The following is a 144,179-nucleotide window of genomic DNA, read 5'->3' as shown; positions in this document are numbered from 1 at the left end:
ATGAAATCTCAATGTAGTTTTGATTTGCATTTCCCCAATGGCTAAGGATATTGAACATTTCTGTGTTTCTCAGTCATTTCAGTTTCCTCTTTTGAGAATTCTGTTTAGATCTGTACCCCCATTTTAATTGGAGTATTTGTTTTTTTGATATCTAGTTTTTTGAATTCTTTATATATTTTATATTTATATTATACATCTATTGAATATTCTTGGCAAGAATCTTTTCTCATTCTATAGGCTGCTGCTTTGTCCAAATGATGGTGTCCTTTGCTTTACAGAAGCTTCTCAGTTTAATGAGGTCCCATTTATTAATTGATGATTTTAGTGCCTTTGTTAACAGTGTTCTGTTCAGAAAGTCTTTTCCTGTGCCAATGAATTCAAAGCTATTCCCTACTTTCTTTTCTATCATATTTAGTATATCTGAGTTCTTTGATCCATTTGGAGTTGAGTTTTGAACAGGGCGATAAATGTGGATCTATTTGGATTATTCCTCTATGTGCAGCTATCCATTTTTTTTTGTGTGTGTTTACATATGACACCAAAAATTGTCCTTTCAAGATCCACGAAGAATTCTGTTGGAATTTTGATGGGGATTATAATGGATCTGCAGATTGCTTTTGGTAGGGTGGCTATTTTTACTGTGTTAATCCATGAGCATGTGAGATCTTTCCATCTTCTGATATCTTCAGTTTCTTTTGTCAGTGTCTTAAAATTTTCATCATACAAGTCTTTCACTTGCTTGGTTAGAGTTACCTCAAGATAGTTTATATTATTTGAGGCTATTGTGACAGGTGTTTCTCTGATTTCTTTCTTAAACAATTTGCCATTTTTACATAGGAGGACTACTGATTTTCATGAGTTAATCTTGTACACAGCTACTTTGTTGAAAGGGTTTATTAGTTATAGGAGTTGCCCAGTGGAATTTTTAAGGTTACTTACATATACTTTCATACCATCTACAAACAAAGATACTTTGATTTCTTCTCTTCTAATTTGTACCTTCTAGATCCCCCTCAGGTGTCTTATTGCTCTAGCTAAAATTCATGCAGTATTTTGAGTAGTATGAAGAGAGTGGACAGCCTTGTCTTGTTTCTAATTTTAGTGAAATTACATTTTGTTTCTCTCCATTTAATTTATTGGCTTGCTGTAAATTGCCTTTATCATGTTAAAGTATGTCTCATCTCTAATCTCTCCAGGACTTTTATTATTGAAGGGGTGTTGAAGGGTGTTGGAATTTGTCAAAGACCTTTTCTGCATCCAGTGAGATGACCATGTGGCTTTTGTCTTTTAGTTTATTTATATTGTAAGTTACATTTATTGATTTCCATATGTTGAATCATTCCTAGATCTCTAGAATGAAGCCTACTTGACATGGTTGATGACATTTTTAATTTTCTAGAATTCAGTTTGCAAATATTTTATTGCACATTTTTGAATCTATATCCATAAGGGAAATTGGTCTGTATTTCTCTTTATTTGTTGGGTTTTATGATTTGGGTGTTGAGATAATTGTGGCCTCATAAAATGAGTTAGCTAATCTTTCTTCTGTTCCTATTTTGTGGAATATTTTAACTTTTTTTTCAAAGTGTGGTAGAATCTTGTAGTTGGAATTGTCTTTGGGCTGCCAACCAGCTCCCAAATAAAGACATGGAGACTTATTATTTGTGAATGCTTGGCCTTAGTTTAAGCTTGTCCTTCTAGCTCTTTTAACTTAATTTAACCTGTTTCTATTGATCTACATTTTGCTTCAGGGCTTTTATCTTTCTTTCATTCTGTATGCCCTACTTTCCTGCCTTCTCCATGTTGTAAACTTCCTGTTTGTGTTGTTGTTGTTGATATCCAGCTTTTATCTGTGGTAGTCAGATAGGATGTGGGGTGTTATTTTAATTTTCTTGTATCTACATACTTATGTTTGAGTATGTGGCCAATTTTAGGGACAGTTTCATGAGGTGCTGAGAAGAAGGTATATTCTTTTGTGTGTTGGTGAAATGTCCCATAAAATATCTGTTAGGTCCATTTGATTAACATCAGTTAGCTCCAGTATTTATCTTTTTAGTGTTTTTGTCTGGATGACCTGTCTGTTGGTGAGAGTTGGTACTGAAATCTTTCACTATCAGTATTTGAGGGTTAAGATATGATTTCAACTGTAGTATTGTTTATTTTACAGAATTGGTACATAGATATTAAGAATTACAGTGTCTTCTTGGTGGGTTTTCCTTTGATGAATATGTATTGTCCTTCCCTATCATTTCTGAGTAGTTTTGATTTGAAGTCTATTTTGTCTGATATTAAAAAGACTACCCTAGCTTGCTTCTTTTTTTAAATTTATTTTTTCGAGACAGGGTTTCTCTGTGTAACAATCCTAGCTGTCCTGGAACTTGCTTTGTAGACCAGGCTGGCCTTGAACTCACAGAGATCCATCTGCTTCTATCTCCCAAGTGCTGGGATTAAAGGCATGCACCACCACCACCTGGCTCCCTAGCTTGCTTCATCTATTATGATTGGGTATAGTACACTGGGCTATTGAAAGTTGTGCTAGATATAGTAGTCTAGTCTGACATCTGTGGTCTCTTAGAGTCTGTATGACATCTGTCTAGGCCATTCTGGCTTTTCAGAATTTCCATTTAGAACATTAGTTGTTATTCTACTAGGTCTGCCTTTATATGTCTTTTTCCATTGCAGCTTTTAATATTCTTTCTTTGTTCTTTACATTTAATATTTTGATTATTATGTATGGAGGGGAATTTCTTTTCTGGTCCAGTGTATTTGATATTCTGTATGTTTCTTGTACCTGTATAGGCATCTCCATCTTTTGGTTAGGGGAATTTTCTTCTATGATTTTTAAAAAATATTTTCTGGCCGGGCGGTGGTGGCACATGCCTTTAATCCCAGCACTCGGGGAGGCAGAGCCAGGCGGATCTCTGTGAGTTCGAGGCCAGCCTGGGCTACCAAGTGAGCTCCAGGAAAGGTGCAAAGCTACGCAGAGAAACCCTGTCTCAAAAAAAAAAAAACCAAAAAAAAATATTTTCTGCTTAATGTTTTTGCATCTGTTTATGTCATGTTTTGTTGATACTCATGGGAGGCCTGCCCCTTTCTGAACAGAAACAGAGGAGGAGTGGATTGGAGGGTGGGTGGAGGGGAGGTGCAGGGAGAGAATGGGAGGAGAAGAGGGAGGGGGAACTGCTGTTGTGATGTAAAATAAATAAATAAATTTAATTAAAAATATTTTATGTGACTTTGACCTGAGTTTTTTCTCCTTCCTTTATTCCTATTACTCTTAGATTTGGTCTTTTAATAGTGGCTCAAATTTTCTGAATGTTTTGTCCCTGGATTTTTTTTTTAGATTTCACATTTTTTTGGCTGAGGTATCTATTTCTTCTATCATGTCTTAAATGCCTTAATTCTCTCTTCCACCTTTTGTATTCTGTTGGTAAGGCTTACCTCTGAGGTTCCTGTTCAAGTTCCCAAGTTTTTCATTTCCAGATGTTTGGGTTTTCTTTATTAATTCTTTTTCCACTTTCAGGTTTTGAATGGTTTTATTCCTTTTTTACACTGTGTTTTCATAGATTTCTTTCTTTCTTTCTTTCTTTCTTTCTTTTTCTTTCTTTCTTTCTTTCTTTCTTTCTTTCTTTCTTTCTTTCTTCCTTCCTTCCTTCCTTCTGTCTCTGTCTCTCTGTCTCTGTCTCTGTCTCTCTCTCTCTCCCTCTCTCCCTCTCTCCCTCTCTCTTTCTTTTGGTTTTTTGAGACAAGGTTTCTCTGTGAAACAGTCCTGGCTGTCCTGGAACTCACTCTGTTCCTCACAGAGATTTGCCTACCACTGTCTCCCAAATTCTGGAATTAAAGGCATGCACCACCACCACCACCACCACCACCACCACCACCACCACCTGAACTTTCATAGATTTCTTTAAGGGGTTTATTCATTTCTTCTGTAAGGACCTCTATCATATGCAAAGAGACTATTTTAAGGTCTTTTTCTTATGCTTCAGCTATGTTGCAGTACTCAGGGCCTGCTGTGGTAGGGTGGTAGACTCTAGTGGAGACATACTGTTCTGACTGTAATTGTCTTTGTTTATACACTGGCATCTAAGCATCTGGATTTGGGAAGATTGTAACTCTAGGTGCTGATATCTGGTCTTGTCATTGTTGGTTGAGTGTTTTGTTCCTTGGTTTCTGTTGCCTTCTCATATTCTTTTTTTTTTTTTTTAGTTTTTCGAGACAGGGTTTCTCTGTGTAGCTTTTCGCCTTTCCTGGAACTCACTCTGTAGACCAGGCTGGCCTTGAACTCAACAGAGATCTGCCTGGCTCTGCCTCTTGAGTGCTGGGATTAAAGGTGTGCACCACCACCACCACCACCACCACCACCACCACCACCACCACCCAGCCCTTCTCAGATTCTTAGGAGAGTGTGATGACTGTGTATTCCCTGGTAGGAAATTCTAGGATCCTGATAGGTGTGGTTCCAAGTAAAATGTGTTTCTCGGTACTGGGAGCTGGCACTTAGGAATGGGGATGGGTTAAGGGTGATAGTTTGGCTAAAGGATTCCACAGGAGAGAGGAAAGTGGGGTGTTCCACCAGGCTCTGCTTAGTTCCCTGGGAATGAGGGCAGAGAATGAGGAGATGGAATAACAGGTGGTCTGCTACAGATCTGGGAATGAGACTGAGGCCAAGGATGTTTCTCATTCTTTTCTCAGCTCACCACCTAAATATTGATATATTTAGCTCTAAAAAAACCCACAGATGATAATTTCTCCATCTACTATCCAAACACAGCTCTCTAAACTTAATAGAGACAACAAATAAGTACATTTCTGTCTTCTATTCCTCATACTGGGTTGCCTTGCCCAGCCTTACTCATGGGGAGGTACTTAGTCTTACTGCAACTTGATATGCCATGTTTTGTTGATACTCATGGGAGACCTGCCCTTTCCTGAACAGAAATGGAGGAGGAGTGGATTGGGGTATGGGAACAGAGGGGCGTGGGGGGAGGGACTGGGAGGAGAGGAAGGAGAGGAAACTGGGGCCAGGATGTAAAATAAATAAATTAATTAATTTTTAAGAAAGTTAAAACCAGGCATGTTTTCAAATCTTACTTGTTATTGTAGTTGGCTTCTCCTCAAAACAGCAGTGGTGAACATAAATCCAAGTGAAGACAACTCCCAAGGAGGACTGACATAAAACAAACAAACAAAAGGCACGGTAAAGATTGGAAAAAAAACTGGAGGACGCCCCATCACAAAAGATGTGCAAAACACAACACAGAAACATAAAATGTGAGCAATAATTCACTATGATGCAAGCTCACAACTCCTCAACACTGGGAACAAAAGATAATGACAGCAAAATGCTAGGAAAAGGCTTCAGAATTCTACTGTAAACAGGACTAATGACCATATAGAGAGCTCAAATACGTAGATTAATGAAGGAAGAATATAAGTCCAAGAACTGGTCAATAAGGTTAAAAAGTGAATGAAATGGTCAGTAACTTATTGGGAAAATTCAAAAATATGGAAGAAAAATTCAGCAAAGAAATTGAGACTCTGGAAAACAGCCAAACATGTTCCAGAAATAATCAATCAATTAAATTAAAAATATGTATATGGGAAAAATAATGAGCATAACAAAACCTGCAAGAACTCTGGGGTACATTAAAGAGACCAAGCATAGCAATCTGTGGGGGTACAAGAAGGAGCTAAGACAAAGTTAAAAAAGGAAGTCAATAAAAAGTATAGCAGAAAATGTCTAAAAGTAAGAGGAAAAAAAGATAGACATTCAAATACATGAGGTATTTAGAACTCTAAAGGGACACAACTAGAGAAGATCCCCTCACAATATGTCATAGTTAAGATGTCAACAATACCCCACCTTGGACTGCTGACAGTGGTCCAGAGGGTACCTGGTCTGGTCTACTCTGGTGACCGGTCTAGTCAATACTCTGTCATCATAGAGCCTTTGTCCAGTGATTGACTGAGGCAGATGCAGAGATCCACTAGGCTGAGCTCCAGGAATCCAATCAATGAGAGCTGGCGTGATGGGAAGATGTGCAGAGATGACTGGCCACACTAGAGGAAGCCCGTGAACTGTAGATTAGTGGCTGCCGAGTCCCCATGGGACTGGACTAGGCCCTCAGATATGGAAGATGGTTGTTTGGCTTGAACTGTTTGGGGGGAACCCAGGCAGGGGGATCCAGATCCATCCCTGGTGCATGGGCAGGCTTTTGGGAATCCAGTGCCTGTGGTGTGACACCTTGTCCAGCCTTGGTGCAGTGGGAAGGGACTTGGACCTGCCTAGGCTCAGTGTGCTGGGCTTTGCTGACTCCCCATGGAAGACCTTGTTTTGGGAGACATGAGGATGTGGGGTGGCTTGGGAGAGAGGGCTGGGGGTGGGAGGAGGGAGGAACTTGGATCTGTGGGTGGTATGCAGAGTGAGTAGAAAATTTCTTAATAAAGAAAAATGAGACAAGCAGACGCAGGTAGGCCCGTGGAGGTGGCCCACAGAGGTAGATGGGCCCAGCAGCAGCGGCCTACAGGGACATTCAGGCCTGGCGGCAGCCGGCAGACACATACAGACCCAGCTGTGGAGACAAGCAGACGCAGGTAGGCCCGCGGAGGCGGCCCGCAGAGGTAGACAGGCCCAGCGGCGACCCACAGAGGTAGACGGGCCCGGCGGCGGCGGGGGCTGACAGGGACATTCAGGCCCGGCGGCCCGGTGGCAACTGGCAGAGACATACAGGCCCAGCGGCGGACCACAGAGGTAGACAGGCCACGTGGCAGAGACAAGCAGACACAGGTAGGTCCGCAGCGGCGGGACAGGCCCGGTGGCGGCGGCCAACAGGGACATTCAGGCCCGGCGGCAGCCGGCAGAGACATACAGGCCTGGCGGTGGCCTGCAGAGGCAGACAGACCCAGCGGCAGCTGACAGGGACATACAGGCCCGGCGGCTGACCGCAGAGGTAGACAGGCCCAGGGACGGAGACAAGCGGACACAGCTTGGAACAGGGACGCCTCTAACCCCAACACCTGGGGAAGAAGCTATCTCCGTGGGACGGAACCAGAATGAATCTGAACACTCTGAGGACAACCCAGGGCCCAGCTGCTGATCCTGTGAAACCCAACAACTTGGAGGTGTTGGTGAGACTACCCTGCTCAGCTGAAACCCATCTGGGAGAGGATTCAGATGCCTACAGTTTGAAGTCTGAAGAAACAAGATCAGCTGAGGAGTTGACAAATGAACAAAACGTGACCTGGGAACACAGAAGAAGGCGCTACCCAGCCACCAAACCAGATCACCAGAATCATAAGTATATACTTCACCGACTGAAATCAGCTGCCCCTGAAGAAATAGCCCAATAGCACCAATTTAACCAAGAACCCCTACTAAACCAAGACTAAAAATTAGAACAAGAGAGGCACTCTCAGACACAGACACCACTTGCACCGCACAGAGGAAGAGATGAGTAGACGCCAGTGCAAAAATACAGGCAATAACATAAAGACCTATATGGCAACATCAGAACTTAGTGATTCTACACCTGCAAGACCTGAATATACCAAGACAGAAGAAACAGAATAAATCAACCCTAAAAATGACTTTAAGAAGATGATAGAGGCCCTTAAAGAAGAAATAAAACATCCCCTCAAAGAGGAAATAAAAACTTTCCTTAAAGAGGAAATGAAAAACTCCATTAAAGAGGAAATAAAAAACTCCCTTAAAGAAATGGAAGAAAAAACGAACAAAAAATGGGAAGAAATCAAATCAAGCCAGGAAAAAGCAATTAAACAGATGAAAGAAATATTCCAAGATCTGAAAAATGAATTTGAGACAATAAAGAAAACACATGCTGAGGGAATGCTGGAAATAGAAATCCTGACTAAACGAACAGGAACTACAGAAACAAGCATAACCAACCGATTGCAAGAGATGGAACAGAGAATCTCTGACACTGAAGACACGATAGAGAAAATAGATGCGTCAGTCAAGAAAACATTAAAGACAAAAAAGTCCTAACACAAAACGTCCAGGAAATTTGGGACACCATGAAAAGACCAAACCTAAGAATAATAGGGATAGAAGAAGGAGAAGAATACCAACTCAAAGGCACAGAAAATATATTCAACAAAATCATAGAAGAAAACTTTCCTAACCTAAAGAAAGAAATACCTATGAAGATACAAGAAGCTTACAGAACACCGAATAGGCTGGATCCAAAAAAAAGTCCCCTCACCACATAATAATCAAAACACTAAACACACAGAACAAAGAAAAATATTAAGAGCCGCAAAGGAAAAAGACCAAGTAACATATAAAGGCAAACCCATCAGAATAACACACCAGACTACTCAATAGAGACTATGAAAGCTAGAAGATCATGGACAAACCTCATGCAGACACTAAGAGACCACGGATGCCAACCCAGACTATTATACCCAGAAAAACTCTCAATCACCATAGGCGGAGTAAACAAAATATTCCAGGATAAAACCAGATTTAATCAATACCTGTCCACAAACCCAGCCCTACAGAAAGCACTAGAAGGGAAAATTCAACCCAAAGAAGCTAAACACATCCATGAAAAATCAAGCAATAGATAATCCCACACCAACATACACACAGAAGGACAACACAACACAACCACAAAAAATAACAGGAATTAACAATCACTGGTCATTAATATCCATCAATATCAATGGTCTCAACTCACCTTTAAAAAGACACAGGCTAACAGAATGGATAAGAAAACAGGACCCATCCATTTGCTGCATACAAGAAACACACCTTAACTCCAAAGACAGACACTACCTCCCAGTAAAGGGTTGGGAAAAGGCTTTCCAAGCAAATGGACCTAAGAAACAAGCTGGTGTAGCTATCCTAATATCTAATAAAATAGACTTCAAACTAAAATCAATCAAAAGAGACCAGGATGGACATTACATATTTTATCACGGGAAAAATCCACCAAGATGAAGTCTCAATTCTAAACATTTATGCTCCAAATACAAAAGCACCCACATTCATAAAAGAAACACTGCTAAAGTTTAAAATGCACATCAAACCCCACACATTAGTAGTGGGAGATTTTAACACACCACTCTCACCAAAAGATAGATCTACCAGACTGAAACTTAACAAAGAAATAAAGGACCTAACAGATGTTATGACTCAAATGGACCTAATAGATATCTACAGAATATTCCATCCTAACACAAAAGAATATACCTTCTTCTCAGCACCCCATGGAACCTTCTCAAAAATTGACCACATGCCTGGACACAAAACAAATCTCAACAGATACAAAAAAATTGGAATAACCTCCTGTATCTTATCAGACCACCATGCCTTAAAGTTAGACCTCAACAACAACAAAAATTATAGAAAACCCACAAACTCATGGAAACTGAATAATGCCCACCTGAAACATCAATGGGTCAAGGAAGAAATAAAGAAATTAAAGATTTCCTAGAATTCAATGAAAATGAAAGTACAACATACCCAAACTTATGGGACACTATGAAAGCAGTGCTAAGAGGAAAATTCATAGCTCTAAATGCACACATAAAGAAGATGGAGCAATCCCATACCAATGAATTAACAGCACAACTGAAAGCTCTAGAACAAAAAGAAACAAACTCACCCAGGAGAAATAGACGCCAGGAAATAATCAAATTGAGGGCTGAAATCAACGAAATAGAAAACAAGAGAACAATACAAAAAAATCAATGAAACAAAGAGTTGGTTCTTTGAAAAAATCAACAAGATAGACAAACCCCTAGCCAAATTAACCAAAAGGCAAAGAGAGAGCACCCAAATTCACAAAATCAGAAATGAAAAGGGAGACATAACAACAGACAATGAGGAAATCCAGAGAATCATCAGATCATACTTCAAAAACCTGTACTCCACAAAAATGGAAAACCAGGAAGAAATGGACAATTTTCTGGATAAATACCACATACCAAAATTAAATCAAGACCAGATAAACCATTTAAATAGACCAGTAACCCCTAAGAAATAGAAACAGTCATCAAAAGTCTCCCAACCAAAAAGAGCCCAGGACCAGATGGTTTCAGTGCATAATTCTACCAGACTTTCAAAGAAGAACTAATACCAATACTCTTCAAAGTATTCCACACAACAGAAACAGAAGGAACACTACCAAACTCTTTTTATGAGGCTACAATTACCCTGATATCCAAACCACACAAAGATGCAACAAAGAAAGAGAACTACAGACCAATCTCCCTCATGAACATTGATGCAAAAATACTCAACAAAATATTGACAAACTGAATCCAAGAATACATCAAAACAATCATCCATCACGACCAAGTAGGATTCATCCAGGGATGCAAGGATGGTTCAACATACGAAAATCAGTCAATGTAATACACCATATAAACAAACTGAAAGAAAAAAAACCACATGATTATCTCCTTAGATGCTGAAAAAGCCTTTGACAAAATCCAACACCCCTTCATGATAAAGGTCTTAGAAAGATCAGGAATACAAGGAACATTTCTAAACATAATAAAAGCAATTTATAGCAAGTCAACAGCAAACATCAAATTAAATGGAGAGAAACTCAAAGCGATACCACTAAATTCAGGAACAAGACAAGGCTGTCCACTCTCCCCATATTTATTCAATATAGTACTAGAAGTTCTAGCTAGAGCAATAAGACAACAAAAGGAGATCAAAGGGTTACAAATTGGCAAGGAGGAAGTCAAACTTTCACTATTTGCAGATGATATGATAGTATACATAAGTGACCCCAAAAACTCTACCAGGGAACTCCTACAGCTGATAAACTCCTTCAGTAAAGTGGCAGGATACAAGATCAACTCAAAAAAATCAGTAGCCCTCCTATACACAAATAATAAAAGGGCTGAGAAAGAAGTCAGAGAAACATCACCCTTTACAATAGCCACAAATAATATAAAATACCTTGGGTTAACACTAACTAAACAAGTGAAGGACCTTTTTGATAAGAACTTTAAATCTCTAAAGAAAGAAATTGAAGAAGATATCGGAAAATGGAAGGATCTTCCATGCTCATGGATAGGTAGAATTAACATAGTAAAAATGGCAATCTTACCAAAAGCAATCTACAGATTCAATGCAGTCCCCATCAAAATCCCAACACAATTCTTCACAGACTTGGAAAGAAAAATACTCAACTTTATATGGAAAAACAAAAGACCCAGGATAGCTAAAAGAATCCTATACGATAAAGCAACCCTTGGAGGCATCACCATCCCTGACCCCAAACTCTACTATAGAGCTATAGTAATAAAAACAGCTTGGTACTGGTATAAAAACTGACATATGGACCAATGGAATCGAATTGAAGACCTGACATTAATCCATGCACATATGAACACCTGGTTTTTGAGAAAGGAGCCAAAACTATACAATGGAAAAAAGAAAGTATCTTCAACAAATGTGCTGCATAACTGGATTCAATATGTAAAAGATTACAAATAGATCCATATCTGTCACCATGCACAAAACTCAAGTCCAAGTGGATCAAAGACCTAAACATAAATCCAGTTACACTAAACTTAATAGAAAAGAAAATAGGAAGCACTCTTGAACGCATTGCACCGGAGACCATTTCCTAAATAAAACACCAACAGCACAGACCCTGAGCACAACCATTAATAAATGGGACCTCTCGAAACTGAGAAGCTTTTTCAGGGCAAAAGACACAGTCAATAAGACAAAAAGACAGCCAACAGAATGGGAAAAGATCTTCACCAACCCCACATCTGACAGAGGATTGATCTCTACAATTTATAAAGAACTCAAGAAACTAGACATCAAAGTACTGAACAGTCCAATTAAAAAATGGGCTAAAGAGCTAAAGAGCTAAACAGAGAATTCAAAAAACAAGAACTACAAATGGCTGAAAGACATTTAAAGAAATGCTCAACATCCTTAATCATCAGAGAAATGCAAATCAAAACGACTCTGAGATACCACCTTACACCTGTTAGAATGGCTACGATCAAAAACACCAATGACAACCAATGTTGGAGAGGATGTGGAGCAAAGGGAACACTCCTCCACTGTTGGTGGGAATGTAAACTTGTGAATTTCCATTGTGGAAATCAGTATGGCTGTTTCTCAGAAAATTAGGAATCGAACTACCTCAAGACCCAGCCATCCCACTCTTGGGCATATACCCAAGGAATGCTGATTTATACCATAAAGATACATGCTCAGCTCTGTTCATAGCAGCACTATTTGTAATAGCCAGAACCTGGAAACAACCTAGATGCCCATCAACGGAAGAATGGATGAAAAAAATGTGGTACATATACACAATGGAGTACTACTCAGCAGAGAAAAACAATGAAAACATGAAATTTGCAGGCAAATGGATGGAACTAGAAAAAATCATCCTGAGTGAGGTAACCCAAACCCAGAAAGACAGTCATGGTATGTACTCACTCATAAGTTCATTCTAGATATAAAATAAAGAACAATCAGACCACAACCCATAGAACCATAGAGGCTATATATATATAGCATGGAGGTCCCTAGGACGACTGTGGCTTATAATAAATTTCAGTTTTACTCAAAAAAAGAAAGAAAAATGGGGGAAAAAGTTGTCAACAATACAAAGCAAACAAACAACATTGAAAGCTTACAGGGAAAACAGCAACTCATATTCAAAGGCAGAAATATTAGCAGAATATTAGATCTCTTGTCAGCAATGCTGAAAACCAAGAGAGCATGGAACAATATATTTCAAGCTTTGAAAGTAAATAACTGTCATGAAAATTACTATACCCAACAAAGCTATCTCTTAAAATTGGCGAAGAAATAAGAACATTACAAAATAAACACAAGCTATAGCAATTCATGACAATCAATCCAGCACTGCAGAAAATATGTAAATGAATAATGTACACAGTGGTAAAAGAAAGATGGTCTCATTCATGAAAACACAGTTAAGAACATATCTGATTAAGGTACTACATGAACATAGGATAGATGAGAAGGAATCCCTCATATCCAGCACAGTATATACTAAAGCTCCAATATTAACAGAAGGAGAAAAGAACTTTCCCAAACCTAACTAACCAGAACAGTAACCCACAAAATCATAGGGAATAAGAAAGCCCCCCCCATAATAACCCTAGATGGAAATGGTCTCAACCCACCAATTAAATGATGCAGCCTAACTGATTAGATTACAAATTGTGATCCAACTGTTATTTCCAAGAAGTTCACTGACAAAGATATCCAAAATCAGGTTTGAAGGTGGCAATCAAACTACTAAGCAAATAAATGTAAATCACCATTTAAATAGACTTTATAACAGAAATCATGTATAGGAGCAGAAAGGAAATTTGATAATGTTCAATATGGCTTACTGGAAAAATGTTCTGAAGAAACTAGGAATAGGAGGGAAATACTTCAACTTTCTGAAGGCTACATATAACAAACCTATAGTCAACATTATACTAAATGGGGAAAAAAGACAGCAATTTTTTGAAGTCTCAAAAGATGCCCTCTCGACAAATAGCCAAACTAGTGGAAACACATGAACTATGAACCAATAGCTGAGGAGCCCCCAACTGGATCAGGCCCTCTGGATAAGTGAGACAGTTGATTAACTTGAACTGTTTGGGAGGCCCCCAGGCAGTGGGACTGGGACCTGTCCTCAGTGCATGAGCTGGCGGTTTGGAGCCTGGGACCTATGCAGGGACACTTTGCTCAGCCTGGGTGAAGGGAGGAGGGGACTGGACCTGTGTCAACTAAATCTACCGGGCTGAGCTGAATCTCCAGGGGAGTCCTTGCCCTGGAGGAGATGGGAATGGGGGCTGGATTGGGGGGAGAGTGGGGGGAGAGGGAGGACAGGGGAATTCGTGGCTGATATGTAAAATTAAATCAAATTATAAAATTAAACAAAAACAAAAACAAAACAAACAAGCAAAAAAAGATGCCCTCTCTCTCAAAGTCTTAGCAATAAGACAAGAGAAAGAAGGTACTATAAATATGAATGAAAGAATTCAAATTAATTTGCAGCTGACAAGTTCCTATGCTTAAAAGTTTCTACAGATGCCACTAGAAAATGCTTATATTTGATATACACTGTGTGGTGGTTTAAATGAAAATGGCCTCCTAGGTTCATAGGGAGTTGTACTATATTAGGAGGTATGGCCTTGTTGGAGGAAGTGTAGCCTTATTGGAGAAAGTGAGTCACTGTGGTGGGTGTCACTTTAGATTTCAGATGCTTCAGCCAGGCTCATTGTTTCACTTTCTTCCTGCAGCCTGCCAGTCTGGATATAGAATTCTCAGCTACTCCTCCAGCACCATGTCTGCCTGCAGGCCACCATGCTTCCTGCCACAATAATGAACTAAACCTCCAGTCACAATGAAATGTTTCCTTATAAGAGTTGTCATGGTCATGGTATCTCTTCACAGCACTAGGACACTGACTAAGATACACTATCAGCTATAGCAATATATAAAAATAGGATACAAAAATAAATAACCTTTGTATATACCAATACTAAACTTGCCAAGAAAGAAATTAGGAAAGATATTCCATCTATAACAATTCAAAAAACAATATTATCCCTTGGAAGAAACCTACCAAGGAGGTGGGAGACCTTTACACTGAAAACTTAGAGTCATTTAAGAAAGAAATTGAATATTTTATTGGATGTAAGACCTCCCATTCTCATATACTGGCAGAATATTACAAAATGTCTGTTATTGAAAACAACCTACAGATTCAACTCAAACCCATCAAAGTTCCAATGAGATCTGCACCAACTAGAAAAACAATCCTAAAATTTGTATGGAGCACAAAAGACCCCAAATAACCATAGCAATCCACATTTTTCTTGGCAGTGCTAGAATCACTCTACTCCATGAGCACAAATTATGCTACAGAGCTATAGGTGTCAGAGACAGTGTGATGCTGGCACAAAAGCAGATATACGTGCCAGTGGAGTAGAAAAGAAGATGCAGAGACACACAGCTACAGCCACCTAGTTTTTTGACAAAGGTAAAATCATGTATGTTGAAAAAAAGATACTCATTTGACAAATGGTGCTAGGTTAAGTTGAATATCAACATAATTACATCTTTATATCTTACCCTGTACAAAAATAAATTCAAATGGATCTTAATATAAAATCTGATATGGATAGAGCAGAGGAAAACATGAACAGAATGATCTGTGGAGGACTCTAATTGTATATGAAACAATCCCAAGAACTGAAAAAGGAGATTACATGAAATTAAAAATCTTCCAAAACAACTTTGACTATTGCTATTGCTGTTGCCCTTGGTTACCTCTCAGAGGATGAAGGTAAGTTCCTATTGCTGAAGGCAGTATACACTTTAGACACAGAACCCAGATGACTCAAACTGGGTCTAATCTGAAATCCCCCTGAAGCTAACTGGAAAGCTTCCTTCCTGCAGTCTACCTTCCATAGTATGAGAAAGTACTATGCAATCTGTCAAGGGAGGGAAGCAATCAATAGTCCTATGCAGTTGTGATGCCTATGAGCCACATCAATGACCAGCATGGCAAGTTACCCTAAAGGTGCGATAGTGGCTCTCTTTGGGCAGTAACCAACAGCAGTTGAATTGGTCTTAAGGCCCATTCAACAGGAGGAAAGTCATTGCTGGCTACTGGAAACCTAGCTAACTACTTGGAGCTAGTGAGATCATGGTTCTTGAAGGAGTAACCACGTTACTATGCCAGCATAATTCCTACCTGCATTCTGAACGCTCACCCTTATACCTACAGGTCTGTGTAGCTTTTACCCTTCGTCAAAGAAACTTCTCTTTTCTGCATGTGGAAACCATTACAGAAAACCACAATTGGTCAAACTACAGAGAATAGCTGATAATGGAGTGCCTAACCCCAGGTGATAGATCTGCCACATACCTCCTGCACCTTAGGCTCAAGGAAAATTGAGGAAGAGAGGGCAGAAACATTTAAGAGCCAGAGGACCAGGAAAGCTGCTGTGAGAATTGTATCTCTTATAAATGACAAGGAAATGACATCCATGATACTGTAACAATATGGCTGCCTAAACAAAATCTAAACAATGACAACACCAACAGGCTTGCTAAAAAGGGTGGGGACCTTGAGATGACCCACCCCTAGACAAAGAACTACAGGTAACTAACAACTGTTGAGAGAGAGAGAATTAGTCTTCCTCAGGGAAGAGCTCCCTAATTGGTTATATATTAACAAAAGATCAGCCCTGAAATCATGTACCTACAACAATGCCAAATGGGCTCAACAGATTCCACTTATATACTTATGCATTTACATGTATGTGTAGCAGTAATAAAGAGAAGGGGGCCAAAGATTTGAAGTTGAGACATGGAGCAGTTGCAGGTGGGAAAGGGAAGTGGGAAATTAGGTAATTATATTTTAATTAAAAACATTAAGACAAAGTCTGCATAAGAAGGAAAACTATCAGCAGAGTAAAGCTTATAGAACAGGAATAAATAAGCTAGCTATACTTCAGACAAGAAGATAATATCTAGAATATATAAACAATAGCAAAATTTAAACACCACCCCCAAATCTTCCAGTCAATAAATGGGCCTATGAAATTAATAAACAGTGCCCAAAATACAAATGACCAAAAACATTTTAAAAGATATTCAGTATCTATAGACAATAGAAAAATGCAAATTAAAACTGCTTTGAGACTCCACCTCACCTCAGTCAGAACAGCTAATGTAAATGAATGTATGACAGTTAAATAAATCTTAAACAAACAAAGGATATAGAGATTCCTTAGCAAGTAAGGGCACTTGCCCCCCCCCCCCCCGCCAATAAATATTTAAATGTTGGGAATAGACATATGTTTAAGATTGAGGACCTTCCTCTAGGGTTTTGGACTATTTGTATATACACAGTGAGATATCTTAGGGAAGTGATCCAAGTTTAAACACAACTACCTGTAGCCCCAGCCCCAGGGTATCTGACACCTTCTTCTGGTGTCCATGGGTACATGCATGCATGTGGCATATACACAAACTTTTAAAAAGGAAGTCCTTCACCATGCTGAAGTTATAAACTAAATACTAACATGTTCTTTCAGTACTTTAATGATTTAAGGTTTAGGGTTTAAACACATAACTTTGTATTTCATTTTGGTATATCACATGCTACATAGACTACACACACACACACACACACACACACACACACACACACACACACACAACACACACACAGAGCTACTAACACATCTTTTACTTCCAGTTCTCCATTCTTTGGACTTCTTTTTGTAGTCAGACCACAACAGCTTTTCCTGATTGTTCTTGCTCCATTTTCCCATATAGACTTTAGAATCAGCCTGTAAATGTCAAGAATTAAATAGTGGTGCTTTTGAGAATTTATTTTGATTATATTTAACTCTTGGTATATGTGTGTGTATTTGTGTGTGAGTATGTGCATGTGAATGCAGGTGCCCCTGGCACTGTAAATCTAGTCGGTTGTGAAACACCCAGCCTGGGTGGTGGGAACTAATGGATCCTCTAGAAGAACAGTGAGTGCTCACCGTGGGTTCAGAGGACTGAATTCATGTCCTCAACCTTACCAGCGAGCCCTTACCTGCTGAACGATCTTGCCAGCTCATCTGTTGTATTTTTTTTAAATGAGGATTATGGTAAATTTAAAGACTCTTTTAGGACAAGTGATGTATTTATAATCAAGAATGTGGTATAGCCAGGTATGGTGGCACACATCTTTAATCCCAGCATTTGGGAGGCAGAGGCAGGCGGATCTTTGTGAGTTGGAGGCTAGCCTGGTCTACATAGTAAGGCCCTGTTTCAAAACAAACAAACAAGCAAACAAACCAAATCAAACTAAAAACAACATTGGTAGAATATTGTTAAATTTTCCAAGGTGATTTTTGTGTCTTTTGAGATGATTTATAAGTTTTTCTCATATAGGTTTTTTAATTTGTTAAAGTACCTCCACAGTGTTTTATCTTCTCTGTTACTCTTGTTTATAGGATCTTATCCCCCATTGTACTGGCTTATATTTTGGGTTTGTATGTAGGAAGACTATTTGTTTCTGAGTATTAATTTTAATGCTCTGTTTTGTACTGTTTTTCAGTGGATTCTCTTAGATTATCCAGGTATATAATCATATCATCAGCAAATTGAGATATATTGTGTTTCTTCTTTAGCTGATATATGTAAAATTTCTTTCTCCTATTTAATTTAATTGTTTAACATCTCAAACAAAACCATTTGGGTAATGTCAGTCTGGAGAAATATAATAATATCTAGAATCAAGTGATTTGAAAGCTTATTATTTCAAATATTTTCCCCTATTAGTGCCATAGTGAAGCTCTAAGACAGACATCTTAAGTGTCATGCTGCTAGGGTTTTGAAGTCTACTTAGTGCTATTGGGAACTTTGGGAGGATAGATGGATCCTCAAAACAGTCCGAATGTCAGAGACACAGACCTAGTGCCGAGTTGATTTGGGAGCCCTGCCTGACCAACAGGGCCCAGGCAGAGTTAGGGTGCTCTTGGGGTCACATTTCCTCCTTGCTTATTCCTGATTTTTGCTTTACTCTGTTACGTGGGACCCCTTTTCCTTTTCATTCTTATCTTTGCTGCCCTACTTGCCATTTTCCTTTTTATTACATTTTTTTTTGCAGTTTAAAAAGTTAGGGATGTTTTCTGACAAAAGAGATTGAGCTTAAATCCTATGCCACCTTTGACGAATGTTAAAATAGGGTGCTATGATAGACCAAGAGGAGCCCAGGAAATAGTGTGGAGAACTTTTATCTATTTTTAAATTATACTTCTGAGAAGTTGTCTTCTGAAGTACATGACACTCAGGATGTGATCCATGAGGGACCTATACCAGGGATTTACTCAACCAAAACACCCTTCTCAGCAGCTAGACTGTTGCTATATTACTTTGCTTGATCCACGTTTTGTTGGTTGGCCACTTTATTCTATAGTAAGGATCCAGTTTTGGTTGTAGATTATTAACAGAAGTTGTACTTTACACTGGGAGCAATTACCAGCACATTTGTGTCAGGATTCCTGTACCTCAAAGTCAGGCAAATAGAGGCAGCAAAAAGCTTCTTTATGAAACACTGCTTTAACAAGTTCACAGTACTTTCCCTTACACATAAGGTATGTGCTCCAAATCTCCAGTGGGTGCCTGAAAGAATAAATACTTTTGAGTCCTGTATATTATGATTTTTCCCCTTTATTCAGGTTAAGGAAGAAATTTTTGTGACTTTAAAAAACTTTAAAAATTAATTAAATTTGTTCATTGACAATTTTTATATGTATATAATTCATTCTGATTATTCGTATCCCTACCCTCTTTTGTATCCCTCCCACTTATACATCCATATCTATCATAATGTTCAATACATAAATTAGACATAGTAAGAAGTAGCAATTAATAAAGTGAGCAATAAATACAATATGTAGTAATTAAATCAATTAAAACACGAGTTTCTTTTTATGGTTTAATTTTTTGTTCTTTGATAATTTCATACCATATATAATATATCCTGAATACTCTCTCCCCACCCTCTCTTATCTTTCTCCCACTCATATCAATGCCCCCTACCAATGTCTTTCCCGGATTCATGGCTTTGGATTTTGTTTTATGACCTACTTAGTTTAACCATGGCTATTTGTGTGAGCACTGCAATGGAACTATCCTTTGGAGCCTGGTGGAGTCATTAGGGAGTACCCAACTGAAGGCAATGTCTCTGTTTCTCCCTGAATCTATTAGAAGCAAATAATTTAGCAGTGAGTGCTGGGGCCCCCTGAACACTTCCTACACCAGTGTCTGACCGTTGATGGGCTGATTCTTGTTCTGCAGCTGCTGTGAGTTCATGACTGCAATGACTAGATCGTGCCCAGAAGATGGCATTTTATAGCCCTTCTCGCTATCTTCTGGTGCTTACACGCGTCCTGTCTTCTCTTCCACAGAGGGTATGGAGTAAATATCTTGTCAGGGCTGAATAATCACTAATTCTCAGAACCATATATGGCCATGACTCCCTGTATTTACCACTGTTTACTGGAAAAAGGGGCTTTATTTAAGGCTGAAAGTAGCAGTTGTCTATGGCTATAAACATAAATATCTGGAAGGCGGTTTGGCACTCTGGCAATTTAAACAACAATATTCAGTTCCTACTTAGGACCCATGATCTCCCCCAGCATGGATTTTTGACTAGTTTTACAATACCAGGAATGGGTTCCTTCCTGGGGAGTGGGCCTTAAATTCATGTAGAGAGAAATTGGTTACTCCTGTAACAGTAAATAGGACCATTGTTTCACACTGGGCACATCTTGCTTACATCTTGTATTTCATGGGGTTCACAGCTGGGCAATAAAACACAAATTACTTTTTCTTTTTTGAGATTTTATTTATTTTTATTTTATGTGTATGAGTGTTTGTCTGAATTATGACTGTGCACCATGTGCATACACTGCCCACTGAGACCAGAAAAGGGCATTGGGTCTCCTGGGACCAGAATTACAGATGGCTGTGAGCCTCTTTGTGGGAGTAGGGAATTGAACCTGGGTCCTCTGGAAGAACAGCCAGTGGAGTGCTCTTAACCACTGAGCCATACCTCCAGTCTTCAAAACATGAATTATTTGTGTAATTTTCTACTTAATATTATTGAGGTTTAGTTGAACATGGGTAACTGAAACCATAGAAAGGAAAATCCTGAGATAAGTGTGGCTCCTGAACTTATATTTATCTATTTCAGTGTCTCATAGGCCTTTAAAGGTATTGGCTAGGAAGAACAAGGGTCTGGGAACAAAATTGTGAAGTCACGGGAATTCTCCAATTTTCAGCTACGTAATTGTTATTACCCTAAAGTTTTTTCATCTTTGAACAGAAATAAGAATGTATACCTGCTAGGAATTTTGTGAAGGAATAGATAAATGTTATATGTGAAGGGTTTTACTCCATATCTAAAGACTAGTAAGCATTCTACAAGTCTTAATTGTATCAACATTACTATATTAACATTTAATAATAAAATTCACCTTCAATATTTTAACTACTTATACTAAGACCTGGAACAAAGTTACTTACAAACCCAGGTTTCTAAAATGCCCGTAGGATTTCAGAATAAAATCACAGTATCAAACTTCTGCTATAAATCAAATAACTATTGTTTTATTGCATCCCTTGACCTGATTCTGTTTGGATGTTTAATGTTGAGGATACCCCTCTTTGTCTGGGATTAAATTGAAGGATTGAAGAATAAATGCTTTTTATCTTTTGTGGCTATGAAACCTGCAGATTATATTCCTGTCTTTGAGGAGAATTTTATAGGTTGACAATTTGGGGAACAACAGAGTTCCTTATAAAGCTCACATTATAATAAAACCAACTCACTCTCTCAAATGTTTTCCCTCTCTGTTACATTTTACTAATTTCCAACTCTTCCCTTTCAGACTATATATAGCAAATCACTCTTTACTGGGCTGAATAGGTTATTCTCTTCTCTTGAGGGCTGGTAGTTGATAGTTTTAACCCTAAAGTATACATGTCTAATCTATAAATTATTTTTATTCTCATTCATTTTATGTAACCTTCTGTTTTCTTGGTTTGTTCCCTGGTTCTTCTCAGAAGAACTTCTTGTCAGAGTAACATTAGAGGCCATAAAGAACACTGTCTTCAGGCTGATTCATTTAGTGGGAGATTCTTCAGATTGATTTAATCAGCAGTGGACAGGAGAAAGCAAAACTTTTCTAATGTTTCTACTTGTACCACATAAATTAAATTGGAAATAGTTAGACAGCCATGTAAATGCACTCTCTTATCTCACAGGCTTTTAGCAAAATTTACAACATATAACATCTGTTCTCTTTGCCTGAGTAAATCAAATTTACTCTCTTTTATCATCATGTTTATCAATAGAAAAGTAGAGAAAAAGTAACAAGCAGTTAAGCTACTTTAAGTTCTTTGCCTCAAGGCTAATCAGAGCACAGTCTATACTTTTGTAATAATACCTTCCAATTTGGTGACTACAAACCTCTTATTATATGCATTTATTTACTTGTAATATAGCTATATTGAGTTTCATTTATCAAAAAGGTTAAAGAGCTAATTTTCTTAGGTAATTTCTTAGTCCGAAAAAGAATTTGCTTTACTTGTAAATTTTTTTTATTATCAACTCGCATAGTTTAGAGATGTTTTGTGAATTTTATACCACCTTGATCATAGTGGAACTTATAATGATGTCAAAATCTATCTCAATAAGTTACGTTTTTGACAGAAAGTAGTTCAATTAAAACAGAATAATAGCAAACATTAGTTTTTACTGCACTGCATGCATTGTTCTGAATGATTTCTAGACTTTAAACTTAAATATCCCCTTGTAACTCTAAACATTTATATCCTCCATTTTCACAGGAAAAGAAATGGAAGCTCAGGTTAGACTCCCTAAGGCCTCACTGGCACTACGTGGTAAATCTGGTCTGACTTCCCATGTCATCACTTTCTAGTACCAAGTCAACCTGTGGAAAATGTAAACTGATTGAAGTGATACGATGCTGGAGTGAAATTGCACCTATGTTTTAGGACATACATGTTTAGAATCATAATATCTTCTTGATGGATTTCTTCCTTAATCAGTATGAAGTGACTCTATTTTTTCTCACTGGTTTTGAACTGAAGTTTATTTTGTAGACATTAGAACGGTGATAATTTCTATGATGTTTATAAGTCAAAATTTAAGTCTTGACAGTTACAGGAAACTTAAGTGGAAAGTATGCTAGGGTATGCTGTTTTGTTTCATAATTCTGTTTCTTTCCTCTGTTTTCAATTCGTAGTTTGTAGCATTGAAATGTAATAGTTTACCAGGTTTTTACCATTTTGTTTAACTTTAGAGAAATAATTTCCCAGAAATCTTTGTTTTTTCTAAATGTATTAGGCTGATATATTTCCGTCTAGTTCTTAATTGTCACCAAATTTCAACATATATGGGAACAATTATCATAATATTTGTGGAGACAAGAAATATGGGGGAGAATTATTATTTAAATCTAGCCCACTTTTTATTGAATTTTATGTTTTTCAAAGGTTGACATGATGCTGGAAAATTTCCTTCGGTCTATGGCTGCCCTGGAGGGGGCAAATACCTCAAAGAAATCTTATCCATCAATTCAACATATTTATCAATGTGTTATTTGTGGTTCATCACCCCTGAGGGTTACAGGTGAGTAGAAACTAAAGTATATGATAAAGATCATACTTTGAGAATGGAGAGAAGACCTTTAAAAATTGAACTTACGGGGTCATGCCATTTCCAAGAGCCTTATTGTAGCAGGAGGACTGCCTACATTCTCAGCTTTATTTTGCTCCCGGTCCCAGGTTTGTTTGCTTTGTAGCCATCATTCATTTATGAAGGGACAGGCTGCTGGTGTTGCTTCTGAATCACTAACCCAAGATGGTTAAAACAAAACAAAAACCAGTGGCCAGTTCAATGCAAATGAGAAGCATTGGAGAAGGGATTGTAACAAGGCAAAGGGGCTCTCAAATTCCTGTCAACCCTCTGGCCCTGGAAGCCCTTCTGAATATTGCCATTACATGCCAAGTCTGATCAACTATGAAATTAATGTTTCTATCTTGTAATATCATTCCCTCAAAAGGAGGATTATAATAATAAATAAAAGTTGTGAAAGCTCCCAAAACAAATCCAACTAAGCCAGAAGCTGAACCCTATGTTTCAAAAATACCTAGTATTTTGGGGTACTATTTAAACATTTTTGATTTTACATTCCAGGTACAGTTTTCACGAATTAACTTGAGATTCCTTCTTTTTCTTTCCTCACTTCCTGAAATTTTTTTAGTGGAAGCATAAATATTGCTATTGAGCATGTGAATCACTTCATAAGCAAATCAAATATGCTTTCTTGTTTGATGTATTCAAAGGATCCTCTCATCCACAAATACATGTATCTTAGCACAAATGTATATAATATATATAGTTAAAAAGCTTTCTGTGGGTAAAATTTGGGGGCACCAACATCCACTGAGGGGATATTGTAGGTCCTAGCACACTTATTCATAAAACTATAAGAATGGGGTCTTGTCTTTTCATTGAAGTTATATGTTAGCTTTTCTAATGAAAAACAGATTTATAGAATACAGTAGAGAGTGGGGAGCGCTAATCACCCACAGAGCATAGAAAGTACATAGACTGAAACAATGACTGTACATCTTTAGCATGGTTCTGATGAGAGGTTGAATAACTTACCTGTGTGAGAGACACATGCACCTCAGCCTTACAGTGTTTTTTCCTTTTATAGGATGAATGACTGCTCATCCAACCTGGGCCATTATTGTGAGTGATTTTGGAAGTTATATAATTAATTCAGGGTATCAGTGCAAATGGAGTTCCCCTGGGAAAATCCTAATCTCATTCCTTTAATCCCCATGCTGTGTTTGCTAAGCAAACTTTTGATCACAATCAGTAATTCTGTGAAGTTATATCTATAGAGAGAATTCAGTGGATGTTCATTTATTTAACACATGAATATTATGTGTATCACTGACACTAAAAAGAACTCGGAAGCACTATATATACCGATATTAATAGGTCTCTCAGATATATTCAGTGAAGAAAGCAAAAATAATATGTCTGTAGCATGCTTTGTAGTAGAGGAAAGGTTGCTTTACCTGATGTAGATTCACAGCTAAGATTCCTATAATAAGGGAAAGAGCTCAGATATATTTATATGTTGTACTTTAATTTTCGTTTTATTCATATGGGCATTTTGCCTGCATGGGTGCCTATATATCATGTTCATGCAGTGCTCATAGAGGCCAGAAGAGAGCATCAGATCCCCTAGGACTGGAGTTACAGATGATTGTGAGCAGTATAGTGCTGGGAATCTAACCCATATCATTTGGAAGCAGTCACTGCTCTTAACCACTGAGCCAGCTCTCCAGCCCTGTATTGTACTGTTTGATAGCCTCTTTAAATTCCATTATTTAACTAAAAATATTAGCTTCTTTAATGTATTAGCTTGTTCCCTATTAATGATTATGTAGATGTCTGGACTCTTATGAGTCCCACAATTTAAAACAGTGCTGTCTTGAACAAAGCACACACACACACACACACACACACACACACACACACACACACACACTGACTAAAAATGAGCATTTAGAAATAATCCATTGACATCCTAAAGGGAGAGGAGGAAATAAGTTGACAAGCGTGAGATGAAGCAGAGTTTATATAATGTGACAACTGATTGCAGACTATACATGAGGGAGAGAGCGGGAGAATTTTGCATTGCTCTGTGTTTCCATTTCCTAAGAGAACACATATGCTTGACATAGATTTTTCTGAATGCAAACCCAAGAGCAGTTTCAAAATGCTGATATCAACTACGAGTTACAGTAAATTAGCCATTCTAACACTTGCGCTTGTTTTGGTTGTCATCACCTCTCTCCTCTGGCATTCCTGGAGGAATTGGAGGTTGATAGCTTACAGACAAGCAGTCAATGACATTTATTTAGCAACTCATTTTGCAACTCCATAGGATTTTTGTAGTGCACATTATGGGCAGTGCAGAGGTTAATAAATAATTACAGATCCAATTGTGGCATACTAATGTTCTTAAGCAGTATTCTGTGAATCAGAACAAACATAATATTCAGGTTTCCAGTTAATTTCAAGGTTAATGATATTTAAGAAAATTGAAATTTACAGCAGGTAATGGTTTTAATCAGCGGCTAGAAGATTCGCCATTTTCTCCATCTGTTTGTACCATGGGATATTTCTGTATCTTGTCTCACTTTACAAACTTGGATTTATTTCTCAGAATTCTCTGCAAATCTCCTTTCCTCCCTAATTAAGCTATGATTTAAAGGCATGGTAAGATTATAATTAAGCTAGTGTTGACCCCCACACAATAAACACTCAGAATCTCAGTATATTCCTAATTTATGATAGAGTTTCACAACATTAGTGATTGATATAATCAAATCACTGTACTAACCAAGATATGTTTATTTAGAAAAATCTGCAATGAGATACTTGTTTCATGTTTATCGTGACTCTTTACACTCAGTAATCAAAAACAACTTGATTAGCATTGGTTAGCATAAACTTCCCTGTTAGCACCTAAAATCAATTAAATCTCCCTTTCTCTCTCTCATATATATATTTGTGTGTGAGTGCACAAACATATATTATATATAGAGAGATATGCTTTTGGTAATAAAATATAAAATTTCTACCTGAGTAGTTTCTATTAACCTTACTAAGACCTTTTAAAATTATTTGATTTAGACATGGAAAGACAGATTTAGTCTCATGTAAAACTGCCCTCCAGCAACCTAGCAACACTTTGGCTGCGATTTAAGTAGAAATTAAATGTTACAGATTTTATAGGTAAACCTTATGGCTCAGTATATTTCCTGTTATATAAAACTCGAAAAGAACAGGTTTCATGCCAGCCTGGGCTACAAACTGAAACTCAGTGTTGACAAACAAAACACAACACAACTCCCAAACCAAACCCAAACCCCAAACAAAACCACCAACACAACACAAAATCTGACTTGAAAGGAGACTCAATAAAGAAATAGGATAGCCTTGCATCTCCAGCCACACTGATTAGAAAATCACCCATCTGATATGCTCTGAATCCAAAACAATTTTTCAAAAAGGATTACCAAAGCCTAATCAATCAACCCAGTCTCTTTTCTGTGCTTTCAATATCCATTGCAAAGTTATTTTGCTACAGATCATAAAAATTTATAGACTTATGAGCATTTGAAAAGCTTCTTCATTATCCCAACAATATGTAGCACTATTTTACTTGATTTATGCAAACGTTCTTTAGCTCATATCTTTTCTTCATGATTATTCTGGTCAAAGAGCCCATTTTATTTTTTATTATTTATTTATTTATTTTTTTAATTACACTCATGATATTAATCACATTTGTGGTATTCATAGATTACATTCGCAGTATTCATTCAATTATATATATATTTAATTTTAAATGTCGAATGTCATTTATTGAAGGGGGTAGGAGGTCTTAAATACAGGCTTACAGCACAATGGGAGGACCCCAGAGGGCAGAAGTTCGCTACTGATGTTTTACAATCTTGCATCTAAGCTGTTAACGCCCATTATTCAGGATACACAGACAAGGAACTTCCCTTAAGCATTCAGGAGGGTGGAACCTGGCAGGGAATTAGCATTGGGAGGATATCAAGGTCAAGGTCCGCAAGCAAGGCAACAGTTACCCAAAACGGGGGCCAGGGACCTGCAGGTCCCCCTTTTATTAAAAAATGAGCTTCTGACTTGGGTGGCGTGGGAAGTTAGCAGGTCACCTTACCCGTCATGACCTGCATGTCCCCCTTTTATTAAAAAATGAGCTTCTGACTTGGGTTGCGTGGGAAGTTAGCAGGTCACCTTACCCGTCATGGGCTGGAGAGATGGCTCAGCTGTTAAAGGCTAGGCTCACAACCAAAAATATAAGAGAGCCCATTTTAATGTGCTAAATGAGGGAAGGACAATTAAAAATACATTGTATAGTAGACGTGCCCAGCGGCGGCAGACAGGGCTATTCAGGCCTGGCGGCAGCCGGCACAAACATACAGGCCCACCGGCAGCCCATAGAGGTAGACGGACCCAGCGGCGGCCCGCTGAGGTAAACGGGCCCGGCGGCAGCGGCGGACAGGGACATTCAGTCCCGGCGGCAGCCAGCAGAGAAATTCAGGCCCGGTGGCAGACAGACCCAGCGACAGCTGACAGGGACATACAGGCCCGGCGGCGGACCGCAGAGGTAGACAGGCCCAGGGACAGAGACAAGCAGACCCAGCTTGGAACAGGGACGTCCCTAACCCCAACATCTGGGGAAGAAGCTATCTCCGTGGGTCAGAACCAAAACGAATCTGAACACTCCTTCTGAGGACAACCCAGGGCCCAGCTGCTGATCCTGTGAAACCCAACAACTTGGAGGTGTTGGTGAGACTACCCTGCTCAGCTGAAACCCATCTGGGAGAGGATTCAGATGCCTACAGTTTAAAGTCTGAAGAAACAAGATCAGCTGAGGAGTTGACAAATGAACAAAACGTGACCTGGGAACACAGAAGAAGGCGCTACCCAGACACCAAACCAGATCACCAGAATCATAAGTATATAATTCACCGACTGAAATCAGCTGCCCCTGAAGAAATAGTCCAATAGCACCAATTTAACCAAGAACCCCTACTAAACCAAGACTAAAAATTAGAACAAGAGAGGCACTCTCAGACACAGACACCACCTGCACCACACAGAGGAAGAGATGAGTAGACGCCAGTGCAAAAATACAAGCAACAACATAAAGACCTATATGGCAACATCAGAACCTAGTGATTCTACACCTGCAAGACCTAAACATACCATGACAGAAGAAACAGAAGAAATCAACCCTAAAATGATTTTAAGAAGATGATAGAGGCCCTTAAAGAAGAAATAAAACATTCCCTCAATGAGGAAATAAAAACTTTCCTTAAAGAGGAAATGAAAAACTACCTTAAAGAGGAAATAAAAACTTTCCTTAAAGAGGAAATAAAAAACTCCCTTAAAGAGGAAATGAAAACTTCCCTTAAAGAGGAAATGAAAAACTCCATTAAAGAGGAAATAAAAAACTCCCTTAAAGAAATGGAAGAAAAAACGAACAAAAAATGGGAAGAAATCAAATCAAGCCAAGAAAAAGCAATTAAACAGATGAAAGAAACATTCCAAGATCTGAAAAATGAATTTGAGACAATAAAGAAAACACATGCTGAGGGAATGCTGGAAATAGAAATCCTGACTAAACGAACAGGAACTACAGAAACAAGCATAACCAACTGATTGCAAGAGATGGAACAGAGAATCTCTGATGCTGAAGACACGATAGAGAAAATAGATTCGTCAGTCAAAGAAAACAATAGAGACAAAAAAGTCCTAACACAAAACGTCCAGGAAATTTGGGACACCATGAAAAGACCAAACCTAAGAATAATAGGGATAGAAGAAGGAGAAGAATACCAACTCAAAGGCATAGAAAATATATTCAACAAAATCATAGAAGAAAACTTTCCTAACCTAAAGAAAGAAATACCTATGAAGATACAAGAAGCTTACAGAACACCGAATAGGCTGGATCCAAAAAAAAAAAGTCTCCTCGCCACATAATAATCAAAACACTAAACAGACAGAATAAAGAAAAAATATTAAGAGCTGCAAAGGAAAAGGACCAAGTAACATATAAAGGCAAACCCATCAGAATAACACCAGACTACTCAATAGAGACTATGAAAGCTAGAAGATCATGGACAAACCTCATGCAGACACTAAGAGACCACGGATGCCAACCCAGACTATTATACCCAGAAAAACTCTCAATCACCATAGGCGGAGTAAACAAAATATTCCAGGATAAAACCAGATTTAATCAATACCTGTCCACAAACCCAGCCCTACAGAAAGCACTAGAAGGGAAAATTCAACCCAAAGAAGTTAAACACATCCATGAAAAATCAAGCAATAGATAATCCTACACCAACATACACCACAGAAGGACAACACAACACAACCAAAAAAATAACAGGAATTAACAATCACTGGTCATTAATATTCATCAATATCAATGGTCTCAACTGACCTATAAAAAGACACAGGCTAACAGAATGGATAAGAAAACAGGACCCATCCATATGCTGCATACAAGAAACACACCTTAACTCCAAAGACAGACACTACCTCCGAGTAAAGGGCTGGGAAAAGGTTTTCCAAGCAAATGGACCTAAGAAACAAGCTGGTGTAGCTATCCTAATATCTAATAAAATAGACTTCAAACTAAAATCAATCAAAAGAGACCAGGATGGACATTACATATTCATCACGGGAAACATCCACCAAGATGAAGTCTCCATTCTAAACATTTATGCTCCAAATACAAAAGCACCCACATTCATAAAAGAAACACTGCTAAAGTTTAAAATGCACATCAAACCCCACACATTAGTAGTGGGAGATTTTAACACACCACTCTCACCAAAAGATAGATCTACCAGACTGAAACTTAACAAAGAAATAAAGGACCTAACAGATGTTATGACTCAAATGGACCTAATAGATATCTACAGAATATTCCATCCTAACACAAAAGAATATACCTTCTTCTCAGCACCCCATGGAACCTTCTCAAAAATTGACCACATGCCTGGACACAAAACAAATCTCAACAGATACAAAAAAATTGGAATAACCTCCTGTATCTTATCAGACCACCATGCCTTAAAGTTAGAACTCAATAACAACAAAAATTATAGAAAACCCATAAACTCATGGAAACTGAATAATGCCCACCTGAAACATCAATGGGTCAAGGAAGAAATAAAAACAGAAATTGAAGATTTCCTAGAATTCAATGAAAATGAAAGTACAACATACCCAAACTTATGGGACACTATGAAAGCAGTGCTAAGAGGAAAATTCATAGCTCTAAATGCACACATGAAGAAGATGGAGCAATCCCATACCAATGAATTAACAGCACAACTGAAAGCTCTAGAACAAAAAGAAACAAACCCACCCAGGAGAAATAGACGCCAGGAAATAATCAAATTGAGGGCTGAAATCAACGAAATAGAAAACAAGAGAACAATACAAAAAATCAATGAAACAAAGAGTTGGTTCTTTGAAAAAATCAACAAGATAGACAAACCCCTAGCCAAATTAACCAAAAGGCAAAGAGAGAGCACCCAAATTCACAAAATCAGAAATGAAAAGGGAGACATAACAACAATGAGGAAATCCAGAGAATCATCAGATCACACTTCAAAAACCTGTACTCCACAAAAATGGAAAACCAGGAAGAAATGGACAATTTTCTGGATAAATACCACATATCAAAATTAAATCAAGACCAGATAAACCATTTAAATAGACCAATAACCCCTAAAGAAATAGAAACAGTCATCAAAAGTCTCCCAACCAAAAAAAGCCCAGGACCAGTTGGTTTCAGTGCAGAATTCTACCAGACTTTCAAAGAAGAACTAATACCAACAGTCTTCAAAGTGTTCCACACAATAGAAACAGAAGGAACACTACCAACCTCTTTTTATGAGGCTACAATTACCCTGATACCCAAACCACACAAAGATGCAACAAAGAAAGAGAACTACAGACCAATCTCCCTCATGAACATTTATGCAAAAATACTCAACAAAATATTGGCAAACTGAATCCAAGAATACATCAAAACAATCATCCATCACGACCAAGTAGGATTCATCCCAGGGATGCAAGGATGGTTCAACATACGAAAATCTGTCAATGTAATACACCATATAAACAAACTGAAAGAAAAAAACCACATGATCATCTCCTTAGATGCTGAAAAAGCCTTTGACAAAATCCAACACCCCTTCATGATAAAGGTCTTAGAAAGATCAGGAATACAAGGAACATTTCTAAACATAATAAAAGCAATTTATAGCAAGTCAACAGCAAACATCAAATTAAATGGAGAGAAACTCAAAGCGATACCACTAAATTCAGGAACAAGACAAGGCTGTCCACTCTCCCCATATTTATTCAATATAGTACTAGAAGTTCTAGCTAGAGCAATAAGACAACAAAAGGAGATCAAAGGGTTACAAATTGGCAAGGAAGAAGTCAAACTTTCACTATTTGCAGATGATATGATAGTATACATAAGTGACCCCAAAAACTCTACCAGGGAACTCCTACAGCTGATAAACTCCTTCAGTAAAGTGGCAGGATACAAGATCAACTCAAAAAAATCAGTAGCCCTCCTATACACAAATGATAAAAGGGCTGAGAAAGAAGTCAGAGAAACATCACCCTTTACAATAGCCACAAATAATATAAAATACCTTGGGTTAACACTAACTAAACAAGTGAAAGACCTTTTTGATAAGAACTTTAAATCTCTAAAGAAAGAAATTGAAGAAGATATCAGAAAATGGAAGGATCTCCCATGCTCATGGATAGGTAAGATTAACATAGTAAAAATGGCAATCTTACCAAAAGCAATCTACAGATTCAATGCAGTCCCCATCAAAATCCCAACACAATTCTTCACAGACTTGGAAAGAAAAATACTCAACTTTATATGGAAAAACAAAAGACCCAGGATAGCTAAAAGAATCCTATACGATAAAGCAACCCTTGGAGGCATCACCATCCCGGACCTCAAACTCTACTATAGAGCTATAGTAATAAAAACAGCTTGGTACTGGTATAAAAACCGACATACGGACCAATGGAATCGAATTGAAGACCCTGACATTAATCCATGCACATATGAACACCTGGTTTTTGAGAAAGGAGCCAAAACTATACAATGGAAAAAAGAAAGTATCTTCAACAAATGGTGCTGGCATAACTGGATGTCAATATGTAAAAGATTACAAATAGATCCATATCTGTCACCATGCACAAAACTCAAGTCCAAGTGGATCAAAGACCTAAACATAAATCCAGCTACACTAAACTTAATAGAAAAGAAAATAGGAAGCACTCTTGAACGCATTGGCACCGGAGACCATTTCCTAAATAAAACACCGACAGCACAGACCCTGAGCACAACAATTAATAAATGGGACCTCTCGAAACTGAGAAGCTTTTGCAGGGCAAAAGACACAGTCAATAAGACAAAAAGACAGCCAACAGATTGGGAAAAGATCTTCACCAACCCCACATCTGACAGAGGATTGATCTCCACAATATATAAAGAACTCAAGAAACTAGACATCAAAGCACTGAACAGTCCAATTAAAAAAATGGGCTAAAGAGCTAAACAGAGAATTCAAAAAACAAGAACTACAAATGGCTGAAAGACATTTAAAGAAATGCTCAACATCCTTAATCATCAGAGAAATGCAAATTAAAACGACTCTGAGATACCACCTTACACCTGTTAGAATAGCTACGATCAAAAACACCAATGACAACCAATGTTGGAGAGGATGTGGAGCAAAGGGAACACTCCTCCACTGTTGGTGGGAATGTAAACTTGTACAACCACTGTGGAAATCAGTATGGCGGTTTCTCAGAAAATTAGGAATCGAACTACCTCAAGACCCAGCCATCCCACTCTTGGGCATCTACCCAAGGAATGCTGATTTATACCATAAAGATACATGCTCAGCTCTGTTCATAGCAGCACTATTTGTAATAGCCAGAACCTGGAAACAACCTAGATGCCCATCAACGGAAGAATGGATGAAAAAAATGTGGTACATATACACAATGGAGTACTACTCAGCAGAGAAAAACAATGAAAGCATGAAATTTGCAGGCAAATGGATGGAACTAGAAAAAATCATCCTGAGTGAGGTAACCCAAACCCAGAAAGACAGTTATGGTATGTACTCACTCATTGGTGGATTCTAGATATAAAATGAACAATGAACAATCAGACCACAACCCATAGAACCACAGAGGCTATATATATATATAGCATGGAGGTCCCTAGGACGACTGTGGCATATAATAAATTTCAGTTTTACTCAATTATTGAAAAAAAATAGCCAAATGAATGGAAACACATGAACTATGAACCAAAGGCTGAGGGGCTCCCAGCTGGATCAGGCCCTCTGAATAAGTGAGACAGTTGATTGGCTTGATCAGTTTGGGAGGCATCTAGGCAGTGGGACCAAGTCCTGTGCTCATTGCATGAGTTGGCTGTCTGAAACCTGGAACTTATGCAGGGACACTTGACTTAGTCTGGGAGGAAGGGACTGGACCTCCCTGGACTGAGTCTACCAAGTTGATCACAGTCCTCAGGGGAGGACTTGTCCTGGAGGAGGTGGGAATGGAGGGTGGGCTGGGGGTAAGGAGAGCGCGTGGGAGGGGGGAAAAAAAGGAAAAAAAAAGATTCCTGATACAGAGAATCACAAATCTAATATATATATATATATATATATATATATATATATATTCATTGTATAATGTGCAATGCACATTTATGTTTTTATGTTGTGTAGCCAACACTGGCTTCCTGCTCACCATACTTCTTTTTTTTTTTTTTTTTTATTTTAAGTAAATTTATTTTACAACATCATTTAGTTCAACATAATAGCCACAGATTCCCCTGTTCTCCTACTCTCGCCCCCCTCCCCCTCCCCCATCCCACCCCCCATTCCCACCTCCTCCAGATCAAGGTCTCCCTGAGGACCGGGATCGACCTGGTAGACTCAGTCCAGCCAGGACCAGTCCCCCCTCCAGACCGAGCCAAGTGTCCCTGCATATGTCCCAGGATTCAAACAGCCAACTCATGCAACAAGCCCAGGACCCGGCACCAACACACGGCTGCCTCCCAAACAGATCAAGCCAAATGACTGTCTCACCCGTTCAGGGGCCTGATGCAGTTGGGGGCCCCTCAGCCTTTGGTTCATAGATCCTGTGCTTCCATTCGTTTGGCTATTTGTCCCTGTGCTTTATCCAACCCTGGCTTCAACAATTCTCGCTCATATAAACCCTCTTCTTTCTCACTAATTAGACTCCCAGTGCTCCACCAGGGGCCCAGCCATGGATGTCTGCATCCAGATTCCTCAGACCTTCCTTGGATGGGGTTTATGGCACAACTAACAGGGTGTCTGGCCATCCCATCACCGGGGTAGGTCAGTTCCTGCCGTCTCTCGTCCATTGCCAGCAGTCTTTTCTGGCGGTATCTTTGTGGATCTCCGTGGGCCTCCCTAGCTCTCTGCTTCCTCCCCTTCTCATGTGGTCTTCATTTACCATGGTCTCCTATTCGTTGTTCTCCCTCTCTTTTCTTGATCCAGCTAGGATCTCCCACTCTCTTTCCCTCGACCGTTGCTCTTCATTGTTCCCACTCATGACCAGGCTGTTCATGTAGATCTCATCCATTTCTCCATGTCTTTTTTGGGGTCCCGTTTTCCAGGTAGCCTCACTGGTGATGTGAGTAGCAGTTCAGTCATCCTTGTTCCACATCTAATATTTTCCTATGAGTGGGTACATACCATATTTGTCTTTCTGAGTCTGGGTCACCTCACTCAGGATGATTTTTTCTAGATCCATCCATTTGTCTGCAAACCGTATGATGTCATTGTTTTTCTCTGCTGAGTAGTATTCCATTGTGTATATGTGCCACAATTTCTTTATCCATTCTTCAGTTGAAGGGCATCTAGGTTGTTTCCAGGTTTTGGCTATTACAAACAATGCTGATATGAACATAGCTGAGCAAGTGCTCTTGTGGTATGATTGTCCTGCTCACCATACTTCTTGTTTCTTGTTTTTCTTTTGAGAATTTCATATATGTATACAGTGAGATATGATCATATGCGCCCCGTTTTTTTTTTTTTAACCTCCAAATCTCACATACCAAGATATCTTGTTTAGGTTTCTATTGCTGTTATAGAACATCATGACCAAAAGCAATTTGAGGAGAAAAGAATTTATTTCATCTTATAGCTTGTAGTTCATCATCCCTGAAACTCAGGGCAGAAACTGAAAGGAACCTTGGAGCAGTAACTGGTGCAGAGACCATGGAGGAGTACTTTCTACTGCCTTCCTCCCCATGGCTTGCTCAGCTTGCTTTCTTATACTGTCCAGGACTATCTGCCCAAAGGAGGCTCTGCCCACAGTGAGTTGGGGCCTTCTACATCAATTTTCAAGCAAGAAAATGTCCTACAAATCTGGTGTCTGTGGTGTGGCACCTTGCACAGCCTTGGTGCAGTGGGAAGGGGCTTGGACCTGCCTAGGCTCAGTGTGCTGGGCTCTGCTGACTCCCCATGGGAGACCTTGATTTGGGGGATGTGGGGATGCGGGGTGGCTTGGAAAAGAGGTCTGGGGGTGGGAAGAGGGAGGAGGGGGGAATCTGTGGATGGTATGTGGAGTGAGTAGAAAATGTCTTAAAAAAGAAAAATAAAAAAAGAAAATGCCCTACAGACTTACCCACAGGCTATTACCATGGAAGTTAGTAATTTAAATTTCTCAATCAAAGTTCTTTCTTCCAAAATGACTCTAACTTATATTAAGTTTGTTGTGCCCAAATCGTGACCCCCAGAGAGACCACCAAAGACGAGCATGCTGGAATGCAAAAGCAAGGTTTAATTCTGGATATCCAAAAGCAATACAAGCCTAGGCAGGGACTTCGTCCAATACATCCAACGCAGTGGAGGCTGGAGGAAGTGCCCACCTGTCTGCAAGCTCAGTTTTTAAAGGGAAAAGTCACAAGGTTACATCATTTAGGGGTGCTAGTACAGGTACAATTCTGATTGGCTCGCTTCTAGGGACTTCTAGAAATTACTTCTAAGGGAGTGGTTGCCACCATTTCTCATTGGCTGCCCTCAGGTGGGGGCATTTCTGTGGTCAGTTACCCTGGAAACCAGGGAGAGGACATTCCATAGTCTGGCAGGCATTACCTCGTGACTATCTTGTGACTCTGTACTTTTACACTTCCTGGTTTCTGGAATCTGAACTGACTGGTTTCAGTAACTAGTGGCCTATTCCCAAAAGGAGAAATCTTAGGCCCTAATTTTAGGGTGAAAGCATTTTGGTCTTATTTCTAAGATGGCTCATTTTGGTCTCACAAGTTGACATAATAACATCCAGCACACCTTATATGTTCACCTTCCAACTTCGTGCTTCCTTGTTTGATTCCTTCCTGCCTGCCTGCCTTCCTTTCGCTCTCCCTCCCCCTTTCTCTCTTTCATTATTTCCCTTCCTTTTTCTTTACTTTTTTGACAACCCACTACGTCCAGTTAGTGATATCCATATGTGCATGCGGATGGGGTCCTAGACTGGAGCATGACAAACCTGTCAGTAGCTACACTCTCAAAAGAAGAATGATTCTCCCTTTTCCGGCAACCATCAGCTTCCAATAGCTCCTCAGTTAGGAGTTGGGCCAGGAGAGAAGCTCTTCTACCTATGCTAGAACATTAGACGGTTTGATCTTGTGCAGATTTTGTGCAGGTAACGTTAGCTGCTATTAGTTCACAAGAGTGTTACCCATGTCATGTCCAGAAGACAGCATTTCCAATGTTCCTTCCATTCCCCAGACTCTTACAATCCTTCTACCTCCTCTTCCAAGTTGTTCCCGGAGTCTTGGGAGTAGGGGTGATATAGATGTTCCATTTAGAGGTGAACACTCTCAGTCTCTTGTTTTCAAAACTTTGATCAGTTATGCAACTCATCTCGTTTGCCTGCACTTCTCAGTACTGGAATTACAGGTACACAGAACAGCAGGCTTACGAATGTATTCTTGGAATGTATTTCAAGCATGTAAAAAACAAACATTCCTGTATAACACCATCCGCTGTGTTGCACCATATCTTTTATGTTGCAACACCTGCTTTAGATACTTTCTTGGAACTGAAATACTACATGCATGTTTGAAGCTGCCTATATCCACCTTCCTGCCATCATTTAGCTGCCTCATTCATCAGAAATATTATCCCAAGCACAGTTTATTTTCATAGTAAATATTATTTTGTGTGTTTTAGTGATACATTGTAAATTCTTCTTTGACAGGTTCCTTCATCAGCATGTATTTTAGATTTATTCACACTCATGTATCATTTACTTTATTGCCTTAGAGTTTATGTGAATATATCATAATTCATTTATGCATTGTCTTGTGGATGTGCATTTGATTTGTTGCCAACTGTTTACCAATGTACACAGTGCTTCAATGAATATCCTTTAATAACAAGTCTGTCTCTTTTTTTTAAACACAGATAAGAATATATGTAATTCCAAAACTTACCCTTTAAAGAGGCAGAATGAAAACAGTTTTATTGGGTAATGTGGTATAGAGAAACAATTCAGTGTTTCTAGAATTAAAAGATTCTTGCATTTTATGAGTGCGGATGATAAAGATTGGAAGGCCATACCGTGAGTTTAGAGAGATAAGTGACAGATCTAGTATGTTAGAGCTTTGGGTGATTTTTAAATGGGAGAATTATTTGATTTTTCTCACTTCAAAGCTACTGGTCTGGTGAGTTTTATGGTAGACAGCTGGTGGTCTTTGTTATAAATAGAACATGGTGACTCGTGTGTCTATCTTGAATGATTGATAACATTAGTCAACATGTTAGAGATTATAAAGGCTGAAATTAAAATGTGTCTAGGTGTATGCAGAGATGAATTTAAATGAAGATATCTTGAGTTTGATGTGCATTTGAGCCATACAGTTGGAAACATGTAATTGAGAGATGGCTTTACCAGCCTGGTCTTTATGAACAGAAGTTGGGAATGTATGTAGAGGTTTGAAAGTCAACCATTATAAAAGCGTTGATCCCTTGCAATAATTTTTGCTTAGAAGTATTACTGTAAAGCCCACCTGCCTCTTTTTTGCATCCCACTCCTTCAATCATATGACATTTTTAGGCAGTTTTCCCCCAACCAGTTTGACAGTTCAGTATTTGCAATAGCTTAATGTATTCTTTAAATCTGAAGACGTCTTTCTCTCACACATTGTTTATAAAAATGTCAAAATAATATCAGTGCTACATGATGGCTAGGGGATCCCATTGTTAGCATGATGCCAACTGGATAAGTGGTTTATAATCACTGCCTTTGATTGCCTGTCTGTAATTCAGCTCTCTGTGCTTGACAAAACAATTAAGATTTTAAAACAAATTATCTGTGGGTTGCCCCTTATTCATATAATTTCTTATGTTGGTTCTGTATGATTTTTCCTTGGAGAAATTGTATTTCCCTTTCTTTTAAAAACTTGGAACTGCCAGCAATTTCTCTGATCCTGTATTTGTAACTGAGTTCAAAGATATTACAAGTAAGAATTAGGACTCACAGTTGTGAAGCTTACCTCTATTAAACCCATTATGGAAGAGATTCCTATTTTAAGAAAATTCCTTCAAAAATATGAAATAGGGGCTGGTGAGTTGACTAAGGGATTAAGAGCACCAGCTGCTTCTCCAGAGGACGTAGGTTCAATAACTAGCATACACATGGTGGTTCTTAACTATCTATAACTATAGACCCAGGGCATTCAGTGCCCTCTTCTGAACTCCATGGGGCATCAGGCATACATGTGATACACACACACACACACACATACACAAAACACTCATACACATAAACTAAATTAATACTCAAAAAATAAGTCATAAATACTTTTTTTTCTTTTTGCTGCTTTTCTTTTTTTATTTATTTTATTTTACAATACAATTCAGTTCTACATATCAGTCATGGATTCCCTTGTTCTCCCCCCTCCTGCCTCCCTCCACTTCCCCCCAACCCACACCCCATTCCCACCTCCTCCAGGGCAAAGCCTCTCCTGAGGACTGAGATCAACCTGGTAGACTCAATCCAGGCAGGTACAGTCCCCTTCTCCCAGACTGAGCCAAGCATCCCTGCATAAGTCCCAGGTTTCAAACAGCCAACTCATGCAGTGAGCACAGGACCCGGTCCCACTGCCTGGATGCCTCCCAAACTGATCAAGCCAATCAACTGTCTCACACATTCAGAGGGCCTGATCCAGTTGGGGGCCCCTCAGCCTTTGGTTCATAGTTCATGTGTTTCCATTCGTTTGGCTATTTGTCCCTGTGCTTTATCAAACCTTGGTCTCAACAATTCTTGCTCATATAAACCCTCCTCTTTCTCACTAATTAGACTCCCGGCACTCCACCCGGGGCCTAGCCATGGATGTCTGCATCCAGATTCCTCAGTCCTTGGATGGGGTTTCTGGCACAACTATTAGGGTGTTTGGCCATCCCATCACCAGAGTAGGTCAGTTCGGGCTGTCTCTCGACCATTGACAGCAGTCTATTGTCGGGGTATCTTTGTGGATTTCTGTGGGCCTCTCTAGCACTTTGCTTCTTCCTATTCTGCTGTGGATATCGCTCTATATAAATAAAACACTGGCCAGTGACCAAGCAGGAAGTATAGGTGGGACAAGGAGAGAGGAGAATTGAGGGAACTGGAAGAAGAAGGGAGAGACACTGCCAGCCACTGCCAGGACAAGCAGTGTGTAAAGATGCCGGTAAGCCACAAGCCACATAGCAAGGTATAGATTTATAAAAATGGGTTAATTTAAGATATAAGAACAGTTAGCAAGAAGCCTGCCATGGCCATAAAGTTTAAAAGTAATATAAGCATCTGAGTGATTATTTTATATGTGGGTTGTGGGACTGCGGGGCTTGGTGGGATCTGGAGAGAAGCTCTCCAGCAACACTATTCTCATGTGGTCTTCATTTGCCATGGTCTCCCGTTCCTTGTTCTCCCTCTCTGTTCTTGATCGAGCTGGGATCTCCTGCTCCCCCAAACTCTCTTTCCCTCAACCCTTGCCCTTCATTACCCCCACTAATGTCCAGGCTGTTCATGTAGATCTCATCCATTTCTCCGTCATTGGGCGATCTCCATGTCTTTCTTGGGGTCCTGTTTTCCAGGTAGTCTCACTGGTGATGTGAGTAGCAGTCCAGTCATCCTTGTTCCACATCTAGGATCCTCCTCTGAGTGAGTACATACCATGTTTGTCTTTCTGAGTCTGGGTTACCTCACTCAGGATGATTTTTTTCTAGATGCATCCATTTGCCTGCAAACCTCATGATGTCATTGTTTTTCTCTGCTGAGTAGTATTCCATTGTGTATATGTACCACATTTTATTTATCCATTCTTCAGTTGAAGGGCATCTAGGTTGTTTTCAGGTTTTGGCTATTACAAACAATGCTGATATGAACATAACTGAGCAAGTGCTCTTGTGGTATGATTGAGCATTCCTTGGGTATATGCCCAAGAGTGGTATAGCTGGATCTTGGGGGAGATTGATTTCCAGTTTTCTAAGAAAGCGCCATATTGATTTCCAAAGTGGTTATACAAGCTTGCATTCCCACCAGCAGTGGAGGAGAGTCCCCCAGCTCCACATCCTCCCCAACATAAGGTGTCTTCAGTGTTTTTGATCTTAGCCATTCTGACAGGTGTAAGGTGGTATCTCAGAGTTGTTTTGATTTGCATTTCCTTGATGATCATAAATACAATTAATAAAAAGAAAGGAAATATTGCTGTATTGTTTGACCTTGAGGAACATTTGTTTGTAATTAAAGAACTGTAATGTGTTTTTCAGATATTTTCATGTATTTATTAAAAGAGATGTTAGAAATTATTCATAATTATCTATTCAGTGTGGTGGCCCTTTTCCTAACCTGCCAGATAATCTTGTAAATTCTTGGGATACTTTTATTATGAGGAACCTTAATACTTTCTAGGATGGAACAATTCTGTTTATTACTTATTCAATTGAGCTCAAATATGCCTGCTTGTATATCTCTAGAGAAGTAGGTATCATTCTGATTATATTCTTGTAGTCAACTGGCTATAATATGACTATATTTTAGATCATTGAAGAAAGTGTCATAGAGGGAGAAGAAGGTATAGAGGGAGGAGAAAGAATGAGAGAGAGAGAGAGAGAGAGAGAGAGAGAGAGAGAGAGAGAGAGAGAGAGATAAAGAGAGAGAATGCCTCAGTACATCTTGGTAGCATGGTAAAGAGACCACTTTATAGCTTATATTAAAGTAAATCACTTGCAAATGTTCACATTTTAATCATTATAAATAAAAAATGGTGTACCACTCATCTCCAAAATAAAATAAAATATAGAGTTCCTTAAGTTTTTAAAAGTAGCTTTAATATTCCACCCTTTGCCTTCTCCTTATGGTTGTTCCATGTTCTTTTATCCCATTCATTTTTCATACTATAATTTCTAGACCCTTGCTGTTCTGTTCTCTTTCTGTACAATTGATTATTTGTCAGTGTCCTTAAATTGTAACATACCTAACTAAGACTGGATACTTTTCCCATATATTGTCTTTACAATGCATAATTTGTCACTTGGTGGGAGCTGCATATGGTAAAATTCTAGAGGATAGAGAAGTAAGATGGCAGTATTTCCTCCAAGATTTTAAATGATAAGCACAAAGAATTCTAGCTGTGTATGTGTGTTCTTTGATTCAAAATATGTCTGCTGTTATCAAGGACCTGTTATAAGTTTTGGCAGACTGATTATTTACTAATTTGTACCAAAGTTATTGAATTATTGAATCCACAGCAGAATTCATAATTAGTGTTCTATTTATGTTATATTTAGTAAAAACATTTGTTAGTGTTAATTACAACCTATATATTGGTTACATGCATCATCATTTTAATAGATTCAGATTTAAACAGGTAGACACATTGTCTGATATATCTTATTTGTGGAAGTTTCTTACATATTTTCCTGCTCCTCTGGGAATTCAAAGGCACTTCCGATTTTCCTGCAGCTTTATTTTGCTTTTTCAGCTGGGAATGGTTTACTTTTTGTTTGAATAATGTTAGTTTTCTCTTTCTTTATCATACCTACTATGGATTTAATATGGTTGATATCCTCCAAGGGTCAATGGTGATAACATGTATGATTCCTACAGGGGTAATGCTGGTAGGTGGTAAAACTTTTGGGTGGTGGGACCTACTAGAAGATACGCCTGTCACTTGCTTGTACCTGTTCTCTTCCCTTTTGTACAAGATGTGACTGTGTGCTCCAACATATGTTCTTGCCACTGCCATCTAATATTTTTCCATGAGATTCTAACCAGAACTGAGGCATGGCATATGCCATGCTTGGAATGTCCTGAATTATGAGCTATTGACCTCTTTTATTTATAGAGTTCACTCAGGTATTTGAATGTAACAACACAAAGCTGCTGACTAATATAACACCCTACACCATAGTATGGATATTTTTATATATTCTGTAAGAAGTTGAGTTGACTTTGTTTTATAGAGTACTTTTACGTTTACAGGAAAACTGAGGAGAAAGCACCAAGAATCCCTATATACTACTTTTCTCTCCTCAAGTTTCCTATGATTAACTTCTATTAGTGGAGAAATTTTGTTAAGATCAATACAGGATCATTGATATTCCATTAGCTAAAGTTTGTAGTCTACATGTAGGTTTAATCCTTGGTTTTGTATATTCCTTGTTTGTATATTCCTTGTAGAATCTTAGTATCTAGCCTGGCTTCCAACTTATGGCAATCTTTCTGTCTCAGCCTCCCAAGTGCTAGGATTACAGATGTCTACCATTATGCATGGCTTAATTCAATGGATTTTGATGGATGCATACTGTATATGCCTAAAAATATAGAATCATATAATTTCACTTTACTGAAAGTTTCCTACATCCAGCTGTTTATCTAGTCTTCTGTCTTTTGCTTACATCCTGGATAACCATTGACCTTTCCCCCATTTTTATAGATTGCCTTTTCCATACCATGGAAGCATCTAGTATAAACCCTTATCACACTAGACATGGACATTTGCCCATGCTTTTTCAAGGCCTAATAAGTCATTTCTTTTTGTTGTGTAGCTAGCTGCACTATAGTTTTTCCACTCACCTACTGGAAGGTATCTTGGTTGTTTCCAAGTTTAAACAATCATTAAAAAGGTATTGTAGACATGTGCAAGTTTTTCATAGACATGTTTTGACCAAGTAATTTAATTGTTGGGTCATGTGGTAAGAGTGTTTAGGTTTGTAAGTGGGTGTCAAACTGCCTTTCAAAGTGACTTTTTCCATTTCTCTTAACTCCCACCAGTAAGAATGTGAGGTCTGTTTGCTTCATATCCTTGCCAGAATTTGGTGGTGTCTGTTTTCTGTACTTTAGCCATCTTAGTAGATATTTAGTGGCATCCCATTGTTGACAATTTACAATTCTCTTATGATATATGGTATTGAAACCCCATTAATATGCTTATATACTCCCTGTAACTCATGAAGCTTCCAAAATTTTGCCCATTTTTAAAATGGATGGTTTTCTTGCTGTTCTGTTTTGAGAATTATTTGCATATTTTGGTATATGTCCGGATCTGGTTATATCTATATGCATACAAATATAAACACATTGTCTTAGGTACTTTTCTCATGGCTGTGATTAAGTACCTAACCAAAGTAACTTAAGGAAAGAAGCTTATAGTTAGAAGATATCATCCATCCTGGCTGGGAGGGCATAGCCACAGGAGCACTAGGCAGCTAGTCACATTGTATGTGTAGTTAGAGGAGCAGAGAGAGAAATGAATGTTATTAAGCTTACTTTCTCCTTTTTATGCTGTCCAATATCCTAGTCTGTGGAATGGTGTTGGCCATATTTAGGGTATATCTTTCCACCTCAATTAATTCAATCTAGAAACTCATAGACATGCCCAGAGGTTCGTATCCTAGGTGCTCCTATATTCTGTCAGCTTGACAATCAGTATCATCCTTAACATACACCCAAATGCATCTTTGTCGATAGATATTTTGCAGCTTTTTTCTCTTAGTCTTTGGTGTATCTTTTCATTCTCTCCAGTGTCATTGGCAGAGGCTTTTAATTTTAATAATTACCAATGTATTCCTTTTTGGATTGTGCTTTTAGTGTTGGTTCTAAAGACTTCTGCTAAACCCCAAACCTGCATTATATTTTCTTCTAGAAATTTATGTTGCATTTATATTTAAGGCTACAGTTCATTTTTTGTGAGAAGTGTAAGTTTTGTAAAATATGTAAAGTCAGAGTAAAAATGAATTTTATTGCATGGGGAAGTCTTTGACTAGAATGAATATCCTTTCATAATTGAACAGTGTTTTTTCCTTTGTCAAAGATTAGTTGAATATATGAATCTATTTCTGGGATGTCTATTTTGACCCGTTGATCTCTTTGTCTATTCTTTTGCAGCATCACACAGTCCTTGTATCACAATATTAATATATGTGGTGTCAGTTCTCAACTGCTAATTTTCTTCAATATTGTATGTTAGATCTTTTGTTGCCCACATAAAATATTTAATAAGTTTCTTACCATACACAAAGTCACTTGGGATTTTGATTTCCTTTGGGTTGAATATATAAATCAAGATGGGAAGAACAAACACTTGGACTAATTGAGTTTTTCTATCCATGAACATGGACTATTTTTTAAAATTCTAGGTTACTTTGGCTTATTTAATCAGTACTTTATAGTTTTTTCTTACGTGAATCATATATATATATGTATACATATATGTTTGTGCCCAAGTATTTTATTTTTAGGTGCTAATGTGAATAACATTGTATTTTGAGTTTCAAATTCCAGTTGTTCGTTGAAATATATAGGGAACCTGTTGGTTTTATATATTAAACTGGTATCCTGTAATTTTATACATAAATTTTCATTAGTTCTAAAAGGTTTTATTTATGTATTTGTTATTTTGTGATTTTCCGTGTAGACAATTATATCCTAAAGGAACAAAGGCAGTTTTAATTTTTGATTCAACAGGTATTCATTTAATTTATTGTCCAGGGTGTCAAATATGATGCTGAATAGGAATGTGAGAATGTATGCTTTGTTTATAATCTGCAAGCTGGATCTTGTCATTTCACTTGCCAGCAGGCATAGCATAAACCTTGTCAGTAGAGGGCACTGTAGGTATACTGCAAGGCATCACAGTGGCAAGGAATAGCTTCAGTTGGGGTGCTTTGCTCTGAATATGTTGTTGCCAGTAGTGTGTAGGAGACTAAGTGGTATTCACCATCCAGGGGGTTTCTGTAGTACTTTGATGGGTAGATTATTCTTCACTATCCTGAACCAGCTCTGCCTGCGGCGCCTCAGTGCTCTTCTCTACCAGTCAGCTGCCATCACACTGTTGAGATGGGAAAAACCTGGTCCTTCATATTTTCCTTCAGGCCCAGAGGGAAAGCCTGTTCTTCATCTTTCCCATGCTATTACTCTTGAGTACCAGACTTAGACTTTAGAAGTCAACCTCTTTTACCTAGTTATCAGTTCTTATATTGTATTTTTCCTATTTGAAATTACTGGTTTGGTTTCTTAAGCAACATTGTATCTTTTGAATTTCAGGTCAACTTAAACCCTCAAGTAGATTTCTTTTGTCCCTAATCATAATTGCAGTGGGTGGAGGAAGAAGAGAACATAGGAAATGGAGGTCTAGCCATGGTAATAGGAACAATAATTTTTGTCTCTGTGAGAAACTCGGGTGTGTTAATGTATGGGGTGAGAGTGAGGGGTGGGCAAGACTACCAGCCAGTGGCTGGGTACTGGTATCCTTCAAAACCCTTCCATCATGACTCTATTTTGGAGATGTTGCAGGGATAGGAGATTTGTCCTGCTGGAGCAGAAATAAGCAAGGCAGCCAAGCCTTTTTGCTTACTGTGTCAAAGAAAATGGAACAGACTACTGAGTCCATGTGGGGCTGGCATCTCTAGTTAAATCTTGAGAACTGGTCCAGGAATCTGTGATAGTCCATCTGCCCTGGCTTTTAAACCGCTGGTGGCCTTGTTGATAGCCAGGGGAAAAAACTGCACAACCTTGAAAGTTTGAATCCTTCTGCTGAGCAGACAACTTACAGATATTTATACAATGCTGTGTAGACATTCTAACAAAATACAAGGTGTCAGGGAATGGTTCATCTAAACTGTACACATTGGTTGTTAATAGAAATCATTTGCATCAGGAATTTGTTTTCCTTCCCGTGTACACTCTCCTGTCCCTGGGGATACGGATGAGCAAAGTGTTATGTTGTACTGCCTCGCCCCTGCTGGCAGTGGCACAGGTGCAGAACTGTGGGCATGATGAATCAAACGCCAATTGCATCACTGACGCCTGTGCTTAGCTCCGATTGCCGTCAGTGAAGGAAATAGAATTCATTAGTTTTCTTTCAGGGCACATGCAAACACATGAGTTTCAAAGAATGCATAATGGCAACAGGGAGAAATGGGCAAGCCCAGCCTTTCCCTTTCCCTGAGAATCACTGGCAACAGAGGAACTGATGAGCATTTGGAAGCACTCTGTAGATAATCGAGAAGACAGTATCACTGTGGCAGGATGCTCTGTTGATAACTGATGGCAAATTTTTATTCTCTCCCAAGGCTATAGAGAAAAATCATATTGATTTGTTAAAGAATAAGAAAAGTTATAAATGCTCACAGGAAAGATTACTGAATACTCAAATAATCATTTTAAAGAAGTTAGACAAAAATATAATGTGTGAAAATCACTTTTCTGATATATACGAGGAGTTATCTATTGTGATGAGTTCAGAGTTTCTGTTGGTGTCTACTTTCCTTTTGGCATTTGCTGTACTAATGCCATTTGACAGGCCTGGGGTTTGAAGGGAAGACAGAATACTACATTTGCAGGAAAAAAAAAAAACAGGCTTAAAAACCCTCCATCCCAGTCGGGGATCTTGAGGTAGATGAAGGCTTGGAGAAAGCCTGCTGCACCAGGATGTGGTTCTCTATCTGCCACACTAGACTGATCTTAAAGAGAATTCTGTGATGGGACTTAAGAATATGTGTTTTTGATAAGCACCCAAGGATATAAATTTAATCCCAGCACTTTGAAAAACACTTTGTATATATAGTGAAAGGGGAAGTTAATTTTTACCAAGTAGATTTCTTGCTTGTCCAGGTCTCAGTTCTCAGCATTTGGAGAAAATATTTTTAAAATGTCCACATTGAACTGAATTAACTGAAAGGCAAACATTTGGATTTTTCTTCACAGCTATGCTGCTTGGCTTGGTAGACTGCAATAAAATTTATTCACATCAGATTTAATCCTCATTCTCCTTAGTGAACCATGCCTCTTTTTCACACCTTTAAAGCATAGGATTTATTCCTTTTTCCAATTGCAAAAATAATTCACACTCAATGCCAAAAGTTTGCAAGAGAAAACAAAACAAAACAAAAAACCACTCAGATAACCTCACTATATTTTCTAAAGAAGTAATGCTATGTGATTCTTGAGGCTTGTAATTACAATATATTATGAGTGTGTAATGAGAAAAAGTAACTAAGTTTACGAAGGAATCTTAAGGGTAACCTATAGGAAATGGAAATTTGCTCCTGCTCTATTTCCATGTTTTAAGAAATACTGATATTTCAAACTGCCTTCAGAATTCTGAATCTATATTTCTAGAATACATAAATTCTGCCTTCTAAATTTGTTGTGTATTAGATATATGATTATTTTTAGATACATGATTCTTCAAAGATTTTTGTAATATTAGTCACTTCTTTCATTTTAATCTCTATCATTGTTGTTGAGCATTTATTATGTAAATTAAAATCTAATGAGCCCATCAGAGTCCCTGCCTACAATGAGCTTTATATATAGTGTAAAGAAATGAGCAATTAAACAAATTAACAAGACTATTTTAGATTCTTTGGGTTGAGTAGAAAAGGAAATCTACTTTGAGGAAGTGACATCAGAGTTGATAATTAAAAGACTAAATAAAAAGGGTCCCAGGTTTAGGAATATGAAAAGATCTATTTCTTTAACAATTCCAACAACAGAGTAAGGTACTAAATAGCTTATGTTTTTCTTTTTATTAATTCTTCAATTATCACACAAAGTAATAAATTTTATTATGACATTTTCACACATGTATAATTGTACTTCTTTGTTCATATTCACCCCCATTACCATACTCTGTCCATCTTCCATTTTTTTTTGTTTTTTTTGAGACAGGGTTTCTCTGTGTAGCTTTGCACCTTTCCTGGAACTCACTTGGTAGCCCAGGCTGGCCTCAAACTCACAGAGATCTGCCTGGCTCTGCCTCCCAAGTGCTGGGATCAAAGGCATGCGCCACCACCGCCCGGCCCCATCTTCCATTTTCCCAATGGTGCCCTTCATCCTCCAAATAATCTCTAGTCACACACTTATAACACACACACACACACACACACACACACACACACACACACACACACACTCCAGATTCTGTATTTGAGAAACAAACATGCAATATAGTTTTGAATAACAAGTATCCTAGTAAGTTGCAGTTTGCGTAGAGTGAACATTTCTTAATTCAGTGAAATGTTTTTTCTTTTGGTTTGTTTGAGACAGAGTCTTGGGAAGTCATGGAAGCAGGAATGTGAGGTAGCTGCCCAGCATCTACACCCAGGAAGCACACAGAAATGAATGTGGGTATTCTGCTTGCTTTCTCTTTTTTCAGCTCTGGGGTCCATTCCAAGGAGTGGTAGTGCCCACATTTAGAGCAAGTGCTCTTTTTAACTAAATCTCTATCTTTCTATTTTATCAATAATGACTCTGGAGCCAGATGCTGGGGTGAAAACCTGCTAGCTCAGAGAGGCAGAGAAGTTACTCAGCTGCTTCCTCCTCCACTGTTACCCCAGAAAGAGGGCTTCCTCCTACTCCACCCTCTCAAACAATAAAAAACTCCTTCAACTAGATGTACCTCCTTTCTATTTCCTCTCTCTCTCTCCCTCTCCCTCTCCCTCTCTCTCTCCTAACTTCCTCCCACTCTCTATGGCTTTTTTCCTGTTGACTGGTTGCTTGCTCCACCTCTTGACCTAAGGTTGATTTTATTTAGTCCTGTTTACAATATCCAAGTAGACAGCTCTTGGATTAAAGATTTGTTCTAGGTCTGGGGCACACCACAACTAGAAACAGGTTATCCAGTAAATAAGGCAGTCTCAGGGTCACAGTGTGATCAAATATACAACAGGCAAATCTTTCCCCTTCAGTTAGCATAATCTAGAGACTCCCTCCTAAACATGCCCAGAGGCCTGCTTCCTAGGTGAATCTAGATCCTGTCAAGTTGAAGGTCAATTTTAACCATCACAGGGGTAATTAATGTCACCATATTGCATTGCCATTCTTTTTCTCTTTCTTTCTTTCTTTCTTTCTTTCTTTCTTTCTTTCTTTCTTTCTTTCTTTCTTTCTTTCTTTCTTTCTTTCTTTCTTTCTTTCTTTCTTTCCTTCCTTCCTTCCTTCCTTCCTTTCTTCTTCTCTCCTCCTCCTCCTCCTCCTCTCCTCCTCCTCCTCCTCCTCCTCCTTCTTCTCTCTCTCTCTCTCTCTCTCTCTCTCTCTCTCTCTCTCTCTCTCTCTCTCTCTTTTGGTTTTTCAAGACAGGACTTCTCTGTGTAGTTTTGGTGCCTGTCCTGGATCTCTCTCTGTAGAACAGGCTGGAGTCGGGAGGCAGAGCCAGGCATTGCCATTCTTTGAAAAGAGGCTGTTTCCCAGGGTTTCTAGCCCCAGGCTGGTGAGAGAACAACAGCAATGGCTCTGCACCATGCCTTGTGGCTGAGGAAGGCAGGCTTCAAACAGGAGCCTGCCTGGCACCTCTGTTGTCTCCTACACCAATTCATTCAAGGCTATTCCTCACTTTCTCTTCTATCAGGCTCAGTGTACCTGGTTTTATGTTGAGATCTTCAATCCACTTGGACTTGTGTTTGTGCAGAGTGATAGATATGAATCTATTTGCATGCATCTACATGCTGACATCCAGTTAGACCAGCATCATTTGTTGAAGATGCTTTCTTTTTTCTGGCTTCTTTATCAAAAACATATGTCCATAGGTGTCTGGATTTAGTTCTGTGTCTTCAGTTTGACTCCATTGATTAATATGTCTGTTTTTATGCCAGTACCATGCAGTTTTTTATTACTATATAGCTTTATAGTTCAAATTGAAATCATGGATGGTGATACCTCCAGAAGATCTTTTATTATACAGGATTATTTCAGCTATCCTGGATTTTTTTTCCACATGAGGTTCAGAATTGTATTTCTAAGGTCTGTAAAGAATTGTGTTGGAATTTTCATAGGAATTGCATTGAATCTGTAGATTACTTTTGGTAAGATGGACATTTTTACTATGTTAATCTACAGATCAGTGAACATGGAAGATCTTTCTATCTTCTGATATCTTCTTCAATTTCTTTCTTCAAAGACCTGAAGTTATTGTCATACGAATCTTTAACTTACTTGGTTAGAGTTACCCTAAGATATTTCATATTATTTGTGGCTATTGTGAAGGGTGTTGTTTCTCTGATTTCCTTCTTTGCCCATTTATTGTTTGTATATAGAAGGGATACTGATCTTTTTTAAAGTTAATCTTTTATCCAGACACTTCACTGATAATGTTTATCAACTGTAGGAGTTCCTTGGTAGACTGTTTTGAACTCAAACATTTTAAACAACAGGTCATCCTTTTCTTTCTCTTTTTATTCCTTGGAAAGTATTACTTTGTTTCTGTGAATTTCACAATTTTGCAGACTTTATACACTGTATATAAGTGGAGTAATCAAAAATTTATCATTTTGAGACTGTCTTACTTCACATAGTATATGAACTTGCATATTAAGAAATACTTTTAAATTTTATACTATCAACTGTTATAAACTATCAGACAGAGAAGATGACCTTGATGAAATGATTGATAATGTTAGGGAAGGCCCATAAAATTGTATACTAACAGTTTGCTTCTGTTTAAGATTGATAATAAGCAATTTACTTCTAACTTACATACTTAATTGCCTATTAAATAAAATAGAGTTATCCAGTCAGAAGGCTAAAAGCCCATGAATGATGAGGTCATGAATTTGAGAGGGAATATGGGGGACATGGCAGAAGAAGGTGGCAGTAGAAAGAAGGGTAAAAATTATGTAAATACAATACTCACATATGAAAATTTCAAAATATAAAAAATAAAATATAAAAAAACATTAAAAAATTAAAAAAACTAATCTTACTATAGAAAATGATCTGTGAGGAAAACCCTACCCTGCTCAGCACCATTAAGACTGAGTGGGAGAAGGAGACCCACACACCTGCCCTGGGTGGCCTGCCCTGGGGAGTGAAGAGAAAACATGGGCCCACCCAGCACCTTGTGACACCAAGCAGTCAGGCACTATTATAGTGAGCAAATGTATGGTGAGGTATGGGACACACACACACACACACACACACACAACACACACACACACAGAATGGTTCATGCCCTGTAGAGAGAGACAGATCTGAGAAGGTGAGGTGCTGAGGAGTGGTGCTCGCCACTCAGGACCATGGTGATGTCTGGGCCTGGGCTGCTGCCAAGGCCCATGTCTGGGTCTATGACCCTGCTGCAGCCCTGGTCTGTATTGATGCCCAGGGCTTCTATTACCACTGAAAGCTGAGAGCATAGGGCTGCACAAAGTTGGCTCTGCCCCTCACTGGCTGCAACACTCAGAAGATCGGGTCCTATACCTTGCCTCAGGGCTGGCCCTGTTTGCTGTAGTCCAGGTGAGCTGGCCTTGAGGGCATGAGAGTGGGAGAGCTGGTCCTGACCCCCCTTGTCTGCCATGTGCTGGTGTGGGTGAGGGAAAGATGCCCTCCCCCTCTCACCACCTGTGGCAAACAGGAGAGCTGGCCCTGCCCCTCACCAGCTGCAGCACTCATGAGAGCTGACCCTGTTGATGGGGGTGGGGAGTTGCGGGTAGAGGGGAGGGTGAGCCAGCCTGAGAGATCTGGCCCTTTCCCTCTTCTGTCATACAGTTGCATGGATGAGGGACAGATGCCCTCCTTCCCCCTGCCCCTCACTGCCTGTGGCAGGTGAGTGTTGTAGACTATTATTTTAAGGTGTTTTACTTTTGTTTATGCTGCATTAGTTTAACTCTGTGAAGCTGTGTTGCTGTGCCTGCTTAAAACACCTGATGGTCTAATAAAGAACTGAATGGCCAATAGCAGGGCAGGAGAAAGGATAAGCGGGTTGGCAGGCGGAGAGAATATGTAGAAGAAGAAATCGAGGAGGAGAAAAGAAGCACCCAGAGAAGGAGAAGGACTTCAGGGGCCAGCCACCCAGCTACACAGCAAGCAATTGAGTAAGAAACAAAGAAAGGTATACAGGAATAGAAAAGGAAAAGTTCAGAGACAAAAGATAGATGAGATAATTTAAAGTTAAGAAAATCTGGCAAGAAACAAGCCAAGCTTAGGCTGGGCATTCATAATTAAGAATAATCCTCTGTGTGGTTTATCTGGGAGCTGGGTGGTAGGTCCCCCAAAAGAGCCAAAACAACCAACCACAGGTGGGAGAGCTGACCCTAAGGTCATGAGAGCTAAATAACTAGAGAGAGTGGCCCCTTCACCCTTGTCTGGGGCAATGCAGTAGAATTGGTCCTGGTGTCATAGGTGTGTGTGAGCTGGCCCTGAGGATGTGAAAGCAGGAGAACTGGCCCCACCCCTTGCTCCTAGCTGCATAGGGTGAACTAGCCTGGGCAGTGCTGGAGAGCTCCCCCTGGTGATAAGGATGGGGGAAAACTGGCAGGCTACCAACCCAGTTACCACCCAGGCTCAGAACCATGCCAATGAGTTGGCCCACCCAAAGATCTATCCATCTGCAATTTGCTGGAGCATGTGCAGGGGCAGGTCCTGCAGATCCAAAGCTTCAGAATCTCCACAGCACAGGGCAACAATAGGATATTAAAGAGGAGTCCCAGTGAGGGCTCCAGTTAGTAGAGCGGTTTGGGAAGGATCTCCAAGAGTGGGATACCTGGATCCACATGGTAGATATACTTTCAGAATTTTGAGGAACTACTATGTGTCATTTCATAATGCACATATTAATTACCACTCCCAAACAACATTCTCTTGTCTCCATAAGCTCATCAACATTTTGTCTTCTTAATATAGCACACTGTAGATTAATATGTTTAAATTTTTCATATACTTGTCATTAATGTATCTTTTGTGAAAAATATCTTCTGTTAAGATAATTTATCCATTTAAAATTATCTATCATCTATCTATCTATCTATCTATCTATCTATCTATCTATCTATCACCTGTAATGTGTATGCACATATGCATGTCTGTGAAATGTGCTATGTGGAGGTAAGAGGCAATCTTTCAGGAGATAGGTCTTTCCTTCTACCTTGTTGAGACAGAGTTCCTCTTGTTTTTGCTACTATGCTCATACTGAAGGCTAGGTGGCCTGGAAATATTGGGCTGATTTTGTTGTTTCTGCTCCCATCTCACCACAGGAGTTCTGGGATTACAGAGGTGCATCACCACATGCACCTTTTTATGTGGGTCCTGGAAATCTAACTCAGGTTGTCAGGCTTGTACAGCAGTTGCTTTAACCCACTGGGCTATCTTTTTGACCTCAGTTCATCCATTGCTCGTTTTCCTTGAGGTTTTTTTTTTTTGAGATTTAATGTATTCTACATATTAATCTCTTATCAGATAAGTAGTTTGTAAACATTGGATGTTTGTAGCAGGAATCTTAAAAGTTCTTATTAATAAAATCAATCCCGAGGCCAGTTATTGGGGTCAATGCTGGTAGATCAGAGAGACAGAACAAGCCACAGCTAATCTCACCTGGCCAACTTCTCAGCTGGTCCTGTTTCCTCAGACTGGAAGCCTCTGAGTCCTCATCCAGAATGAGTCTCAGCTGAACTGTGTTGCTCCAAAGCCTGAAAGCTTACCAGCCAAATGCTTCTAGTTTCTGGTCCTCACGCATGATATACCTTTCTGCTTTCTACCACCACTCCCTGGGACTAAAGGCGTGAGTCACCATGCCTGGCTGTATCCTTGAACAGATGGATTTCTGCCTCTGGAATGCTAGGATTAAAGGCGTGTGCTACTACTGCCTATCCTCATGTTTAATATTGTGGCTGTTCTGTCTCTGACCCCAGATAAGTTTATTAGGGTGCACAATATTTTGGGGAACACAATACCACCACAGATATTCTTTCTTTTCTTTTCTTTTCTTTTCTTTTCTTTTCTTTTCTTTTCTTTTCTTTTCTTTTCTTTTCTTTTCTTCCTTTCTTTTTTTCTGAGACAGGGTTTCTCCATGTAGTTTTGGTGCCTGTCCTGGAATTCACTCTGTAGCCCAGGCTGGCCTCAAACTCAGAGATCCACCTGCCTCTGCCTCCCAAGAGCTGGGATTAAAGGCGTGTGCCACCACTGCCTGACTTTTTTTGGATATTCTTGATCAGATTCTTCTCATTTTTCTTTTTTCATAAGTCATGAATTTTATTGGCCTGCTAATGTTAATGAGGAAAATATTCTATTTTAACATCTTGGGGTAATTTTATTAATTCCTTGCCAAATGTGCTGAGACATACTGTGATTAGTATGGTATTGAAAAACAAAGGAAAAAATCAAGGGATAAAAAATGAGAACAGAAGAGGACAGAACTTTCCTGCTAAGTGACACTGGACAGTAAATAAAGGAGGGTTAATATGAAGTGGCGAGAGCTGGATTGTAATATAGAGTCTTAATGAAGTCTCTTTTCTGCTTGCCTATTACAGAAACAATTCCTGAACCATAGTATTACTTGTATGGCTCCCAGATTTCAGTGATGCCCCATGGAGAGCCACTTTCAAGGTGGGGTCACAGAAGCTTCCCTTGTAGGCCAAATGCTGGTCAGAGCCCTGGGTGGTTCTTCCCAGCATTCCCTGCATGGCTTTGAGCCTGTGTCCTGTTCATATTCTCTTGCAATCTCTGTTTTTTTTTTCCAGGCTCCCACCTTGCTGAATACTATGCAGTTTTGATTCAAAGTTTCTCCCCTACAGCATAGAAATATTCTGTAGCCTCAGTTTTGGTGTATAGTCTTGTGACTTTTGCTCAGAATTTCTTGAGAATGCGGCTCACAGAAATTCCAGGGTGACCAAGGCATTCAGTCAGGAGAAGACTCCCTGCCTTTTTTCTTTTTATTTATTCTTCTCTCATACAGTGCATTCCAACTGCAGCTCCCCTTCCTCCACTCCTCCCAGCCCTTCCCATCTCCCTTCTCCTCCATATCCATTGCTCCTCTGTTTCCCTTCAGAAAAGAGCAGAAAAATATATATGTATAAAATACTAGAAATAAAAAATCTAATAGCGGAAATTGATAATTCAGTGGGTGAATATTGTAGCAGATTAGATACTGGGAAACAGAGAATTATAGTAGCTAAATGTAGAATTACTTAAAAATATTCAAATGGAAGCATGAATAGACAAAAGAAAATATTTAGAAGAGTAATAGATATATTAAGTAGAAATTATATATATATATATATATATATATATATATATATATATATATAGTTTCAGAGGAGAGAACATACAGGGACATATAGGGACAGAGATAGTATTTGGAGAGGACTTGGTTAGAAAATTCAAATATTGATAAAATGATAAAAGATATCAATTCTTGTACAAAGAAATGATACAAATGCCAGTAAATCTAAATATAAAGAAAACTACCTTAATGTATGTCATAGCAGAAGTTTCCAGAAACAGAAAAAAAAGAATCATTGTTGAAAGTATCCAAAAAAACAGAGCTACATAACCTTCAAGAAGAGCAAAGTTAACATTGATATCTGTGTTTTGAACAGAACTGAAAGAACTAGAATGGGAACACAATGCAACGAGAAAGAAACCATCAATTCAAGATCCCATATCAATTGTAGATATTCTCTAAAATGTGGATAACAGAAAACTGTATATATTGCTCAGTGGTAGAATGCTAGCCAGACTGTGCAAGGTCCTGTGTTCCAGTCCCAGCACCACAAAAAACATGTTATTAAATGTACGTGATGGCACAAACAAGCACTATGAATAATAGTATAATAGTGTGTTACTTCCTTTAAGATATCAAAAATAAAATATGCATTTATTTCAGCAATCCTACTCTTGTTTTATTTATTTATTTATTTATTTATTTATTTATTTATTTATTTACTTACTTACTTATTTACTTATTTATTTTTTGGCTTTTTGAGACAGGGTTTCTCTGTATAGCTTTGGTGGCTGTCCTGGATCTTGCTCTGTAGACCAGGCTGGCCTCGAACTCAGAGAGATCCACATGGCTCTGTTTTCTGAGTGCTGGGATTAAAGGCATGTCCCACCACTACCTGGCTCTACTCTTATTTTTTTTAGACAGAGTATCATTGTGTATTGGTAGCTGGTCTGGAGCTTGCTATGTAGACCAGACTGGCCTCAAACTGACACCTGCCTCTGCCTCAAGTTCTAGGATTAAAGGTATGCACTACTACACCCTGAAGCAAACTCACTCTTGAATAAATATCCAAAGAAATTGATACCAGGAACTGAAAGAGCTATTGTGGCACACTTGTGTTCATTGAAGTATTATTTTTTAAAAGCCAGATTTAGAAACAACCTAATTGTCCATCAACAGAAAAATGAACAAAGAAAATATGATACACACAGTGGATATTATCCATCTCTTAAAAGGAAACAAATCATGTTATTTATGACAACATGGATGGATCTGGGTGATACTATTTTAAGTGAAATGAGTCAGAAATAAAAGGACAAATATTGCATTTTATTGTTCATCATAAAGAATTGAAGATAGTCAAATTCAAAGAAATAGGGTGACTTAGTTATTGTTATACTGCTGTGAGGAGACAAGGAAACTTATAAAAAAAACATTAATTGGGAGTTTGCTTACAGTTTCAGAAAGTTAGTCCATGATCATCATGGCATGGAGTATGGTGGCAGGCAGTCAGGCATATGCTGCAGCAGTACCTGAGAGCTCACTTCTGATCTGCAAGTTGCAGAGAGAGAGAGAGAGAGAGAGAGAGACAGAGAGACACAGACAGAGACAGACACTAGGCCTGACATGGGCTTTTGAAATCTCAAAGTCCAATCCCAGTGACACAGTACAAGGCCACTCTTCCTAATCCTTCACAAACAGCTCTACTAACTGGGGACCAATATTCAACATTCAAACATATGAGCCTATGGGGACCATTCTCATTCAAACCACCACAGAAGGGTAAAGTAGTGGTTACTGTGATCTGAGTGGAGGCGTTTGCTCAATGAAATATAAAGTTTGAGGCCAAAGGGATGGCTCAGCAGGCAAGAGCACTAGCAGGTTTTCAGAGGATCTGAATTTGATTCCCGGCACATACATGGCAACTCACAGCCATCTGTATCTCCAGTTGTAAGGTTTCTGACACCCTCTCTGGCCTCTGTGGACATCAGGCATGTACAAAGTACAAAGACATACATGCCAGCACAACACCCATATACGTGAAATAAAAGTAAATAAAAAAATATAAAGTTTAGCTGTGAGAAAAGGTAAAGGAAACAAGTGTTTTAAAACATAGCAATGTATTTGAACTTCAATGTGTCCTGTTGCATAAAATACTAAGTGGCTCATTCAGGCCAATAGTTTATACCAAATCACTCAGTTATGAAAAATTCATTTATGTGGAAATGATAAGAATCCTTATCCTTTGCAAGGATTGATTTGTTATTTATCTTTACATGGTGAGGATGATAAAAGCAAAATTATTCCATTTCACCTTTCCTGGATTTTACTGTTAAAAAAAAATTAACCACAAATAAATAAATAAAGTGCTTAAAAATACTTCGTGGGGACTGGGAAGATGACTGTTGGTAAAATATTTGCCATGGAAGCATGGGGTCCTGAGTAAGAGCCAGGTGGTGGGCGTGATCTAAAACACTAAAGTAGTGAGCTTGTAATCTTAGTGCTAGGGAGGGAGAGGCAGACTGTTCTCTGGAGCTTACTGGTCACCCAGCCAATGTAGATGGCTGAGGAATGACACTTGAGGTTGACGGCTGGCCTACACACATGCACACAAATACTCTACATCTCAGATATTCTAACAACTTTATTTTTCAATTCTTTCCTTTGCAGATAGAGTGTTGCCATATTGAGATGATCTTGCTATGTAGACCTTGGTGGCCTGGAACTCACAGAGATCTGCCTTCCTCTTCCCCCAGAGTGCTGGGATTAAAGGCATGTACCATCATGCCTTGCTTCCATCTTTGAAAAATTTCTGCAATTTCCTTAAACTATTTTGTGTCATGTGAAAAAGGACTTTGAGTTATGTATTGCTATATCTTGTGAAACTCAATTTTCAAATCCTGAAGAATAAAAACCAAGCCACTTGAAACATTTTTTTTTGTTATTTTATTTTAAGCTTGGTATGAATAAGTCAAAAGTAGTAAAATCAGAGTTAGTTGGAAATTTTTACATTAAATTAGTTTCAGGAGGTATCTATGTGAGTTAAAATATTTAAACTGTTAAGACCTTAGAGTAGTTAAGAGCACCGAGGTATTCTGAATATAGGACAAAAATATCAATGCAATATATGGTTTAATAATTTTTTCTCTTGACCAGACCAAAACTGTGTTTTATGTTCATATATATATGGAGGTTTCTTGGTGTAGTTAATTGGATGAAATTAAGAATTTATTTATAACCTTGCTTATTTAAATTTTTGCTTTAAGTTTATCTTTGATACTTCAGCCTAAATAATAAAAAATATGGAATTATAGATGGTGCAAATTTTGTCCTCATTATATATTGTTGCCTTGTTTTGAAGACTCTTTCATACAGCATTTTTTTTGCTATGTGTCTACATGAAATATTCCCTCCCTCCCTTCTTCTTTCCCTCCTCCCTCTTATCCTTCCTCTCTCCCTCCCTCCACTTCTGTCCTTCTGTCCATACTCTTTTTGACACCATGTAAAATTTATAAAATAGCGATATGCATTTGTTTGTTTCTAGTTTTAGCTTAGGCAGTATTTTGAACTTGAATTGTTCAAAGGTCAATTAAAAACTGCCTGCATCTCTGCAGTACTGCAGTTAGTCCACCTAGAATAGATCAGCTAGAACGAGGTGGCACCACTGCTGTTCTTGCACCCTCCCATTTACCCCAGCCTTATTACTTCTTGTTGGTTCGTGACATACAGGCCTAGATTTGTTGTCATTTATCATTGGAAACTGGACCTCAAGTTCAAATCCATCTTATCAGTCACACACACTATGGATTCTGGTTTAATAGTAATAACAATGGGGACAGTTGTAAAATAAAGAAATAAGTAATGGAAATTTGGCTCTTGCGGGAATTGCACTTTAGCCTCTGTAAGGATAATGTGCTTATTTGCAAATGGCCATTTCTTCAAGCTAGATGTAGTCATTGGTTGTTATCTGGCAGCTCTTTGATTTTCCTTTTACTTTATAGCCAGAAAAAGATCACACTGCCTCTGATCTCTCTCTCTCTCTCTCTCTCTCTCTCTCTCTCTCTCTCTCTCTCTGTTGGTTTTTCAAGACAGGGTTTCTCTGTGTAGTTTTGTTGCCTGTCCTGGATCTCAATCTGTAGACCAGGCTAGCCTCTAACTCACAGAGAGCCGCATGGCTCTCTCTGCCTCCCAAGGAATTAAAGGCATGAGCCACCGACACCCAGCCTCTGATATCTCTTTATCAGCCTGTTTTGTGTATTTGTCTACTGTGGGCAATTTTCCAATTTCATGGAGCTGGACTAAATTGTGGAAAGCTATGCTATTGGATTCCTATGATTGTGTAAATACTGTGAGAGCTGAGTGTAGGGAGTCAACAAGTGTGAGTTAAATGATGATACTATTTCCAATAACTTCTTCACTATTCTCTTACATGGCCAAGCAGCCTAGCTTTGGAGTTCTGGTCATTAAAGTGACAGAATGAAGTTAATGTGACAAAATGACAGTTTTGCTTTTGCTAGAATTGAATGATGCAAATGCCCTTAATTAAATTTGATTCTAATATACCCAGAATGCTTTTTCAGAAAAGATAGAGTACTAATATCTTGCACTGATAATGGGCCTTTTATCCAGTTTCTACACATGATCTAACAACAAATACGACACAGTAAAAGTGTCTTTAATCACATAAGGAATGTAATAACTGTTTAATGGTCTATAGCAAAACACTGTATCAGGAGCTATGGAAATCACTTAAAATTAGCATTCACATTTATCTTAAATAGCAAGTATTATTTAACAAGAAAAACTGAAGTTTTTAAAAACTAAGTCTTTTGAGAGTGAGAGCTACCTATTTTAAGTACTGAGGACAGATCACAAAGTGGTTTCCCAAAGTGTCATGATATGGTTATGCATGTTAATTTCAGTATCCTTTCAAAATGGATATAAGAGTAGGATTGACATAGTAAAAATGGCCATCTTACCAAAAGCAATCTACAGACTTAATGCAATTCTCATTAAAATCTCAACACAATTCTTTACAGACCTTGAAAGAACAATACTGGACTTCATATGGAAAAACAAAAATCCCAGGACAGCTAAAACAATCCTGTATAATGAAAGAACTTTTAAGCTCTACTAAAGAGCTATCATAATAAAAACCAAATGGTATTGGCATAAAAATACACAGGTGGATCAATGGAATTGAATTGAAGATCCATGTGTAAATCCACATACCTATGGGCACCTGATTTTTTTTTTTTACAAAGAACCCAAAATTTTACAATGGAAAAAATAAAGCATCTTCAACAAATCGTGGTGGCATCACTGGATGTCAGAATGTAGAAGATTGCAAATAGATCCATACATATCACCCTGAACAAACTCAATTCCAAGTGGATCAAAGACATCAATATAAATCCAGATAAACTTAACCTGATAGAAGAGAAAGTGGGAAATAGCCTTGAATGTAGCTAAAGTTTTCTTGCCTTGCCCACAGTCAGGACAAATCTTTGTCACCCGCCAGTCCCACAGCCGCTCGGACCCAACCAAGTAAACACAGAGACTAATATTGCTTACAAACTGTATGGCCGTGGCAGGCTTCTTGCTAACTGTTCTTATAGCTTAAATTTATCCATTTCTATAAATCTATACCTTGCCACGTGGCTCGTGGCTTACCAGCATCTTCATATGCGGCTTGTCCTGGCGGTGGCTGGCAGTGACTCCTTCTGCCTTCCTGTTCTTTCTTTTTCTCCTCTCTGTTAGTCCCGCCTATACTTCCTGCCTAGCCACAGGCCAATCAGTGTTTTATTTACTAACCAATCAGAGCAACACATTTGCCATACAGAACATCCCACAGCACTTGAATGCATTGGCACAGGAGACAGCTTCCTCAACAGGACACCAATAGTGCAGCCATTAAGATCAAACTTCATAAATGGAACCTCATGAAACTGAAAAGTTTCTGTAATAAAAGGATTCATCAATAAGACAAAACAGTAGCTTACAGAATGGGAAAAGATCTTCACGAACCCTACATCTGACAGAAGGCTTATTTCAAAAATATATAAAGAACTCAAGAAACTATATAAAGACATCAATAAACCAGATAATCCAATTAGAAATAGGGTACAGGTCTAAACAGAGAACTCTCAACAGAGGAATCTCAAATGGCTGAGAAATACTTAAGGAAATTTTCAACATCCTTATCCATCAAGGAAATGCAAATCAAAACGACTCTGGGATCCCATCTTATAACTATAAGAATGACTAAGATAAAAAACACAAGTGGCAGCTCATGCTGGATAGGATGTGGAGCAAGGAGAACACTCTTCCATTGCTGGTAGGAGTGCAAACCTGTATAGTCACTTTGGAAATTAGTGTGGTGGTTTCTCAGGAAACTGGGAATCAATCTACCACAAGAGCCAACTATACTATTGAGAATATACAAAAAGGATGCTCAGTCATACCACATGGACACTTGCTCAACTATGTTTATAGCAGCTTTATTTGTAGTACCCAGAAACTGGAGACAGCCTAGATGTCCCTCAACCAAAGGATAGATAAAGAAGATATGGTACATTTGCACAATTAAGTATTACTCAGTTGTTGAAAAAAATACATCATGAAATTTGAAGGCAAATGGGTAAAACTAGAAAAAAAATCATCTTGAGTGAGGTAACTCAGATCCAGAAAGATAAACATGGTATATACTCACTTATTAGTAGATATTATCTGTTAAGTAAATAATAATCATGTTAGAATACACACCCAGAAAGCCTAAGTAACAAGAAAGGCTCTAAGGGGGACACATGGATCTCCCTAGGAAGGGGAAATAGAATAGATTTTGCAGGTGGACTGGGGGCAGGTGGTGATGGGAACATGAGTGATCAGGTTTGGAGCAGACAGAGGAGGAGAGTACTGAAAGCAATGACTGGAAAGGGGTGGGCTATTTTGGAGTCAGGTAAAAATCTGGTGCAAAGGAATCTCCCAGGAATCTACAAGGATGGCCCCAGCTAAAACTCCTAGCAATAGTGCATACATATCCTGAACTGGCCATCTACTATGACCAGATAAGACTTCAAGTTGTGGGAGTGGGAAGCTAACCCAGGTACATAACCTTCTACCTACAGTCTGTCCTGCCTATGGGATGTACTTGAGGTATGGGTGGCCAAGAGATTGAGAGAATGGTCAACAAATAACCAGTCTAGCCTGTAACCCATGCCAGGAGAGTAAGCCCACTCCTGAAACTGCCTGGAACAACAGGACCCACAGAATGGATGACCCAGAGACCTAGGATAGAACCAAACATGACTGGAGGAAAAGAATGTCAATGTAATGATGCCTAAGGATATTCTGTTATACTCATGGATAGGTGCCTAACCCAGTTGTCATCAGGGAGGCTTCATCCAGCAACTGATGGAAATAGCCCATAGTCAAACATTAGGCAGAACTCGGGGAATCCTGTAGAAGTCAAGGTGGGGGGGTTGTAGGAGCAAGAGGGGTCAGGAACACTCCAAGAAAGCCCACAGAATCAACTAACTTAGGCTCATAGGGGTTCACAGAGACTGAACCAACAACGAGGGAGCCTGCATGGGACTGACCTAGACTCTCTGCATATATGTTACAGTTGTGTAGCTTGGTCCTCTTGTGGAACTCCTAAGAGTGGGAACAGGGGCTTTGTCTGACTCTTTTACAGGCTTTTGGGACCCTACTCCTCATACTGGGTCACACTGGCCAGCCTTAATACATGAGAAGCTTAGTCTTACTACAACTTGATATGCCATGTTTTGTTGATATTCATGGGAGACCTGCCATTTCCTGAACAGAAACGGTGGAGGAGTGGATTGGGGGAACAGAGAGGTGGGTAGGGGTAGGGACTGGGAGAAGAGGAGAAAGGAGAAACTATGCCCAGGATATAAAATAAAAAACAAACAATGGGTATTGGAGGGGGGAAGACTTGGGTATGTGTGATACCACAGCATACTTTTGCTAATAAAGATATTGTAAATGTGTGTGTGTGTGTGTGTGTGTGTGTGTGTGTGTGTGTGTATGTTTATATGCATGCATGTGTGTGTATTTGAACTTATAGAGAAAGGAAAAATTAGGAGCTCATAGAAGGTGAGAAATTTATTTATAATTTAATTAACTCAAATTAAGTCTGTTCAGTTTTAAGCCCACATTTGTCCTATTCAGCCGTTCTACCTTTACCTGATGCTATTAACCTCTTGTGCTAAAAAATTAGATTGTTTTCTGTTGTAGAATATTATTTTAAGATGTGTTACATTTGCTTATGCTGTAGAACATTTGTTTAATGATGCAAAGATGTGTTGCATTCCTTTATGTTGCATTTGTTAAACTTTGTGAAACTGTGTTACTTTGCCTGTCTAAAACACCTGATTGGTCTAAAAAGGAGCTGAACAGTCAATAGCAAGGCAGGAGAAAGAATAGGCAGGGCTGGTAGGCAGAAAGAATAAATAGAAAGAGAAATCTCGGAGAAGAAGGAGCAAGAGAGGAAGGAGAAGAGAACACTAGGGACCAGCCACTGAGCCACCCAGCCAGCCACAGACTAAGAGTGAAAGTAAGATATACAGAAGTAAGAAAAAGAAAAAGTCCAGAGGCAAAGGTAGATGGGATAATTTGTTAAGAAAAGCTGACAAGAAACAAGCCAAACTAAGGCTGGGTATTCATAATAAGAAAACATCTCCATGTTGTATGATTATTTGGGAACTGGGTGGCAGGCCCCTCAAAGGAGCAAAAATAACCAACAACATTTTGATGCCCAATGTGGAGCTCTTGAATGTCTATAGTACCTTAGAAAGCTTTTTTTAAAAAGAGGATATGGTTCCTTCAAGAGTTTCTGTCTACTGGTGAGCCCTTGAGCAGGCACTATGTTAAGTAGGAACAAAAAAGTAAGTAAAAACGTCTGCCACAGTGAAAGCATTGGCATTCTAGAACTCTGGGAAGGCTGAATGTAATTCTCAGTCACAAACCTCCAAGTGGGCTGTGAGCTTTAGGCCTGACTTTCATGACCCAGAAAGCAAAAAGTGGGCAGAGCCAGCTGAGAGCTTTGTGGGGGATCCAGGTGTAGGTTAGCAGTTTAAAGGTTTGCTCACATAGTCAAAAAAGGATAAAAGATACACAGTAAAAGGGGTCCAGATGGAAAAAAACCTCTTAACAGGTTCTAGTGTGTTTTACAATGTGTGTAGGCTTAAAAAAGAAAGAACATGGGTATAGACAGTCATAAAAATAAATAAATAGGTTAAAAATAAAAAAGTTTTTAAAGAGACAAGTAACGTAATGTTAAAAAAAGAATAAGCCACACAGAAGTGGGAAATATACAGGGAGTCTGAATTCTGTATGTTATTGTGTTGATTTTGAATTTTTTGATTGTTGATAAGCAGACAACAGCTGCTGGGAGACATGAGATTCTGAGAAGGACTGCAAAATTAAACTGACTTAGATACTTTAGGTATATCTTAACTTTAAATAAGAAGACAAAAAATATATTTGTCAAATGGAAATCAAAAATGTTTTGGAGTTTTGTTCCCACAGGATATGAGAGGCTGTGGATTCCTTCAGGTTAATACAGATCAGGTTTGATCAGGGGAGATCTGAATCTTGACAGGTGATATCTATCAACAAATGTTATAGCTGGTTTTCCCAGGATTTGGCCATTATCTCAAATTTTCTCTCTGGGACCCTATGGATGCTTAGTCCACATACAGCAGAAAGCAGTCTAGAGAACACTATGCTCACATTCCCAAGAGATGGGGTGAGTGGTCTTTGATTATTTGGAGGGTTATGGATGTTTGTTATCATTTAGGGAAATATAGGAATGATGAGATAAAAGGATAGATTATTGAACCTACTTTAAATAAAAAACAACTATTAATCTCAAATATATTTTATTTGTAAGGACTTTTGTATATTGATACAAATTTTAAAGTTATCTTTGTTACAGTGTATATATGTTTCTACTCTTGTTTAAGGTATTGTACCTATGCAGATAATTTTAAAATGTAAGTCAAAATTCTAGTTTTTGAAAGCTATTATAAACTACTTAGGGTAATCAAGAGACATAGATTAGTAGTTATTTATAACAATCAAATTTGTAGATAAATTACGTATGTTTTCAAAATCAGACAAAGGTATATTTTAGATAGATAAATGGTCTTCAAACACTTCAAAGATCTATAGAATATGACATTTAAAATGCTTTGTTAACTTAAGGTTTTTCATGACAATGAAACACATCTGCTCCTGGCAGCACCAATTTACTTCAGAGATGGTGGGCATTGAAGAAACTCCTTATGGGGTTTGCTTTCATTGTGACAAGTTTAGCCACTGGTCAAAGAAACTGCTCTTGCTTTTGACTGCTGATAATGTGCTGTGCAGCCTAGACATACAGGACACACAGGGAAAATACTGTTGAACTTTGTCAAAACAAGTCAGGACAGTCCTTTGAGATTCCTGCTTCACAGAAGAGTCTGTCAGATAGTCTGCAGGACACAGAAGAAAGCAACTGATGAACCTTGCCAATACAAGGCAGGACAGTCCTTCAAATTTCCTGTTCTGCTGAAAAGTCTACCTGATAGTCTAGGCCTGTAGGCTGAAGAAGGATGCCACAACATTGAAAAGGAACTTTGAATGACTGTCTAGGTTTTTCTATGTAACAGATCTTTTGTCTCCTCTGTAAATCTTTTATATTAAATCTCCTAGAAGCATATGGAAGAACTGGTCCTGTCACACTTCCATATGCTTTCATAATAAACACTAGCTAATGTTCTCCTAATAGTTTACATACATTTTCTCCTTAGCACAGTGTGATTTCCTCGCTTCACCAAGGGTACTTTTTCCAAGTTGTTCAAGTGTTCTTGAATTTGACTTGCTGACCTGGGTTGTGACTTAGAGAGTTCTGACCTTGTTGTTATGGTACTTTCAGAGGCTCTCAAGGTCATATGCAAATAGATCACTTCCTCTGTATTCCAGTGGCACAGAGGTTTTGGCTTCTTCTCCAGGAGCAACTTTACATTAGCTAATAACATTGTTTTGCCTTCTTGTTTTCCTCTAGATTGTCAATTCTAAACTTATTTTCTTCTGTCTATATAAGGAAACCAACAAACTTTTTTAGCTTGTCTTACAGTTACCCTGCCTTCCTCCAGTGTTGATAGTTATATTGCATTTGTGTTCATGGAGCATAGGATTACTATCATACCACGTTTATCTCTACCAAAGTGAGAAAAACACTGAATGTAGTATTTTATTTTTATGTCACATTGAAAACACTTTTCTTTTTTTTTTTTTTTTTTTTTTGGTTTTTTGAGACAGCGTTTCTCTTTGTAGCTTTGTGCCTTTCCTGGAACTCACTTGGTAGACCAGGCTGGCCTCGAACTCACAAAGATCCTCCTGGCTCTGCCTCCCGAGTGCTGGGATCAAAGGCGTGCGCCACCACCGCCCAGCTGAAGACACTCTTTTCTTTACTTCATGTTTAGGTAAGATATATGTTATTGTGCCTGAAGATTGGACGTTGGTTGTTTTCCACCTCTAGCTTCTTTTTCTAGTGTTACTTTGGGACTATTGAAAACAACAAACAATAACAACAAGAAAACTGCAGCTTTGGTCCTTGCCATGCAGCTTAACAGTTCCAAAACTCTCCTGGTCAGAAAAGGTTTACAGATACACAATAGGACATATTCAGATGGAAAATACCTCTAAATGGTTTACAGCGTCTGTAAAAATATATGTAGGCTTGGAAGAGAGAGGAAAAGGAGTATAGGTAGTTTATAAAGAAATAAATAGTTAAAAAAATAAAGTCTTTAAAGAGACAGTAAAAGTAATATAAAAGAAATAAGCCATGTAAAGATGGAAAATACACAGAGAGTCTGGATTATGTATATTATTGTGTTTACTTTGAATTTTTTGACTGCTAATGAGCTAACTGCTGAAAGACATTTGATTGTAAAGACTGCTAAGTTAAACCAACATATATATTTTAAAGGTATTTTGACTTCAAAATTTGGGTCTAAGGATATGTTGCTTTGGAAAAGAGGTTCTGCTTTTGTTTCCACAGAAGATGAGAACCTGTGGATTGCTTCCAGGTTAATATGGTTTGATTGAATAAGATCCCTTGAAAAAATCTCCAATGGGAACAGAGGGACTAGATGATCCAACATTTCAGAGCACCTCTGTTGCAGTTTCCTGAGTTCTGCATCCAGAAGGCTTCAAGGCTGCTGGCTGAGATGATCCAGCCTCACAGATTACTCCATTCAGGATTTGATCATAAGCCTACATTTTCTCAGGGTCCCCCAAAGATTACCAGCACCCCCAATCAGCAGAAAACTATACCCACATTCCCTCCAAATGGATTATGGATGTTTGTCTTTATTTAGGAGATTTGGTTACAAATTGATATTGGTTATAACCAATCTCTTTCTAAAAGAAGAAAGGAAGATATGATATAGAAATGATGAAAAAAGGTAGATTATTAAATCTACTTTAATCCAAAGAAATTGTTAATCTCAAAATACTTTACAGTGGTATGGATTTTAGGTTATTGTTATAAATTTAAAGTCAATTTTGTTATACTTGATGTATATTTCTACTCCTGTTAAAGGTATTATGTTTATGCAGCTCATTTAAAAATGTAATGCATAGTTAAGAAATACAAGTTAATAGTCATCTATATTAATCATACTTATTGTCATGTTAGGTTTTATAAATATGCAGAGATATATTTCAGACAGATAGGCAATCTTCAAACACTTCAAAGACCTACATAATATGGCATTTGAAATGTTTAAAAAACAGACTTTTCTGGACAATGAGACACATCTGCTCCTGGCAGCAGCAATTTACTTCAAAGAGGAAGATGGGCATCAAAGACACTCCATATGGAGTTTATCTTCTTCTTGGCAAAGTTAGCCATTTAGGCAAGAAACTGCTCTTGCCTGGACTGCATGACAGTATGTTTTATAAACTGGACATACAGGACCCATTGGAAAATGACCACTGAACTTTGCCAAAATAAGGAGAGATTATCCTTCAGGTTCCTGCTTCACAGAGGAGACTGATAGACATTCTGCGGGACACAGAGAGAAGTGATTAATGAACTTTGCCAATAGATGAGACAATCCTTCAAATTTCCTGCTTCACTAAAAAGTCTGCCAGAGACTCTAGGCCTGCAGGCTGAAGATGGATGCCCCAACAATGCAGAGGAAATTTGGGTGACTGTCCAGGTAGCCAGATGTCTCTAGTCATTTCTAGAGTTGTGGAAGTTGCTTACAATGTACTTCCTGTATACTCAGGTAATAGTGTATCCTTCTATGGTCTTTGATGAAGTTGAAGACTAGATAGTTATAGTTTTCCTTAATTATGACAAAAGGTAAATTAAATATAAAATTTTAGACTCCCCAAAATAGGATAGATGATAGAATATTTTCTTTATTTTTGCCAACTGCAAATAGACTAGATATTGTAACTGTAATTATTGCTTGATACCTGTTTTGTTATATGTAATTTTACTATGTTAAAGTTAAAACCTTCCTTTTTGATTAGATAGAAAAGGGGAAGTGCTGTGGGATGTCTTTCTGTATGCTGTGAATATGTATTGCTACCATTGGTTAACAAAGAAGCTGCCTTGGCCAGCCTTTGGCAGGGCAGCTTTGAGGCAGGTGGGGAATCCAAGCAGAGAGACAGAGGAAGAAAGGCAGAGTCAGAGGAGATGCTGTGAGCAACCACCAGAAGCAAGATGTGAGAGAACAGGTAATGCCACAGCCACAGACAAACATAGATAAATAGAAATGGGTTAATTTAAGAGGAAAGAGGTTGTTAGCAAGAAGCTTGAGCCATAGGCCATACAGTTTATAATTAATATAAACCTCTGTGTGTTTACTTGGGACCCAGTGGCCACAGGACTAGGTGGGACACAGGAAAACTTCCCACTACACATGGTCTCTTGGTAGACCCCTCTCTTGTCTCTTCAGTTATTCCTGAAATGGAATCCATTGGCTTCTTCTGCCACCACATTTCTTTCTCTATTTTGTTTCTTGTTTTATTCTTTAGTCTTGAGTTTCTTCCTTGGAGTTTGTCCTTCATGTAGAGTTCTCGGCTTTCTTGGGGGCCCTATAGGGCTTGAATATCCAGTACCTCAACCCCCTTGCACTCATCTCTAATGGGAGGACGAGAATTTTCCTCCTTTGCATGGTAATTATTTTTGGCAATATCTATGTTCCCTTGCTCCCAGAACTAATAGAAATCTCCATGTCTTCCCTGATTTTCTGTGGAGCTTCTATCCTCCACGTTTTCCTTGCTGCCTTCTATATTCTTGCCTAAGGGAAAGTCATTTCTCAAAATGTTAATGACATGGTCTTTGAATCAATCCATATCTTTCCTCTCTTTTCATATGCTATCCTGGTTGCTTTTCCTACTTTTGAAAGGAGCTCAAGAAGCTTTAAAATCAATGCAATTTCCATCAACGTCTTGATAAAGTAGGATAATCTCTTGCCTCCTTCTTTCTGTATTCATATACCATAGTCTACTCTGGATATAGAATGACGCAGTAAAGCTATGTTAGACTACATTCATGGAAAACTCTTCAATGACTCCCAATCTAATTCAGAGAAAAGCCAAGGTCCGTACCAGGATCAATAAGGTTCTTCGCAATTTTACTTCTTTTACCTCTCCTGCTATTCTTCTCCTCCCTTTCTCACTTTGATTCTCCATTATTCTACAACAAGTGTAGACTGTTTCAAACTTTGGCATTTTGCACATGCTGTTTCCTCTGCCTTGAATGATCTTTTCTAAGACAGCTACTTGTTCTGCTACCTCATTTGCATCTTGTCTTTTCTTAAATGTCATCTCTTCCATATACCCCTTTGTGCTCATCTTTTCTGGAATGGTATACTTGGTGGCATTTTTCAGCCTCCTCTCTGTTTGCTTTTTCCTCTTTAGTACCTATCACCATTTATCCTCCTATGCAGTGTACTTATCATTTTGTTCATTGTCTGTCTCCCCACTAGACAGCAGGTGATGCCTACCTGGTTTATTTCTGTATTTCCAGCTCTAAGAAAAAGTTCTAACACATGACGGTTAAACAATAGAAATAGTCAAATGCATTAATAAGGTTAGGTAAATGGGGAAATTGTGCTATAAAAGTTTAGAGTGAGGCATGGCTTAATCTTGCAAGGTATAAAAGATGGAGCAAGGGCAAGAGCTGATGCTGAATTAGTTTTCAAAAGACGAATGAGATTTAAACAGGTTTGTCTGGTGCTGTAATTTCACAGAGATATGCATTTATTTCAGACAGGTGTTTGACACGTTAAAGAGATAGAAATGACAGGGTCGTAAGGAAGATGAAGTTGTAAAAGAGATGCCATGTTTGAGTGTTAATGGTTTGGAAGATGTTTGGTCTACAGGTGTTAAAGGAGGTTGTTACATTTGGGTTGGGCTTTGAATCGTTAGGGTTCCTGGTTGCCTAAAATATAAAACAGGCCAGAGTATGATAAGGAAAAGGAATTTGCTTGAAGGATTTGGGTTCATAGAAGTGATGAAAGGTTTGACAAGTTAAGAGTTGACCAATTCCTGAGCAAGTGGCACACATCTGCAATCCTAACATGCAGGAGGTAGATATTGGAATATTGTATATTAAACTCCATTCTGGGCTATAAAATGAGACCTATCTATAAGGAAAAAAAAAGAAGAGAAGGCTAACAGAACACTAATTTCTACAAAACCAATTTCCACTTCCTCTGAAATGAATACTAAACCTATTTGTCCATCTTCCAGATGAAGGTCATTTGGTGGTCTATTTTGGTGGTAATGAATAAAGATATTTTAGTATTTGCATATACAGAAAAATAAACACACTTGGGTACATATTTAAAAGTTGTATGGTAACCATATTTACAAAGAAGTGCTGATCTATTTTCTAGAATAGAAGTGCACCACTAATATAGACAGTGATGAGAATTCTAGCTACTCTGCATCCTTGTCTATACTTGATTTCATTTTTAAGCTCATCCTAGTAGACGTGGTGATATGTCATTATGAATCTAATTTACACATCCCTAATGACGCATGGTGTTGGACATCCATTTGTGTTTATTTTCCATTTGTGTGTCTTAGGCAAAGAGTTTTATACTATGAATATGAAACAAAAAAATGGCAAACTGTACTTTTTAGAGATTAGTAAATATTTGAGTAGATATGAGAGGTTTATTGTAAAGTAAGAAAATCCAGGTTGAAACTAGTGGGAACTCATGAAATTTAGATCACCAGCTGTGGAGCCTGCATGGAACTAGACTAGACCCTCTGCATAGCAAGATAGTTATTATGTAGCTTGATCTGCTTAAGGGGCCCCCTGGCAGTAGGATCAGGATCTATCCCTGATGCATGAGCTGGCTTTTTGGAGCCCACTGCCTATGGTGGGACATCTCTCGCACAGCCTTGATGCAGGGGGAGGGGCTTGGACCTGCCTCTACTAAATGTACCTCCCCATGGGAGGCCTTACTTTCTTGTAGGAGGGAATGAGGGGTGGGTTGGGAGGGGGAGACTGGAGAGGCGAGAGGAAGGAAGAGGGGGATCTTTTGATTGGTATGTAAAATGAATAAAAAATTTTTCTTAATAAAAAATAAATAAAATTCAAATAAATGAAAGAAAGAAAGAAAGAAAGAAAGAGAGAAAGAAAGAAAGAAAATCCAAGTTCTAGTATGTACATTCATTAGGTATTTTATTTTAGTGGACTCTCTGAAGGATGAGAAAATATTAGATACTAAAGAAGTTAAAGAAAAGTCAGGTATGACTGAGGGAACAGGAAAAGAAGGAAGTTACAGAGTTGCCATCAGTGAGTTAGAACAAAGTTTCAAGGGATGCCAGTTCCTATGGCATGGCCATGCTTGGGGTGAATAAGGTAAGTAAAGATGAAGCTTTTTTAAAGACACAGTACTCTAAGGACAGGGTCAAAACAGTTAAATAATATAACGAAAAATTAAAATTATGAACCAAGAGTGACAGGAGCAGATCATATGGCAGTGGCAGATGTTAAAATCATCTAGGCTAGTGTTTCTGCCATGAATCAACAAGTACTTCCTACATCCAATTTGCATATCCTGCTTATCTTACTCTTACCTTCTTGCTGAATTGATTCTTTTTTATTTATATGGACATTTTTCCAATTAGCAACACGCAAAGAAACAAGACTAGGAAATATTAACCTACCCCTGCTTCTTGATATTCTATAGGGTAGGAATTTAAATCTCTCCTAAGACTGACTCTGGATAACATATTAGAAACTGAATACTGACATCTTGATAATAGAATATGGGTGCTATGGGCTCCCAGAGACTGAAAGTGGCAAGCATGGGGCCTGCATGGGTCTGCACCAGGTCCTCTGTAGACATATTATGGATGTTAGCTTGATTTTTGTAGAATTCTTAATAGTGGGAGTGGGGGGTGTCTCTGACTCTTTTGCCTGCTCTTGGGACCCTTTTCCTCCTACTGGGCTGCAGCTATATTCATTTCTATGTACACAAAATTTTATGCTATTGATTCTTCCCCACTTTATCATTATACAAATAGTGATTCACTATTATTTTAATTAGGCTTTAAGACAGTGGTTCTCAACCTATGGGTTGTGACCCTTTGGCTGGTCATACAACCCTTTCACAGGGGTTGCATATCAAGTATCCTGCATATCAGATATTTACATTTTGTCTCATAACGGTAGGTAAATTATAGTTATGAAGTAGGAACAAAATAATTTTATGGTTGAGGTCACTATAATATAAGGAACTGTATTAAAGTATTAAAAACAGCATTACAAAGGTTGAGAACCACTGCTTTAAGATATATTGAAGGTAAATGTCTGTGTTCAACCTGAAGGTGGGAATCTCCTTGCTTTTTTCTTCTTTTGAATTCATATAGATTATTTTTTCAAGACAGGGTTTCTCTGTGCAGCCCGGGCTGTCCTAGAACTCGCCCTATAGACCAGGCTGACCTCAACCTCAGAGATCTACCTGCCTCTGACTCCTGAATGCTGGGATTAAAAGTGTGCATTGCCACCTCCCAGCTAAATTCATATAGTTTTAATACATCATATTAAAAACAACATTTGGAATATTATCCATTTACGAGGTAGGCTCTGCCAATCTATCTTTTACTATTTAATGTTTCCTCACTGGTGTTTCTTTCTAACATTATATTTGTCCATTTTTTCATCCTACTCTGTAAATATAGTGAGAAGCGTGATATATTAACTACCTAATATTGACTATGTCTATTTCTGAGTGATGTGGCTTAGAGTAATTCTTTGATTTCTAATTTTGTTTATTACTTGTCTTTTAGAAATAATGCACAAGAGTCCATTTTACTTAAATGATAAAATAATCATATAAATTCTCACCAAATTAATGCCTTGGAAATTAAGGTTATAGGTTACCTCAAAGTGTACATGGGTGACATCAAACATAGCAAAAATGTTGAAGATGACAAAGACTAAAATTGGTTAATTGTCTCTCTGATGGAGAAGGATGTAGGTCTGGCATCCTCGTATTCATGTGGCAATTTGAATTTTGATCTCAGAAGGCATGAAGTATATACTAACCCATACTATATCACAATTACAACTTCATGAGTTATAAGACATTCATATATATATATATATATTCATGCATAACTCTGATGTGAATGAAAACATTCTAAAACTAAAGCTATAATCTAGTTTTTTCTTGAGTAGTATAAAAATAACATTAGCAAGAAATTCTTATTTAAATATCTCTCAGCATTATCAGCATGAAAGACCCCAATATAAATGCTCATTTCCTAAATATACAAGATCAATAGATGAATGTTACCTGGGAGGAGAAACTCAACATTATATATCCAGGAAATTTCCCATCCCAAGGGCAGGGTAAATGGACCATAATAGGAGAAAATAGCATGAGATCAGGGACATTTGCTCAGCATGAATATTACCCTTCAGTTTGGACTAGTGTGTAGGATCATAACTTCCTAGTTCTGCATTCTGGGCTCAGGATAGCAAAGTAATCTTATCAGTTCCCAGCTGAAAGTCAAAAAGTAGGAACTCATGTTATGTGCACAGGCTTGAAAGTCACATACCAGTATTGGTCACTATGAATAAGAGTGGGGGTCAATTTTCCTTTTTTATTTATCTGCTTTTGTTTGTTCTGTATGTGAGCTTTGTCACCTTTAATTCTATCTTTTTTCTATACAAATCAATGAAATAAACTGTCATTTATGACATGGAAGAAAGGTGATTGCTAGAAGTAACAATGTCAACTGTACTTGGAATAGTTTACAAATGCATCTTGTCAGGATACACTCTAGATCCACAGAACTCATTTCCCAGTGGTTGTGGCTCATGTATATGCATATTTATTGGTTTTCTAGCTGATAGTACCAAATAATAAGATACTTGGGCCACCTGGTAAAAGTCTCTTCCTTATACAGTTGATAGGTAATTCTCTTTGAGTCTGTCATGACTTACACAGCTTACACTGCTTATCATACAATTCAGATTCCCTGTGCTCAGTGTTCCTCAGCCATTCTGAATACCCATTGCAGGTGCTGAAGCACCATCTATGTCACTCCTCTGTGTCACACTATGTGACTTGCCAATGAAGAAGAATTGTTGTAAACTTGACACTCACTTGTTGGCTAGGCTGAATTTGTCTCTGATCCAGGAGTCTCTTGTCTTCTGCCAGCATTTGAGAAACCATGACCAAACTACTTGGTCAGCTTGTAAATGGATAAAAATCTCATACCTTTCATAGTTCTTGATAAATACCTTTTCACTGACTTGAGAGCTATGAGTTATATGAAAAAAATTATTAGAAACTCATTGTTTGTGTTTGGGATCCTGAAACCCCAGAAGTTCTCTAACAAAACATAACATTATCTGAAAGTGTGGCCTTAGTTATCCATCTTAAGTTTGTCTGATAAAGTAGCACAGAAGGCTTCAAGAAATGAAAGGTTGTTTTTAAGAGTCGAGGGCTGGATATACATTGAACAAAAGTATTCACGAGATGGTCACCCTCAAAGAGTTGCCCTAGAGTGAGAAAGGTCTTGAGGATACATATTTGTGCTCTAAAATATTTCCTGGAGTCTGTTCTGCTAGCATCCATCTCAGCTGGACACACAATACACACTGATTTCCTATAATTCCATTCCTCATTCACTGTGAATCAAGGGCATCTGCTGGCAATGTTGTGGATTCTGTTGTTTGCAAACACGAAGTAAACATCATCCATTGTCTGAGCTTTTTGGAATGGAAGTTGTTATAACATGGGCAGTAAGAAGGTTTACCATGTAGTGAGAGAAATGGAAGGAAAAAGAGAGCTAATAAGATGAAGAAAGGCAGTAGGGGTTATCTGCATCACCAATCTGTGCTGAAGAAATGTTGGCCTAAATCCATTGTTGAGAATTCCTAGAGTGACATACAGGTGGCCCACAAATATTTGTTTTAAAAACACAAATCAGATTTTATGGTTAGAAGTAGAATGTCAATAACTGGAAATAGAATTTCTGGTTCATTGCTTATTCTAGTTAACTGATGACTTGCAATTATGTATGAATATCCAAAGTTTTACATTCTAAATTGGAATATTTTGTTTGAAGAGTACATTCCTACTTAGGCAATGACAGAACATGGGAAATTTAGACAGTCCTAGAAAGGCCACAATAGTTACCCTTCAGTTCAGCTACACACATTTTAATTACATTAATATTAGTATATGTTTAAATACATTAGGTCTCAAAATACAGAACACAGTTTTTCTGGTGGTCTGAAGACCTTGAGGTCATATGATTAATATTTAAAATATTGTTTAAATTTTGGGATATTTTAGTTTGTGTGATTCTGCATAAATTGTGTTTTAGTAGGTATAATTTTGAAAACAAACTTCAGTACAAAGCCTGGGACTACAGCTTAGTGAAATAGTATATTTTTGATGGTGTACAATATCCCAGGTTCTATAGCCAGCACTAAAAACAAAATTTACTTTGCCCTAATTGCAGTTATACTTTCTGTCTAATTGATGAAGATTTTCTTTAAAGTTGCAAATTTTCCTTTTAAATTTAATATTTTTGAGAATTTCATACAGACTCTATCTCTGTTTCATTTTCATCCCTTTATCACCCCTTCCAACTCCTCCCATGTCCTTCTCAATCCCTCACATTCAAGCTCTTCTTCAATTATTGTTTTACTCTCTCTCTCTCTCTCTCTCTCTCTCTCTCTCTCTCTCTCTCTCTCTCTCACACACACACACACACACACACATTCTAGTGAGTTCATTTAGGAATAGAACTGGAAAATATTAATTTTGTACTGAGTTATGTAACTTACACCAAGACAAGCAAACACTTCATGTTCTCTCTTATTTGTAGATCCTAGCTCTAAATCCTTAGATTTGAGTATACAACCTGATATAAACACAGAAGCAAGGAAAGTAAAGACAGCCATAGAGGTAGAAGGTAGGTTAGTATAAAGGGAGAGGAAGGAAGCAGAGATAGTCACAAGTTCTTAATTTCTGATTTAGAGTTCATTCTATGGAACTCTAAGGTAACCTATAATTAGATAACAGTAACCATAATAATATAGTAAAAATCACATAAAATTGACTATCACTGAAAACAGAATTATCCAGTCTGTATATTATTTATTTTGTTCATGTATTATCTTGCCTTATAGTTGTTATACTCACAAAATTGGACATTTTGAGGAAAAACATTAGCATGTAGGAAAGTCCTTTATTTAATTGCCTTAATGGTAGCAAATATGAAAAACTTCAAGAGAATCCCTTTGACAGAGTCCTTCGCTGAGTTCACAAAGAATTCTAGAAAAAACACAGTGCTGGGGAAAAAACTTCTGAAATTTCTCAAGGTTAATCTACATTTTGTGTATAGTTTAAGTTCTTGAATTTATTAGATTGTTATTAAGAACTTCAGAAGACTTTCGTATTTCAAAGAATACATTTAATACTTAGATATCTTTATATAGCACATTAATACATTTATCCATCCATTTCTTTACTCAATAAATATTGGATTTCTACTATGTGAAACAGCTCATCAACATTAAGGACAAAAATATTACTAAGACAAAAATTCTCTTTAATAGTTCAAAAAATTGGCAGGAATGCAGTGGTATGAAGAAACTATTACGCAAATCATGACAAAACCCTTCATTAAAATATGCACAAAGTTCTATAAAGTAGGAGAGAGGGTGAATAATCCAGCCTGGAGGCAGAACACACAGAGAAGCTGATATCTGATATGTGACAAAGGAGCAATGCTCAAGATTATTCTAGGAAACATTACTGTTTTGTCACAGCAGGGGTAGACACAGTAAAAATAGCAACAGTAGCTATTTGCCAGGGGCAAAACACTGAATACTTGACGTGGACTATTTTCCTATCTACTAACCAGAGTGATAGATGATGCTATTAGAAGTAGACTGAAATTTTCGGAAACAAGTTTTACAGGACCATAGAGGCAGAAAACAGGAAATATCTGATGAATGGGATCATACAACATTCATAAAATGGGAGTTGAAGTATCTCACTATCAAATTATAATGCCTCAAGATACCATGTAATTCATAATAGATTATCCAAGAACATGGCCTAAGTAACTCCACCTTCTCTTTGAAAGGAATCAGAAGCTGTTCATCTAGTCTTCTTTCAGGGAAGCTATCCCTTAGCATTACAAAACTTTCTACCAGTTCCAGTAATTTCTCCTCAAAGGGCAATTATCTACTAAGCAGAATGAGACATATTGACTTATTTCTATTGGCTAAAATCACACTGGTGTTTTTAATGATCCCTCCCTTTGAGCCTGAATAACACTTTTCTGCTTCAAAAACAGTGGATGTTTTTGTCATTTGTCTGAGACAGGATCTCATGTGGCCAAGGCTGGCCCGAAATCACTATCTATCTGAAGATGAGCTTGACTTCCTGATCATCTTGCCTTCACCCCCTAAGTGCTGGGATCAGCTTAAAAACAGTGTTTTTAATGTACAAGATTCCTTTTATCTGCATGTAGGCTTATCATGTGCACGATGTGTAATGGCTACTTCCTTTCTCCTTACATAATCTCTTCTTAAGTGGTCTTATATATTTTTCTTTTATGTTTCACTAAATGTTTGGCTACTTTCTAGGAGCCTCATTCAGTAAATATCTATTGAACTCTTTCATTTAGGCACATTTATTATGATTCTTTTAAAATCTTTAACAGTCTAAAGTGGATATCATGTATCTCATGTACAAATTAGAATGTGGAAAATTTGGCATATGGCTCAAGATCACACTTGTTTAAAGTCATAGACCCAGCAAAAATTATATTCAAATGTTGTTATACAATGATCATTATTTGCCCAACACAAATAGAAGATATTCTCATAAATAAGAGTATTTTTCCTATAGCATGGCTAAGATAAAATTGCCACACATGACCTGGAGAGATAGCTCAGCAGTTAAAAGCTCTGGCTGTTCTGGCAGAGGACCCAGGTTCAGTTCCCAGCACCAAGATGGTCACTTACAACTGTCTGCCACTCCACTTCCAGAGGATCTGATGCCCTCTTCTAGCCTCCATACATACCAGACACACATGTGATGCAGGTGCACATGCAGGCAAAGCACTCATATATATAAAATAAACAGAAGCTGCCACAATTCAACAATTCAAGACAGTCAATATCTGCATTAAAAAGGTGACTCTTGTAAATAAGTGCTACAGGGTTAGAGTTGATACGATCAATAGTAACATGGGATTAGGTTGACTGTGGGTAGAACAAAACCAAAAAAGATCTTTCCTTGAGTGGAAGAAAACATCAGCAATGATATTGTTGGTGTTAAGCATGTGATTTGAAGACAAATTAAAAAAATTTTTTTCCCTCATTATAATGGTTTCACAAACAGAATTTTCAATGTTTCTTTTTAGCCTTGCCTTCAATATGGTTTTGGCTGAGGTTGTATGGAAACATGTAAACAAAACCTGGAAGGAGAAACTGAAGCCACTTTAAAACTCATATTAATGTGCAGAGAACCAGAATGGTGGCTGTCTAATTTGACAGAGAGTTGACTACACACACCCATACACAAAACAACACAAGGTTAGGAACTTAATGCAGGTTAAACAAGGTATATTTGATGGCATATACGTAGAAAAAAACCACGATTTTGCTTTATTTTTTATTTTATTTCAGTGAGTACAAGCATATTACATATTCTACTTGCAATCATTTTTCTCAGCAGTTCATCCATTGACATGCACACACACGCATGTGAGCAGATGTTTTCTAGTACCTTTGGCAGAAGAATTTAGTGCCTTGTACACATCACACCTGCCATGTCATGCTTATTGATTGAACGATTCAGCTCACTGAAAGGTACTGGGTGAGATATTAATTTTAAAATGAAAGCCTTCACATCTGCTAATGCCTGTCAGTCTCTGGAGTGAATATGTCATTCGAGCCAACGGAAGTGGGCAGAAGCAGCCTTCATGGGTAGGGCTGACAAGTTATTTTGAGTCTGCTGAATTACTTTTATTGTTACCCCATACTTATAGGCAGACCTCTCCTTCCGTTAAGCTCCAGTGCTCACAGTACTCCTGAAAATAGCTCTAGTGGCTTGGGACCCATCTTCCTAGGTTTTCACGTAAATGGAATATTTGTGGTAGTTGAGTGATAAATGGTGAGATAATGGTGTTTTACAGGCAGTGAAATGACAAGGTCAGTTTTAATTAAGCTGAGATCAACCTCAGTCTGTATTGCACACTTCTGATTAGGTTATTTCAAATTAACATAAGTTTTTGGAGACTTCGCTGAAGTCAGTGGTGTTAAACACCAGCTGTGCTGGCAAAGAAGCGTGGGATATGAGAAGGAGATAGCATTCACATTGAAATTAGCACTTGGCACAATATAATTCTCTGATTGCAAACTATGTGGAGTTGCCTGTGCTAATTGGTTGATTTTATTTGAAGCAGATGTTGTTAGCTTTCCCACTAATGATCTGGAGAGAAATTCTTTTGAAAGACATGCCATGTTAGGATCTCTGCAGTATAATAAGCTAATTACAACTTTAAGTACTTGCAGTAATTAGCACAATGTGTATAAAGTGCTCCTGATCTTTTCACCCTGCCGCATTATTGTCAGGGCAGCTTGAAAAACAAAAAGGAACGCTGCTAGCTGGATTGAGTCTCTCTGCTCTAGCCTCTTCATTTCCCAGACTTCTGCACTGAAGAGATAATAAACTCAACTTAAATCCTTCTCTATTAGGCATGCTAAAAAGGTCTAGGATCAACTGCCTACCCTGTAATACCCAAAGACTTGAAAGTGAAATTTTACCTTCAACACATGTGCTGTTAAGGCCAGTGAAACTGGCCAACATTAGCAAGCCAAAGTACTTGAGGACATCATTAGTATATTTATCTCATGCTCATTTGACTCTTTATCTATTCAGACTAGGGATCGAAACTATCTTTTATCTGGGAATAATGCTCCAGAAGACTTCTAAGTTAAAGCTCTGACTCACATATAGAAAACTTTATGTGCTTGATATTTCTGTAAGCCCCAAATTGAGTCTTTCCATATTCCTAAAAATCAGGTTGGTACAGACATGAATTTGGCTTATACTAATTCTGATAGTACAGACACAACATAAGTTGATGTGGAAAGAGTGGGAAAGGTCAGATGGATGAATCAGAAAGAAAAGTCAACAGATTCTGAACAGCATAACAGGCAAAGTCCATAAGGCAGAAAGTTCTAATAGTGGTAGTGAATCTGACATTTGAAGCAAATGACTTTTTATTATCTATGAAGAGGTAAGCTTTTCAGTAGAAAATAAAGTAAAATGTCACTATTTCAATGTCTTCGTGGCCTTAAAAGGTCTACAGGGGCTGGCCAGCATGCCTGCCTGCCCTCCCTCCTTCCCTCCCTCCCTCCCTCCCTCCTTCCCTCCCTCCCTCCCTCCCTCTTCTTTCCCTTTTTCCTTCTCTCATGTGATACATCCTGACCACAGTTTCCCCTCCCTCCCCTCCTCTGAGCCCTTATCCCCAACATCACCTCTCCCCAGATCCAGTGCCCCTCTGTTTCCCTTCAGAAAGGAGCAGGCCTCCCTGGGATATCAACCAAACACGGCATAACAAGTTACAATAAGACTAGGCATATACCCTCTTATCAAGGCTGGATGAGGCAACCCAGTAAGAGGAAAAGGGTCCCCAAAGCAAGCAAAAACCTTTTTGAAGATCAAGTGTTTGAGATTCCCAGCCATGACTAAGCCTTCTGGGACAGGCAAATGTGTTGAACTTTTGTGACTTCTGAAGTCCCCTTCTTCGGTTTTCTACTTTTAGGAAACTTCTTGAGGGTGGAGACTAGTAAGCTTTCCATTTAAATTACCTTTAAAGAAGTCTGGTGGCTCATTCCATTAGCTCTAATTTCTGATGTCATATTCTGAACTTGCTCCAGAAAGGGGGTGAAAAATTTCCTTTAATATATTTCAAGTGTGGGGTTCTCAGTTTGAGAATCAAAAGCTAACGTTCCTATGGTTACTCAGTTTGCATATATTTATATTTGTGCAAAATTTCACAAGAGAAATAGCCAAGGAAGGTCTTGATAACTTCGACGGGATGGATTCTAAAGGGAGGAGAAGTGAAACAAAATGATCACAGGTCTCCTAAAAGAGCTAAAATAAAGTGGTCTTGGAGAGATTCATCTTAAGAAATGATTGCAAAGAAGGAAGGTCGAAGGTTAAAGGGGTTCCTAATGCTGTAAATATTCTACATAAAGAACTGATTATGAAACCTTAGTGACATAAGTAATGACAAATCAAACAGAAAAATGTTATTTTTCTTTCATTATAATTCCACAGCTTCTCAAGTGCTCAGTGGAACCCAATAGGAAAAATAAATCAGTTTAATTAAAACACTGAAAGACAGAGTTGAGATCAAATATGGCATGACATATGTTTTAGGTATTAGAGAAAGGGTGAATGAATGAATGATTTTTTTTTTGGTTAAGATGATCTCTGTCACTGCTATGTAGTTTAATGTGTTTCTATAATATTATAATGTGTTTCTGAAAATATTGTAATTAATTAAATCTACTCAAAATGATACATATTTCTCAAGCTACTTACTGGTGTTTTATGTAAAAGTTCAGTGTATACACTAGGCAGTTGAGGTTTTGGAAAGTAGCATCTTTATTGATAAGAGTTAACCATCTTGTTTGTGTATGGGAAGCCACCACTTATCTAGCAATGGAGCATTTGTTAGAATAACACAAAGCTCTCTGACAATAAGATTCTGTGTTGTTGTTGTTACCTTATTTTATTTACCTAAATGTAAAGTATCTCCTATTTATTCCTTATATAATACAAAGTCCATTCCCATAAGTGTTTTTTTTTTTTGTGCTCACTAGAAATGATCTGCATAATTTTGTTATACTGAGGATGGAACTCACAGCCTCCTACGTGCTAGCATGTACTCTTCCTCTGAGTTATATTTTAGTCATATTTTCACATAATTTAGTCTACATTTTGATACATTTGTGAAAATTGGAAAATTTTCAATTATTGCTAGATGCTTGAAATGAAATTATGTTTATACATATATGAATAATGAATACCATGTTATATATAGATATATACCTGTATATAACATATTTGCTATAAATTATCATGTAGGCAAATGTTTATGAGTACAGATATCTATATATATATGTATATATTTATATATTTGCTCATTTATCATCTTTCCAGGGAGGTTATTTTTGGAAAGACTGTAAACAAATGATGCATTTTATAATATTGCTATGTTCTGATAACATTTCTTTGGAATGTGTCAATGACTAATCCAAGACTTTTTTCATACAAAAAAACCCTAGTTTCACAGATGACAGAGCTAGATGACTTTTGAAACTTCTCAGCTTTATAGGATTACAGAATTTTCCTAAAGAGAAGGCTTTGGCTTTTAGAGGAATCAGCAGGCTGGTAGATGACCTTTCATAATGTTCATGCTCATTGCTGGCCTTCGGTGTTTTAACACGTCACTCCTCTGTTCTATCATGAATTTATGAAGCAAGTAGCTCCATGTGACTCACTCCTAGAAAGCCCACAAAAATAATTTCTTGTACATGTAAATATGCAAACTGGGGACAAAAGACTCTCATTTAGTTGTTGAGAAAAATTAAAAACTAATTTTTAGCATAAATAACTGTTATTTGATCTTTAGTAGATACAACAATTATACATGAACGTCTTTCATATACCATTTTCTAAAAGTCAATCCCATGCCTTCACTTTTGTAGCATTACCAGTTGCTAGGATTGGACTCAATAATATCATTTTGCAAAATAGATTTCCCCTATTTCCAAATACATTTTTCTTTTTGCCACAAAAGCTTGAACAAAAAAATACCCAAAACAAAACAAACTCCCTAAGGCACCAGAAACAGGAGTAAGTGGGGTGGTTTGGCTGCAGCCCAGAGCAGCACAATGGGTTTCTGCTTCCTTTCTGTTCATCGCTTTCCCTTCCCCTTCAAAGCACACACAAAGCCCTGCATGACTTTCTGGTTTCAGGCTCCAGTTTTACAATTTTTCCACTGTGTGTTGGGAAGAAATTGAAATGCAAACATATCCTCTGAAACAATCATATTGTTTGGGGGTATAGGAGGAAGGAGTGGTATGGGGATGAGTTTCTCTCTCTCTTTAAAAAATGCTACTGTGTGCCACAATACCCATCTCTTGCTGATCAATGAAACACTCAGCTTTTTTTAAAAAATAAAAATCATAACTCTTATTTAATTTTGCAAAATAGTAGCTTAGCCACTGAGAAAATTGTGCAGAGGAAAGAAATTTCTTCCTGATGAGGGATTATGCTCGGCAGAATTGCAATAGTATACTGTGTCACTGTTTCTATGTGCTATTTTCTCTCCTGTGGGCACACTCCATTTCACATGTATATCCAGTAAGTTATTGGGTTGAGAATTTGGCAGGCCTAGGAGTCAAGAAGGGATGATTTCAGTTCTAGTCATAGCAGGTAATGGATTTGGTAATGAAGGTTTCAGTATTGCTTCAAGGAAGTTGGAAATGACTAATGCGGTGACTAACACTAAGAATTAAGACAAAAGCATCAGTGTCTGAACTCTCATAAGAATGAGGGACCCTTTTGGCTTGGAAGAGGAGACAAGAAGGTGGAAGAATAATTGAGAGGAAGATTTCAGAATAAATATACTGTTAGTATTTAAATGCAATCAATTCATCAGATAGGCTCTGGCAGGTGAAGTCTTAATACTCATGCCATCTATGGGCAAAGCTCAAAGAATTATAAGCATTAATTTGTTTTAAATATTTTCAAAAAGATGGTTTTATTTAACATGACAGTTATCAAGTAAAATTTAAAGTAAAGCTCTTTGTCTCTTATACAATAGTATATGCCCATAGGCTTTTGTTTGGGAGGGGGCAATATACTTTGTTTTTAAGCCAGCAGTTTTTGGTTGCCAGAAAATTGAATGCAAGTCAGAGATCCCATTGATCCCCTTCCTCAACATGCAGAACCTCCTCCTCCTAACAACATTTCCCTACTAGAAAGATACATTATCGTAATTGTCTGAACTTAAACTGATGCATCATTATCACCCATAGTTCTTGGTTTACATTAAGGCTTGCTCCTGATATGGCACATCTTTTGGGTTTGGATATGTGTGTACTATTATAGCACCACAATGAATAGTTTCACTGCTTTGAGCATACTCTATGCCCTGCCAACACATGCATCCCACAAGCTTTACAAAAGAAATGATGCAGTCGTAGTAGTGGTTGCATCAGCATTGACTACATTTCTTCAAATGCTGGAAGCAAGAAAATTACAGTCTTTATGTCTATATGGGCTCACTTCTTGGCCATCCTTACTCAAATACCTGCCACCATGGCAGCATTTCTCAACCTGTAGGTCGCAATCCATTTGGAGGATGCAGTTCAGATTTTTGCATTATGATTAATAACAGTAGTAAATTACAATTATGAAGTAGGCAATGAAATAATTTTATGGTTGTGAGTCACTGTACCATACCAACTGTATTAAAGGGTCAAAACATTAGGAAGGGTGAGAACCACTGCATAGTATGGGTTTGTAGGGCAGACATTTGATGGGTTACATCATGAGTTTGGGATGCAAACCTTTCATGGACCCATATCTTTTGTGATTTCACTTAATGGCAGACCTTCAGCAAGATGAGATAGGCCTCTTATGTTTTGCTTTGCTTCCCTGGGAACTTACTTCACTGAAATACTGTCAAACATTAAAAATGATAAGTTAACTAACATTTTAGGACTATGAATGTGGAGACTCAAGGGTGAGAATTTCTATCAATAGTTAAAATTTTTGCATATTATATACATTTTAATGAGAAAGAGCTCATAACCCTTATCATATAATTTATGAATTCAGAATCACAGTTTTTGATTATGAGAATAACTCAGATATAAAGGTAAATCATCAGTAGTATTTTATATCGTGACTTCACTCTGGTCCATAGTTTAGTCACAATTTTGAAGACTATTTAATTAATCTTTTTTACATTGTCAGGACTATTGCTTTAATTGGCATTAGAAGTAGTTGGTTATAACAAATGACAGTTATCCAGTTCAAGGAAGTGGATATTATTTACCTACCATACCAAAAGCTAGCTTAAAATAAATTAAATGGTATTTTTGTAGACTTTTTGTCTCATTTTGCTTTATTTGGGTGCTTTTTGTCTTACTGGTCTTTTGCTTGTTTATTTTGATTTTTGTTTTTGTGGGGTTCTTTTTGTGAATGTTTCTTTTGTTGTTTGTTTTAAAGACACGGGGGGGGGGAAATTGGTTCTAAAGGGAGATGAGGAGGATCTAGGAGAAACTGGGGGAGAGAAAAACATGATCAAAATAGGGATGCACGGATTGCCTTGGGAATGGGAAATAGATGAGATCTCTATGAGTAAACTGGGGATGAGGGAGGCAATGGAGGGTAGGGGGTAGGGGTTGAAAATATATGGGAATGGAATGGTCGAGATGGAACAGGGATAGAGTGGGAGAGCAATGAAAGAGATACCATGATAGAGGGAGACATCATGGGGATAGGTAGAAACTGGGGGCTAAGGTAGTTCCCAGGACTCCACAAGGATGACCCCAGGTTAGACTACTAGCAATAGTGGAGAGGGTGCCTGAACTGGCTTATTCCAGTAATGAGATCAGTGAATACCCTAACTGTCATCACAGAGCCTTCACCCAGTAACTGATGGAAGCAGATGCAGAGATCCACAGCTAAGCACCAGGCCAAGCTCCAGGAGTCCAGTAGAAGAGAGGGAAGAGGGATTCTATGAGCAAGGGGCATCATGATCATGATGGGGAAAACTACAGAGACAACCAAACCAAACTAGTGGGAACTCACAAACTTTAGACCAACACCTGTGGAGCCTCCACGGGCCTGGAGTAGGCCCTCTGCATAAGGAAGACAGTTGTGTAGCATGATCTGCTTAAGGGGCCCCCTGGTGGTAGGATCAGAATCCATCCCTGGTGCATGAGCTGGCTTTTTGGAGCCCATTGCCTATGGTGGGACATCTCTCGCACAGCCTTGATGCAGGGGGAGGGACTTGGACCCGCCTCTACTGTATGTACCAGGCTCTACTGACTCCCCATGGGAGGCCTTGCCTTCTTGTTGGAGGGAATGAGGGGTGGGTTGGCGGGTGGGGGGGTGGGGTGGGGGGGGGGGGTGGGGGGTGGGGGGAGAGGCTGGAGGAGGGAAGAGGGGGATCTGTGATTGGTATGTAAAATGAATAAAAAATTTCTTAATAATAAAAAAAGATTTTTCAATGATTTTTTTAAAGTGACTTGTATATACTAGAGTAAAGGAAAAACTGTAAATTTTCAGTTAAGAAACCTGACTAGCATTACATTAATCAGGTAATATGTAATAATTGGGGATATCTAATATCCCCCAATGTGATGTGACGAGAAAGTTACTCCATCTTTATGATTTTTCCTCCGCCAAATTCCTAACCCTAGTCTAGTCATGAGAGAAACAGACAACTCCACTTTGAATTACTTTATATAGAATATCAGGTCTATATGAAATGCAAGTAAAAAACAAAACCAAATAAAAAAAACCCAACCAGAAACCGGTAAGAGTTGACAAGTAATTAATTCAGCCTGGTATTATGGGAAGATCCTGGAAAAGAAAGATGCTATTACTGGAAATGGCAGTAAAATCTGAATAATTTTTTAATTTAACTTTTATTGATTCTTTGTGGATTTCACATCATGCATCTCAGTCCCACTCATCTCCCTATGCAACCTATCTCCTAAAACAAAACAAAAAAGAAAATCCCAAAACCAAACCAACCAAACAGAGAGAGAGAGAGAGAGAGAGAGAGAGAGAGAGAGAGAGAGAGAGAGAGAGAGAGGAGGGAGGGAGGGAGGGAGGGAGGGAGGGAGGGAGGGAGGGAGGGAGGGAGGGAGAAGAATCTTGTCATGGAAGCTATAGTGTGGCCCATTGAGTCACACAGTTTACCCTTTAGTCCATTCATCTTTACTTGTAAGTATTCATTGCTATGAGTCATTGGTCTGACTCGAGGCATCTGGCCTGATGGGCTCTCACTGGGACTCCTCACTGGGATATCCTGTTGTCCTGTGTCATGGAGATCCTGCAGTTTTGGATCTGTAGGTTTGTCCTCTTCACCTGTCCCCACAGTTCATAGATGAGGTGGGTGTATAAAGATTTTAATGACTAGTGGTGTTCCTATGTTGGTCTTTTAGTTTTGATGAATACATCATGGAAATGCAAAGTTAAGTTACCTGAATTGTTATAAAAGATTTATTATTTTTTCCCGTGTGTCTGGTGGTCAGAGGACAACTATTTTGGGAGTTGGTTCTCTCCTTCCACCTCAGCTTTGAGGCAGGATCTGTCTTATTTCTGGTGCAGCACTGCACATATGAGCTTCCCATTAATTTGCCTATCTCTACCTCCCACAACACAGGAGTGTCGGGATGACAGAAGCTTGCCACTACATCTAGGGTTTTTTTTTTTTTTAAATATGTGGGTTCCAGGGGTCAATCCTGGACCATCAGGCTTGTACTTTTATTCACTGAGCCTTCTTTCTGGAACTATTTGGATTTTTATGAAGAAATATTTTTATTCTTCAAGAATTTCATACTTTGTATTTTAATTTCTTACCCATCTTTTCTCATATCCATACTCACCCAGTTTCCTGTCTTAATTTTTAAAAATCTATTGAATCCTATGGGTGTTGCCTGCATACTCTTAGGTATGTGGACATCAACTGAGATATGTTAGACCTAATAGAGGCCACACCTTTAAAGAGAAACAACTCTCCCTTTTCTGGCCGCTATCAATTACCAATACTTCAATTAGGGGTGGGACTTCGTGCCCACCTTAGCCCTCTATGCTGGTAGTCTTGTCTGGCTTGAACTTGCGCAGATCTTGTGCATGCTGTCACAACTGCTGTGAGTTCATATATCCTCCAGCTGCTCCACTGTGTCCAGAAAATACCGTTTCCTTATAGTTATGCAATGACTCTGACTCTTTCTTCCTCCCCTTCCACAATGATCCCTGAACCTTAGGAGGAGGATGGGGTATGATATAGATGTCCCATTTATATCTGAACATTCTTCAGTCATTATTTTCTGCACCTTTACCAGCTGTGGGTTTCTGTTTCAATCACCATCTACTCCAAAAGGAAGCTTTTCTGATGAGGTATGAGAGATGAATTAGTCTACAGGTGCAATATGAAGTCATTACAAGTCAGTCTAATACTATGTCTTATTTGCAGAATAGTTGTAGCAGGATCTCCCCTACCACTTTTCTGGCCCCACGTTTTTGGCTTCAATAACTGTGTGATCTGTGGTTCCATAATGTGGAGCAGGCCTCAAAATCCAACCAGAAAGTAGTTGGTTACTCCCATGACATTCATGTCACTACTGCACCTGTGGTCACGTCTTAGCAAACAGATTGTAATTGTTGCTCACAGCGTTCACATTTTGACAAGACTGATAATCCTTTTTTCCCTCTGGTAGCAAGCATAGCACTTTCCAGCAGTGTGAAAATTATCCTGCCAGGCGGTGGTGGCGGCGGTGGCGGCGGCGCATGCATGCCTTTAATCCCAGCATTTGGGAGGCAGAGCCAGGCAGATTTCTGTGAGTTCGAGGCCAGCCTGGACTACCAAGTGAGTTTCAGGAAAGGCGCAAAGCTACACAGAGAAACCCTGTCTTGAAAAAAACAAAAAAAAAAAAAAAAAGAAAAAGAAAAAAGAAAATTATCCAATAGGGATGAAACTTGGTTTCTCCATGTTCTAAGAATCAAGTATGTGGTGTCTTTAGCAATAGGGTCTTACTGTTCTGGAGAGTAACCAATAGTAATGGAAATAACATGTACTATCTGAGGGTACATCAGGCATCACTGACCAACAACTCCAGTAGAGGTAACTCATTTCTGATATCAGAAAATCTTGTTGCTGTTGTTAGCCTATGACATCTAGTAGGGGAATTGTTGGTCCATTATAGGGTAACTCTAGTTTAAGTTCTTTTTGCATATGTATGTTTATATTTTAGGATGCTTCTGCAGTAGTGGTTTTTCATGTGGTTTTGTATTAAAACAAGGAAAATGAAATGTAATTTCTAAGTCAAGTTAGCAATAGTTCTCTGTACAATAAAAATGTTAAGCTACCACCAAACAGGTATTTGGAATTATTATTTTTAATATATGAAAAAGTGACATTAATTTTTTAAATTAAGGATTAAAAACTCAGTTGATTAATAAGAAATCAAGAATAAGTTTAAGATAATCTTTACTAAAAGCTTACTGTATAATTTGCAGGGACCCTTCCTCTCCATTTTTCACCCTGAATTAGTTAACTCTTGCCAAGTAGGAATCCCTTCCTTCTAGAATTTAAATTATATTACTTTGCTGACACAGTAATCAGAAAGCAGTAAAGCAATTAATGCCTGTGATTTCAGGATGAATACAAATCATGTCCCAGATTTTCGACTGAGAAGAGAGTCTGAAGACAGACTCAGGCAAAGTGAATATTCCTGCAAGAACAGGCAGGCATGGAGACACATTTAAATATTAGACATCACAGTGGTACAGCTGGGAAGGCATGTATAGAATTAAGGTGCACTGTTTTAAATGTTCCCTCCTTAAATTTTGTTGACTATGAATCCTCACATACTACTGTCATTTTTATTTAGTGGAGATTTCATTTGGACAGCTTTTTTCCTCCTCACACTTCTGTTCATTTATTTTTCTTTGGAAATAAATGAAGATGCCATATGACTTCTCCTTGATCTTTTTTTTCCTATCTAGATGTTTTAACCTTTAATTTTTATTGATATGGATAATCTGAAAAATACAAAACAAAAATTAAATTTAAATAGTTAAATATAAAGACATGGCTGCAGATTCAAGGTACAATTTGTCCTTGAGTTATCCATAGCAAATGTCACCTTTTCTGGAACTCTTTCATTTGGTCTTTTATCCTAAGTCACTAACAGAATTAATTGTGAGTTATGAGACACATTCTTGTCTAGTAGTTTTGAATCAGACTTTTAGAATGAGAGTTTGAAGTCGGGCTCTAATGGAGGCATTACTTGTTCTTTCCCTTCTTTGTAAAATGTTAACTCTATCTTACAGCTAGAGTGAGCATGCAACTTAAAGTGGTAGAGTTACTGTTCCCAGACTAGTGCCTGGCATGCAGTAAGGACTGAATATCTCATGGCAGCAATGATGACAGTGACATATCATCATTATGTAAAGTCATAAATACCTAATTGTTTATACCTGCTACCTATTTCTCTTTTGAATTGCTGAGCTACTTAAGGATAGAAACCATGTTTTATTTGTTTTCCTACTCCTAGCAAATTGAAACATTTAATATATATTATGTATTTGAATTTACATGAAAATGATAAAATTATAGCAGATGTTGTTAAGGGCAAGTGTTTGAATTCTGATAAGGTAGAGATAGCAAAACTGAGTAATGTAAGAGAATTTGAGATAATTCACTTATGTTGAACACCCAACATATCTAGCTTTCCTGCAAAGCCTAACAGAAAATTATCTAGTTTTGTTATTAAGAAATTTTTTTTATTCATTTTACATACCAATGATCCTCCTCTTCCCTACTCCTACCCCTCCAGCCTCCCCCTCCCAACCCACCCCCCATTCCCTCCTTCATGAAGGTAAGGCCTCCCCTGCCTCAAGGCTGTGTGAGGTTTTTATAAAATGTACATCAAAGCTTGTAAAGTATTCTTGGGAATTCTAGGAGTAGAGTTGTTTTTTAGTTTTTTAATATAATACTATTATTTTATTATTGAGGGGAAATTTAATTTCAAAATATTTACTAACACATGAAAAAACCTTAATATTTTAATTTTTGAAATAAAAGTATAATTACCTCAAAGGTAATTTTTTTTTAAAAAAAGAAAATAGGTTGAGAAATTAACTGTACTGGAATTGATGGTAGAGAGTGGAATTGAGGGAGGCTTTAACATGTATATGACTGTCCCTAGCAAACAGACAATGATAACAAGAGTTGGAGAAAGAGGAGTTCGTTTGGGATTCTTATTCACTTTTTTGACATGCATAAATACATTTATTTATTTACTCAGTGTGTTGTGTGCGTGTCCGTGCGTGCATGCGTGCGTGCGTGCGTGCGTGCGTGCGTGCGTGCGTGTGTGTGTGTGTGTGTGTGTGTGTGACAGTATACCTGTGGTGGTCAGAGGACAACTTGCAGGAGTTGGGTCTTTGCTTCTAGTATGTGGGCTCTAGGGATCAAACTCAGGTCCTCAGCCTTGATGGCAAGCACCTGTACCCACTGAGGCACATCGCAGAGCCTTTGTTCAGTTTGGACAGTGATATGTTTTTTTTTTTCCTTAAAATTATGCAGTAATCAGTTAACCACATGAAAAGCTTTTTAGTCATGCTATATTTGTGACATATATCAGTTATTTTTCCAAATTCTTTTCACAGTAACTAGAAAGAGTTATGCATAGAAAGAGTGTTCAAAATGAAACAATCTGGCCAGAAGCCTACCATATGTTTGACAACTTACCGCAGCTCCGTGTTCATGACAAACTATAAGCCAAGCTTATATTCTTACCATGTATTTGTAAGTCCACATTCAACTGACATAATTTAGGCACCCAAGTTATAGTGCTTCATCTTATGGGGTGTAAAAGTAATTCTTATGTTTCATATATTATCACTGTACCCAAGGCTATCACATGGTTTGGAAGAGAGGCTTGGGAATGTCATCTGTATTTGGGGGACAGAGCTATTTGGCAGTAGTTGCTATGGCCAATTTTTGAACCTTGCTTTTCAGATTGAATTTTCCAGGACTGTAACTGACTAAATTTGGTGCATGGAATTCCAGATGCTCTGGTAATTATAGTACTAGACTACATTTTTCTGTTCTCATTTGTCCTTTTAAAGTACTTTCATTTCTCATTTGGTCTCTTTCACCCAGTGTTTAGGGGTTATAACTTTTATGAGTAAAATTTAGTTTTAAATGGAAGACAATTTCACTGTTACAACTATGCTACTAGTTAATCATAAGTTCATAAAAAAAAAGCTAACATACTGGGTCAGAGAGCCAGCATTAAAATGTGATCCATTTGGGGAAAATAAATTAAAAGGGTCTGGTAGAAAGATTGCACTCTGGAGTTTCTTCCCTGCCATCTGTCATCAGAGGCATAAACCTGTGCCCTTGTGTGTACCCAGTTGCAATGTATCTCTTCTATCTAAAGCCAGATAATTACAAGGTTCCATAGTCCCTTGGCAGATTGAATAAAGGGTTACTTTAATTTCTTTTCATAGGCTCTGGATGTACATTGTGTGCTATAAAGACACTGCACACAGTTATGTAGAAAGGGGGCTACAAGCATTATATAAATTAGTATCTATTTAGCTAATGGCAACTAGTGATTGGCTTAACATGCAACATGTGGTTGACTTTAGGATATGGAATGGACATATGATTTTTATCATAACATTCATTAAGAGGTGTCATTTACAAATCAAGCAGTAGATACTTACTAGTTGTTTTTGGCTCAACATAAATGACATATAGTCATTGAAAGAAAGGGAAGACCATTAGCTCATTGTCATTATTTATGAGCTCATTATCATTAACTCATTACCATTATTTATGGGAAAATACATTACAGAGCAGTGATAAATGTACTGGCAGGTAAAGAGATAGTCTCTTCAGTTAAGGGGTCTTTCATATAAAATAATAAACAGGAAAGAAAGAGATTAGGGAAAGGTTTGATTTCAAAAGGAAAGATAAGGTCTTTGTGAGCAAAGATTGCCTTTTCCTTTAAATTTTTTTTTTTGTGCTGAACAAAAGAACCCAACACTGGAGAAGGATCCAGAGATAGGAAGTAGGAGACTGTTTAACAGGAGCTGAGGGTGAGTAGCCCGGTGCTGCACTGAGCACTTAGTTGCTTAGAGTGTAAGAGGCCTTGGGTTGGATTCCAGGCATCTCAAAAACCCAAATCAACCAACTAAAATAGATTGTTTCCTTGGTGGAAGATGATATGAGGTTATTCCATAAAAATTGTGAATTTTAACTTAATATAAAATAATACATAGTTTTAGACATGACAGAGAACAATATCTTAGCTGCCTCTTGATACTTTTTTAATATAATTTAAGATCATTTAAAAATTATAATGTGTTCATTTAAAAAAATAATTTAAAATAAGGTATCTACTTGTGGTATGAAAAAAAACAATAGAAAGGATTTTTCAAAGCATGCTGTGAGCTCCACAAATTCTAATTTATGGTGGTAATACAAAGAAAGCAATCAAAATAATTTAAGGGTTTGAAAAATGCAAGGAGCAACAAAGATTAATGTAACACCCTTGCTTTACTTCAAGAGGAGAAGGTTGTGAGATTACTGGGTTGGTAGCTTTAAGTCTAGAAATCATTTGGTTGAGGAGAGATAAGCATTAATGAAGAATGGTTTTTAAAAGGAAGAATAATATGAAATAATATTGCATGATAAGATAACCAGTTTTAAATTTAAAACGTTCAGTATTCAGTTCCCAACCCCTGCTTAAATGTTGTCCAAACACACCAATTTTAATTGTTAGTTTTTTTTTCTGTGCTGTAATAAACATGTGTACTCTAATATATTCATCAACAAAGTAAGGATGTAGAATATTTCTGTGACCTAAAGGTATTTCCTTGTGTATGTTTTCTGCATCAAATTTCTGACTCTCTGACCCAAAACAGTTACTTCTTGGCTTTTTCTCACTATAGACTAGATTAACCTCAGTAGCCTTTGAGTGGGTCCTCTTTAGCTCTGGGCACTAGGACCTTGGCCTGAGCCATTGTCTCCAGGCATTAGACAATTTTTTAAATACATTAGTGCCTTGCCACAGTGTTGGACCCAATGAAAATAAGGCTTTTGTAGTAGAAATTATCCCTTAGGTGAGATATGATGCTAAAAGGGACTGGAATTAGAGAAATACCTTTTCCCATGTGTGATAAAGCTCTGGAAAGGCCTTTACATATGGACAGTAAGCTTTCATTACAGGGAGTGCTGTAGACATGATTTTCATGCTGACCTTGTCTGTAGTTCTGTTCTTCTGCCAGAGCCACAAGTGGGTTTATCTTGATTTTCATTTATCATGGTATCTCTTTCCTTGTTTTCCCTCTCCGTTCTTGATCCAGCTGGGATCTCCCGCTCCCCTAAGCTCTCTTTCCCCCGACCCTTGCCCTTCATTACCACCCCCCCATGTCCAGGCTATTCATGTAGATCTCATCCATTTCTCTGTTGTTGGGTGATCCCTGTGTCTTTCTTAGGGTCCTCTTTACTAGGTAGCCTCCCTGGAGTTGTGAGTAGCAGTCTAATCATCCTTTGCTTCACATCTAGTATCCTTCTATGAGTGAGTACATACCATGGTTGTCTTTCTGAGTCTGGGTTACCTCACTCAGGATGATTTTTTTCTAGATGCATCCATTTGCCTGCAAACCTCATGATGTCATTGTTTTTCTCTGCTGAGTAGTGCTCCATTGTGTATATGTACCACATTTTATTTATCCATTCTTCAGTTGAAGGGCATCTAGGTTGTTTTTAGGTTCTGGATATTACAAACAATGCTGATATGAACATAGATGAGCATGTGTCCTTGTGGTATGATTGAACATTCCTTGGGTATATGCCCAGAGTGGTATAGCTGGGTCTTAGGGGAGACTGATTCCCAATTTTCTAAGAAAGCACCATATTGATTTCCAAAGTGGCTGTACAAGCTTGCATTCCCACCAGCAGTGGAGGAGAGTTCCCTGTTGCTTGAGTTTTCCTGCCTTGCCCACAGTCAGGACAAATCTTTGTCACCCGCCAGTCCCACAGCCGCTCAGACCCAACCAAGTAAACACAGAGACTTATATTGCTTACAAACTGTATGGCCGTGGCAGGCTTCTTGCTAACTGTTCTTATAGCTTAAATTAATCCATTTCCATAAATCTATACCTTGCCACGTGGCTGGTGGCTTACCGGCGTCTTCACATGCTGCTGGTCATGGCTACGGCTGCAGTGTCTCTCCGCAGCAGCCTTCCACTTCCCAGAATTCTCCTCTCTCCTTGTCCCACCTACTTCCTGCCTGGCCACTGGCCAACCAGTGTTTTATTTATTGACCAATCAGAGCAATTTGACATACAGACCGTCCCACAGCAGTTCCCCTTGCTCCACATCCTTTCCAACATAAGCTGTCTTCAGTGTTTTTGATCTTAACCATTCTGATGGATGTAAGGTGGTATCTCAGAGTTGAATTTTCATGTGAGAACTAGGTGAGCTTGCTGAAGGTAAAAACTCACAAGAATGTAAGTTTCTCTAACTCCTGACTCCTAGAAATTTTTGCTCTCATCTCAGTCCAACACTCAATACCCCTTAACCTGTCAAAACTACCATTGTTACTCCTAGTTTTGGGGTTCAATGTCTCTTCCAGGTAAGCACATTTAGCTATGCAATTCCAGATGTACCACTTTCTCCATATTTCAAAGTGATGGCTTGCCCTTGTGACCTCAGTTCCCTGATGGAGCTACAAAGAGTCTTGATTTTTAATTTGTCCAACATTGTCTTGTTAGAAGGATGGGAGTGATGACTTTTAAGCTCTTTATATGTTGGAGCTGAAACTAGATCCCTTCCATCTTGATTTTTGAAACGTATTTTTATTAAGGATATAATTCTCAACTGACATTTTTTTCTTCCAATGCTTTAAAGACATACTTCTATTGCCTAAAGTCTTGAATAGATGTTTAAAAATTTATTTTACATCCCAGGTGCAGTTTCCCCTCCCTCCTTTCCTCTCAGCCTCTCCTCCCACACCTTCCAATCTGTTCCCACCCCCCAATCCACTCCTCCTCCATTTCTGTTCAGGAAAGGGAAGGTCTCCCATGAATATCAACAAAACATGGCATATAAAGTTGCAGTAAGACTAAGCACCTTCTCTTGTATTAAGGCTGGCCAAGGCAACCCAGTATGAGAAGTAGGGTCCCAAAAGCCAGTAAAAGAGTCAGAGACAGTCCCTGTTCCCACTGTTAAAGTCCCACAAGAAGACCAAACTACACAACTGTAACATATATTCAGAGTGCCTAGGTTAGTCCCACAAAAATTGAATAATTTTCCTATTTATCCCTCTATGACTTTTCTTCTGGAATGACAATTAATATTAATGTGTAAAGCCACATGATATTATCTGACAGATCATCAAATTTCAAATTGTTTGGTTTTCAGGTAGTTTTCTTGTTGAATAGTTTTTACTTTTTTGCACATTTGAATTTATCCATCAAATCTAATTTATATTCTATTTTGTCTTATTATGAGTTTTTGTCTTTTTTCACTTTTATTTTTGTCTTATTTTGCTGTATAAATGCCTATGTGTTGTTGTTGTTTTTAAATATTTGAACAAAATGGTGCTGGTGACAAGAAATTTTAAAACCTTTAAGCAAGGAAACAAGTGGGGAAAACAGAGGGTATAAGGTCAAAACAAAAGTGTAACTCTATTCCAACATTAATGTATTTAATATGCTAATTTAATGCATTTGCATATGGGTTATAAATATGATAACTGAGAAGCCTATACTAGAAGGCATATGCAAGGCTGATAGAGATAGGAAAATGGCAATGGCAGGAGGAAGGTGACAGACCCTAAAAGAAGTAGAAGACTGATGATTGATATTCAGAATTGAGACAGTTCTTCATCAAGACTAGATTAAATTCATTTCATTAATGTTTTATGTGAGAAAGCAGAAAAAGAGTAACTTTGTGTTTGGGACTGAAATGAAATTGCTTAATGCTCCAATTACTTTTACTATGATGTGAGCTCACATATCAAAAAAAAAAAAAAAAAACACGAAAAAAGTATTTTCTTTATCTGCTTGGCAGATGCATTTTAATTGCAGTTGATAGGGTGTGGTAACAAAAATGCCTTTAATGATCTGCTGCCTTTCAGGGTTCTGCAAGAATGCTTTTTAATGTCACAGGTGCTAGAAGAAGCGTTTTTCATAGCACTCTTCCCAGTATTTGAGATGTGATTTTTAAAAATTATTATGTTTATTCTTTCTCTCTCTCCCCTCTCTCTTCCTTCTTTCCTCCCTCCCTCTCTCATTTCCCCACCTACACACACACACACACACACACACACACACACACACACACCCCACATGCATGTGTGAAAGCCAGAGAACAACTTGTAGGAGGCTGTTTTTTCCTTTTACCATGTAGGTCCTGAGGATAGAACTCATGTCTTCAGGCTTGAAAGCAATCACCTTTACTGTCCTCCCTTTCAGCTATCTCATAAGTCCAGAGATGTGATCTTATCTGTGCTGTGTGGCACGTGTGTTGAAGTACTTGGGTTTTCTGCCTATCCACACAGGTCCTTTCTCCCTTGTGCCCTTTCTTGGATTTGAATGGACTTTTTTTTTTATCAGGATGAAATTTATATTACCGTATCGTGTTTTGGGACACTTTACAAAGTGACATTTCTGCTCTCAGGGACATTTTGAGAGATCTTTGCTTTAACCAAGTCTTTTCTTCTGTTTTTGCATTAAAGACCTTGACTCTAATGTTTTACACAGTTAAGATGACCTATGTCTAATTTTAGCCTTAAGGTTCTCTCAGCCTAGTTTAAAAGGAGAGATACTCTCAGGATGAGAACTCCACCCTCCCCAAGTATGTATAAACATTAAACTCTTAAGTCTTGAGCTCTACTTGAAGTATTTTTTTTTTCAGTTGAGATAGCAAGAAAGATGATTTATTGTATACAAGTTACACTTGGCCACAGGTGAGAACAGAAGTAGTTCAGAATGCCACAGGTCCAGGGTAGAGGGCTAGTGGGACTGTTTTGCTTGTACAGAAGGCAAACAGTCTCTCAGGTGGTCTTGGCGAGCAGATGGCGACGTCCCAGATCCATTGAGACATATTACCAACAGTAATATACAGTCCAACAACAGTAATATACAGTCCCAGTGGCCAGGCCTTCAGCATCCCTTATTTCTGCTCCTGCAGCCTTGATGGGTGCACAAGCTAATTCATTTGCACCTCTGCCTCATCTTTCCTCGCTTGCACTTCAGTCTGTGCAATTGCTTCTTCCTTTGCTTTACTCTCATGGGGCAGGAGTTTCAAGGAAGATGGCACTAAGGCAGAGAGCTACTTGCATTACTTGAATTCTTCATTTTGGAGCCTTTGTTTGAGATAAAGCCCTATAACATGGACAAAGTTTTCTTTGAATTTAACTTAACGAATATTTTGATTCTGAAATCTATCTTAGATTCACTCTTTTGTGTCTCAAGGTTGAGCTGTTTGTTAATTTTTCCATTTTGCATTTATTAAGGCTTAATGCCTGCCAGGAATAATGAAATAATATTTATTTTGTTATGGGAAATGAAGTGATAAAATGAGTTTTATATTTCATATTCTGCCCATGCAATCATATCTTAGTAATCACATTTATGTTTATGAAAATTCATGTTGTATGCAGGTAATACTTTTGAAATATCACAGTATATATTTGGATCATAATATAATATAAATAATTCAAAATAAGGCCAAAAGCAGTAATTTTTTCTTATAATTTAGAATTCCTTTAGGAGATTTTTTATTAGCTAAGGACAATTTAAACATCATTTATTATGTAATTATTGTGATGAGTATATGTTCTGTTTAAGAGATTTGTGGGAATATTGTCAGTTTCTTTAAGAAATGAACGTGTTTTGACATTGTTTTGGTTAAAATATCTTGCTCTGTAGATATATGAGGAATATAGTAAAAAGAATCCACTCAGTTGGCATTTGGAAAAGAAATTATTTCCTTCTCTATTCTCTGCAGGCAAAGAACACAGATAAAAATAATCAGAATAATAATGTCCTTAGGTATCAAGAATTTATTACAATCAGAGTACTTACTAATTCAGAGCAAATGAGATCTCTATATTGTTAATTGTAGCTTGGCATCTTTTATAAGAAAGTCTCATGTAGCGAGCACATTGTCCCTTCAGTAAATGAGTAGCGATTATCAGGGAGATTACTGTGATTTATAAGCTCACTTTCTTCATTTTACTTTACACGTGCCAGACACTGACTCATACAATAGAAAAAACAAAACAAGCCAGAGTTTCAGAATTTAAATACTTCATTGATTATTGTTGTTCATAACAGAAAGTTATAATATATGGGGTTTTGAGTATATAGCATGTAAATTTCCAAAGTGGTAGGCAAACTACTTTATTGTAAAGTTAGATGATAAACTTTGACTTCAGTATACTCCATTCCTGCTAGAATTTAAAACTTCTACCCAGATAGAAGTAGTATTAACTTTATTGTAGGAGAAATTATTTTCTTGGAAGTGGTTCCACTTTATCCCCAAATACATCCTCTTTAGATAAGTGTGACATCTACAGTAACATGCAGGATTTTCTATCTTCAATCTTTGTGAAGGAAAAGATCCAACGTGATGAGTAATCAAGGAGCCTGACTGCAACCAACTTGCCACTTCTTAGCTTTCCATAAATGGGTTTTGGTAGCTTCAGATATCAAAGGAATTGATTAGATCTCTACATTTTTTTCTACATGCAAAGTTAAGTGGAGAGTTTGGCACAATTATTCTGATTGTTGAGAGGCAGTAAAACATAGCTTGGGTCCTGTACCTAGATTGCATGGATTCTGATCACATCTATACCAGTGTGGTCCTGAGTAATTTATTTAACCTTCTGGGCTTGCTTTCTTCAACTGTAAAACAGGAATGCTAATATTATCTAGATAATCTAGGTAATTCTATGAGTCATAGAATTAAATGAGTTCGTACACATAAATAGAATGGTGCCAAACACATAATAATTTCTGAATAATTGCTAGCTATTACTATGGTTCAGGTAAATGACATTCAAGTTCACATTCTGGGAGTGATTTTCATTGATCAATTAAAGTAAATTACTCTTACAATTTAAACATTTAAAAACATTTGGAAACTGTCCACTGATTTATGTATACTGGTGAGGGGAAATGTGCTCCGGGGAGAAAGAAACCCATCCTTTCAGAAGAAACATAGGCTTTGAAGGTGACAAATGAATTTATATATCATTTCTGTCCTTTGCTCTTAACAGAAACTTTGGAATACAATTTAATAATATAAAGGCTCAGTTTTCCCATATGCTAACTAAAGGCAATGTTACCTTGACATGTTGTGAGAGTTTGTAACGTGCATATAAGGTTCATGTTATAACACTTGTAAATAAAAAGAATATATATAGTTCCAACCAGCTTACTGACTAGAATTCCATATGTTCTATCATTTCCTTTCCCCTCATTTCCCTCCTCCTATACTTTTCTCTTCACCCTAATACTGTTCCTTATCTTTCTTCTGCTGCTTCATGTAGCTCTGAAGCCAAAATGATATCTTGAGGGTACATCTGGATGGAAAATGTATCAATCCACTGTCTCACCAGCAGCAAGTATTCCTTGGAGGTCAATATTGGTCAAAGTCAGTTACATGAGTGGGCAGAAGCTGCTACTTAAATCTACGGGAGTGGGAGCTCAGCATAACAAATAGAATTGTAAAAGCTAGGCATGTTTCCAGTTATATAAAATATTTATTTTATGTGTATGTTTTGTTTTCCTTGACTGTGTCTGTGCACAACACACATGCAGTGCCTGAAGAGTCCAGAAGAGGGAGCTAGAGACCCAGATGCTTGTGAGCCACCATCATTCTTGGTGCTGAGAATCGAACCTGCATCTCACTCTGCAAAAGCAGCCAGTGCTCTTAACCCTGAACCATCTCTCCAGCCCCTAGATTTCCAATTTTTGAAGTTCCAATATATTCTTCAGATTTTCAAAGCAAAACAAAATATGAGTGATAGAAAAAATAAAAACAGGATTTATTTTTCTGAATGTTAAAGACAATCAAACTGAGATTTGGAGAAACTATGAAACTATCTAAAGTAGAGTTAGCAAATGGAATAGAGATCTAAACTGTTCTTTCTAGTTTAGGCACCTATATCAAGGGCATTGACAGACACTCTGGTTTCTCTTCAGCTCATATAAGTCTTTTTCCTCTTCAAAGGACATGGACAGAAGTTGATCTTGTGAAAATGGGAGAAACTCAAATACCACATTGTCAGTAGAGGCCAGAGATCTAGGATGGCTGCTCTAGAGTACTGTAAATTTCCATAGGTTAAGGTCACTATCCACCCATTACTGCAGTACTTTGAATGGTTACTTGGAGTCTGCAAAATGCAAAAACATTAGCGTGCAGCTCTCAGTACTTTTGCAGTCTAATTTGTTATCGTGGAGAGATCGAGTCATATTTATGGTGAACAATAAGAATATTTAAGTTAGGGATATGGAGGTATCTTGACAGTGTTTCACGTGGAATCTTTTCGCTCTCTGAGTTTAATTAAATAAGGCAACACCAAAGCTTCTTGTTTTAAAGGAACTAGGAAAATGAAAGGAAGTATTATCATTAAATTGCTAAGAGGGCCAAAACAGATGTCATCATCTCTAAATTTTGTTTCTAAAGTTTCATATTTATTTCTCTTCCCATTAAAATATACTACATACCTAAAACCATGTACATTATATATGTAGTTTACTATTTGAAGACTGGATTTTTTAGGATGGTAAGGTCAGGACATGGTTCCACCAAATTGGTCTTTCTCTGAGGCTGCCTCAAAGTCAAAGTATTTTATACTATACCCCATGATTTGTTTTGTAACATTTTAAAAATGTAGATCAGATGATTTGTTTAATGTCGAGCTAGATGAAAATGGTCTGTAAACAATTTCATATTCTCTATTATCAGACAGTAAGCTAGTTGTTTGGTCTTTTAAAAAAATCATCTTATTTAGTTTGAAGATGTTTCCTTGGACCCAGAAATAGTCTTAGGTCAGGGACAGGGCTCATTATATTGTCAAAATTTGTGGACAGCGATAGCAAAAGCTCAATTTTAAATACCCCAAAAGAAAGGTTTACACTTTGTATGGGCTGTGCATTTGACACAATTTGGAATGGAGGAGGATTTATTTGTCACTCCTTTTCACATCTACAGTCTTCTCATACTTAGTATTTAAGAGTCTCAATGAGTTGAGTCAGCCATGTAAACTCAGCTTCATTCATATAAAACCTTAAAATATTTTTTTGCTTTTGAGTTTTTAATTTAATTACCTTCAAAACATGTTTAATTAAAATATAATTACATCACTTACCCCCATCTTTCCTCCCTCTATCCCATCCACCCAGTGCCTCCCATGTCCTTTCACTTATTACCTCTCAAATTGATAGCCTCATTTTCTTTGATTATTATAGTTAAATGTGTGTGTGTGTGTGTGTGTGTGTGTGTGTGTATGCACAAGTGTTTAAATACAACGAATCGAACCAGTTTTTGTTGTTTGTGTGCATGTGATTTCTCCGTCTTTCAGCAGTCTTTAGTTACTTATAGTTCTCTGTCTAGGGATGCACCTTCACAGTGAGGTTCTCTCCCTTCTGCATTAGCATATCTATTGATATTGTCACTGTTCAGGTCTTTTTAGACAACCATCTCTAGGAAATACAGTGTCATAGCAGACTTCCTAGTCCTTTGGCTCTTACAGTCTTTCTATCTCTTCTTCCACAATCTTTCCTGAGCCTTGAACACAGGAGTTGTGTTGTAGTTACATCCATTGGTGCTGGGCTCCCCACAATTCATTGATCTCTGAATTCAATCTATTTGTGTTTTTTTAATGGTCTCCATTTATAATAATGATAAGCTTCTTTGATTAGGGGGTGAGACCTACATTTACCTGGGTGCATAAGGATGTTTTAGAATCTAGTTAGGAATTATGCTTGTCTAGTAAAGTAGCACTAATAGGTTCTCTTCTAAGACCCATGATCTGACTATTTCCAAGTAATTAGCGTGTTTCTAGTATCATTCATGATTTCCCTCCTATTGTTGGGCATTAGGTCCAATTAGTTCACTGTTGGTTACTACCAACATATAAGTTGCCACTACTGTATCTTTAGGAATATCTTCTGTAACCAGGGAAGGCTTACAGTGGAGGGATTGGGACACCAACCCAACCACAAAACCTCAAAAGTACAATTTGTCCTGTCTGATGAGTTGGGGTAAAGGTGGCACAGAATTTGCGGGAGTGGCCACCCAATGATTGGTCCAACTTGAGACCCAGGCCACAAGAGGGAGGTCACATCTGACACTGCCTGGATAGTCCAGAGATCTAGGATAGAACGAAATACAACTGACAAAAAACATAACAAAACCAAACAACAACAAAACAAACAAACAAAACCAAAACCAAACAAAAACCAGTCAATGAAATGATTCCTAATGATATTCTATACTGGAGCCTAGCATAATTATCACCAGAGAGGCTCCATCCAACAACTTATGGGAGCAGATGCAGAGACCCACAGGCAAATATTAGGCAGAGCTAGGGAAATTCTACAGAAGAAGGCAAGGAAGGATTATAGGAGCCAAACGGCTCCAGGATAACACAAGAACACGGCCCATGGAATCAGTTAAGCAGAGCTCATAGGGGCTCACAGAGACTGAGGGGAGAATCAGGGAGCCTGTATGGGCTTGAGCTAGGGCCTCTGAATATACATTATGGTTGTATAGCTTAGTGTTCTTGTGGGACTCCAAACAGTGACAGTGGGGGCTGTCTCTGACTCTTTTTCCTGCTCTTGGGACCCTTTTCTTCCTGTTGGGTTGCCTTGTCCAGCTTGATAAGAGGGTTTGTGCCTAGTCTTATCTTGTTAGGCCATATTGGGTTGATATCCCTGGGAGGCCTGCTTCAGGAAAGGAGGAGGAGTGAATCTGGGGAGAGAGGAAGTGGCAGAAACTTGGAGGAGAGGAGGGAGGGGAAATTGTGGTCAGGATGCAATATATGAGAGGAGAATAAATAAAAAAAGAAAAAAATAATTTTTTTTCATACAATATATTCTGATTACCATTTCCCCTCCCCCAACTCCTTCTAGATTCTCCCCATCTCCTCTTCCATTTAAATTCACACCCCCTTTTTCTCTCTCATTAGAAAACAAACAAGCATCTAAAAATAAAATAGAATAAGATAAAACAAAGGAACAAAAAAATAACAGAATAGGACAAAACAAGAAAAAGAGCCACAGGAAAAGCACAAGAAACATATATATGCAGAGATGCATACACATTTGCACACACAGATATCTCATAAAAACATGAAACTGAAAACGGTGATACATATGCAAAAGCCCTGTAAAGTTAAAAAAAGGAAAAAAATGCCTCAATGAAGCAGTAGATAAACAACACAAAACAAACTTGATGGCATTTTTGGAGGTTCTTTGCCTCATAGGATGAATATCTTTGAATATGAAGTTGCTGGGATAGAGAATGTCTTCATTTTATTTGACTTTGAATAGGACTCTTAAGTTTCTTTTATGGTTGTCAGGCTTTTAAAACATGATCTTTATTCAATTTTGGTAACTAACTTATTGTGTGGTTTAGGAGATCATTCAGATCATCTGGCTTATCAAATAATATAAAGTGTTATATCATTTTTTGCAATTTTATTTAATATTAGATATCAACTTATGTGTCACTTAATGGTCTGAGTGTGTGGAGTATGTGTGTGTATGTATGTATATATGTATATACATATGTCTATCTATGTGTGTTCTGTTGCTCATTCTGAGTTTTTCTTTATACTTTGCCAGTTTGTTTTAAGCTTCTTTTAAAATATATTTTGTTAATTATTTGAGAATTTTATAGGCCCATATATATATGTGAATGCTTAGTCATCATGGAGTGGCACTATTTGAGAAGAATTACAAGGGATAGGAGATGTAGCACTACTGGAAAAAGTGTGTCACCAGGGGTGGCCTTTAAGGTTTCAAAAGCCCAAGACATGCTCAGGGCTTTTCTTCTTTCTGCTGCCTGTGGATCCAGCACCACACCTGCCCGTTGCCATGCTCACTGCCACAATGAGAATAGACTAAGCCTCTGAAACTGTAAGCAAGCCTGCGATTAAATGCTGTGTCTTATAAGTGTTGCCTTGGCCGTGGTATCTTGTCACAGCAATAGAACAGTGACTAAGACTGTATTTTGATCACATTCACCCTGCACTCCTCTTCCTAACTCTTCCTAGAGCAATCCCACCATTTCCCTACCCCCGCCCAACTTCATGACCTTTTTTATTTTTTTAAATAACCCACTGTCATGGTTTGCTTTCTGTTGCTATGATAATTAACACCATGACCGAAAACAACTTAGGAAGGATACTTTATTTCATTTTATAGGTTACTGTACCTCATTGAGGGTACTTGAAGCAGAAAACATGGAGGAATCCTGCATACTGGTTTGCTTGAGGCTCATTTTCAGGCACCTTTTTTGTATAGCCCAGGTCCAGCTGCCTAAAAACTGTACCACCCACAGTGGGCTGGATCCTCATATACCAGCCAGCAATCAAGAAAATTCCTGAACAGACATGGTCACAGACTATCTGGTAGATGCAAGTTTGAGGCTCCCTCATCCCAGGAATATTCAATTTGACAGCTAACACCACCTATGAGACCCACCAAGTCCAAATTGTGCTGTCCATATACTCATTCATGGGTGTAGGGTATCCACTAGAGCAGTATAGTATATTTTAATTTTATGCAGTTAAACAGATCTTTTATAGGTCATAGATCTCTCATTTTGTTGTAAAACTCTCCAACCATAAATTAATACATATATTCTAACTATTTAAACTTTCTAAATTTTTTTTTCTCTTCATTTAAGCATTCAGTCCAGCTGGAGCTTATTTTTGTACATGTGGTGAGGTAGGGATCCAACCATGCTATGGGATAATGCTTTTGTACATTGGTTTAATAAAATGCTGATTGGTCAGTAGCCAGACATGAAGTATAGGCAGGATAAGCAGACACGAGAATTATGGGAAGAAGAAGGCTGAGTGAGGAGACGTCAGCCTGCTGTCCAGGGAGCAGCATGTAATAGCACACAGGTAAAGCCACGGAATGCACGGCAACATACAGAATAACAGAAATGGGCTGAGTTTAAGTGCAAGAGCTAGTCAGTAGTGAGCCTGAGCTAACAGCCAAGCAGTTTTAATTAATTAATATAAGCCTCTATGTGTTTACTTGGGTTTGAGTGGCTGTGCACCGAGTAGGACACAGGAAAACTTTCAGCTACACGACTTTATTTTTTACAGGTGAAAAACCAGTTGTGACAGTACCATTTATTAATGTATAACACATTTTTCATATTGAAATGAAATACAAATGAAGTATATTGGGATTTATTTCTTTACCCTCTCATTCCAGTAATGTATTATTATTGGGGAAAATTATAAAGGCCACTCCACGTAGTTAAAAGGAAGATTTATTTAGTGGATGACTTACAAATGAAGGAATGGATAGGTCGCGGGGGTCTGGGGAAAGTGTATTGCAATCCAGCGGTGTTCTCTGGAGCTCTGCACAATCAATCTCCACTATCCAGGGTCCAGGCGCAGAGAGCGCGCCCAGAGCGAGCGCTTGCCCATCCAGCTCTCAGGTTTCCAGCACCTCCCCTCGCCCCGCCTCGTAGGCGTGACAGTTGCCAGAGTCTCAATGGGGGTTGGAGCTTCCAGATCCAAGCTGGAATGGCTACCCACTACATATTATTCATTCCCATCAGGAAAATACTCTTGAATATAGTTACTCTATAGTATGTTTATTATCTAAAAATCATTTATAATTGGCTCTAATTATTCTCACAGACCTACTCTTCTAAAAGCAACATATGAAAAGAAGCTCTTTTGAGATTCTCAGTAGAGTTACATGAAATGTATACATTAACTTTGTGCGAACTGACTTTTTTATGATTTGTTTCTCCAAGGTTTTCTTAATTAGCTTTTAAAATAGTTACCTAATTTCTACTTTATTTTAGCTTTGATTTGTATTTTAATTTCCTTTTTAAAAGTTAGTCATACATGTATACAGTTTAGCATCAAGCATTTCTACAAAGCATGTTGTGAGAAATATTGAGCACCCTTCTGTTTTCCGTTTTTCATGGACAGCCACACTCAATTGTTTTAGATGAATCTAAACCTTTCGATCAGTCTGCATCTTGAAGGCTCAGCTTGGGGCACTTCAAACTGATTTCCTATCATAGAGGTAGAGACTTAGCTTTCTGTCTCACTGCTCCCCACCTTTACCCTACCACACACTTTTCTACTCTCTAAGCTTCCAATTTGTTCTAGTTGGTGCTTACATCAATATTCAGTGTATTCTGAATAATCAGTGTCATACTGCCTGCCCATTTACAACACCTGGGGAGCTTAAAAATACCAATGCTCTTTCCGATGTGATGATCTATGTGTGGCTTGGGCATCTGGATTTTTAAAAAAAGCTTCTTAGGAAATTCTAATATTCAGCCAAGGTTGTGAACCAAGGAATAGTTATTCACAGCTGATTGCTCTGCTTTCCTCTTTAGAAAACCCTCTAATTTTCTTCAGAGCTAATAATTATCTTGTTTTTATATTTGCTTAATTTTCTATGTTCTTATCCCTAGTTTAACTTCAAAATCTTTTCAATATATACATGTACATTGAGTACTTGGTTTCTTCTTGGAAAATCACTTATTTGACCCTTTGAAAAGTTTTTGTCTTCGCTTGGTGGTTGTCTATCTTGTTATAAGTAGTCACTCCACCATCCTCTGGGGAGCTCCATCTTTCTTCCTTTCCTGTTGGAGCTTAGTATGCTGTGTCCTATTCATTCCTCTCTCTTAGTGTACTCTCATTATTAGACCAACTCCCTTAATGACTTCTGTATGAAGAATTTCTCAAACATGAAGTTTTAGATGTTATTTATACACTTTAATTTACCTGGCTATAGAGATATGTTTTAGACCAGGGTTACAGTATCTATTGGCAGTGGATAATTGCTGGGGTTGGGGTGGGAGAATCATTCCTTATTGAGAATATGGCCACTGGTAGTTCTTCCATGCTCCAATAGATGGCCCCATATTCATGAGCATATGGGCAGATTTAATTGAACTTAGTTTATAGAAAAAAAGACATGAAGTTGAAAGGGAACATGTTGGAGGGGATGTAGAGAAGTTGGAAGGGGTAGATATTGACCATATTTCATTATATACATGTACTAAGTTTTCAAAAGTAAAGACAAAAATTAAATGTGGGTTAGAGGTCATTCTTCAGAATTTAAAACATAGTACCCCGCTTCATTGCCTTCTAATTTTCAGTAATATTGCTAGGAAGTCTGAAGTCATTTTCATTTCAAATGAAATCTACTTTTCCTGTCTGAAAACATTAAGAATTTTCTCTTTAGTGTTTCTGTTTTATAATTATGTGAATTTGGGGAAGCTATTTTTTATCTATTAATAGGTTATTTCTACCTAGAAACTCAGGTGCTTTAGTTATATGAAATAATATAATATAATTATATTTTATATTATGTGTATGGGTGATTTTCCTGCATGTATGTTTGTGTATCCTGTGCATGCCTGTGGCTTCAGATCTCCTGGGATTGGAGTTACACATGGTTGTGAACTGCCTGTGGGTTCTGGGAATTCAGTCTGGGTCCTCTGTAGGAGCAGCCAGTGCTCTTAACCACTGAGGCATCTTTCTAGCCATATAGGAAATATTTTTGAATAATGTTTTAAATAGCTTCTTTCTTTATTTTCTCTTCTTTCTTTCTGCATTTTACGATGCTAAAATTCTTGAAAGAGCCCTATAATTTTCTTTTTTACCTTTTACTTTGATTCTGTTAAAATATCCACAACAGTATTTTTAATTCTTCTGCAAAAATTGTGAATCCTTATATTATTTCTCCTTTGTTTCCAAGAGTTCTTTAATGTATTTGATCCTTCTTTTCATAGTATCCCTGTGTCCTTTCAAGAAAGCAACAGCTTATTTCCTGTTTAGGTAAATAAGACTTTTATTTAAGCTTCCTTTGTTATGTATGATCTACTTCTTCCAATTTCCTTTTAGACTATCTAGGTGAGTGTATGAGCTCTACATTGTTGTTCATTTGCATATTTCAGTTTTACTGAAAAAACTCACTGGTAACTTGATTTCCAGGCTTGTGAATTGTAGTTTCTGGACAGACATGCTTGCAACAGACTATCATGTCAATTAAAAAAAACCCAGTTCTTTTCAGTGAGTCAAATTTTGTAGAAAAGTGTTCTTCACATTTTCTCCCTGGAGTGTATAAGTCTGGCCACTACATTTTGAGAACTTAGTGGAGAAAGATTAGAAATCTTTTTTTATTATTATTTTTAAGGATTTTTAAAATCATTTTACACACCAATCACAGATCCCCCTCTCCTACTTCCTCCTGCCCCCACCCGGTCCTTCCCCCTCAACCCACGCCCCATTCCCTCCTCCAACAAGGCAAGGTCTCCCATGGGGAGTCCTCAGCTTTTCTACTTTCTTCCAAGGCTGCCCTCTCAATTTGCATGGCGCTCTCTTTCAACTCTGCCTGAAATGGCAAAGCTCAAATAACCTGGGTCTTTTCCTCTGCAGAGGATATGTACTAGTTTTAGTGTTAGGGAGGGAGTTATCTTGGCTTTATGGATTGAGAGGGGAGAGCTTCATTTACGTCACTGCCTTTGACTTTATCCTCTTGTTTTAGCTGTTGTGTTTTCAGAAGTAGAACACATCTTAGTCTTTCTGTGAGATAAGGTTCCTCCTGTGCTTTTTCCTAGGGACCAATGTTCTCAATTTTGATACACCATGAACTGACGGCTCATTTACTTTTCAGCTTCCACAATCTGTTTGGTCTTTTCTGGTTTCTGTAGCTGTGAAATATATAACTTTAATAAACTGTTTTGAAGAAATAAACAGGAACTAGATGTGTTCTACATAGAGTTTATAAATGGTTCAATTATTTTGTTCGCAGAGGATTTTGTTTGCATGGTTTCAATTCCTTTAAATCTGTTAAATTTTGTTTTACTAGAAGATAGTCTGTCCTGGCATGCATTTGAAAAAAAAAATGTCCTATAAATGCCAATCAGATCAAGTGGGCTGCCAGTGTTGTTGAGGTCATATATATCCTGATAATTTTCTTTTCATTTTCTGTAAATGGGTGTTTAACTTTATTGTTGTAATTATTTTGTCTACTATTTAAAGCATTTAGGAGTGATGCTATTTTAAGCATTTTCACTTTCTAAAAAAAAAAAACCTTATAAAAGGCAGTGACAAGTCTTCCAAATATCATTTGGCTCTGGTAATACAATATTTCCTATGTGTTATCTGATTGTCAGTCAATGAAAAATATTTTAAAATAGTTTTTGAATGCATCTTAGAAAAGAAAATATTTTAAAATTTCACTTTCCAGACAGAACTGACAACAAAACCAGTCGTTTGGTTGTACTACATCTGTAGATGTGCTGAAATTCATAGGAAAATAGTTTTTACTTTATGAACATTTTAGTGATGCTAGAGATTGTACCTAGTCCTTGTATATGTGAGATACACAGTACCAGGAATTTGACCTTACAGCAAAAAAAATTTTAAATTTCCTTTTGTTTAACACAGTAACCTCTCCGATAATTCATACAGGTATGTGTACAATGTATTATGGTTAAAATACTTAATTACTCTCTTATCCTCCTCCTCCTCCTATTGAATCTTTTCTTTCCAAGTACTACCTCTTCCTAATTTTCTGTCTTTTTGTGTGTGCAGGTCCTGTGCTAGTGGTTACAACTGCTATGTGTTCATGCTTATAACAGCTATGACATACCTAGGGAACAACATTGTATAGCAGTCTTCCCCATTTTCCAGTTCTTACAATCTTTTTGCTCTCTCTTCCATTATGTACCTGAGCTTTGTAGGGTGGTAAAGATAACTCCATTTAAAGCTAAGCACTTAACAGTTATTTTCAGCATTTAGACAAGTGATGAGTCTCTGTTAACCATTGCCTACTGCTAAAAGAAGCTTCTCTGTCTAAGCCTGAAGGTAGCATTAGTCTATGGTAATGTAAATACTTAGAAGGCAATTTGACTACATGTCCATTTAGCAAAACAACAGAATTAGGGCCCTCTATGATCTGTGAACCTCTGCTATAGGCTTCTGATCAGGTTTACAATAATAAGCATTTATTCTATTCTATGGGCAGGTCTTAAACAGGTTTTTGCCCCCCCCCAAGAAGTGATGCCATTATTTCTCAAGTGGGTCAGTATTGACTGGCAAGCCAGTATTGTAGCATATAGGATCCACAGCTGGGTACAACTGTTAATTGTTTTTCTTCCCCAGTAGCCTGCATAGTACCTTACAGCACTATGAATACTAGCCAGAAGAGAAGAAGCTTCCAAATCAGTTCCAGCTTGATTTCTCTGTGTCCTGTATCTAAACTATGTGGTGTGGCATCTTAAACAACAGGGCCGTACCAACTAGTTACAGAGAGTAACCAAGAGCAATGGCTATAGGCTCTGTTGTTTTGGGAGGGTCTGGAACTTCTTTAGCTAATAATTCATTAGGTGGTTATCTCACAAATGGCACTGGGATTTTCTTTAAAATCTCATGGTTTCTGGGAGGACCATTATACAGTCATGCAGGATACCACTGTTTAAATTCTTTTTAAGACAATATTTCCTCTTTCATTCATTCTTCTTCTCCCTTCTATTTATTCTCTCTGCCTGCCAGCCCCACCTATCCTTTCTCCTGCCTCGATATTGGCCATTCAGATCTTTACTAGACCACCAGATATTTTAGACTGGCACAGCAACACAGCTTCACAGAGTTAGACAAATGCAACATAAAAGAATGCAACACATCTTTGCATCCTTAAATAAATATTCCACAGCATAAACAAATGTAACACACCTTAAAATAATATTCTACAACATATCTGTCTATCTATCTATCTATCTATCTATCTATCTATCTATCTATCTGTCTATCTATAGTGTGTATGCCTGTGTATGTGTGTGAGCATCACAGCATTGTGTATGTGTGCGGGGAGGTTAGAGGGCTCTCTTCTACCATGTGAATACAGGGATTGAACTCAGGTCTTCAGACGAGTTAAGGCTTACCCATTATGGCTTCATATGGCTGATCCATTAAATATTGCTGGTCCAGCATGGTGCATTTTTTTGCTTGTTGGATATCACAAATATAATTTGTCTAGTGTGTGGCACTTCTTTTATTTTTTCTTACTCTTATATCAAAATTCTAAAAATTCTGAAATTTATAGCTTTCCATTTTTGGTTTTGCTTATTTGCTTTAAAAAGTTCTGACTTACGTACTTCACTATAATGTTGTTACATCCCCAAATGTTTATGATAGGTGTAAATTTGTTGGATTGTACTGTTTGTGAATATAAAAAATCAATATGGGGATTAGCAAGCTGGCTTAATGGCAAGTAAAACGACTTGTCACAAGGCCTGATGACTACAGTTTGATCACCAGAACCCACGTGGTGGAAGTACAGAACTGACTCAAGTTATTCTATCATTTCCATAAGCTCACCATGGCATGTGTGTGCATGTACAAGTGAGCACACACACACACACACACACACACACACACACACACACACACACACAGACTTATTTCCCGTCAATAAATAGTATAAATAAAAAGAAAAGATATTTAAAAACACAAAATAAAATAATTTTACCCACTTTAATGCTTTGATTTTTATTCTACTCTATATTTTCTTTAATATTGGCTAGGGCATTATTTCTCATTTATTCATTTTAAAGAATCACTTTAAGAATGTGTTGTATGGAATGGGACCTCACAAAACTGAAATGCTTCCTTTAAGGCAAAGGACACTGTCGATAGGACAAAATGGCAGCCTACAGAATGGGAAAAGATCTTTACCAACCCCACAACCAATATCTAAAATATATAAGCAACTCAAGAAACTAGACATTGAAAAACTGAAAACCCAGTTGAAAAATAGGGTACAGATCTAAACAGAGAATTCTCAACAAAGGAATCTCAAATGGCTGAAAAACACTTAATGCTTGTCATCCTTAGTCATCAGGGAAATGCAAATTAAAATGACTCTGAGATTCCATCTTACACCTGTCAGAATGGCTATGATCAAAAACACTGATGACAGCTTATGCTGGAGAGGATGTGGAACAAGGGGAACACTCCTCCATTGCTGGTGGGAGTGAAAACTTATACAGTCACTTTGGAAATAAATATGGTAGTTTCTCAGAAAATTGGGAATTGATCTACCTCAAGACTCAGCTATACCAGTCTTGGGAATATCCCCAAAGGACTCTCCACTATACCACAAGGACACTTGCTCAACTATGTTCACAGCAGCTTTATTTGTAGTAGCCAGAAACTGGAAACAACCTAGATGTCCCTCAACCAAAGAGGGATAAAAAGAAAATGCGTTACATTTTCACAATGTGCTGAGAGCCTTGCCCCAAACAGGTCTGATAACCTGGGATGGATGTGTGAAGTTGACTCAATGAAGAAACTATGACTACCTGTTTCAAACAAGTGGCACTGGGTAGCCTGGGCTGTTTTTATTTGTACAATTTCAATGGTTTGCATGAACAGTTTTACAATCAATTTTGTTTCCTTAAGTTTCTAAAAATGGTAACAACAATTGCCAGTTCGTTCCTTTACCTCATTCCCCTACTGTCCCCCACTTTCCCACGGGTAACCATTACCTACCTGATTCATAGCTCTAATGTCAGAAGCATAAGCTAGGTTGCAAGTGACAAAAGAAGTTTTCTAACTAGGCACACCTACAGGTACAACAGTGTGCCCAGTTGGCAGCATTGTGGTTACAGCATCATGCAAAGTGAAGAACAGTTTTGCCTCAAGTGGTTAACATTTACTTCTGGTAAGGTATAAGTTCTCACAATCAACTCACCAGCCAAAGATGGATCAATTTATTCTTCATTCTGTGCTAGTCTGTCTCCTAAGGCGATATACCAGGATTTCTCCTATCATCCTGTAAGCAACATAAAAGCTTACTCAATAGTTGGCACTGCTTATCCCTTGTTCTCATGTCCTCTTTCTGTCAACTTTCTACAGTATTTCTCATGTCCTCTTTCTGTCAACTTTCTACAGCTGTTAGAAAGGAGGGCATTGTGGGTTTCTATGATTCTGCTTCATTCCCTGTTCTTAATCTGTTCCAATTATCTCTTTTTTAAATTTTTTTATTATTATTTTATTTTATTTTATTTTACAATACTATTCAGTTCTACATAACAGCCACAAATTCCCTTGTTCTCTCCCTTCCTGCACCCCTCCCCTTCCCCCAAGCCCACCCCCCATTCCCATCTACTCCAGAGCAAGGCCTCCTCCAAGGACTGAGATAGACCTGATAGACTCAGTCCAGGCAGGTCCAGTCCCCTCCTCCCAGATTGAGCCAAGCGTCCCTGCATAAGTCCCAGGTTTCAAACAGCCAACTCATGCAATGAGCCCAGGACCTGGTACCACTGCCCAGATGCCTCCCAAACAGATCAAGCCAATTGACTGTCTCACCTATTCAGAGGGCCTGATCCAGTCGGGGGCCCCTCAGCCTTTGGTTCATAGTTCATGTGTTTCCATTCATTTGGTTATTTGTCCCTGTGCTTTATCTAACCTTGGCTTCAACAATTCTCGCTCATATAAACCCTCCTCTTTCTCACTAATTAGACTCCCAGCGCTCCAGCGCTCCACCCGGGGCCTGGCCATGGATATCTGCATCCATTTCCCTCAGTCATTGGATGGGGTTTCTAGCATGACAATTAGGGTGTTTGGCCATGCCATCACCAGAGTAGGTCAGTCCCGGCTGTCTCTCGACCATTGCCAGCAGTCTATTGTGGGGGCATCTTTGTGGATTTCTGTGGGCCTCTTTAGTACTTTGTTTCTTCCTTTTCTCATGTGGTCTTCATTTACCATGGTCTCCTATTCCTTGTTCTCCCTCTCTGTTCTTGATCCAGCTGGGATCTCCCGCTCTCTTTCCCTCGACCCTCGCCCTTCATTGCTCCCACTCATGTCCAGAACATGCTGTTTTCAGTTTAGATAAACTTCAGCTTTCAAGAAGGACCCTGTTACTAGTTGAATTTTTTTTACCCAAAAGATGGGTTTGAGGCCTTAACACTTAATACCTCAGAATATGGTTTTAGTTGGTAACAGGGCCATTGCAGTTCTTATCAGTTAATATGAGGTCAGAATACCATATGGATCCTTAATTCAATGTGAAGGGGAGAGAGTTGGGCACAGAAACATGAGTGGAGAATGACTACTATGTGATGATACGGCAAGTGTGGAAGTGCTGCACTTTAAAGTCAAGGATCACCCAAGGCTTGACAGTCACCTCCAGAAACCAAGACGGGGCAAGGAAGTATTCCCTGAAGGGTCTCAGTGAGTATGGCCCCATAGACACTTTGATTTCAGACTTATAACTTCAGTACTTTAAAATAATAGATTTCTGTTATTTTAAGCAAGTTTTCGGTATCTCATTATAGCAGCCCTTTGAAACTATTGCAGAACATATTATGTTAGCCAGAGGGTTATGACTGAAGCATCCTAGCCAAATGGGCCAGCTTATCCTAAGTGAAGCAGAAAATAGTATTTTCAGTGTGGAAGTGCTAATGTGACTAAGTAGAAACTGGTAAGTGGTGAAGGGCTATCAGGTGGGAGAGAGGGAGACTGCTGTCTCTCCCCTCAGAAACTGTGATTTTCTCATTCACTTGCTCAGTTTACAGATAAGGATAATAAAGAAAATTGATTCTCTATTATGTGCTATACAGTCTAGGAACCCTGGTGAATAATAAAATGACATTTATCATGATTGAATCATTTGAAATTGTTATTTTGTTAATTAATTTTTGGATAAAATTTGATTAAATACTGTTAATTTCATATCAATCTAAGGATTTGTACATATATATATATATATAATAGAAAAGTGCATTCAATAAACTTTGAACGTAAATTATAGCAACTTTAAGGAGGGAATGAGTCAGGAAGACTCTGGAAGGTGATACCACAGGGTGGGTAACAAAGGGAATGATATCAGGAGGGGCATAGGTCTACATGCAGTGTACTTCAGTAGGAAAAAATGAAGAAAAATTATCTTGACAACTTATAAAGGAGAATTATTAATGCCTGATTAAGGACCTTCACTTCAGGTTTACAAAACTGGACAATGAATTGTCAGAGATTAACTGGATGGACAGAATTGCTATGAAATGGATGATTTAGGAAAATTACCTTGGCATGCATTTATTTAGTAACAATCTCCTTGTACAAAAAGAGGCCTTTTATTTGTACAAGGAGATTGGAGAGTTATAGAACTGGACACCAACTGAGAGGGGGCTGTTGTACTTTAGCTAATATATATATTATATAAATATATTATATACTATATATGCTGGAACTGCATGGCAGGAGTGAACAGGGAGAAGTACATTGATTTCAGAGGATCTGTGGAAATTTGGTGACAGTTTTTCATTGTACAGAAGGAAACAGTGTCAAAGGTAACACCAGAGTTTTACGTTTGAATGAATTTAAGACTGGCACCTCAAAAATAGAGTAGGCAAGAGCTGTCTTGGGGATTCAGGTGGTAATTTTTGTATTATGCTAGAGCTGAAATAATGGTAGGACATCTTAGTAGAACTGTTTAAACATAAGGCAGAGAATAAGTGCTGTAATTGGAGTGTGCTTTGCCACCTTTCATAGTCATATTGAAATTTGATTTCTGCTGCTGTCTTGGCAGATGAGAACTTTATGAGATATTAATGTCTTTCTTATGTGAATGGCTTAATTCTAGAGAGAAGGAGCGAGTTCTTGCTGTCACGGGTCTAGATTAGGTGTTATGTGAGTGGGTTGGTGTAAAACAAAGCTGCCTCTTGTGAGTTCTCATGAGCACAAGCCTGCTTACCCCACCCAGCCCTTTCCATGTTATGATGCAACATGGGGACTTTACCTTCAACCTCAATCTGGGATTTCCCTGTATCCAAAGCTGTGAGCCAAAATAAATTACTACCTCAAATAGTCTGTAACAGACTGTTATAATCTGAAGCAATAAGGTTAATTCATCATCCCTGAGAGGGCAGTGATGGTTGAGGTCATGGCCATGGAGCAGATCTCCAAGAGAGAAGTCACATCAGAGAGAAGCAGGAGGCCATATCTTGCAGGATGACCATGAGTAAATTTAACTTTTTATTCCACTTTTGTGCTTTATATCATCAACCTTCTTTGACAGTTCTTTGTAGACTACAAAGTCATGCTGGCTTACATCCTAGATTAAAAGGCATCTCTACACCATTTTTAAAGTCACACTACATATTTTCTCTATTATCATCACCACATGACTTTGTAAGATGGCAGAACGATAGATATCTGATTTAGTTTTCAGCATGTTCATGTTCTAGAAACATTAGGCTTCTAAAGGAGGAAGCCTATCTTATTTAACTTTGTATTTTGAACATTCAGCATAGCACTCACTACACAGTAGGTAGTTAATTCATGATTTGAAACCCAAATGCATTTCAGAGAAACTGTAAATGAAAGATGCAAAAATGAATTAAAATGCTTAGTAAGACAGTACAGTTCATCCAAACATCTGAAATCCTGTTTATTTTTAAATCATTCTGTTGACTCATAGCTTTTATGAAAACCAAAGAGTTAAGTGCACAAGGAAAGTTTGAAAAACTCATCTCTACCTTTTATACATTAGCTATTGTACAATGCCAGCTTTCCTATCTGCTAAACTGTAACTGTTAAAATCACTTGTCAAAATTCCTTCTCAATCTCCAAAATAAAGTATATTAGGCCTGTTATAAAGTTTCCACCAGTTTGTACATTTTTTCTTGCTTATAAGTCGAGTTAAAGACCCTTTTCCCTTGGCACTTAAACCACAAGGAAGACAAGGATAAATTGGGTCCTTTTACAAGCTTGCAGACTGCTCTGCTCCAGGCAGCAAGCAGGAAGCACCAGGTAGCCTGATGGAATTCATTTCCTCCATGCACCAGCTGCCATCACATTCCAGATCTTGAAATTCCCAGGGATCATTTATCTTCACAATTTCTTACTTGACAGTGAGAAGAAGAGTACCAAGCTGATTCTGCATTTAATGTACTATAATGCCAATCTTGATGTATTGTTTTATGAATTATAGTTAAAAGAGCTTATACAGGTATTTGATAAAAAGACAATTTCCACTTGTTTGTGAAGACAGTTAATCATAAAGAGTTAGGAGCAGGGCAAGCTATTCCCTTCTGGAAGTCAACTATGATTTTGTGATCAAGTTACATAGAATTGGAATCAGATAAAATTCAAGACAGAGTTAGCCATTGATTAAACTTAGTGTATAAAAGTTAATTTATTTGCTTTTTCTCATTGTTAGATGTAAGGGACATGGCAGGTAATCATTATTTAATAAACGTTTTGAGTATTTTATTATAAATCTATACTGTTAGTAGTTATAATTAAATTTTATTTTAAGTGTAATTGTTTTGTTCTGAGTTAAATATATATTATTTTAACAGAAAATAATAGTTGGTGAATCTGAATTACATTGGTAGATCATCATCTTAATTATGCCTCATTTTATTTCATGTCATTTGTTATTTTCAGAGATGAGGTCAGCATTTGGTTTGTAGCCATCTTAGAAGATGGGGAAAGATATAGGAGGCTGTGGCTGAGGTGCTTCATAAGATACCTTTCTAGTCTAAGGTCGTATATCCTGTGTTGAAAAGTGTCTTTATGGGACCCTGAGTTTGGTCCTTGGTACTGCAAAAAATTGTCATACTTTCAATATTTCTGATGTGTTATCTTTTCTGTTGGATAGAGACATCCTATCTATATCTATCAGTACAGTCCCTTAATAATGTTCAGAAACAAGCATTCAGACATTTGCCTTGGGTAATATACTGAAATTAAATTTCATTTGCCTGCCGATTTACCTTAGAATGATTAATAAGAAATACTTTCTCTCCATTCTTCACATTGTAACATTTATTGTACATACTACTGGAGAGCCTACCACAATTATTTTGGATTCACTAGAAAACAATATCCAATTCATCATCGTGATTCACAAAATATGCACTAAAGGAGTAAATGTTTCTTGGATGACAGAAAAAACTATTGCTAAATATTGAATATGGATTTATCCCATCAAAAATCTAATGTTATATCTTAATTTCTCGATGTGACAATGATGGGAGGTAATACTATGAAGCATGTAACAGCGTCAGAGGCCTTGTGAATGAGTTCATACCTTTTCTTTGGGAATGGGCTAAGTCCTACAGTTCATCCTCCCTTTCTCCTTTCCATTTTCATCCATGAGGTTAGGCAGCACAAGACCCTCACCAGCAACTGTTTTGCATGTTCTTAGACTTCCCAGTCTCAATAACCATGAGGCAAAAGAATCATTTTTTATTTATAAATTACTTAGTCTCAGACATTATATTATTTCAACAATAACAAAAACAAAGAAAACTGGCAAGGTTTCTTAGCACAGCAGTCATGACAAGATTCAGCAATCTGTGGATTATTTGTATGTTGGGACCATAGATAATAGAAAACGACCAGATGCCAATCAGTGTAGAAGAACATCTTGAATCAATTCCACCTCATTAGTCTCAGTAAGTAACTCTGGGAAATAAAATGCCATATTGATTTACCCTGCACCCAACATAGAGAGTTCAACAGGGGAAACGTGTACAGTGTATCTTACATTTTAGTGTCTGAGTCCTGGAAGTGATAAGATGTAGGAAATCCTGCAACTTTTCGTAACAGTAGCTATGATGGTTAATCCTCATTGTCAACTTGACTGGATTTGAAATCACCTAGGAGATACATTTCTGGGCATACATGTGAAGGATTATCTAGATCATATAAAATAAGGTGGGAAGACCTATTATGAATGTTGGCAGTGGGGCTGTGTTCCTAGACTGAAAAAAATAAGAGAAAACACTACCATTCACCTCTGTTTCCTGACTATGAACACAATTTGATCAGATGCTTTATGCTCCCACTCATACACCTTCTCTGCAATGATGGAGCACACCTTCAAAACGAGAGGAAAAACAAACCTTTCTTCATTTAAACTGCTGCTTGTCATGTCTTTGATCATAATAATGATAAATATCACTAATATAGTAGCTAACTAAATTTCTCTTTATAGACTTACTCTATGAGGTCAGCTCTTAATTGCAGTGGGCCTCTCCCTTCTCCTCACCTATAGTAATCTTGAAGTCTGTGAGTAAACACTATATCACCATCACACACATTATCCTATAGTTGTATCAGTATAATAGAAGACCTGTTACAGATAACACACACACATGTTGAAGGAGAACACTCGTCAGCAGACTAGGTTTACTTACTAAGTGACCTGCTCTTGCCTGTCCTCCTTGTTTACATTTGCACTTTAAGGTGATTTTCAGTTATTGCATGTCATAGGTATGTAGCATCTCTTAGGAAGAGTTGAAATTGTTCATTGAAAATCTGAGAATGTTGATTGTTTGCTGGAGTCTGTACATGTTGACAACCTAAAAGAGAAGAAAGGACATACTCTTTTCACCACTGCTGATGCCAGGATGCTATTTTGTTCAAACAGAAACTGAAGGATTTTCACATTCTGTTTGGGCAGTATATTTTTTATATCACTTCATATGTCCTGAGATACCTATACATGTACACATTCTTTAATAGCCTTGAGTACCAGTAAGCCTGAATTCAGAATTTTAAAATATTTTAAGCTAACATGCAATGGTATTTTCATACCTATATGACATTATATTTTGTTCTCATCCATTCCCTTTCTCCACTGCCATTCCCGCTCCTCCTCTTTGTCTCTCCTTTAATGGATCCTTCCTCCTCTCTCTCGATTCATTTGAGAGAAATAATGTATTTGTCTTTCTGAATCTGAATTACACTTAATATTATGATCCCCAATTACCCCGATTTTCCTGGATATATCCTGATTTCACTTTTATATATGGTGGAATAAAATTCCCTTTCATATATGTACCACATCTTCTTTACTCATTTGTCTGTTAATAGACATGTAGGCTAGAGACCAAGATGAAGCTCATTTGATCTCTTGGCTATGCCACTTATTAGCTGTCTGACTTGAGCTATTGGATCTTTCTTAGCTTAATTTATTCATCTAATTGTACCCTTTGTATATTGTAAAGATTTAATGATAAAGATCATAATAAGACAGATTGAACATGGAATAAATTAGATGCTTACCAAATATTGGTTCATCTCTCCCTACTCTCCGTATTGGTAAAGTAAGATTATAATTCACTAACATCATGAATATTTTGAAGATAATTTTAAAGATTGCTAAATGTGTACACATCTTTCAAAATTTCAGCATTCCTTTAATATAAACATTGCTAATTGTATGTGTCCACATGAAAGGTACATGTAAATTTATGTAAACTGGAAATACAATTGAAATGGTAAATTGGTCGAGGGCCTATTTCACTTCATCATCTACAAGTTGGCTTTAAACCTATAACTCCTGATAACCTAATTCTAGATGTCAGCAGAATTGGAGAAGTGGGATCAATATTCAGATAACACAAGCAAGAAACATCCAGGCAAGAAGGTAATTTTATCTTTTTTCTTAGGCATACTGTCACATAACATCATATTTTTAAAACATTTATTCACAGTAGGTATAAAGCTTAAAGTGAGTGAAGATGTATTTCCTTTAAACGTCTTATAAATATCAATGATGAAGAATAGAATGCTGTTTATTGCAGCTCCAGTGTGCCATCTACTGTGAAAATGGAGCTGAGAGAAGAAAACACACATTTATGTCAATCATCAGGAGGAGAGTTTTGAGGCTGAATTATCCAGATAATTGCCCTAATTTTTCATCCTGTCCTGTGAGCATTACTTTTCTGCCTTACACAGGTTTTCCTTTTTTCTTTGCCCTCATCATTTCACACTTCCTGACATCTTCTGTGTCAGCTGGCCATGTTATTGACTTCTATTTTTGCTGGGGTCACTTCTGTAGGAGCATCTCTTTAGCTCCTGATTGCCCTCAGTAGTGAGGAATTTGAATAAAAATGTAAGACAGATGTTAGTGCGATGGGGGAAGGGTTTTGCTGTGGAGAGGTGAATCATAATGTGAAAGCTGTATAACTCAATCCCCCAAACACCCACTCCAATTTTGGCTCTTTGACAATGCTGTCTCTTCAAGAAAGAAGAACAGTTTGATCTGAATTCTTATTAGGTTCTGAGCCACCAAATTAGAATCTAATAAGCTCATTTGGAAGGGTTTTGAATTAGCTTAAAACAGACCCACGCTGAGCTCATACAAGAGACCCTCCTACTCTTTCCAGGCAACCTGGAGTTTGTAGACTTAATTTTCAGTCTCTTCTTTGTGTCTTTTCTCATCTTATACTTGTGTTCTTTTCTCCTTTCAGACTGACTATGCGCAGATATGTCTTACTCTTTAGGGAGACATGTGACAGACCTTATTCATTCTATTTTTTAAAAAGAAGATCATAAATTTAGTTTGGAGAAAGAAAAGATATCTTTATTTAGTATGAAAAAAGTTTACTGTTTGGACTCTTCCAGGTTGGTATCCTCCACTATTGCTAGTTACCTTTGAATGAAAAATATTTTGATGTTCATGAAATATGCTCCTCAAGTACTACAGCTTATAGTTACCTTATTTACAGATGTCAATAAATATTCACAAGCTTGGGAAAATTTGATATATATGGAAATGCGTTGGGAGTCTAAGATGGATAGCTGGGGAAGAAATGATGCTGTAGTTAGCTTGTTGGCTGTCTGAGGAAAGGAAGAAAATGAAAGAGGGATTATTAGCTAACAGCAACTTGCACAGGTGTGTAGGGCCCTCCTCTTGTTAGCCAGGTCAGTATGATTCTATGTCTGTGGTTTGGATTGGTGTAAACTCACTAGCAGGATAAATTGCTGCTAGTAGAGCTGTGTTGTTAAGGGATATTTAATTTTCACTTTTGTACCTATGACAAATCGATCACTGTAAATGTTATCAGATTATATTTTTGAAGAAATGCACTAGGGCTACTTAAAGACCTTTTCTTTTAGTTTTCTCAAGTTCTATGCTACTGGCAAGAACTATGATGCTGGTCCTATTGCCACTACCTCTCAGAAAGCTTTTTATCATGGTTCAGAAATCTTATCAGTAACTGTCTATGTGTCCTTTTTATTATTACTGCTTAACATTTGCTGGGTGTTACAATTTGAAGAGTCATCTTTCCCCAGCCTAACAAATATTTTCTCCACGCCTGCACCTCCAGTAGATCTGATATTGGAACCAGTGAATTTACCCTACACACCTTTTAGGTTTTGTGTCATAGTTTTTTTTTATCACTCTGTATTGTACTCTGGGAAATGTCTTGACTTGATTTTCCTTTTGTTAATGTAACCTCAGCTAACTCATTGAGATTTTAAGAAGCAGCTGTGGGATTTCAAAATTTCAGATACTTCATTGTTTCTTTGTCAGAGATTTTTTTTTTAATGGAGCAGTCTCACTAAACACTCTGTATTGATAGGTTATTTAAATGTTTCTTCTATTTTGTGTTCCATGGGGTATTGTTTCTTCCTATTTGTATGTGGGTTTTTTCCCCATATTTGTTCATTTTTCCTCAAATATTTGTGGGTTCTTGGTTGTCTGTTCAGACTTATAGCTGCTGGGATAGATTGGTCACTGTTCCTAGGGGCATAATTTCTACATGTGAGGAGAGGTCCTATTTCCTTGGCAATGAGTGAGCATTTTGATGATAGGGTACCCGAATCCAGCACTTAAGTGAAGGAGCCAGAGTTTATGCAGTGGTGCCCTTTCATTTTCAGACAGGGCCTCCTCTAGTTAGCCAGGTCAGTATGATGTATGTATGTATCTTGTTTCCTGAGTGTGGGGTCTCCCCTTCTTTCATAATAGCCTAACATGCTCTCCACGATCTACTTTTCCCACCCCAATGGACACAGCAGAGGTAGTTTTCAGAACTCCTAATTTTGTGTGTGGAGATGTTCCAAGTGCTTTAATGTATGGAGCAAATGCCAGGGCCATTTTTCCATAGTTAATGGGTACATCCAATTCTACCATTTTTTAATTGATAGCTCTTTCTCAGCCACCATGGCTTCTATTGTTGCAATTATCTCAGGCTTCATCTGGGAAAATTCACATTTCAACCCCGTTGCCTTGACATATTAATGAATTCTTTAACAGTTCTGTACTCTTCTATGAATTTGAGATGCTTTATATCTTTGGGAATTTCTTTACTGTTCTAGACTTCCCAGCCTCCTAATACAGATTTGCATTGTTATGTTTTCTGGATTTTCAGTCATATTTGAAGATGGAGTTGTTTGCGTGTGTTCTCTATTACTAGTAATAATTTTGTATTTTTAAGCTGGTAGCTATTTTAAGACAAATCCAACATTTTTAAGGCCTACCTGTTTCTCTTTGTAAATCACTAAGGTAATTAAAATTCTTTAGATTACCACGTAACATAAATTTAAATTAGTAATTGTGAAATTAGTAATTATAGAGTGGCAGTGCCAGAATTTTCTCAAGATTTATTTCTTTCACTTTTTATAATTTAATTATCATTGTTTAGATTCTCATTTTGCACCTGAGATGCCAAAATCCAAAAAATAATAGGTGCTATAGTTTCAAACCATGATTTATGGAGGAAAACAGCTGCTTCCTTGTTTTTCATTACTTTTAGGTTCCTACCATAGTTTAGACTGAGGGACAAAATGAAATCATGAACTCCTTGGTTTCTATTTTCTTGTGATAATACATCAGTCTAAGATTTGATTGCAGCTTTATTAATGCTCTTTTGAGGAATTGCTCCACTTTTCGTGAAGCATGTTAAACCTTTTAAAATCTAAAAGAGATGCTAAAATTATGATTGATTGTTATGCTTTTAAAAATCTCCAATCTTTTTTCTCATTTTGAACTAGAAAAACATATTGACTTTTTCAGTGGAACATTCATATTTATTTAGCTGGAGAGAGAAGATTATGAATTTAAAATTTGAAAGCCATTTCTTAGTCAAAGGGTAATGGAATTTTAGGGCTGCAAGGCATCTCCAGATAGCTTTATGAAGATGTGTGACAAGCAGACATCTAACTCAGAAAACTTAAGGTTAGACTCACACTTTCAACTTTCTGGCTGTGTGACCCATCTTAAATTAAAGACACTCTATAAACTGCATTTCCTCACCTATGAAAGGAAGATAATCACTGCCTGGTTAATTTTATCACTTCATTGTTAGATTGAAATGAGATAATATAAAAAAGTTTGTCAAGAACAGAGAAGTGCTGTTCAAAAATATGCACAAAAATTCATTAAAAATATATATAAGAGAAAGCCCTGTTTATTATGAAACTTACCTAATTTTACCAGTTAATTAGTGGTGGATCCTCCTAAATGAGTCTGATAATCTTCCTATGAAAATGTAAATTTTAAAATTTGCTGGCCAGGCTTAGTGGCACATACCTTTAATCACAGTATTTGGAAGCAGAGACAGGCAGATATCTATGAGTTCAAGGCCTGATCTACACAGTGAGTTCCAGGCCAGGTAAGGCTACATGGTGTGATATGCCTAAAGTTATCTCACTCTGCAAAAAGACGTGACTACTGAATCTTTTCCTGGAAGAGAGGGAACACTTGGTTTATCTTCCGTAAGCTTGGTTCATCAGCAGTAGTAGAACAAAGAGCTCAAGCTGGTCCTCTTTTTACTGGTTGTACTATGACAAAAATTTCCATGATTTATATCTTCAGGGTTATTTCTCTGCCTTAAATCTGCCCCTTATCATAATTTTACCACATGTTTCTTCTATGGGCCTTTATTAATTAGGATCCCAAAACTGTAGAACTGGCTTTTATTTTATTTTTTTTATTTGATAAACTATACAGAAGTTCCCATCAAATTTTTCTTTGCTGAGTCTGTATGCCTTGCTTTTTTTTCTTCCACGGCTGCTTCTACTAAGTATAAATAGCCAGAATATGACTCTGCACCTCAGCCAGTACAAGGTTGGTTGGAATAAAGTAGTCCCAATTTTCTGCCAGATTTCCAAAGACTAATAAAAGGAAGAGGAATGTCTTGTGTTCAATAGAATAATTTTGGTGTATTTAAGTAAAGGTGACAAGGAAAAGGAGCTTGACTATTCAGATGTAAAATATACCTCATTAAAACTTACATTGTTATTCATTCAAGCAGATATGGGAAACCAGAAAATATGTAATTTCAAATATGGAAAAGTAAAGATTTGTGGATATCCAGAGAGACAATAAGTGGAGGGATACTTGAGAACTTTACAAAAATCACCAGATATTTTTCTGAAATATGCACTTTTTTGTTGGTATATTTGGAATGCACTTGAATTGGATAGCTACCTATTAAGACTAAAATTTTAAAATTAAAAATTAAATTTAGAATAGTTTCAGAATTATAGGAAAGTTGCAGTAATAATACAGAGACACCTCACCATGAGTTTCCCCTATTTTTAATGTCATGGTGGTATGATTAATTTTCCACAGTTGATAAATCTGTATTTTTATATTAGAACTAATTGAAATCTGTATTCAGATTTCTTACGCTTTTGCTTTAACTCTGATATCCTTTTATCTCTTCCAGGGTTCTTTCTTCCCACAATACCAAATTGCACCTAGTCACTAGGTCTCCTCGGGCTCTTGTGGTCTGTGATAGTTGATTAGACTTATTTCCAATGATCTTGACAGTTTTGAGGAGTACTGCTTGGGTATTTTATAGAATGTCTCTCTATTGCCATCTGTCCAACGGGAAGACTAGGGTTCCAGGCTCTTGGGAAGAAGAGCATAGGGATGAAATGCCATTTCTTTCACAACATTTCTAGAGTACACACAATCATCCTGGCTTTTCACCGTTGACAGCAACCTTCATAACTTGCCTAAGGAAGTGCTTGCTTCTTAATTGACTCCCCCTTACCTCCTTTCCATGCTATTGTCTATGGAGTCATTGTCTGTGGCTTGCATTTGTGGTTTGGGGAGGAAAAGATAGAATTTTAATATAATTTATAACAAAAAAATCATTACTGTTGGTAAGCATTCTGTTCTTAGACTGAGCATTATAGGAATTGCATTTACCTGGCTCATGTGACCCATGACCACAGAGATGTGTATTTTGCAGCTCATGTATTAGTAGGAAAAGCAAGTGACCTTGTTTCCTCTAGGAGGACCAGGTCTTTCATCAGAGTTACAAGTTGCAAAAACTCAGTCTGCCACTGCTTCCTTTTCTCTGGTGTATTCCTGTTCCTACCTGCTCTTGAGTAAAGTGGAGCACTTCTTACTTGAGGGAGTATTCTGATCAGCTTTAAATCAACAATTCAAAGATGCCACGCCCAGTTTCTGGTTTAGTATGTCTAGATGGGGCCTTGCAATTTACATTCTCTTATGTTCTCAAGTGATTTTGATGCTGAGGGCCATACTTTGAGAGCCTTTTATACCAAAGCTTCAAAACATGTGAGCTACTTTATTTCCTTTATTTGCTGAAGTTTTCTGTAAGGCTGATTCTACAGACATTGTTATCTGACACTTTTTCTGTTGATATCCTGTTCCTCTACCTCTAAAGCATCTGCTTTCACTAAGAAACTGGCAGAGGCTCCACACATTGTAAAGAGAACATGCTACCTCAAAATCTAGAGGGTGTATGTCACTTAAAACTATGTTGACTCCTCCACTTGAAGTTTATTTTTTGTATTGTTCTTTGCCTCACTTTACAATCTATTTTTGTGTTTGGATCATACTAAGTGAAACATAATTCTTTTAAAATTTTCATTATTTTGCATACATTACATATTAATTATGTTTTTCCTCTCCATCCACCAACTCCTCCAAGATTCTCCCCATTTTCCTAACCACTTAAATTCATCTCTCTCTCTTTCTCAAAAACAAAAAAATGGCAAACACACAAAAAAAATTAAACTAAAAAAATACAATAGTACAAAAATGTCCAAATGAAACAAAGCTGTACAAAAAGCCCACAAACACAAAACCTATGGAGTTCTTTTTGTGTTGGCCTACTACTTGCAGGCACAAGGTCTGCCCTGGGTGTGGTTGATACACCTAGTGACACTCCATTACAGATCACTGATTTTCCCTTTCCCCACAGGTGTCAACTGCAAGTGGCTTACTTCTTGGTTAGAGGCGAGACTTTCTATTCACTTCTCCTTTTCAGTGTTGAAATTTTGTCTGCCTTGTAACATCCAGGTCTTGTGTATCTGCCACAATCATTGCGAGCTCATATGTGCATCAGTAATATTGTAGCTGGTGAATGACTCCTTGACTCTTACAGGCTTTCCACCTCCTTTTTTGAATAGATCTCTGAGCCTTGAGGGAAGGTGTCTGATGAAGACATCCCATTCAGGACTGAGTGCTCCAAAGTCTCTCACTCTCTGCATATTGTCCAGTTGTGGGTCCCTATGTTAGTTTCCATCTACTCCAAGAAGAAGCATCTGTGATAAGGGTTGAGCAAGGCACCAATTTATGAGTATAGAGTATGTCCTTAGTAGTCTTTTTATTTGTTGTGTTCCTTTAGCAGAATAATAATAGTGGGTTTTCCCCTGGGCTCATGATCTATCTAGTCTTATGTTCTTGGCCACTTTAAGCAGTGTTAGATATAGGTTCCATCTCATAGAGTGGGCCATATATCCAATTTTAAAAAAGGTGCTTGGTTACTGCCATAACATTTGTGTTAATATTTCTCCAGTCTACCTTGCAAGCAGATATCTGTTGTAGGTTGCAGCTGGATGTTTGTATCTGGGTAATATTGATGATTACCTTTCTCCCCTGGTAGTGTGCAGAGTACCTTCCATCACAATGAGTGCTAGTCCATAGAGATGAAGCTTTTAGTTAGACACCAGCTAGGTTTCTCCATGTTTGAGGATATAAACACATGTTGTCCTCAGCAATAGGGCCTTACCATTGGGTTGTGGAGAGCAACTGATAGCTTTAGCAATAAATAGCCTGTGATGTTTGGGGAGATCCATGGGACATTCTTGGCCAATGACTCAACAAGATGTAACTCATTCCTGGCACTGCAGATATTACTTGGTAGCATAAGGTGTCTAGTTAGGACATTGTCTCCATAATTATACGGTAACTCCACAGATTACTTTCAATTACACACACACACACACACACACACACACACACACACACACACACACGACACACGCACACGCACATGCACACACATGCACACATGTGTATAGCAGCAGATATTCTTAGGGTTTTTCAGAAGATTTTGTGTTAGTTGTCTCTCCCCATGTTCTTTCTTTTACTCTGCTCTTCCATGCCCTTCCCCATTTAATCCTCCAATTACAGTTTCCTCTTTATCTCTTCATGATATTTTATTTTATTTTCCCTTCCTTTGGAGATCCTCTCCTCCCTGTTGTTATCTTACTAGGTACCTATCCTTTGTGGTTATTCAGATTATGACACACATATTGAAAGTTTAAAGCTAACATCCACTATAAGAGGAAATACACAATATTTGTCTTTTGATGTCTGCATTAAGTCACTTGGTGATTTTTTCACCCAGCACCATCCATTTACCTGAAAATTTCATTTTTCTCAACAGCTGAATAATATTCCATTGTATAAATGTACCACATTTTAATCATCCATTTTTCAGCTGAACAACATCTAAGCTGTTTTCAATTTCTAGCTATTATGAATAGAGCAGAAATAAACATGGATGAGCAAGTATCTCTGTGTAGGATGGTAAAGTCCATTTTAAAATTGACAATATTGATTGCATATATTAATGTATACTCATTTAGCATTTGCATTCATATTAAGTTTTAGATATGAAAAGTTACATCAATTACCTTTAAGGTCATAAGGTCACTCAACTCTAAAATTGTGTATCAGGGCTGTGACTTATTTTTCTCACTCTAATTGCTGTCCCTCTCTTCTTTTGAATTTAGGAAGAGGATACTGTGGGATGAAATAGAGATCAGGTGGCTGCTTGTTGCATGTGTCATTTTCAAACTCAGCTTCTCCCTTCCTAATATGTGAGATAGTTCTACTTTCCTCAGAGGGTTTTCTTAAGTATAGAAGCAAAACCATGTAGCGAAAGGCGGTAGTAGATTGTATTGTTCCTAGTGAGTACTCCACTCACTGTGCTCTTTCTCTCAAAGCCACTGGCTTTGTAAGGTAATGACGTGAATGAATAAAGAAAATATTGCCAGGTTGAGTACTACTGTCACTAGAGTTTGTAACCATACTTTAAAATTCTCCTCTTTTGAATTCTCCATTATTATACAAGTATTAATAATAAACTTAAAAGGCTGTTATGATAATTTTAAAGCAATCTGCAACTTAGAATAGTGTTCTCATTTTATCTTTGGATAAAATAATTCTAGGGCCCGAGGACCATAATTGGAGTTTAAGTTCCTCAGAATAAACTAGAAAATTGAGTGTAGTACAACAGACTGAAATCAGTGAAGTGTTTCCCATTATGGGAATCATGCAGTCACACCTGCACTGAGTTGTGTGTGGTTTTGTACAAAAATTTGTCTATAGAATTCTTTGTATCTATTTTTCATTTGCTATAATTACATATGGAATAACAAAATATATTAAATCTATAATCTAATAAAGATTTTCCTGTTAATTACCTCATTTAGGCTGCATAATACTCCACATTTTCCCATTTCCCTTTTTAGTTATTTTAATTAACATATTTTAAGTGTACAAATTAATAAGATCAACTATAGTGATTTATCTAGTTTTACTTTGCTTATGCTTTATATTTCAAAAATCGTATTTGTTTTGAGATGTGGAATTTTTAAAAGATCCATTTCATTTAGTTTGTGTATGCATGTATGTGGAAGCCAGAGGACAATCTGTGGGTGTTACATCTTTCCTTCCACCATGAGGTTCCTGGGATGCAACTCTGGATGTTAATTGGGCTGCAGGCGCCATTACACACTGAGCCATTTCTGCATGCCTGATATGTCCTCAAAGTCAGCATGTGGTTTGAGTGTAGAAGCTGAGGCTGGGATGGGAAATGCTATAGATGTTGGTGTCTGTTGCCTCTGAATCAGATAGATCCAGCCTGGAGCAAATGCTCCTTTAACAAAATGTTAATGTCTAGGATATAAGATTCAAATCAGAAAATAAGAAGTCCAAGGTCAAACATAATTTTTAAGAAGATTGTATTCCCAGATTGTCAGAATGTCTGCTCTGTTCTGTTAGTGTAAGCAATCCATAATTGATTAATGATGTTCAGCGTTCCTCTGCCTGTTTGTAAATCAGGCATTTGCATTCATCATTCCTTATCTTTCCTTCCTGATTGGGGGAACTGGCTCATTTCAATGCTAAATATTCCCGGAATTTAAAATGCCATCTCCTTTTTGCTGAGGTTCTTATTTAAAAGATTTTCTTGAAGTTTTGATAGTTGCAGAAAAAGTAGCAGTACTGTAAGATGAGCATATGAGCTTTGAAGGCAGATAATATGCTGTGAATCTCTGACCAGACTCAAATACATTGTCTCCATTTCCATATGTATGAAAAAACATATCATAACAATTGGGTACAATTGTGGTATGGGTAAAATCAAATAACAGAAATTCATAGCCTGGGAGCGGGGGAGACAGGGGTCGAAGGTGTATTACATGCTCAAAGTTCATATTTCCTAGGATTCATCTGGTTAAGTTTTATATAAAAACACAGAAAAGAATGCTTTACACAATTTTCAATCTAAAAATATGGGGAAATGCAAATAAGTCAGTACCCTTTTGAAAGTCAAAACATCTCACTCCTCACCATCAGTCAGAAATGACAAATGTCATTAAATGATAAACTGATAAGTAAATTTCCCATTAGAGAAATTATACTATCTAGAGGATTTCTAGTAACTTGAAGTCCAGTTGACACTCTTTGACTAATATTTAAAATAAATAACAGACAACAAAATTAATAGGTGGCATTTTAAGTGCTGCAAGTTGTCACCTAATACTGTAGCTCCTTGAACCATTAGCTGCCACCTCATGTAATTGGTAGAATAGCATGTGCTTCACCAGCATCACTGAAATGTTTTATAATACCCGCCGACAATTCTCTGGCCTATTTTTGGTGCTCCATTTAACTTTTTGCCAAATCTGAATTACTGGGGTGTGAACAGTTCAAATGCTACCTCATGCAGGCTTTTAGATTGATCCTAATTGCATTAATTGATAGTAATTTCCCCATCCAAAATTTTTGGGGAGTAATTTAGTCTTGGTAAGGTTTCTGAAGCCACTAATGTGCCACCACCTGATGACTCAGTGCACTACAGTGACAAGAAATAAATGTGTGCTACACTCCAAGTTTGGAAAATAAGTTTATTTAAGCCATATATTTTATGACAATTGGTCTCTGATCTATTGGCAAATAATAGTTCTATAGAAGTTAGAGAGAACTGAATAAAGAAAAAAATAGAACAAAGAAGAAGGAGTAAGCTTTCAAAGAGTATTGAGTTTCCCTAGGCACTCTTTGCTTGGGTGATACTGGGGGTTGAGGCTTGAACATTTTACATGCTAGTCAAGTGTTCTACTATTAACTCATATAGACAGCCATATAGATCTATTGTGGAAGTCACTTACTTCTCTCATTTTCCTAGAGCTTCCATTAGTTCCTCACTAAGTCAATAAATCTTGCTTGAGAGCTCCTGTGGGAGAAACAGTGTGTGCACCTATCTATGTAAAAGAGTAGATAAGATAGGAAAGGTAATGATTTTGCATTTTAAAATTCTGCATTTTAATTTGAAACATAGCTTATATCCCTGAAATAGTAGTATAATACTAACAAAGTGAATGTGTAGATTTTTTCTCATATAAAATGGACATGTTTTGCATACACACAACTTTAAATCATCTCTAGATATTTATGGAATAATGACAAGGAAGAAAAGAACCATTTATATCTATCCTTAGCCTAACTAAATAGTTCATGTCAGTAGCAATTTATTTTTTGAATATTATCTATATGTAGTTCAATGAATCCATGTATCCTTCACACATAAAGGACCAACTATATCATGGTTTTATATATATTTAATGTGGATGGAAATAACTGAACACACACAAATATATATACATATAATGTGAAATTTATAAAAAAAAAGTAACCTCTAAATTTTAGTACTATTTTGGTGACATGCCAGTAAGTAAGCATAGAAAGATGGAGTGCAAAATCTTTATTTTAGGCCCTTTATTGCTAAAATGTTTATGTAAATATTACCTTTGCTGGGCTGGAAAGATGGCTCAGAGGTTAAGAGCACCGACTGCCCTTCCAGAGGTCCTGTGTTCAATTCCCAGCACCCACATGGTGGCTCACAACCATCTGTAATGAGATCGGGCACCCTCTTCTATGTACATAATAAATAAATAAATCTTTAAAAAATATTACCTTTGCATTCTAATAATATCCAAATAAGAACTTAACAAGAAAAATGTATAAGTTCCAAGAGCAGAATAAAGAAATGATGAAAATGACAGAGATATTATAATTATTAATGATAAGTACTGAAATATCCAGAGTACTTGCTGTTCCAAAAACTGAACCCTTGACATACATTATATTATTTGCATTTTTATGTTAGGAAAAGAACCGATTACTTTAAAGATAATTCTTTCTGAAAAAGCTGGTGTTTATTTCTTGAAAAGGAACTAAATCATCTCTAAGGAAGGAACTAAGTAAGGTTAACTAAGTTGCTCCAAGTCCCAAACTAAGCAAATAAGCAGTAGAACCTGGGCTGGGACTGCCGTTTACTAAGCTATGGTTCTCTTTAGCCTGTTGCACAGCATTTTCTGTGTTCTCAGTTGTTTCAGCAGTGAAGATTACTACTCTGTGCTAACCACAATCATATGATGGGGCTGGGAAAGTAGAGAGGAGGGCTATTCTACTCTCAGTGTTGTTTTGGTATGAAACAGGAAGCTTAATTCTATAGTGTTTTCCATCTAAAGGCATCAATTTTTTAATAAGTATTCTTGTGTGTGCAAGAGAGTGTTGACATTTTCAGCAATTTGTAGTGATTTCTCAGCGTTTATAGGATTGATTTCTTGATCTGTTTGCTACACATACATGTCCATAACAGAATAAGAAAGGCAGCTTGGGAGGATTAGGTAACATTGGAGCTGAGGATGATTAACAGAATAACTGTGACCACTGTAGCATGACTATTATCACTTCACATAGATGTGTTAAGGTGGGGGAGGCAATTTTTTTCCCTCTAACTAACAGTTTCACTGTATTCTTGGATAATATATTGGAAGTACAGAATCATTGACTTTCAGTCACTTTTCATTGCAGAGTGCCCTCTGCTGAAGAAGCAGGGAGGCTCACTAAGAATTTTTCAAATGAATAGCACTCCTTAAAAGTTCAGTTATTCCCATCCATATTGAAGAACAATGAAACTTGTTACCTTTCACAGCACAAGCCTTTATGAGGCTTTAAAGTATATCGCACAGCCCCAACACACACACACACACACACACACACACACACACACACACACACACAACTATCAAATCATTGCACTTCTATATTTTTTTATCCTTGAAACATAAACATGTCTGCTTGTTAACATTCAAAAGACTATCAAAGTATCCACTTTCTTCAATGTGCCACAAGGTGTACAAATGTGCTTCTAATTTCATGTAGGCTTTTGTGAATTCATTGTAGTCCTCTTGGTCTTCCTTGGTTCTTGTACTGGCTCAGAAACCTGTTTTATACCTTCTTTCCCAACTATTTAGAGTGTACAAACTTTCTTTACAAGTTTGTAAAAAGCTTTCATAGAGGGAATGAATTCTGTTTCCAGTTTCTCATACAGAACTATATGGAATTTCCTTTTTTTAAAAGTAATCTTTATGAATTATGTGTGTAGATAAAGTTTAGTTAAAATGAGCCGTAATTTATCAAAAATTATATAATGCTTATAAATAGCTATTCTCCAAGTCTTTGAAGAAAGAAATTGAAGAAGATATGAGAAGATGGAAAGATCTCCTATGTTCATGGGTCAGTACAATCAACATAGTAAAAATGACCATCCTACCAAAAACAATCTACAGATTCAACACAATGCTCATCAAAATTCCAACACAATTCTTATAGATCTTGAAAGAGTGATACTCAAGTTCATATGGGAAAACAAACAACCCAGGGTAGCTGAAACAGTCCTGTACTGTAAAGGAACTGCTGGAAGCATCCCCATCCCTGACTTCAAGCTCTACTCCATAGTTACAGCAATAAACTGGTATTCTTACTGTTGTAAATTAAATCGAAATAGGTACACTTTAAATGCAATGGTAAGAAAATACCTCAAGGACATTTCAGGGAACATGATTGCATTTCTTCAGGCAAGCATATTTTATAAAGCTATGCACTGTATCCAAACAAAAGCAAAAAAATAAACACAACATTTTAGTTCACTAAGAATAAAGAACAAGAAGGCCATGAATAATACATTTTAATTTTTATTTTGTATTTATATTTCTTATCAGTACAACATCTCAGATAATTAAAACTCCGACAAACATAATCTCTTTGAATGTCTAAGTAGGCCATGTAGTCCAAGAAACTATCAGAGCCTTTAACTATTACCTTATATGATTGTCGGCCATTTTTTAATGTTTTTAGATTGTATTCTATTTATGCATTACCACACCAAAGTAGTTGACAGATACTTATAATTTGAAAAATATTCATTATCAAAACCCAGTATGTGGGCATCAAAATCATTTGGTGTCGAATTTGATATACATAGCCCATGATTGCTCCAGGTGAATGAGAACTGACATTTGATTCAGAAAAGACCCAAATCCACCATCATATCACACTGACTCCCTTTAGCGCTACAAAGACTTGTCTTCATGTTGGAGATCTAAAGCAGAACATAAAGCAAGTTTTGAGCAAGCCTGTGAACCAAGCCTGTGCCCTGTGTATTACACAGTGTGGCTTCCTCTCCTGGCATCATGTTACAAATAGAAATTGCAAGCAGCACTTTGGTCCAAAATAAGTGCTGAGCTGTAGGGGATGCCCTTTTCCTCTGAGACATGAGTTTGCTTCATTTCACAAGCACGTCTAGGCAACAGGTCAGACACAAAGTCTTTCCCTGCCTCCCTGCTGGGTACTTGCATACTAAAAATGAACCAGCAAATGAATTAAAATAAATAAAGGAATTCAATGAACATTTCCTTTTAGGATATTCCCACAAGAGTCACAGTTCAGTAATTCTGTCTGCTGTTTTAAGATTTGTTGTAATTTATGATTGACATATAACACCCTCTGAGGCATGAACACACTGAGAAAATGTTACATGAAAGGTTTAGCATGTTGCTCAGTGTTGGAGTACTTGCCTGGTATGTGCATAATGCTGGGTTTGACCCTTATCACCAACCAACCAAACCAAACCCAACAAACAAAAGCTGCACAAGGGTGTTGTGTTATGTTAGTCCATTTGTAATATAGGAAATCTTTTTTATAAGGAGAATAATTTGATTCTATTTATTTTATAATAAGATTTGGGGGAAATTTTTTTCCTTTTATTGAAAACAGATTTTTTTCTTACATAATATATCCTGATTACAGGTCCTCCTACTCTATTCCAATCAGTTCCTCCCTCCCTCCCCTCCCAAATTCATTCCCTTTCTGTCTCTCATTAGAAATCAAACAAGCTTATCCCTTAGAATAATAATAAAATAAAATAAAATAAAACAAGAACCAACACACCAGAATTTGACAAGACAAACAGAAGGAAAAGAGCCCAAGAGAAGGTACAAGAATCAGAGACGCACTCTTTCTCATACTCAGGAATCCTATAGAAACCTGGAAACCATACATGTATACATCCATAAATAGACACACACACACACACACACACACACACACACACACACACACACACACACACACACGATCTAAAGGAGACCCTGAGCCCTGTGCATGTGCTTCAGTCTCTGAGTTCATATAAACTTTGTTCATATTGATTTAAAGGGCCTTCTTTTCATGGTGCCCTTCTCCCCTTTTGTCTCTTTCATCCTTTCCACCTATTCTTCCATGGGGTTCCCTGAGCCCTGAAGGGAAGGATTTAATATAGTCATCCCATTTAGTACTGAGTGTTCCAAGGTTTCTCACTCTTTCAATAATGTCTGCCTGTTGGTCTCTGTATTTGTTCCCATCTGCTGCAGCTGCAGGATGAAGCTTCTCTGATGATGGCTGAACAAGGCACTGATCTATGAGGATAGCAAAATGTCATTAGGAATCATTTTACAGTCATTTTATTACTAAGGATTTGTTGTTGTTGTCATTTAAAAACAGTAGTATATGATTGTACCTTAGGTCCCTGGGCTATCTAGTCTCAGGTTCTTGGTCACCCAAGCAATGTTGGGTAAGGGTTCCATCTTGTGGGCCTTACGTGAAATCAGATATTGGGTGGTTGTTCTCCCAAGCTTTGGGCTACCATTACCTGAGCATATTTTGCAGGCAGGACAAATTGTAGATTGAAGGGTTTATGGTTGGGTTGGTGTTCATGTTTCTCCTTTGGCAGCCTGCAGTGCACCTTTCTGTACCAAAGACACTAGAACTTAGGAGCGAAGGCACCAGCTCAGCTTCTCCATGTTCAATGAGTTTTGTGGGTGTTGCCTTCAGCAATAGGATCTTGCTGTCAGTTTGTGAAGAGCAAAGCTATAGTCCTGGCAAGGGGATTTTAATTTTCTAATACTATAGATTACTTTGGAAGTACCGTTGAATAAATGTAGATAAAGGTATTCTTAAGCTTCTTTCCTGGGATACTGGTTAATTGTATTAATTACTCGATACTTTTATTAATATGAGTGTCGAAAGAGGGTAAACTTCATTTATGGATACTTTGATTGTATTGGCCTTTGGGGGTTTATTGAATACATGGCTATTATAATAAGAACAAAACTGTTTGTGTCAGAATCTTTTGTTTCATTTTCTTTCTTTCTGTTTTTGGTTGTTTGTTTCTAGTTCCATTTAGGGCTTAGTGCTAATGTTGGAAATATGCTGTTTAGTAGGGTATTAAAACTATATTTGAAATGTTTTTGTTGTTTTCTCTCTTCATTTCACAAATACATTTACTCTAGTTTACAAATTTCCAAAAAGAGTGCTGTTGGTGGGGACATGTCAAAATATCTTCAAATATATTCCATTATATTCTTTGTTGCTTAGCTATATTTTCATCTTTATTTCTGATTTACTATTAAATGGTTTTTTCTTACTTGAAGTATTTGAAGTCTGTCAAAACAGTGCATTAAACATCTCTGCATCATCATGATCTAATGTTTTATTTTCTTTTAGATGGGCAGCCTAAAATGCATAATTCATATGTAATTTTTGACACTACTACAACCTTCTCTATGAATCCTGATCAAGAATGAGCTCAATATTCTAGGTTTACTCTAGATCTTGGACTGAATAATTTGGGTAGGGTAAGTAAGTGTTCTTTGGAAAGCTCGGTACTTCTGATGTTTGTTTGGAAGCATGGCATTTGATTTGCATGTGTATTTTTGGCTTTGTGTACACAGAATATTGAATCCTGTTTTCACACTTGGCACACTCAAAATCTCCTTGTTTTCTGTTGGCTTGAAATCTTTCTGACAGGAAAAAAAGCAACTGAAATATCTATTTATAAAACTTCATTGATTTTCAATTCAAGTGAAAACTTACTTTAAAGATATATAAATCAGAAAGGACTGTTTGCATTGCACCTCTTTGTTTTTACAAAATTATTTGAAGTGGGGAAGTGCCAATTGGATTTTAGTCAATATAACTGGGCAAGCAATCATGCCAGTCCAACTACCTACCTTTTCCCATTAGAAAAAAAATGTTACTGTGGAAGTGGAAATCAGCTTTTATTGTTGGCATCCCATGGTGGCTATTCCTACCCCCTTGAATTGTACTTATGCAGCAGATGGTGTTGAATACATGCATACAATTTTGTGATCAATGTCAAGATGAAGTCTGAATTAGTACAGTAGATAAGTATGTAATGGCAACATAGCTGAAAAGTGTTAGAGTTAGGTGTTAGATTAATTCCTTGCCATCTGTCTTTATTTTGTTAATCCACTTCTGTGGATAACACACAAGCATTGTAAATTTCTTTCCAAAACTTGAAGTGTGTATGTGTATATGTTTCCTGGCACACAAATCCCAGAAACAGCTACAACACCCTTCCCTGCCCTCAGGTTAAAATACAAAGCAAAATAAGAAACAACATAGAGACTGTACAATTCTGTGTTATATATGTGCCTAGTGCTCTGTTGGCACTTAATAAATTTTAAGTAACAAAACTGATGATCATATAGTGAAGGCATATTTTTCTTCTGACTTGAGACAGGATATGACTATATATTAATGAGACTCAATAAACCAAGCCACACATAAAAACTTGTCTCATTACTTTATAGCCATGCCATGTTATGTTTTTTAAACCATAAAATGACAGTAAAGTGATTTTTGAAATGAAAAAAAAAAGAAACAGGGAAGTTTTTTTAAAAATACATTCTATTAGCATTGTAAATCTTTTTATAGACTTTATTTATATCTAAAGTGTTCTATAGATGGTGAGAAAATAAGTCAAATTGGTTTAAATACAGTATAAGAAGTTTATTTGAGACCTCAATAAAATAAACATTGGCAGTTTTTGGTGTTGCTGTGACCATGTTTGGTGTTTATTTGTGCCCTCAAGATTAAACTGTGTAATGCTAATATTGTAATTTCTGTAAATAATATTAGCTACTTGAGAGGAAAATATTTTAATACATTTAGTATTAAATACCAAATATCAGAAATAACCAGTGGATTAAAAATATTTTCCCCTCCAAACTTCCCTAGCCCTGCTCATTTACCAGTCTCATCCCCAGCTCTATAGCAGACCAGCTCCCCAGTGTAGATGAAATTATAAATGGTCTTATTAAATAAGAAACACAGAGTCAAATAAAGAATTAAAAGCCCAGAGATCTAGCAGTAGCTAAGAGCTAAGACCATCTTATCTTACCACTTGCTGCTGTCCTTCCTCAGAAAGAGAGAGAGAGAGAGAGAGAGAGAGAGAGAGAGAGAGAGAGAGAGAGAGAGAGAGAGAGAGAGAGAGATACCATCTTCTTGTGTCCTGTCTTTTTATTGCCTTTCTGTTCTGCCTTCTCATTGGCTGTAAACCCAACTACATGACTTCCTCATCACTGCCTGTCTATACAGACTTACAGGTCTCTATGGTTCATACTGAGATTAGAGGTTAGGGTCACTGCTTGCCTATGTCCTTGAACACACAGTGATTCTGCCTACTATGTGATCGGATTAAGGGCATGTGCCACCACTGCTGGACTTCTGCTAAATGGTTTGCTCTTAGCTCTGATCTCCAGGCAACTTTATTAACATACAAATAAAATCACATTTCAGCATACTTTTCTCCTGTATTCTAATAAAAAGAAAAAGGGAAAAAAGTTATAACTAATATAAGAAAAACCATACACAATAAGTACAATAACTATATACAATATATACAAGCAATAAATACCTAAACAATGTCTAGTTCATTTGCATTTGACCCAATTCACTTTCTATCCTAACTTATATTACTAACAGAACTATCTTATAATATCTTTCAAATTTATACACTTACACCTCTTTAGTGAGTTTTTTTTCTAAAGTTCTTAAAAGAAGCCAAGAAAGACTACAAGACAAGTGACATATATGCTGATCCCTCTACTATGGGAACAACTCTGAGACTGGATGAAACATGATAAATCTTGTTGACTGTGGAATCCACATGACTTATTATTATATGCCATCCTTTCATACGGCATGGATAGAGGTTTGGTTATACAGTCCAAACAAATGTATAAAGTTAACAGAAAGACTTTGACATGTTCAAACATAAAACAAAAAAATCATCTTTAACTGACTTGTGTACACCACAAATTTCATACTTGTGTTAATGCAGATATATATGTTACCTTTGAAAGTTTGTGTGTTTTCAGAAAAAAAAAAGGATCAGACATCAGTGAAGACAAGTAACCCAGGTAATCTAACCTCAGAATGCATCTGTTTCAGTTTCCTCAAAATTCTGCATCCAGAACAACTTCAAAGCTGCCAGCTGAGATGGTTCAACCTCACAGACTGTCCAGCCAAGACTTCATATAAGCTCTACACTTTCCCATCACACAGAAACTATATATAAAAAAAAATAGAGCTAGCTCTCCCAGGACTTGAACATTATCCCAATTTTCTCAGGGTCCCATAAAGATGCTGTTGCCACCAGACAAAAGGAAGCAGTCTAGAGAACATGATGGCCACATTCCCGAAAGTTGGGGGTAGATGGCTTTTGCTCATTTGTTGGGTTATGGATGTTTGTCATTGTTTGCGGGGGGAGGGTTAGTTACAAGTTATTATTGTAACTTGGTCATGGTCAGGAAAAAAGCTGAACAAAAGAGATTAGATTCAGGGATCTCTTTCTGAATGGAAAAAGGGGGGATATAGTATAGAGATGATGGGATAAATGTGTGGATTGTTGAGTCTACTTTTGAACAACACTAGTCTCAAATATTTTACACTGGTATGGATTTTTATATATTGATACAAATTTAAGGTTATTTTTGTTATACTGTATAGATATTTCTATTCTTGTTTAAGTTATTGTAACTATGCAGCTCATTGAAAAATGTAGTTTTAGTCTGTGAAAGCTATTTAGAATAATAAAGAAATACAGGTTAATAGTTAGTTATTATATTAGTTATAACAATCAAACTTATAGTCATGTTAGGTATGCTTTCAAGGTCACATAAAGATATATTTTAGACAGATAGGCAATCTTCAAACACTTTAAAGACCTATAGAATAAGGCATTTTAAATGTTTAAATAAAATAAGGCTTTTCATGACAGTGAGACATGTCTGCTCCTGGCAGCACCAAAAAAAAAAAATAGGGATGATGGACATTGAAGAACCTCCATAGGGAGTTTGCTTTCAATGTGGCAAAACCAGCAATTTGGGCAAGAAACTGCTCTTGCCTCGGCTGTTGACAGTATGCTGTCCAAACTGGACAAGCAGGATACAAAAGAAAGCAACTGTCAAGCTTTACCAAGACAAGGTAGGACAGTCCTTCAAATTTACTGCTTTATAGAAAAGTCTGTTAGATATTCTAGGTTTGTAGGCCAAAGATGGATGCCCCAATGTTGCAGAGGAACCTTGGGGGACTGTCTAGTCAGCCAGCTGTTTCTGTCACTTCTATAGTTTTGGAAGTTGCTTGCTCTGCACCTCCTGCTTACTGAAGTAATATTATATCCTTTTTGGGTCTTTGATGGGGTTGAAGATCAGATAGTTATAGTTACAGTTTTCCTTGTTACCAAATTCAAAATAGAAACTTACATAAGAGATGTAAAGTTTATAAGTTGAGAAACATAAAAGCTTACATTGTTTATCTAAGAAGATGCTTTAAGGTCTAAAAAGATGTATTAGGATGGTAATACAAGTTATGATAAAAATAGTCTAGGTATAAAACTTTGGGCTCACTAAGATAAGATAGATAATACAGTACTTTCTCTAAATTTGCCAAAACAAATGGCCTGGATGTTGTAAATGTAATTCTTATCTGATAATTTTCTTTATTGTATATAGTTTTACTGTGTGAGAGTCAAAAGGTTTTCGTTTTTATTTAGACAAAAAAGGAGAAATTTTGTGGGATATTTTTATACTGTGGGATGTGTGTAATGCTGTGTGTGATTGGTATAATAAAAAGTTAAATAGTTAATAACTAGGTAGGAGGTATAGGCAGGATTTCTAGGGAGAGAAAGGAAGAGGAGGAGGAATCTAGGTGCACAGGAGTTGCCAGAAGACACAGGTAGGTAACAGGAGATGCAAGATGGAAAAGAGGTAATGCCATATAATAGAACACAGATTAATATAAACAGGTTAATTTAAATTATAAGAGCTAGTTAGGAACAAG

Source organism: Peromyscus leucopus, chromosome X (assembly GCF_004664715.2).
Source record: "Peromyscus leucopus breed LL Stock chromosome X, UCI_PerLeu_2.1, whole genome shotgun sequence".
NCBI classification, from domain to species: Eukaryota; Metazoa; Chordata; class Mammalia; order Rodentia; family Cricetidae; genus Peromyscus; species Peromyscus leucopus.
Note: the sequence above shows the minus strand (reverse complement) of the source record.